At 29.8% G+C, this 144,179-nt stretch overlaps 1 protein-coding gene across 1 annotated transcript; it reads left to right on the top strand.

Moving 5' to 3' along the window:
* The first annotated feature begins 21,324 nt into the window (after nucleotides 1-21,324).
* LOC111297352 (calmodulin-binding protein 25-like) lies at nucleotides 21,325-22,347 on the top strand. Its single transcript, XM_022892080.2, has one exon. The coding sequence runs from the start codon at nucleotides 21,536-21,538 to the stop codon at nucleotides 22,202-22,204; it is 669 nt and encodes a 222-aa protein (XP_022747815.1). The 5' UTR covers nucleotides 21,325-21,535; the 3' UTR covers nucleotides 22,205-22,347.
* Nucleotides 22,348-144,179: the final 121,832 nt, after the last annotated feature.

Below are 144,179 nucleotides of genomic sequence, written 5' to 3'. Positions count from 1 at the left end.
TGAGCCATTATTTGCTATAGTATACAAATGATTGGTCCTTTTACTACAAGGATTGATCTTTCAATTTTATCTAAAAAATATAACCATTAAGAGCTAATGGATCAATCTTTTACAAAAAGGGATTGATCTTTCTTATGTAATACTTACTAAATTGACCATGTATTGAGTTATAAAACTTGAATTCATGATATGTTTGAAATTTTAAAAACTAGATTTGATTGGCTTTTCATTCATATAAAGTTCAACATGTGAATCAATGTATAAAAATGCAATAAAATTCCAAAACTACCCTTTATGCAATTGTCAGACATCTTGTTCTATCTTTACTAAAAATGCAATATTTCACTTAGAAAACACGGATTTCAATTCCATTTGGTCTGCTAGAAAGTAGACATAACAAGAATTCTAGAAACATATGACTCGAAGAGTGAAACTTTATAAATTAATACAAAATTAAAGTCACTATTGTAAAAACCTTGTTCATATAAAATAAGTTTCTCTAGTTAATCCATTTATCAAAACTAATAGTATCTAAACTATATTAAGTCCAAGATAAATAAATTTGTTTAAAATAACAATTAAACTTTCATTTAAACTCGAATAAATAATCTTTAAAGAGTATTTTTGGTTTAAGCAATATAAAATATCTAAAGCAAACTTCAGTTATAAAATACACTTAAAATTTTGGTCATTTCAAAACCATGATCAAAATAAGGTTTACAATTTGGGTCCATTCTAAGCCCAAACTTAAGCTAAATTTCTATCATTGTCCCGAATCAATCCAAAACCAACCATTGTTATATTGATGTGAGCCTATCGATCGACCAAAAATGCTACTAATCGATTAGTTAGCCATTTTTTGCCTTATGTCATTTTTAACAAATTAATAAATTGGTTAATTACTTTGAATGCGAATTTTGGTACTTGCACTTGTCTTTCCCATGTGTCAAATTCAAGATTTTGGCTTATAGAAGACAATCAATTATCAAAATTTTCTTGTATTGAATTAGGTAAGGAGGTTGATTGGGATGCACTACTAGAAAACATGCATTCAGCAATGAAAAATTACGATGAAAATTTTTCATCACTAAAAATGGTCATTATTGATAAATTTGTGATAGATTATTGACGGATTTTTAAGAGTCAGATTTCTATCTTTATTAATAAAATTGATGACATAATTCCATTAGTAAAAGAAGAAAATTTGTGAAAAAATTAAATTTCATCACTAATTTCATTAGTAATGGTTCACCTCAAAAGGACTAAAATGGCATCAATGTTAGTGATGGAATTCCATCACTAAATCCATTGGTAATTTTGATAACATTATGAAATAGAGTTATTTCTAATACTTAAATGAGTGGATTTTGTTTAGTATTTAGTGAAATAAGGCTTTTTTTACTTATTGTCATAACGTATAGATCCATAGACTTGTTGCTAGATATGGATTAAAGGAGTTGCTACCAATATTTGTTGTTTAAGTGTGATTGGCTACCTGAAAAAATCTGTCCCATTCAAAGAAGAGTCTCAATATTGACTTAAGTATCTTTAAATAATAGCTTATAGTCCATGAAATCAGATTTTAGGTTTAGGAGTGCAATTACGCATGAAAAAGATTATAACATCCTCACAACACCCATCTATAGGATGGTACTACTTTGATTTCAAATTATTCAAGCCTTAACCATATTTATGATTTACCAAAATATTTAATATTCAAAATTGATCTTAAAATTACTCCAATAGTTTGGTAGCAATTAAGATAATTTTCTCATCTCAAGAGTTTTCATAAAGACTAGTCTCCCACTACGAAAAGATTATATTGTCGAATTCATCAATATATTTTTATTCAATAAAATAATTAGTAAAATCTTTCAATAGTTTGATAAAATTTACTTTGATGCAGATCTCCAATAGTTTGGTGAGATTTCCTTATAAATTTATTTTTTAAAAAATTTATTAAATCTTCTAATAGTTTGATAAGACTTAATTTAAGATGCAAATATTCCAATAATTTTGTAAGATCAAAATAAAATATTTTATTAATAATAAATTTTTTTTATAAAAATCAATTTATGAAATTCTCTAAAATTTAGTAGAGTTCATAAAAATTTTAAATTCATAAAAAATCCTCTAATAGTTTGGTAGGATTCATGAATTTATTTTAGAAACATATGTTTTATGTTATTTTTTTAAAAAATGAAATTCACGAAGGTATTTTAAAAAAATAAAGTGTTCAATTTAAGATAAGTAAAATAATAATAATAATAATAATTATTATTATTATTATTATGATAATAAATGAAATAAAAGAAAATCCAAATAAATAAATAAATAAATATGTAAACAAAAAAATAAAATGAAAAAAAACCTACAATCGAATCAGATCTGTAATGCAGGTAGACGCATGAGTGAGGGTTAATCAAAACACTTTCATTTTGATGTCGTATAAAAACCAAAATTTTGCTTCTTTCCTTAGTCCCTTCCTCTTCTCTCTCTTTCTCTAACATCTATTTTCTCTTTTCTTTCCAAATTCAAACCCTTTTTTTTTTTAACTTTTTGAAACAATTAAAATTAAGCCAAAATAAATAAATAAATCGATAAATCAAATTAAAAATTTTCTTATTGGGCCGAAACCTACTTTCATCACAAAAAAAATCTCGAACAAAATGGGGTGTTTACACTCATAATGTGTTTAATTTACCATTGTATAGGATTCTTGAAAAAAAAGATTGAATCTTGAAAAATCTCGATTGTAGACACCCAATTTGATCCAGGCCTGAATCAATTGGGCCTGGTCCAAATGGGTAAGCCCATTTCATTTCATTTTATTTTATTTTTTATTTTGTATTTTGTATTTTTATTTTTTGTATCTTATTTATTTATTATTTATTTATTTATTATTACTATTTATTAATATATATATTATTATTATTTATCTGTTAATATATATATTTTATTATTTATCTATTATTATTGTTATTTATCTATTAATATTTTTTATTTATCTAATTATTTTCTTTTAGTTATCTATTAATATATTATCTTTATTTTATTTTATTTTTCTTTTTTTTTTTTCTGCTTACTCGATTGGGATTAGGATTAGAAACAACTGAAATTCTGACGTGGATTTGGGGATGGTAGAGTTGGGATTAGATTCAAAGATTGAATCCAAATCCCAGAGGGAATTGGGATTGATCAAAAACTCTTTTGATCAATCCCTATAAATAAGTGCTGGAATAGAATAGAAAGGACATTGATAGAGAGAGAGCGAAAAGAGAAAGAAAAAAAGTGTTCAAAAGGTCAGAAGCAATTTCAAGACTTTTTTTAAAATTTTGAAGAATTTAGGTGAATTTTTTCTGAAAATTTTTGGAAATTTTCCAAATTTCAGTTGAATTTTTCGGTGAAGTTTGAATTTTTCGGTGACTTTTTTGGTACTGATTGAATTTTTCGGCCAACTACCCAATTTCTGGCAACTATTTCCAAAAGCCAACCAACTTTTCGGTGAACTTCTGACAAAAAATCCAAATTTCGATAATATTTTCTAGAATTCGATGAGATTCAATCGGAGTTCTTCATTCGGATAGAGAGAAAGATGAGGAAAAAAAGGGAAGAGAGAGAAAGAAGAGTAGATTTGCTGAAAAATAGAGGTTAGAACCTTTTATACCTGTTAAAAACAACGTCGTTTTGACGTTATTATTCCTAGAGGATCGACGTGTTTTGAAATCAGACGACCTAACCCGAGTGCGAGCCATTTCCAAAGTCGAGTCGAGCTGAGCTGCGTACTCCCAAGCCGCGTCTTCGAGTCGTTTTCTTCCTCAAGCCGAACCGTTCCAAGGTTTTTTCTTTTTCATTTATTTATTTATTTATTATTATTATTTTATTAGATTAGAATTATTTAGTATTTCTTATTTTATTTTATTTTTTGATTTTTTTAAATAAAAATTCTAAAAAATATATTTTTGAGGAGAAGTTGAAAGTATCAATTTTTCTTGAAAATAAGTTTTCTAAAAAATATTTTCAAGAAGAAGTTGAAAGTATCAATTTTCTTTGAAAATAATTTTCTAAAAAAGGTTTTTTTGTAGGAAAAATTGAAAGTATCAATTTTCCTTGAAATTAAAGTTTTAGAAAAAAATATTTTTAGGGAAAAGTTGAAAGTATCAATTTTCCTTGTATAAAAGTAACAAGTTTTTGAAAAGAAAATGATTTATACCTAAAGCTGAATCATTGTTTCCTTCATTTTTGCTTCTTGAATTTTTTTTAATGTTAAATAATCCGACGATAGAGCCTCTACAAGTGAAACAGTAGCTTCCTTGCATACTCTTGAGGTGAGAGAATTTTCTCAATTTTTTGCTAAAAGTATTAAAGTTAATTAAGAATAATTTTCAATAGTTAATTACTTGGTAAATTTTTAAGGCTTATTGGATAACACAAAATTAAGTTGGTACCATCTTTCGATGGGCGTTGTGAGGGTGCTATAACCTTCCTCACATGTAACCGAACTCTCGAATCCTGTTCTGGTTAGTAGACCTGAACCTATTCTTTTAAGGACCCTTAGGCGTAAGTGTTCCTTAAAAGGATAGATTCCTTATGTGGCCAATCGCACCTAGATAAAAAAGATTGGTGGCAACTTCTTCAAGTCAATGTCTAATGATGGATCTTCAGATTTAAACATTATGACAGTTTGACAACTCCACTGGAGACGTTTGAGAGTCAGGCCAGCAAATAAATTTGTGTTATCCAAAAGCCTAATAAAATTGAACCTTTTTGTATATATATATATATTTTTATTCATTCATGTTTATTTACTTTATTAATTATGTCATTCATATGCATATGCATAACATGAGCTCTATACCTGAGCTCTATCCCTCTAAGAGGGAGTAAAGTACCTATTGCTTTCATTAGGTTTAATGCCTCCGTAGTGGCTAACGAAATACTCCCACTCCAATTGAACTTTTTCTGCTTGTAGCCTATGATGGGTGAGGATTAGGGTGCCTTACTAGTCTGTGATGGACAATGATGTAAGGAGCAATTTGAGAACTTATAGACTTCAACCTCAAACCACATATAGTGAACCTTAAGAGTGCTTAACCTATAGATACAACCATCATTCTTCCTTTTTAGAATTAACCAAAAATATAGGGTTCATTCCTCTTATTTTGTGTGATGTTTTAATTTACTTAGTTATTTATTTATTCTTTTTTTTTTGGGCATACTAACCTTTTCTCTCATTCTTTTGTATTGGTTCATACTCATATCATAAAGTTGCATAAAGAACATTTGCTTGAAAGATGGTCTTCAACAAAAAATTTCTATGGACTCCACAGAACGACTAGTTTGTTTTTCATCTATATTAACTCATGCGAGTCACCCAATGATGTAAGGGTCCAGTAAGAAAAGATTCAACTGAAGATGGGGAATTGCTTACCAATCGGATATGATTCTATCTTATCTCATGAAACATCTATCCTCCTCAAACAAAATAATATGAAGGATTTAGTTGATATAAGAAAGAAGATGAGTTTGTCAAGACAAGAGTAGTTTTGCCAGAGATATGGGCATATAGCACACCTTCTCGTAATAGTTGTTGACGATTAACTAATCAGAGCTACAGCCCAATTCTGAGATTTTACATACAAATGTTTCATCTTCAATGAAGCTGATATGACATCGACCATCGAAGAATACTCGACTTTGTTGGGTTTGCACCTCAAGGCTCCTGATAAGATATATGTCAAAAAACATAAGTCAGGATTTCGTAAGGGTTTGCTCAACTCATGGGGATAGACAAAAAAGTTGTGGATTCTTATACACAGAAGAAACAAGAACAGGTTTACCTACCTTAGAAGTTTTTTCATGAGTTTCTAGTGCAACATGTCAACGAAGAACACGGGTTAGATGTATTTGCCTTAGCTATATATGGAATGGTGATATTTTCAAAGGTTTTAGGTAATATTGAGATAATGGTGGTTGACTTCTTCGAGAGCGTGATCAATAGCTGTAACCCTTCAACGATAATATTAGCAGAGACTATTAGATCTTTAAGTTATTATCGTCGAAATGAAGGGCACTTTATAGGTTGCATGCAGTTATTATACTTATGGATGAAAAGCCATTTTGAATGGAAAAAAATATGCTTTCTCAAAGATTTATGTCCGGAATCGAGCTCCGATCAAGGAATTCTGTGAAAGTGGATAGTTAGAACAAAAGTCTAAAAAGGAATGGATAACTTTCCTACAAAAATAGTCCAGTGTCGAAGTAAGATGGTTGGCCCCGTGGATGAATTATGAACCTATATTGTATCAATGTAGGGATAATATAGTGGTCCCACTTTTGGGTTTGTTAGGAGTGACAAATTATGCACCACTCTTAGTGAGAAGGCAGTTTGAGGCAAAACAGTTCATTCCTATAATGTATGGGCTGTATCAACTAGATTTCTCTTACAGTGAACCAAAAGCATTTCAAAGGATGAATGAGATGATTAAAGCATGGAAAAATCCTCGAAGAATGAGTCCTGGACCATTTATTAATAAAGCCACCCTAAGGTATTTACCTTGGAGAGAAAAATGAAGACAAGAAATGGTATTCACTTATGAAAGCTTTCAACTGCCAACAAGAGGAAAGCTTGAAGAGATACTAGCAGAATTAGAGCTTGCGATAAAAGAGTTTAAGTCTGAAAAGGATAAGTTAAAGCAAAAAATCCAGAAGCTTTAAAAAGAAAAAGATCAGTGGAAAGATAGAGCTAAAAGTCATGAAGCCAGAGTTTGCAAGATTGCTAGAGAACGTGATACAGCTGTTGAAAACTTAGTAGAGCTACACCAAGAACATAAAAGGTTATGTGTGAGAGAAAGGGCCAAAAAGATAACCATTATTGAGCTAACTGAAGAGAATGCAAGATTGAAACAAGAATATGCTGAATTGAAAGAGGAAAGTACCCAAGTACAGATAGAAAATAACATGTTGAATAGCTATCTAAGCAAGCTGAGATAAAAGTTGAATGAACAAGAAGACCATATGGCTACATTGGTTAGAGAGCATAGAGAGTTATCATACTAAGTCTGGTGTGGTAAAAGAGAGAACTTAGGAAGAAAGAAATACTTAAGCACCTAACGATCCAAATTTGTAAAAGGGTATACAAGGTAAGAGAATGGTAGAAGAGGCAGAGGCATTAAAACAAGTGGTGGCCTCAGTAGGAGAGCATGGGCAGCATTTATTAAACTTCATCGAATAAGCCAAGGCCTAATATGAGCAGATCAAACGATTTTATGGTTATAACTCTAGGATGATAAACTCAATGTAAATAAATTTTTTTTGAAATAAATGAAATCTTTTAGTTAAATACTGTCTTAAAACAAATGTTCTTTACATACATGCATTTTCATTTATTGCATTCTCGCTCATTACACTTAACAAAGTAACCATGAGATAGTCGTATAAATTTGCTAATTCTAAGATATGGTATTCAAGGTTCAAAGATAGCTCCATCTAGCGAGAATTCTATCCATCGATATAACATAAGAGTCAGAGCTAGACAAATGGAGCAAAAAAATTCTCACAGATTTGAAAAGTTGGAGAAAGCACAGGAGAAGATTGAGAATAGTTAAGCAAGATTCTAGATTCTCTCAATAAGCTAAACAAGGGAAAAAGAATAGAAGAAAACATAAGTCAACAAAGCCTCCCATCACAAGAAGTGGCCAACCTTTTGTATCCTCCAGGTTTCGATCCACAACAAGCCCAACCCACACAGGATATTTTGCCACAACAATTCTCATATCCTGTATAACTCGAAATACCATTAGCTTTGAATCTAGGGTATTACCATAGCTATATAAATTCTATTTTTATTGAAAAGGTAGTAGAATTGATTCCTGATCTAGATGACTTGAAAAAGAAAGAGTAGGAAAAAGCAAATGTGGTAGAGTTTCAGGAAGATCCAAAGATTAGTATGCTTAAACAAAGGTTACGGGTTGTAGAAGGGATTGGATTTTATGGTTCTGTTGATGCTACTGGGCTATGCTTAGTTTCGAATGTAGTCATTCCACCAAAGTTCAAAGTATTAAAATTTGAGAAATATGATGGTACGAAGTACCTAAAAACTCATATAACCATGTATTACCGAAAAATGGTAGCTTATGCCCATAACAAAAAATTATTAATGCATGTTTTCCAAGATAACCTTACAGGCTCTGCTGTTAGGTGGTATGTCCAGCTGAACAGAACCCGCATTCATTCTTGGAGCGATATGGCTCATGATTTCATCAGTCAATATCGACATATTATCAATTTGACTCATGATCATTTATCTTTACAGAACTTGAAAAAAAAGGCAAATGAGTCTTTTAAAGAATACGCCCAGAGATGGAGAGATGTAGCTTCTTAGATACAACCTTCCCTGATTGAGAAAGAGACTACAGTGCTATTTGTTAGCACTTTGAAACCTTCTTATTATGAAAAGATGATAAGAAATGCAATAAAAAATTTTATTGACATGATAATTTCGAGAGAAATTATTAAGAGTGCCATCAAGCATAGTAAGCTAGAAAGAAGTGAAACATCCACTAAAAAGGCATCGAAGAAGAAAAAAACTGAAGCTCAAGCTGTGAGCTTTGACAGGCAACAATTCAGAGGTTATCAACCCTACCAATCATAAGGATACCCCCATACTATCCTGATGTGAATAACACTTCTTATTATCTATACCAACCCATCCATAACCATTTTACCCCCAAACATATCAACCTTCCTTTCGACCTCAGAATGCCACATATAGTCCTAACCCTTAACCTACCTCAAGGCCTCAGACCAGTTCAGCTAGCCCAATGGTTGGTTCACAGGAGCAACGAACTACTCGCGAGAAACCTGTCTTTGACCCAATCCCAATGACCTATATAGAATTATATTGTGAGCTTTACAATAATCATCTGATTACTCTTAGTAAATTAGAGCCCTTCAAGCCACCTTACCCTAAGTGGTATGATCTCACAGCTCATTATGACTATCACTATGGGATTGCCAGTCACTTCACTAAAAATTGCACCGCCTTGAAACATAAAGTGCAATGATTGATAAATGATGAAATGATTAGCTTTGATATAGAATGGGTGACTGCATCAAATGTTAGTGGTAATTCTTTGTCTAATCATAATGTGAATGCTTTGAGTGAAAAACATGAGTGTCATTTGAAGAAAGAAGTGATAGATATTAAGACACCTCTTAGTTAGCTATTTGATATTTTATGAAAAGCTGACATGATACAACCAGTGAGTCTGTATAGCTATCATGGAGTATATATAGCAGGCACTAGTTGTAAATATCATGGTGGGGCAATGGGTCACTCTATCGAAACTTATGAGCAGTTTCACCAAGAGGTGTAAAAATTCTTGGATTCATACCAGATGGAGGTTTATTAAAAGAGAGAAGACTTAAAAAGTGTTGAAGTATCCATGATTGATAAGCCTGCAAAGCTGTTTTCAAAATCGATGACGATTCATTGTGGGAATAAGCCAAAGTCAGTCCTAGATAAACTCATTCCCAGGCTGGTAACTTTTAAAGTTTCAGCTCTATTCCCATATATGGATGATAAAGCTTACCCTGGAAATATGACTACGATACAGTAGTTCAAGGGTAAGAAGGGGATGTCTCTAAACTGATGCCTCCAATATAACTGGTATAAGAGGTATTACCCGAAGTGAAAGATGCTACACTCCAAAAATATTAGATAAGGCTAGAAGAGAGAAAGTCAAGGTAAGAGAAGAATAAAATAACCTTGAAGTAAAACTTAAGGAAGATCGCCCAAAATCAGTGTAAAAAAAAGAAGCTTGTGAATTCTTAAAGTTGGTAAAACATAGTGAATATTTAGTTGTTGAACAGTTGAACAAGATGCCATCACGAATCTCATTATTATCACTGTTATTGAATTCAGAACCACATTGAAATACCCTGCTAAAAGTATTGAACCAAGCATATGTGACACATAATGTATCAGTTGAATATGTGAACCACCTGACTGAAAATCTAGTCATGCCAAATTACATTTCATTCAGCGATGATGAGATTTCCTCGGAGGAAAGGGGAAATGCCAAGGCTTTGCATATCACGGTTAAGTGCAAAAGCCATATCATAGCTAAAGTTTTTATTGATAATGGCTCTGTTATCAATGTCATACCTATGTCAACTTTGGTAAGGTTACCCATTGACTACTCTCATATGAAAGGTAATCAAATGATCGTGAGAGCTTTTGATGGGACCAAAAAAAAAATCCTGAGAGATATCGAGATACTCTTACAAATTAGACCATGCATTTTTAATGTAAAGTTTTAAGTTATAGATATCTCTCCATCGTACAACTATCTACTGGGAAGGTTATGGATTCACATGACAGGTGTTGTACCCTCTATCTTGCACCAGAAGATCAAGTTTAATGTAGAGGGTCAATTGGTAGTGGTAGTTGGGGAAAAAGATATACTAGTGACCCAACTGTTGAATGCTCTGTATGTAAAAATTACTGAAAAAGTAGTAGAATGCTTCTATCAATCTTTTGAATTAGTTAATTCTGTAGGTGAAAGATTTAAAAATTAGTCTTTTTCAAGAATAGTGATGAGTCAAGTCATCAATACGGGCTGGTATCCAAGATTAGGGCTGGGCAAGAACTTACAAAGAATAAGAGAACCCCCGACAGTGGTAGACAATAGTGAAAGGCTAGGCCTAGGCTATGGAGTAACATAATGGAAGATCAAGAAAAGGCTAGTAGAAAAAACAATAAGACTAATGGTTATTCCACATTTTTATGAGACTTTCAGACTTAGAGGATTCATGTACCCAGATATAAGAAAAAGCATGGAAAGAGCTTTTACCCAGTTAACCATTTATGCTATTGAAGATGAAGTAGGGCTTAATCAAAAAAGGTGGATTCATCTTTGTCCATCAGATTATGAACTGAACAATTGGAGTGCCATTGAAGTGCCTTTGACTTTTGAAACTAATTCAATGTTATTGTAACATCTTAATAGCTATTGCCCAAGGTATTGGGGTGATTTTTCTTGTTTGGGCCATTTATCTTTTATTATTCTAATAAAGATTTGGAATGATGCATTTTCATTCATTTTTTCTTATGTCTTCATTATTGCCATTTTTTCAAATACATCTTGCCAACATATCTCGTTTCATCCAACTTTAGGTCCTTAAATGAACATGAAGATAATTATGATAACAATCAAGAGGTTAGTTTTGAAAATTCAATTAACACTGATGAACTTGACAATGAAGAGAATTTTGAGGAATATGTTATGCCTCCGGACCTAATAAAATTGATTGAACAAGAAAATAAGCCAATTGAGCCTCATCAGGAGATAGTTGACTTAGTGAATCTGAGAGATAAAGAGAATAAGAAAGATGTCAGAATTGGCACTTCACTTTCATCATGAGATAGGCAACGTTTGGCAAATTTTAAAAATTTGTAAATGTATTTGCTTAGTCTTACCAAGATATACCAGGGTTGAGCACAGAGATAGTAGAGCATAGATTACCCCTAAAGTCAGAATGTAAGCCAGTCTAACAGAAACTGAGACAAATGAAGCCTGAAATGTTACTAAAGATCAAAGAAGAGGTGAAACAATAGTTTGATGTAAGTTTTCTACAAGTGGCTAAATATCCAAAGTGGGTAGCCAATATAGTACCAGTTCCTAAGAAAGATGAAAATGTATAAATGTGTGTAGACTATCGTAATTTGAATAAGGCTAGTCCAAAGGATAACTTTTCTTTACCTCATATTGACACACTAGTAGATAACATGGCTAGACATTCAATTTTCTCCTTTATGGATGGGTTCTTAGGGTATAATCAGATAAAAATGGCTACAGATGATATGAAAAAAACCACTTTCATGATCATATAATGAACTTTTTGTTATAAAGTCATACCTTTTGGGTTAAAGAATGCTAAGACAACATATCAAAGGGCCATGGTAACACTCTTCCATGACATGATGTACAAAGAGATTGAGGTGTATGTAGGTGATATGATTGTAAAATCTTGTGAGGATGAAGATCATGTCACCAGCTTCAAAAAGTTATTTGAGAGGTTAAAAAGATTTCAGCTCAAGTTAAACCCAGCCAAGTGTACTTTTAGGATAAAGTCAGGAAAGTTACTAGGCTTTATGATCAGTGAAAGAAGAATTGAAGTTGATCCAAACAAGATAAGGGTCATTCAAAATTTGTCACTTTCGAGTACACCAAAAGAAGTTTGAGATTTTTTGGGAAGATTGAATTACATTTCTTGATTTATCTCCAGCTTACCTATAAGTATGATCTCATATTTAAGCTTCTTCATAAGAATAATCCTAGAAAATGGAATGAGGAATGTCAAGTGGCTTTTGATAAAATTAAGCAATACTTGTCAAACCATCCAATGTTGATGCCATCTGTTCTAGAGAAACCTTTAATTCTATACTTGACAGTGTGTGAAAATTCAATGGAATGTGTATTGGGGCAATAAGATGAGTCTAGCCAAAAGGAGAGAGTTATTTACTATCTAAGTAAAAAGTTCACAGAATATGAATCCAAGTATTTCTCATTGGAGAAAATGTATTGTGCATTAACGTGGACTACCAAAAGACTCAGACAGTGTATGCTCTATCATACCACATAGCTCATAGTAAAATTGGATCCAATTAAATACATCTTTGAGAAGCTTTCTTTGTTTGAAAAAATTACTAGATGGCAAGTAAGCTCTCAAAATATGATATTATATATATAAGCTAAAAGGTAATGAAAGGGGGTACTATAGTGGAGTTCCTCGCAGATCGTGCTACTGAAGAATATGAACTAATGAGGTTGAAATTTTTTGATGAAGATCTAATGACTATTTCCTAACTGAAAAAAGGGGAGCATAAAGAAAAGTGTTAGAAAATGTATTTTGATAGAGCTACCAATGCCTTGGGACATGAAATTAAGGCAATTCTAATCTCTTCAAAAGAACAATACTGTTCTATAACATTGAGGTTAAATTTTAATTGCATAAATAGCATCGTTGAATATGAGGCATGTGTCATAAGCTTACAAGCTGCTATAGATAGAAGAGTGAAAGCATTAAAAGTGTTTGAGGAATCAACTCTAGTTATATATCAGTTGAAAAGAGAATGAGAGATGAGAGATGAGAGATTCAAAACTCGTTCCATATCATAAGTATATTTTAGAGTTGATAAAATAATTTGAAGATATCTTGTTTGACCATTTACCTCGAGAAGAGAATATGATTATCGATACATTGGCTACTCTGGTTGCAATGATTCGAATTAATGACAATACTGACATTTAGCCCATCAGGCTAGATGTTAAGGATATGCCAGCTTATTGCTCTAATGTAGAAGAAGAAGAAGATGGAAAGCCCTGGTATTATGATATTTTACAATATATTAAGGATCAATAATATCCAGTTCAGGTAACAGAAAATGATAAAAAGGTCATTTGAAGATTGGCTATGAGCTTTTTCTTGGATGAGGACGTTCTGTACAAAAGAAGCCGTGATCAAGTATTACTAAGATGCGTAAGTAAGGCTGAAGCAAAAAAAATAATTGAAGAGGTACATTATAAAATATGTGGGACATATGTCAGTGGACATATGATGGTGAGATAGATCATGAGAGTAGGATACTACTGGTTGACAACGAAGAGTGATTGCATTAACTATGCTCATAAATGCCAGATATATGCTCTGATAAGATCCATGCTCTATCATCTGCTTTACATGTTATGGCACCACCTTGGTTATTCTCAATGTGAGGCATGGATGTCATTGGTCCTATCACCCCAAAGGCTTCTAACGGGCATAGATTTATTTTTGTGATGATAAATTACTTCACAAAATGGGTGAAAGTAGCATCATATGCAAATGTAACACGATCTGTGATTTGTAAGTTCATAAAGAGAGAGATTATCTATAGATATAGACTTTCGAAGAGAATTATTTCAGATAATGCCAAGAATCTAAATAGTAAGATAATGTAAGAAATATATGCTTAATACAAGATCAAGCATCATAACTCAGCACCCTACCATCCGAAAATGAATGAGACAGTTGAGATAGTCAACAAGAACATAAAAACAATTCTTGAGAAGATGACCGAGACATATAAAGATTGACATAAGAAGTTACCATTTGCACTGCATGCATATCGAACGTCAATGCGCACCTCTACTAGGGTAACCTCATTTTCTTTTATTTTTGGGATGGAAGCTATACTACCAGTGGAAGTGGAGATCTCATCCTTGAGGGTTCTAAAAAAAGTTAGAATGGAAGAAGCTGAATGGATTAGAGAATGCTATGAACAGTTAAATTTCATAAAAGAAAAAAAAATTGACTACATTGTGCCATGGTCAGCTATATCAAAGAAGAATGATGAGGGCTTATGACAAAAAGATTCAACCCCGTTGCTTTCGAGAAAGAGAGTTGGTTTTAAAAAGAATCATTTTAACCCAGAACGATAATAGAGGGAAATGGACTTCGAATTGGGAAAGGCCGTATGTGGTGAAACGGGCTTTCTCAAGTGGAGCACTGATACTGACTGAGATGGATGGAAATGATTTACCCCATCTTATAAATTCTGATGCTATGAAGAAATACTATGCTTGAAAAAAAAGAGAAAAAATGAAATGAAAAAATGAAAAAGAAAAAAATGAAAAAAGAAAATGAAAAGAAAAAAAAGTGAATGAAAAAGGAGGACTCAAGGCAAAAGCCCTAAAAGGGTGGTTTGAGTTATAGGGGGTTTATCTAAGTTGAAAACCTAAAAAGGCAGCTTAGATAATGAGAATACAACATCAAATTTAAAAATCCATTAGCATGGAAACTAGCAAATTCGGAGGAGCTCTAAGTTGTTAAGTACATCAGATGATTGGGTTTTTAAAAAAACCTTGAGGTATGTTATCATGATTGTCCGATTGTTTATTTTTTAGCATTGTTTCCCCATTCTTATCCTTGTATTTCTTTCTTGGCCAAAGTTTGTCAACATTTTGCTAATAAAAGACATTCTATTTCACTTTTTGTATGCCTCTTTTGTTGACTGTTTCTCAACCATTCTTATTCTTTTCTTCTTAATACCCTACAATGGAAGAAATGTGCAAATGCATTCTTACTTTTTGAGTTTGGAATAATGATTGATAAATGAATAATGGCATGAAATATTTTTATATTACATTGAAGAAGTCAAGAGTGATAAAGGCAGAATCGAGATGTTCAGTTCCTGATAAGGACATTGAATTTGGAAAGAGATTTCTTGAGGAAGAATGTGGGAATTGAGTGGAAGAAATGATTGAGAGTTACACTGGCTCGATCTTAGAAGAGTAGCGTAATTTGGTCTTTGAAGAATCAAGGGTTTGGGGCCTAAGAAAAGAGCTTGAGAAACTTGAGTACCACAATTGAATAGGAATCAATTAGCCAACATTTGCATAGCATGCATTGAATTTCACATGCATTGCATAGCATATACTACATTCAAGAAAATATAGTGCATAAATTCAAGAAGCATGGGTATTCCAAAATCTCACATAAAGAAGACAAATGTGAAGACATTTTCAAATTTGAGAAAAAGCTTGTCAGGTAAGTTTCTAATCCTTGAATTAGGATAACTCTTGGTATCAGGGTTGATTTGCAAGACGTTTGGGCATAATCTCCTGAAATTCCTTCAAACACGATTTTTAACTCCTTTGGACTTGATCGTCAAGGAGCAATTTATTGTTCAAGGTTGTGATGCCTCTATTTAGAGGAGCAATTTATTTTTCAACAGTCGTGGTTGCCTCCGTTTAGAAGAGCAATTCATTGTTCCTAAAGTCGTTGAGCCTCTGTTTAGAGGAGCTTTGTTTATTTTTTCCAAGTTGTGGAGCCTCTGCTTAGAGGAGCTTTGTTTATTTTTCCAAAGTCGTGGAGCCTTTGCTTAGAGGAGCTTTGTTTATCTGCTTAGAGGAGCTTTGTTTATTTTTTCAAAGTCATGGAGCCTCTGTTTAGAGGAGCTTTGTTTATTTTTCAAAGTCATCGAGCCTCTGTTTAGAAGAGCTTTACTTATTTTTAAAGTCATTGAACCTCTACATAAAGGTGCCTTAATCAAAATTTTAACAAAAAAAAAAATGTCAAGTTGAGTCTTGAATGGGTGTCTACGTCTTTGCATAATTCCTGTTCCACAGAAAATGTGCAAAGAGGGTTAGTTGTAGACTCCCAATTTGGTCTAGGCCCCAGATCAATTGGGTCTGGTCCAAATGGGTAAGCCCATTTTCATTTTATTTTATTTTATTTTATTTTTTTATTTTTTATCTTATTTATTTATTTATTATTACTATTTATTAATATATATTTTTTATTATTGTTATTATTTATCTATTAATATATATACTTTATTATTATTTATCTATTAATATTTTTTATTTATCTAATTATTTTCTTTTAGTTATCTATTAATATATTATCTTTATTTTATTTTGTTTATTTTTTTCTTTTTTTTTTCTGCTTACCCGATTGGGATTAGGATTAGGATTAGGAACAACTGAAATTCTGACATGAATTTGGTGCTAGCAGAGTTGGGGTTGGATTCAAAGATTGAATCCAAATCTCAGAAGGAATTGAGATTAATCAGAAACTCTTCTGATCAATCAATATAAATAGGTGCTGGAATAGAACAGAAAGGACACTGACAGAGAGAGTGAAAAGAGAAAGAAAAAAGACGTTCAGAAGGGTCAGAAGTAATTTTAGGATTTTTTTTAATTTTAGAAAATTTTAGGTGAATTTTTTCTAGAAATTTCTGGAAAATTTTCAGATTTCGGTTGAATTTTTCAACCAGCTACCCAGTTTTCGATAACTATTTTCAGAAACTGACCAACTTTTCGATGAACCTTCAGTAAAAAACCCAGATTTCGATAACATTTTTCAAAATCCGACAAGATTCAATCAGAGTTCTTCGTTCGGGTAGAGAGAGAGAAGAGGAAAGAAAGGGAAGAAAGAGAGAGAGGGAAGGGGAGATCTGTTGAAAAATAAAGGTTAGAGCCTTTTATACCTGTTGAAAATGACGTCGTTTTGGCGTTACTATTCCCAGAAGATCCGCACATTTTGAAATCGGGCGACCCGATCCGAGTGCCAACTCGCGTTTGACCCGCATGTGACCCGAGTGCGAGTCGTTTTCTTCTTCAAGCTGAGTCGCTAAACCGAGCCATTCCAAGGTTTTTTTTTCATTTATTATTATTATTATTATTATTATTATTTATTGTTTAGATTAGAATTATTTAGTATTTCTTAATTTATTTTATTTTATTTTATTTTAGATTTTCTTTAAATAAAAATTCTAAAAAATATATTTTTGAGGAGAAGTTGAAAGTATCAATTTTCCTTGAAAATTTTCCTTGAAAATTTTCCTTGAAAATAAGTTTTCTAAAAAATATTTTTGAGGAAAAGTTGAAAGTATCAATTTTTCTTGAAAATAAGTTTTCTAAAAAATATTTTTGAGGAGAAGTTGAAAGTATCAATTTTTTTTTTAAATAATTTTCTAAAAAAGGTTTTTTTTGAGAAAAAGTTAAAAGTGTCAAATTTTCTTGTACAAAAGCAACGAGTTTTTGAAGATAAAAGGATTTATACCTAAAGCTGAATCATTTTTTTCCTTTATTTTTGCTTCTTAAATTTTTTTTAATGTTAAATAATCTGATGATAGAGTCTCTGCAAGTGAAACAATAGTTTTCTTGCATTCTCTTGAGGTGAGAGAATTTTTTCAATATTCTGCTAAAAGTATTAGAGTCAATTGAGAATAATTTTCAATAGTTAATTATTGATAAATTTTTAAGGCTTATTGGATAATACAAAATTAAGCTGGTATCATCTTTTGATGGGCGTTGTGAGGGTGTTATAACCTTCCTCACACGTAACCGAACTCTCGAACCCTATTTTGGTTAGTAGATTTGAACCTATTCTTTTAGGGACCTTTAGGCTTAGGTGTTCCTTAAAAGGATAGATTCCTTAGATGGCCAATCGCACCTAGATAAAAAAGATTGGTGGCGACTCCTTCAAGTCAATGTCAACGATGGATTTTCGGATCTAGACGTTATGACATCGGTGATTCTTAATCAATCTTAATAGGTTCTTTTGTACATTTGAAGGAATCTTGATAGCTTTTTCGCAAGTTACTGAACATTCTTGGAGTTATTAGTGAATTTTGTATAGAAGTGTTGAAATTGTTCAAGATTTGTGATGCCACACCTTAAGCTTAAGAATGTGTTGAATCTTGATAAAATCTATATAAAATTCATGCAAGAATCAAGCAAGGGAGGTTGGGTCATGTTAAGGGTAAATTTGAAATTTCAAAGTTTAAGTGTGAGTCCATGGTATTTTATGCACGCTCGCATGCATGAAATCATTATGGATGACATGGCAACTAGTCTAATCTCATTGACCAAAAAATTAGGCTTGTATATTTACATGGCATGATGACTTGGTCAGAGTTTAAATTATGTCCATATTGAAATAGTCCAAACCTTCAATTTTCCTAGTAAAAAAAGAAATTCCTACTTTAACTTGGATTTTTTTTATTCCTATTTATGTAGGAATTACATGAAACAAAATCGGATTCAATAAAGGTGACATATAGAAATTCAAAGTAAAAAGTTCTCTTTTGTTCTCCAAGAGTTTGCATAAACCAAAAAGTTTATAAGACAGATATAAGAACCACACCAAATATGAAAGCTTCATACTCTGAATTTCAAGAAACCCTTCATACACCTATCCATGCAATCTTAAGAGAGTTAAAACTTTCAAGAACTCCTTGTTATCATCTTTCTAAAAGGTTGCAAAGGGAGATTCCAATTGAACCAATTCTACTTAAGAAGTTATGTTATCTATTCTATAAGGTTGCTAAGATCATCTTATGTTATCTATTCTATTTAAGAAGTTAGAATTAGACCATCTCTTATCTCCTTTATAAGAAACCAAAGTTGCACTACTTTATTCCTTTTTTCTAAGAGATTTAAATGAGCAAGATACCTTCAAGAAAAGCCAAATTAACCACTCTCCAATATTAGCCAAAGCAAGATTCAGTTTAGATTCATCATTTGAAGAGAGGCAACCTTATCCCAACAAAGATTCACTTTAAAAAAGCTTGCTCACTCAAGGAATTTACTCTAGCTGGAACAAGAAATTTTCAAGAGAGGAAGTTCAAGCCAACGGTCCATAGCCTTAAGGTTTCTATATAATCTTTCTTTATAAATACCTAATTTTAGGCATTAGGAAAAGCATGGTTACGGTGACAAACTAACTTATTATATTTTAAGCTTTCTTTAAATTCTTTTTCTTTAGTTTTCAAGTTTTATCCAAATTGTTTTCAAATTATTCAAGTTTCTATTTAAGTTTTAATGCAATTCCAATTTCTATTGTGTTTCAATTCAATTCAAAGCTCCATATTGTTTTAATGGTTTAATAAATTAAGTAAAATTTTCTACAATAGTTAATAAATTAAATAAAAAATTGCATATCATTTTAAAATATAAGTAAAAATTTTATTATCATTTAAAAAATTAATTTATTAATCTATATATAATTTTCTTTCTATTGAAAAAAATATTTTGAATCTATATTTATTAAAATTTATATTTACAAATATTAAAAAGGTAATTAAACAGCCCTTATAGCCATTAATTCAGTAAGGAGAAAATTCGAGCTACTGAAAATACTAATTTATTTTGTATAAATATAAAATTTTTAATAGAAAATATATTCAAAATGGATTTTTTTGTAGAAAAAAGAATTTTGAATAGATTAATAAATTTATTATTTACAATAATATCTAATTTTTTATTTAATATTTTAAAAAATATGGAATTTTTTATATAAATTTTTAAAATGATATAAATAATTTTTAATTAATTTTTAAAATGATATAGAATTTTTTTAAAATAATTTTGAAAATTTTAAACTTAATTTTATTTTCTAAAATTTATTATCTATTAAAAATATTATTTATTTGATTAATCATATTATAATAAAAATAAAAATTATTTTAAATTATAATATCTTATAATAAATATTTTAAATATAAAATAATTTTTTATTTAATTATTTTTTCTTTTTAATAAAATATATTTGGAAAAAGAAAAAGAAAATATAGGAGAAGATGTAATCTTTTAATAGAAAATAGATTTTTTGATAGAAAATAATATTTTTTGTTATGATTTATCAATAAAAAAATATTTTTAATACAAAATAATTTTGTTTATTTTTAATTTTTGAAAATCTATTTTTTATCAAAAATAAAATTATAAAACTGATAAATTATTTATTACAATAAAATATAAAATTTATTATTTTAAAATTTATTTTTTAGAAAATATATTTGAAATACGAAAAATTGAAATATTTGTGTCTTTAAATTTTAAATTTTGAACAAATTTTATTTTTATCTTTTTGTCTTTCATGTAATATATTAATTGACGTTAATTTATTTACCATCAATTTAAATAATTCTATAGATAAAAAATTAAAATAAAATAACTTTATACAGTTAAAATTCTAATTAAGACTTTTAAAAATTAAACACAAGAATAAAATTTGACACAAATGGTGTATTAATCATGAAATTATAATAAGAAGAGAGTTTACGCGTAAAGGGGGACACCGAAAGACGCGGCCTTGACGGTCAAAGCCGAGAAAAAACTAGCTGCAAGCCACTACACCTGTCGCTACTGCTAGTGGCTGGCTACTTCATACAAATTCAGAGTCAAAGCTCATAAATGTAAACCATGGTTAGTGGTGGCATCTATGTTTTGTTGTGATTAAAATGAAAAATAAATTATTTTTATTATTACAATTAAATTCACTTTTACTAATTATAAATACATTCTCATAAAATATTTTATATTTTATTTATTTAACAATATGTAAGTGAATTTACTCAAAAAAATTTAATTATAAAATATTAGAATAATTTTTTTAATAAAATATTTTTAACTTTTACATTATCATAATTAATAAAAAGAAATAAATTTATAATTATTATAAATATGTACAAAATACATTAAAAAAATAAATTTATCAAACTTTTATTTTCTTCCCATCATTATTCTCTCTCATCTCAATATCTCATTTAGTAAATTCAAAATTATTATCACCTTATTGACTCATTATCCTAAGCTGATACTGTCAGAGGCATCTGCATCGCACTCCAGATTCCACCCTGGTTAGATTGGCTTACCTTTGATCAATTTCCGTACGCTGACGCGTATCCCTGTCATTACGACGCGGTTTCTGCCCCTCTACCCCGCACCGCCCTATTTAAGCTTACTCTGCTTTCTCTCTCTCTCTGCTCCTTTTTTTTTTTTAATTTCTTGTGCTAAATCACTCTCTTCTTTTGGTTCCAGCGAAATTAGAAGAAAATCACAGCCAACAGAACTACTGGACGATTCTTTTATTCTGAAGCTTTGTTTTTTTTTTTTTTTTTTTTTTCTTTTTTTGCATTTTTATTTCCGCAAGAGAAGATAATAGTTTTTGTGGAAAACAGAGAGAATAGCAGCACTAGATGGCGTCATCGGAAAACCTAGCGAGCATCGAACCGTGGACGTTTCGTTCCAGCTTTGGTGATTCCTGGATCTCTGAAGCGGTCGCTCGCGATACCGAAACTCTGACGAGAGCGCTGCAAAAGTCCATCTCTAATTCCTTCTCCAACACCGAGTCCCTGTCTCCCCTCCTCAGCCTCATCAACTCTAATACTTCACCTACGCCCAGTGCGTCAAACGTTTCGGGCTCCGACCTTGAAACCGCACCGAAACGCCAGCGAACTGCCAACCCTCCTCCCACTGGGAAAGTCTCTAAACGCAAGTCCCGCGCCTCAAAGCGCTCTCAAACTACCTTTATAACAGCGGATCCGGCCAATTTCAGGCAGATGGTGCAGCAGGTGACCGGAGTCAGATTTGGTAATGGACAGATGTCTCTGAGTCCGATTCTGAAGCCAGAACCTCAAAGACCGGGTAGCGGGTTGCCCAACGGTGTTGTGCCTGGATGTCTGCCTACGCTAGACACGTCGGCGTTCTTGTTGGATCACCAGCAGCCATCTTCTGGAGCAGTTGTTGGGTCCAGATTACTTCCGTTTCAGTCTTCTGTGATTGCTGAGGGTGTAGTTTCCACTGGGGGTACCTTAGATTGTGACACTTTTCCTAGCTTTCCCACTCTAGAGTCCTGGAAAGTTTAGGGTTTTATTTTTTCTTTTCAATTATCTGTTGGATCTTTTTTTGTCAGTACTTGTGTAGTTCATATGGGTGGAGCTGTTTGTAGTTTGGGATGTTGCCTACTTTCTTTTTTCTACTGTAATATGGTATAGTTTTTTTCCCCTAATTTTGACTCCATGATGCTCTGGATAACACATACGAAAATGGGGTTAATTTATTTTGCAAGTAATGATTTTCATACTAGAAAGTTCAAATATCTTTGGGGATGTAAAAAGATATCAAAGCGGGACAGAGTCATCAAGTTGGTATTTCTCTGTATTATTATATGGATTTTATCCTTTTCTTCCTTCCTTCCATAACCAAAGAAGAACTAAGTGAGTCGATATTAACTGATTCATTTCTCCTATCCACCAGGTTTCGAATTTTCACTTCTACTTTTTTATTAACAGCGATTCCTATAGTTGAGAGTAAAACGTTTGTTAAAAAAGAAAGAAAGAAAGAAAAAGAAAAAAAGAAATTTAATCAAATGAATGACATATATAATCAAATATAAATTCTAACATTGAGTTTTTCCAAAAGAAGCGTAGTTTAAAATCCTTTTTACAAAAATAAAAACAGTTTTAAACTTATGTCTCTTATTATTAATAAGAGTAAAGAGTAAAATTATCTATGTCTCTGGCTTTTTCTTGCTTGCTGCCGTTTCATATTATCCTTTTCTTTCAATTGGTTTTTGCTAAGCCTAGAAAGAGAAAAAGAGAGTTCTCATCAAAGAACTATTGTGATGATTCATATATATCCTATCCACTTTTTTTTTTTCATGATTTTATGATCATATTATATCCTGTTATATATATATATATATATATATATATATAAACGATATGGTAACAACTATATATGTTATTATGAATTTTTCTTAAATTCATGTTGTCCTTAATAATGAATATATTTCCGTCTTCATGAGAAATTATTTGAAGAATCATGTTATAAATTGGAATATTAACTCTTGAAATGCTTATGTGTAACTTTTAAATAAGAAGATTGCTAACATAAGGAACAAAAGAAAGAATAAAGACTATTATAGCCAATTGTTCATGAGATGAAGTTAGTTGTATTCAAAGGAAAGACTTTAAGTTAGAGCCATAAAGGTAAGGGAATAAAGTCATTAAAATGACTTACATCTTCTCAAAGGAACAATACACCAATAATAGGTTTTAACTTGTAACAAGCTTTTGCAAGGAACAGTTGATTACATATATAAATGAGTCAACTGCCAATGGCTTTTGAGTACATTGGCTTTCAGTTTAAAAAGAAGTCGATTGCTCTATATTGGGCAATTGACTACAATATTTCAAAAATGAAAGATCAGCTTTTAGAAAGAAAGCAAATTTTGCTTGACCAAAGCAATCAGTAGCCCATCAAGCTTTAAATTGATGTAAGTTTTGAAATAACAAAACATTAAGTTAAATTTGATAATTTTTCAATTTATACCATTTAGCAATTTATTCCTTAAAATTATTTTTGATTAAATTTTTTTGAAAATTAAAAAATTTATTGGACCTTAATTTTTCTAAAAAAAGATCCACCTTTTAAAGGAACATTTTTGATAAAAATGTGTTTGAGAAATATCAATTTTTTTCTCTGTCAAAATGCCAAAATAAGCAAAATTTGTATGAAGTGATGAATCCCCCCATGAAGAGGAACAATTCCTTCACTTTCAAAATGGTTATCCTCTTTTTTAAAGCATGAGGATCGATCCCTAAAGAAAAAGGATTGATCCCTAAAGCCTTGAATGCTTCTTTCCTATTTTCCAAGTATAAGGATCGATATCCCTATTTCTAGAAAGCTCATTGTTTGTTTTTCAAGCACCAGGGGATCAATCCTCTTATTTCTAATGACTATATTTTTTGATCTAGAAACATATGATCTATTCCCTATATTAAAAGGTCAATCCCTTTGGTAGGAAAGTTCGAATAAAGAAAATTGGTATTAAAGTTTTTTTCTCTTTTATAGATCTAACAACCTTGAGTAAAAGATCCTATGGCTCAATGTAGTTTCTAAGATGGTGAAAAAGTCCTCACAGCTTTCAAATTAGATAAATATAAGCTATTGGTACGAAAAATGAGAATGAGGGTATTCATAATGGTTCATGATATTTAGAGCATGGTTTATAGTAGAAAAAGGGCTTGAAACTTTGTCCAAATATGCAAAGTACCTAAAACAAATACTAGATTATGCTAAGGTAAAGTGCATTCTCTATGGAGCTCTAAACTTCTACAATTTCAACTTGGTCACAGATTACTCAACCTTTAAGAAGATATGGGAGAAATTAGATGAAATAAATAGAGACAAAAAGATGGAGAAGGAAATTGAAGAAAGATCTTATGAAAGTCAATGCTCAACTACTGACAAGACAAATGAACATGAGAGTTTGAGTGAAAAACAACACTTTAACCAAAATGCATCATACCTCATGGCTTTTGAAGTTCTTAAGGTAACAGTTAACTTTAGTGATTTAAACTCTTATATTGATGAATCACAAGATGGTTTTAATGATTTAACTATGGAATTCAAATCAATGAGCTTGAAATATAAGAAAATGATTTCAAAATTGAATTTTAAAAATGAATTTTTGATAAAAACAAAAGATGATTTAGAAAGTCAAAATGAGAAATTGAAAATGAATTTTTAAGTTTGCCACAAGAAAAATGAAATGATAGAAAAAGAGAATTTAGATTTAAGAATGAAATGTGAAATGTTGATAAATGAAAAGTATGAAGTTTTAGCCAACTCTCACATACTAATATAACCAAATGTAATTATTGTAATTTCCATGGCTTATTATATCCACTTGTCCTTTTAGAAGAAAGATTTCATTTTGAATTAGGCAAGTATGGATTCTTTATAGTGATTACACTAGAATTTTAGTATTTTTATGCTTATTTTGAGTGTAATTTTACTTATTTTTTGGCTTAATCCTTTGGATTTTTAGCAAAATTACTCATAAATGCACATTTATCTCATGTGTAAATGCAAATAAAGAAAATGAAAAATTTTGGATAATTCTTAATACATTTTGGAGGATTTTTGGAGCAATTTATACAAATGACCTAAATTAGTTTTAATAAGCTATATTGCTTTTTGAGGGAGTTTTCTTGATCCTTGCTTCTATGAATTTTTTTTAGTTTAATTTTTAGAAAATTTTTAGTGATTTTAATGTTAAAGTTGTTAATTAAATATCTTGACTTGTTGGTAGTCAAATAAAGGGAATGAAACATGCATGTGGCAGCAAAACTAAAAAAGAAAATGCTATTGTCGTGACTTCTTGAAGCTTTAAGTGGTGTATTGCTTTGGTGCTAACATTTTGGCATTTAAATAAGGTCTTAGGGGGATAATGAGCTAGCATTTTGGAAGGCTTACATTACTTATAATATGGACTTCTTGAAATCGCAAAATGCATGAGAAATAGGCTTGCAAATGAAAGGGAGTTTGAAGAGCCAAATAGCTAAGCACAAATGATGAAGCAAGGATAAAAGAAAGCTATAGAAAACCACTTATTTGTAGATATTTTAGAGAGATTTTTTAGGGCTCAATTCACCACTCACATGCCTATAAATAGGAGAAGAGCTAGCCATTTTAGCTTGGACTTTAGCTTAGGATTTTATTTTTCTGTTCTTTAGTTTTTGCACTTTTCTTTTATTGCATTTTACTTTCCTTGCAACGAAACAACTTTTGATCTTCATGTTTTTCTATTGATTTTGATTGTACTTTTACATTTTTTTTGAAGTATGTTTTATTGTTTTTTACGATTTTGGTAATGAAATTCACAAATTTTATTGATTTCCAACTTAAATCTTCAAGTTTTCTCATTAATCTCAATTCTGTTTTTGTATTTTTGCACTTGACCTAGTTGTAGTGTTTTCTTCAACACTCAATCATTTTGTACTTGTTTTTGCTCTAGTTTTTTCACAGTTTCATAACTCATTAGGTTTTAACATAGTAAAAAATTAGCATCAAATTTGTTCCTAATCAATTAGTTGATTGTTGCAAATTTCGACTGAAAACTTAAGGGGATGTGATCCTATTCATTCAATCCAAGCTTGAGTGAGATTCTTCTCTCTTCTTGGTGAATTGTTTGATTCTTTCAACCTTTGATCTCTTATATTTACTTGTTATCTTGCTTACTTTTATTTTGTTGTAATTTTATTTCATGATTTTGATGGCTGTTTGGATAAATTTTGTTAAGCATGCTCTGTTTTTTATTTATTTATGCACTATTTGGATCTTAGTTCATTGAACTAGTATTCTTCTTGTTTGCTATAATTTTTTTATTGAATCTTATGGTAAATTTGTTAGTAAATATGCCCTTAGCTTAGTTCTAATTCATTCTCATTAGAAGTCTTTAGATCTAGCTTTTTCTCTTCATGAACTAGAAAATTTTGATGCAACTTACATTCTGTTTTGATTTTTTTAGTTCCTTCTTGCAATTTCCTTTTAGTTTTTGATCTTTTCTTTGATTTCACATATTTTAATTTAGCTGATCTTCAAAATTGCAATCCTAAGTTTAATTCATTTTGCTCAATTTAGGTCTAAAACAATAGCTAAATGTTTAAGTTTTAGAAATTTCATCAGTTTCAATTTTGCTGTTTTGAACTAAAATTTTCAATTTCTTCTTAAGCTTTAGATCTTCAATTCATGTTTTCATGTAGTTCTTTTAATGATTTATCAGTGTGCAGTGCATATTCACTTAGTTTTATATGACTTAAAGTTGAATTTCCAGCATCACAATTGATTTCCAAATTTTTTTTTGTATTTTTAGTTTCTAATTTTCCTTTTGTAGTTTGCATCTTTGAATTCAAAATCTACGTTTTTGTCATGTTTATAGATTAGATATTTACTTGCTTTTACAATTCCCAACTAAAATCCATTCACTTGGTTGGAATTTAATTCAAATTTCAGTTGTTGAAGTTGTGGTCCTTTTTATCCTTGCACATTGTTTGCAGTCATTCTTTGCTTATTATAATTTTTTGCTTTCTTGCTTTTTCATGTTCATTCTAAATATGCTTTCACTTATATTAGTTCACTGTATTTTTACCATTTATATCTTGTTTGGTGCAACTTTTTTTTTGTTTTTCCTTAAGTTAATAATGTAGTATTAGTTATAAGTAGTTATAATTAGTTAATTCGATTACATTGTTTTAGTTACTATTTTTGTTTGCCATTTTTAATTCTTAGGTTAGCATGTTTACTTTTTTATTGGACCAACTTTAGAAAGGTAGGGTGATAATAGATACTTAGCCTAGTAATTTCTTTACCTAATCTTTGTAGGATGATATCTTGACCGAAAGGTCATTATTATTACTTGTACGGTCTATGCACTTGTAGATTGACCCAATCTTAAGGAATAAGAAATATTGTGACTAACTCTTAAAGACCCAAAGCAATTTGGATACTAAAATTCAAATGATTAATGTCTATTATAAATGTGCTAGAGCAAGAAGTTACAATATACCTTTAAAAATTGAATAACCTAATCTTTGTAGGATGATATCTTGATCGAAAGGTCATTATTATTACTTGTACGGTCTATGCACTTGTAGATTGACCCAATCATAAGGAACAAGAAATATTGTGACTAACTCTTAAAGACCCAAAGTAATTTGGATACTAAAATTCAAATGATTAATGTCTATTATAAATGTGCTAGAGCAAGGAGTTACAATGTACCTTTAAAGATTGAATATTCTAGACACAAAATGGAAGATTGGTAACTTTTAGGTCTAATATTTATTTGAAATGAATTTTAAATTTGGTTGCCTATTCTTTTTTAAATGTATGTGCTTTATACATTGCCTAAAATTTCTAAAGACTAGTTGATATATCTTAATTATGCCAATTTGATTTGATGATATATGTTGCATAATTTAGATAAAGTGTGAGCTAAAAATGAGTATGAATTTACTTATGCTTTTGAGTGCATGATTTTGTTATAAATTATCCTCATAATTATTGAAATTATTTTTGATGCATATTTGCTTGAGATATATTTAATTTCATTTTGAGGAGCATAAGTTTATAAATAGTTGTTGCTCTACATGGTTGATATTAATGTTGTATGTTTTATATGTTTGGAGTGATTGAGTTTTGTAATTGTTTGATTAAATTGTATTTATGTGCAAACTTAGAGCGAGCACATAAAACTTAATGATTTTGAGATTTTAGGTTTTGGTTTGAAAATCATTTTCGCAAAAGTCAAACCTTTAAATATAAAATTATTTTATCAAGTTTTTAAATGTAAAATGAAATTGGCTATTTTGAGTTCAATGATTTAAACTTGTTTTAAAAAAAAAAAAAACTTGATAACTTGCAATGGTTTTAATTTTTGAAATATTAAATGCAAGTTTTCAAAAACTTTTTAAAGCTTAAAAAATCAAATCTTGCTTTGGAGCATGTATGGGCATAACCAACCATTTGGACAATTTGAAATTGTGATGTTAAACTTTTCTAAATAGTTTAAAGAGCTTAAAATATAATTTTTTTTAACATATTTGCCCTTTGCAATAGTCAAGGAAATATGGAACTTTAAGAGTTGACTTTTTATTTCCTTGGTTATAAGGCCAAATGATCACTTAAACAACTTTATTTTATCATTTGAAACTTGTTTTAATAATTCAAGATTGTTAAAAATAAGCTTAACAAATTTTGACTGCTATATAAGTCATTTCAAGCAAAAAATTTTTTTTTAAGGTGTCAAAAATCAAAATCTTGGATATATTAAGCTTTGAATGGTTTATCTCATTTAGTTAAGCATAAATGAATGTGCTTAAATGAGTTTGGTGCTACAAATATCCTTTTGATGAACCTTATATACCTAGTATGTGAAATATTGATGTTTGATTAATATAAGACATAAAAAGCTCGCTTGAGAAATTTGCACACATGATCATGTTTTTATGATTTGGACAAGTTTGTTGAATGTTGAAATATGTTTATATACTTGTCTCATCGTCAATTAAGTGAAAATGAGCATATTTGATCTTTCTTGTTTCCTTTAAGCACTATTAATTGCATAAATGGGGTTTGGACCCTTGAAATCTTGAAATATATACATTTATTAAAATTTTTTTATTTTATCATGTTTATTTGATCATTTCAAACTTGCTTAAAATGGTTTTAATGCATAAATTTGGTCCAAATTAACACACTTGGTTTCCAAAAAAGAAATATAGCTTTTAAATATGTTGATACCTTGCATCAATTAGTAGATATTTTCACTAAACCACTTGATAGAGATAGATTTTGCATAATTAGAGGTGAGCTTGGCTTAATGACTGCACCTTGAATGTTTTGATTGTCTATATATTGCTTACTTTGGTGCTTTAATGATTTGAGCAAGTTTGATGACTATTGAATATGTTTATGAACTTGCGTCAATGTTATTTGAATGTTGATATGTTGACTGATACCTCAATTTGAGTTTTGGCACTATTCATTATACATAATGAGCTTAAACGAGTGAAAATTTGATGTGTATTTAAGAAATATACTTGCTGTAGTCATGTGTCTTTGGTGTTTATGTATTTTTTTTAAAAGTATAAGTATAACAATGTATAAATGATGTCCAAACTTTCCAAATGCATAATAATATAGCATATTCTTGAAAATTCTTGACAAAGTTGCATAAATATGATTTTGATCCAATATTTATGTTCTTGCTTGTTAAAATTATTCTTAACTTTACAAAAGTTTTAATTTTGATTAAAAACATCAAATTATATATTTTGAAATCAAAATCACAAGTTTTTTTAAAGTACTTTATATTGATACAGTATGGAGGTTTGACTTTATTGCCTATAAGATTGATCCCTTATCCAAAATCTACAAAATTAAATTTAACCCAACTGAGGATCGACCTCTATTAAATGAGGGATTGATCCTTATTAAGCAAGGATTGATCCTCTTTTTGTGGTAGCTAAAAATCTTGTGTTTTAAACTCCAAAATCATTTTCTTCTCTCTTTTTACTCTCAACAGCAACCTATGGCCAAAATGCCAAAAATTGAGTTTTTTAGTTGAGAAACGAGGATTTTTCTTTAATGCTTAAATCTCTTACTTTCTAGTCTTCAATTTTATTGGTAATTCTCAAATCATCACATGTTTATATGTAAAAAATTATTCTTGATAAATGTTTGACTAATAAAATGCTTGGTCTTGAACATAATCTTTAAATATGTATTATCTTAGTGCTTAAAAATTGATTTTAAGAATTAAATCCATGACTTATGGTTGTTAATGATAAACTTGATCTTAATGCAATATATTGTTTCTTGGTTTATTTATTGTTTTTGTGAAGTGATGCTTCAATGATAAATATGATTTAGCTTGATTTTATATTTGAAAAATTTATGCTTAGAGTTCATATGATTAGAAAATGACTTAAGTGAATGAATTAACTATGATGCTTATTTTTACCACAAGTCATAGTAAAAGTTAACCTATAATTTGTGTTAGCATATTCTTTTGCACTAAAATTTTCTTAAATTTATGAATATGTCTTCCTTGAGCTTTCAATTTATATATAACCAACGTGGATTAATGTTAGTACATTGATAACTTTAGCTTTAGGGCCACTATTGTGCTATTTGATGTTTAATTTGATAAATGGCATTTGGCTAAATTGATGAATTATTTTTGGTTATATCTCTTAGTTGGAATAGGCAATTTGTGTTTAATGAACAAAATTTTTTTTTGCTTATAATGACTTGAAATGTAAAAATCATTTTCTAATAATTGTTATAATTTTTATTAATTAGTATTTTTGGTGAATATTTCTTTGTCAAGAATTTTTATGTCTTTGCAATGAAAACTTGAAATGAGCATGAATGAGTTTATATTCATTTTGGGATTTCAAGTAATGCAAGTAAACCATCTTCATCAATCAAGCCAAAGTACATTATAGATTTACTCAAAATATTTGAAATGGAACATTCAAAACTACAATGAGGACATCAATAAAGCTTGATAAAGATGGAGGTAAGTATGTTGATTTTATTATGTGTAAACCTATAATATATGAGTTTAATGGTTATTGATGCTTTGATTTTTTTTTATTATGAGCAAAATATGATATTATGCTTGGATTGATTCAATGGACTTTGATTGATATCCATGCCTAAATCTTGATTATTTTGATGAGATTATTTTTGCATGAATATTTGGTTAAGGTATATCTTTAAACATGCCTATGAGTTAAAAACTGTGACCTAGAAATTTCTTGTACTTTAAATAGTTTTGGTTCATAAATGATGAAATTATGTTTTCAAAATTTATATACATGATCATTGATTAAGACAACTGAGATAATATACCAAATTGTGCCTAAATACTTGCATATTGTTTTGAATTGTGAATATTACTATATATTGTATGATTTAAAATGTTTTTATATATGCTTGTATGATATTGATTGAAATATATTTTTGAATCGTGTTTACATACTAAGATATGTTTGGACTTAAAATATATTTGAATGATGTATATAACTTGAAATATATTTGAATGATGTGTTTCATATATTGAATTTTTGGATAATCGTATTTTTATTATTTCTTTGATATAGCATATGTGATCATCATGTTTGAAAAATCATGTTTGTATAATCTTTGTTATAACATGAAGTTTTGAATCTTATTGCTTATTAGTACTCATGTTTTATTAAATATATGAGTTATGGTTCTTATTTAGATATATTTTAAAATCTTTCATATATGTTTAAGATGTGTTGCTTATTAAAAGCTAGATACCTACATTAATGAGTTATGCTTATCATGCAAAAATGTGTTTATGCTCAATACAAATTGTTACTAATCCTTGATATAGCTTGTTTCATTCATGCAAAATTATGTGCCATAAATTGATTACTTTTTGTTTTAAAGAAAGGGAGAATCTTATAAGACAATTTTGCTCGAATTAAAATGTTTATTTATGTGATAAAATTTCTTTAACATTTTGTGTGGGCTTCAATATATGTGCTAGAATATATGCTTATATGATATTGATGTTTTAAATTCTAAGCACAATTTCCAATGACATGATTTATGAGACATACATATTATACTTCTATATTTTTTCTCATAATTACCGTGTAGTGAATTTGAGATTTTTATGCTAGAATGTTAAAATTGGATACATTGACATCTTTATGCTTTTGTATTTAAATACATATATTTGAACTTCATTGTACATATTACACTTAAATACATGGATTTTTTATGCTTGAATACAAGCTTGAATTGTTTGCTTTTGATGGGATTGCATGTGCTTGGCCATATATATGCTATTAAAATTGTCTTATGCTTTGTCCATGTATATATATGTATATATATGTATATATATGAAATTGCTAATGTTCTTAAATGAAATTATCTTTGATATATGTACTTAAATGAAGATATATTGTGTTGGATATATGATGGATTGATTAAATGTGCTTGTGTTGTAAACATGGTGAATATTATGAAATTGGCTTTATTTAAATTGTTTCAAGATTGAAATTTGTGCTTGTACTTAAGGGGAGCTTAAATTGAAAAGTTGCCTTGAAAATAAGCGAAGCTTTTTCAAATTGATTTTCAAATCCTTAATTGATTAAGGGAGAACTTTTCAAAGCACATTTATCTTAAGTTTTGTCATATAAAAGAGCAAGAGATTGTTAGCTTTGAATTGATCTAAGTTTTGATATAATAAAACATTAAGTTAAATTTGATAATTTTTCAATTTATTCTTTAAAATTATTTTTGATTAAATTCTTGAAAAATTACAAAATATTATTGTACCTCAAATTTTCTCATAAATTCACACTTTTAAATGAATATTATTGATTAAAATATGTTTGAGAAAAATCAACCCTTTTTCCTTTGTTAAAGTGTCAAAATATGCAAATTTTGAAAAAAAGGTTCGATCTCCCCCTTACTTCCAGAATGTTTATCCTTTGTTTTTAAGCATGATGATTGAATCCCAAAGCCTAGGATTGATCCCTTACTTCCAAAATGCTTCTCCCTTGTCTTCCAAGCTCGAAGATCGATCCCAAGATCAATCCCCTAATTCCATAATGCTCCTATCCTATTTTCCAAGCATTAGGATCAATTTTAGGATCGATCCTTTCATTTCTAGTGGTATTTTTTAACCTGGAAGCATAGGATCGATCCCTTAGGTTAGTAGATTAATCTCCTCATATAGCAAAGTGCAAATAAAGACAAAAATTAAAGGGAATAATGTTTATTTTTCAAATCTAATGACTAATAATAGTTAGAAATCAAAATTCCATATAAAAGGAAGCCTTGAGCACATTCAAAAGCAATAGATTACACTCCAAAGCATTACAAGTCAAGATTTTTTTTAGAGCTTTCAAACTGTAAAAGCCTATTCTTGAATTGTTCAAGCTCAAATTCTTCTTGTATCATCTCTTTATATTTGTACCCAAACCTAGTAAACACAAACCTATTGGAGGTTTCATTTTGTTTGAAAATTTCAATCATTTAAAAGAGAATAGTGAGTAAGACGTGAAGTATCCTCTTGAGAGTTTTGTAGAGAGGACTGGATAGAATCCTAGAAAAGGATAGAGGTTGCTATCTTGACCTTTAAAGATATGGATTGAAATTTGTAAAAGAAAATTTTCTAGTGGATTATGCTTGACTATGATAGCTAAAGGTGGGGACGTATATGCTTTTAGAGAAGAATCAAACTTTTATAAATTCATATGTTTGATTTCTTTATCCCTTCTCTTTTAATCTTTCAAGTATTTAGTTTGCTTTAATTTCATAATTCTCACATATTTTCAATTTCCCATTTACATTTATATGAAATTTATTTTTAGAAAAGAATTTGGAGACAATTTAATTCATTCTTCTCTTTTATTGTTATCTACATTTAAGCTAATAGAAAGTATTCTAAAAAGGAAATTTACAATATCTAGATGATATGTAAGGCATGGTAGAGAAAGTTTTGGGCTGCAATATATGGTAGCTAGAAATATTCAAAGCATTTTAATTAAATGAAAAAAAGAAAATGTGACAAATATGGAATTCTTTCATATTAAACCAAAATTAAAGTAATATAAAATTATAATTTATAGTATACCGTATAAGGTTGGTTTCAAGATAATATTGATAACAAAAGCAAAATTGCTTTGTTTAAATATAAATATAATTTGAAAAAGAACTGCTTATATATGACTATGTATGAAAAGGATATTGCTAAAAATATTGTTTGCTAGGATATTTTGACAACTAATTTAGCATGATTATTATGATTCATGAATCTATAAAGTATATTTTATGATTCTATGATTAAGCATGACTAATTGATATTTAATAAATTACATGCTTGATAAGATATTTAAAATTTTATTTTCTAAAAGTAGAATCATGTTTTAATATGCCTTAATTGATTCATAAAAAGGATTTTTATAGCAATTGATATATACTATGATTTTAAGAATATATGACTTTGATTGTTTACTATGATAATTTATACATAAGTCTATTATGGAAATATATGTGCCATGATTATTAAATCATGGGTTGATTGCTCATTTTGCTTAAGATTAATAGAAACAAAAATGTTATAAAACTTCTATTGGTGTTAATCTTAAGAATTGCTATAACTATTTTATGTATGATGATTATTCAATTGTATTAACATTGATAAGAATGAGGTGGATCCTATAACGTGGAGTCTACAAAATAACATAATTTTGTTGTGATATAATGCTTTGTAAATTTTTAACTTAAAAAGGTTAATGATAAACACTTGATGAAAGATAAGGTCAGGTCGAGAGAAAAAGGCATTTATGACATTATGTCATGATTAAATAAAGTTCCAAATTATAAGGAATAAGGTTGTTCTCATGAACTAAGAAATGTAATTCAAGCCTAAGATTTCTAAAGGTTTAGAAACATGGAGTAATTGTAAAGGTTTTTCAAAACCTATGAACCAAGAAAATTAAAGAATAATAAGTGGATTGTATTATGCACACAATAAGTCATATAAATTCATAATTTATTGAATCTAAATGTCTCGATTACAATATTAATTGTGATTGAATCAAGGATGTCATACTGAAAGAATATATTAATAAATATATATCAAAGTTAATTCCTCAAACTTTGTAAATTGGTGAAGTAAGTTCATATGAACTCGAAAAGAATTTCTTAAAAGAAGAATATAAAAGACTCTGTAATATAGAGTTTCAAAAAGTAAAACATATGATTCAAAGTTTCTTAATAAAAGAATAAAGGAATCATATAACTTAGATTCCATAAATTCTTGTTTAAAGAACAAGGGAGATTGCATATAAACCTATACATTAATGTTAAATATGAAATACAATTTTAAGTATTACTAAGATAAATAAAGCCTTAATAAGTAGTATTTTTAAATGAATTATAAATTATTGTTTTACAATTATGGATAATAACATCCTCACGTTAGTAAGCTTAATCTATTTGTTGCAAACCAATAACAGTTGCAAATGATAAAATTGATTAGACTATGAACAAAGAATTTAGCCAAAATTTTAAGAGAATTTACATAAATGGAATAATTATACACCATAGTATAATGGCTAAAAAAATGCTTATTGCATTTATGACTTTTCGCCAAAGAATGTGAAATTCATATTTTTCTAACATGGTGAATTAATTTAAAAGGTGTATATGGAATAACTTAAAAGGTTATGAATTCTAAGAGTATGTAAATTAGTTAAAGTTTTTAAATTGAACTTAAACTTTTAAGAAATAATAATATCATTTGATAAATAATTTTTTGGTTTATGATATCATATAAATTTTTGATAAGGTTAAATGTGTTCATAGTAAGTTCTACAAGTTGTCATCATTTAAAAATATGAAGATAACATGATAATTTTCATATGGACCAAGAACCTATTATGACTTCATTTGTTTTGCAAAAAATGATTTTTGAAAAATAATTTCTGCATTTTAGGTGTTTGTTTATTTAAAAAACTAACTGGTTAATGAAAAATGACTTACTAGTCAATGAAAAATGAGGCAGTCTTTTGAGAAATTGTCTTCCACTTTTCAAAAGGAAAAAACAATTTTCAAAAAAGAATTGTTTATGAGTAGAATTACTTATTAATGTGTTTAAGTATAATTTTACTCAAGTCAAACCTTGTACATAATTTTTTAAGCTCAAACTTATTTTAACTTGATCCAAAATATTATTATATTAATAAATAATATTTTTATTTAATTTTACTTTAAACATTAAATTAATATTAAAAGTCTTTTAATATTTTAATTTAAAATATTTTATAGTTATACTCAAGTAAGACGTGAAACATAATATTTTAAGCTCTACTTGATATGATTCGACTTAAAATATTATTATATTAATAAAAATATTTTATTTAATTTTAATTAAAAAATTAAAATATTAGCATTAATATTTCAATTTTAAATATTTTTATTTTGTATGTTATTAAACATAATTTTTTTTAATATTTCAATAATAAATAGTATTATATTATTATTTTAATAACAAATAATAACATATATAATATTTTATTATTTTAATAATTAATGTTTAATAATTTAATAATATTATTTTCTTAATATGAATATTGTTAATAATTTTTTATTATTTTTTAGTTTAAAATAGAAAATTTTATGTTTTATTCATTATGGCATTTATGTTATTATTTTAATAATAAATATAAATAAAAAATATTTTTGTTATGATTTAATAATTGATACTTTCAATATAAAATTTAAATATTTTAATAGTATAAATATTTTCATAATAAATATTACTACTATAATATTAATAAAAATGATATTTTAAGAATAGTAATATTGTCTTAATATTTTAAAATATTAATATAAAAAATAATAAATAGTTTTATTTTAAGTTTTTTTTATGTTAATATAATATTTTAATGTTAAATATTTTTATTAAAATATAATTATTCTTAAATATTGATAATTTTAGTAACAAATAATTTCATTATACTTTAATAATAAATCATTTTTAATATTTTAATAGTAATATTAATAGTATTTAAAAAAAGAATCAAATTTTAAAAAAAATCAAATAATAGAAAATTTCTACTTTTTCAAAAAATATAAATATTTTTGAAAAAATATTTTTTAAAAGTAAATTTCTGCGAAACAAATAGAACCTAAGTACCAAAAAGGAATTTTATGAAATCTGAAGTGTTAGTGCGTATGTTTTGAGAATAAATGGTTATATATGATGTCATTTTGCATTGATATAATTGAACAAATGAATTTTCCCATGTAAACAAGATTCTAAAAGGAATTTATTATTGTGCAATGAGTACAACAATAGTAAAGAAAAGATTATTGCATGATAGATTATAAAAAGTAATAGAATTGTGTGCAAAGACATACATATAATTAGACGTTACTTTTGTAATTAGCAAAAAGATAGTAGATGGATGACCTAATAAGGTTTGCATTGGAAGTTTTTATGATAATGTAATATGATATTGTAAATTGATCCTTTTGTAAATAGAAGGATAAATCAATGCAAGTTAAAATGATTAATATGTATTAACAAAAATCTAGATTGGATTGGTATACATGTATGGTGGGGTAAATGTTTCTTGAAATTAAAAAATATTTTTCATTAAAATATTTACTAAAATTTGCAAGATTTGTAAGTATTGGAAAAGGCAAATAAAAAAATAAATTAAATCTAAAATTCTTTTAGGGCCTAAACCAATGTATTATAAGTTTATAGTGATAATTAAACTACACTTTTAAAAGCACAAAGGTCAAGGAAATTCAAACCTAGATATGTTAAGGCATAGTTCTGTGATAAGATGACAAGGGCACACCATATATTTTGTCAAAGCCAAGGAAACAAATCTTTTGATGAGGGAATTGTATTAGAATGATCTTTAACTTTCATAATGGATGGGTAACAAGCTCAATTATTTAGTCACACATGATGGAACCTCAACTCAATGCTTAATTGCACATTAAGTCTTGAGTTCTAATAAGTAAAGTACATCATTTGAATGTAACTATAAGTACTTTAAACTAAAAACATCCCAAGCTAAGATAAGTACTTGAACTATATGTTATAAAGAAAGGTTGAAAATTAACTCTTAATGAATCTATAACATGTCAATTTAATGTTGGAATGCTTATATGGTTGCATTCTTGATTGAGTTCACCTATATAAGTGGGAGTGATGTCGTTTCTAAGAGTAATGAGCTTGGCTCTGAAGGACTCATGAATATATATGACACATGGTCATTGAAATTGTGTCAAAGTGTGGCTAAAATGAAAGCTTATGTGTGCTTTAGTGCATGATTAATCTAACGAAATCATTAGTTCAAAGATCTAAGATCTACTATACAATTTTGATTAACTCAACAACACTTAATCACTAAAGTGGAGATTTTGAAATCATATAATATAATATCTTTACCTATACATAAGATTTCCAAAAAATTTGAATTTGCCTTATTTTAAAAATAGGTAGGGGAATGTTAGAAAATATTTTCAAAATATGAAAATAATATGATTAAATAAATTAAATTTATCAAAAGAGAAATTATGTTAAGTTAAGTTAAGTTATTTAATAGCTTAAGGTAATGTTCCATGAACAATAGAATTGATGATTGTAGACTTAAAAAATCAATGAAAAAGTTGGTATATTATAAGAGTAGTTGATTACCTTAGCAAAAGTAGTCGATTGCCAGGTCTCATGCCTTGAAAAATAGTCAGTTACCTATAATAAAAGAGTCAACTGCCATTTATTCTAGCAACATACCAAGATCTCAATACGAAACTTAACAAGGAGAAGTCAATTGCCTACATTAAAGAATCAACTGCTATGGATGAAATCGATTATTTTATCGATTTCTATCAATTTTGATATATTCTGGAATTTAAAGAAGTTGACTACCTTAAATAGTAGTCAATTGCCTAGCTTTGTGGAACGTTATGAGATAGAAAATACAAAGAGATAGTTGACTACCTTCTTGAAGTAGTCGGCTACTCTAGTTAAAAATTGTAATTTTATGGAAATGTGAAAATACATTTTATTAGAATGAAAAGAGTGATCACTCAAATGAACTAATATAACTTTAATGACTTATAAATGTATCTTTCAAATAAAAGGTAGTAGAAAGTGATCTTTGATTGAAATAAAGTAATCAAAGAATTATAACCTTAAGATTTAATCTTTATAAATAAAGATTAAAAGTTTTCATTTAAGTTGTGTTCAAGAGGTGGAATAATTAAGAAACTCTCTTTCTTTTCTCCAATTCCTTCACAAATAAAAGCTAGTTACTTTGACATTATTTTTGACGAAATTAATGTTCAAAGTTAGACGTTTTCATCTCTTATCAAGGTATGTTTAGTGGTTTGATATCACAAGTGCAAGGTGACATCAAACAAGGCTTCATTGTATCTTGGAGGCATTTTAGTTATATCTTTTTTGTTGTGCCTCGAGAAATGCCAAATTACCAAAACACCCCTATAAGGGTCTTTTCTTAATTTGATCTTCCCAAGCCCAAAATTTTGTGAAACTTTTCAGATATCAATTTTATAATATTTCATGATTTTTAGCACACTTGAAATCACAGTTGTACCCTGAAAAATGTGAAATTATCAAAATATCCTTACAAGGGTATTTTTGTAATTTAGATTTTTCGAGCTTAGAATTTTGTGAAACTTTTTAGCTCTCATTTTTGTAATATTTCATGATTTTTTGTGAGTTTGAAATCATATCAGTACCATAAAAAAATATAAAATTATCAAAATACCCTTTGAATAGAACTCGGGTTAATTCTAAAACTTCAAAAGCCCATTAAAATCAAGGTGCTATTAAATTGAAATTGGGATTTTTTTTCAAAACATTAAAATTTTTGTTGTGCCTCAAGAAAGGCCAAATTATCAAGATACCCCTATAAAGGTATTTTTCTAATTTGATATTCCTAAGCTCAAAATTTTGTGAAACTTTTCAGATCTCAATGTTATAATATTTCATGATTTTTAGTACGTTTGAAATCATAGTTGTACCCTGAAAAGTGTGAAATTACCAAAATACCCTTACAAGGGTATTTTTGTAATTTGGCCTTCATGAGCTCAGAATTTTGTGAAACTTTTCGGCTCTCATTTTTGTAATATTTTATGATTTTTGGTGAGTTTAAAATCATATCAGTACCGCAGAAAAGTGTGAAAATACCAAAATACCCTTTGGGGGTATTTTCGTAATTTGGCCTTTCTGAGCTCAAAATTTCATTAAACTTTCCAGATCCTATTTTTAATATTTCATGATTTTTGATGTATTTGAAATTATAACAACACCCCGAAAAGTGTGAAATTACCAAAATACCCTCATATGGGTATTTTCGTAATTTAGCATTTTCGAGTTCGAAATTTCACAAAATTTTCTAGGTCAAAATCCTATAATATTTCATGATTTTATGGTGTTTTAAAATCCCAAAAATGACCATTGGAACCTTGATTTCCAAGGAAAATGCCTAAATATAAAAAACTTTGCAATTAAGGGTAAAATAGTCTTTTCACATGTTTGGAAGGCATAAAAATATCATCTTTGCAGTAATTAATATGGACCATTGGATCTGTATTTGATCTTGATCCAATGGTCAAAGATGACCCCTTTGAAGGAATAAAAGAGCAAGCTTTGACCATGTTTATCAAGATTAAGATTTTTTTCTTGCCTGACCATTAAAGATGCATGAGGGGGGGTTTCAGTGAAAAGAAAAAACAGAGGGAGGAAGCTTTTGGTAAAAATAAAAGGGGAAACAAAAACACAGAGAAAAAGGGAAAGCAAAAGTAAGAATTATTGAAAAAAGGTAAGCAGCCCAAGCATAGGTGTACTGCTTGCTGTTTTTGTGCCGATTTTTGTTCTAGTTTTTGCACCTGCCATGGCCTTTATTGTATATCTTTCTTGTTCCTTCTTTGCATGCTTTTATATTTGGTGTTGTTAATAAAGTTCCAAGCTCTATTTTCTTTATCTTTGCTTTCATTTTATGGTTGCATTGTCAGCATCTTCTTGGGCTACCGAACAGCCCCTATTTCCTCTAATGGTAGCAGCTATTCGGCCCCCCCATAAAGCTCCCATTTTGGTTCCTTTGCTCCATGGTTCTTGCTCCCCCCATCATGCATTTCTTAAGTGCTTTATGTCTGGTGTTTGTTAGTCAAGTTCCAAGCTTTATTTTCTTTTTCTTTGCTTTCATTTTATGGTTGTATTTTTAGCATCTTCTTGGGCTGTCGAATAGCCCCTGTTTCCTCTCATGACAATAGCTGTTCGGCCTTCCATATAGCATCCCCTTTGCCTTTATGTCTTTGCTTCAAGGTGCATGCTTTTTTATCATCCATGAATGGTTTTAGTTAGTTTAAGCTAGGATGAATAAAACATGAAAACCAGTTAGGAGTGTCCAAATCGTGCTGTTTGTTTTTTTATAGGCAGTCATGATTTGTCTGTTTTTTTCCCCATATTTGCGAAGTTCTTTCTTTTGCTGGTTCCAACCAGCATTCCTGCTATTGTTCCTTGCATAAAGCTTGAGTTTTTTTTGGTGGGAATAGGGAAAGCTCATGGCCGAAAGTTTGGGGAAACCATGGTGCCAATCCTAGGTGATGAAAAGAGGGAGCTTTATGAGTTGAAGGCCTGAACCAGTGGCTTTTGGCAATGACACACTTTTGCTTTCTAAAAATGTCATCTTTTAAGTTATAAGCCCTTACCTTTTGACATGCAAAGGATTTGTTTCTATTCAAAAAGAAAAATATATAGAACATGTTATGAAAGACCATGACGTGAAAGCCTTGTTTTTTTGCCCACTTACATTATTTTCAATATCTTTTCATGGTGCTGGCAGTGGCTTCTTTTGGTATAAAAAAATATACAGTGTATAAACATTCATGGAAGACTAAAACGTTGGAACCATACATAATGCAATAGGAGATTGTGTTTTTCTTGATCTTGACATGAATAATAAAATAGGAAGAATACTAGTGTAGAAAATTTTAATTAGAACATTATGGTAAATAAAAATTTATAAAAGTATAAAACATTAAGTTTGCTTTTAATAAAATTTATTTTTATGTATAATTGATTTTAATTATACTCATACAATTTGTTTATGATTGTTTAAATTCAATTGTAAGATTCTCATGCTTATTTCAATTTAATATCTCATGTTAAAATTCATGTTTGATACATTTTCCATGCATATAATAATGATACAAATGATATCTTCCGAGAATGATATTTTATAGAAGTCTCAGTAGAGATTCTCTAGAATGTCTAGGTAAGGATATTTTTTTTAAAATATCACCAAAGTAATGGAGTATTTAAGAAAATATTCAATAAAAAAAGTTTCATTTGTATTTTTGTTTCTTAAATTTTGATAAATGTTATTAATAATATATTGATTTCTTTAGGTAATGAAATTGATGTGATCAAAGTTTAAAAATAAAAAATTAAAATTAAAAATTAAATAACCAAGTAAGAAAGAACAAAATGAATAAAATTTTTCGAGGGTGGGATTCTAAGGAAGTCCGAGCAAAGATTCCTAAGAAATCCCTAAGTAAGAAAATTTTTCTAAAATACTGCCAAAGTATTGGGGTATCTAAGAAAATTTTTAATAAATTTCATTTACTTTATTCCTTCCGAAAGTGTTAATTGGAAAATAATTAAGATAATTAAGGCATAATCAATATATCGTCTTGTATGCATGATTGTTCATATTATATAATTCTATTTTATTTCCTCTGTTCCTTTGAAATTTTTGATGATGATTAGAAAATGTTTCTAATGAATATATTTTTCGTGTTCATATTCTACTCTATTGTTTGTATTACATATTTTTTTTAAATAAAATTTTTTTCAGATGATGAGACTCCAAGAAGTTTAAATAGTGATTCTTGAGAATTTTTTGGGTAAGAAAAGTCTTCTAAAAATTGCTAAAGTATTGGAATATTTAGAAGTTTCATTTCGATATGAAAATTTTCCATTTTATAACCATTTCTTTTAACTTGGATGGTTTTTCTTAATAAATAGGAAATTTTTTTCTAAAAAAATAAATGTATTTGTGGATTATTATATTATTACATGATTTTTAAAATTTTTTAAAAAACAAACGAAAAATCTCCAAGGATAAGATCCAAAGAAGTTCGAGTAGTGATTCTTTAAGAATTTTTAGGTAAGAAAATCTATCTAAAATACCGCCAGCATATTGGAGCATTTAGATTAATTTTTGATAAAGATTTCTCGTTTTTCAGAAATAAGTCCAAGAAAAATATTATTTATTTTAAAATTATTTACTACTTTATGTTTTTAAATAACTATTCAAAATGAATATGAAAAACCGAAGATAAGATTTTCGAGAATTTCGTATAGTGATTCTTAAGTATTCCTTAGGTAAAATGGTTCTTTTTAATATTGCCAGCGTATTGGGATATTTTTAAGAAATTTTCAATATAAGATTCTTATTTATTTTCAAGTTTATTAAAAATAATAAAAATATGTTTTAAAAAATATATATATAGGAAAATTAATTTTTAAATACCAAGACCTAGACCATTTTTGTCAATATTAAAGATAACATATAATTAATTAGTACCATTTTAAACGGGCAACGTGGGGGTGCTAATCCTTCCTCACATATAATCGACTCTCAAACCCGATCTATATTTCGTGGACCAAAATTATCTTTTTAATAAAACTTTAAATATGTCTTTATTGTTTTATTAAAGGATAAATTTTTTAGGTGACCAATCACACCCTAAAAAAGATTGGTGGTGACTCCATTTATTTTGTTTTTCCAAATTCTAGCGGTCCCTATAATTGTTACTATAGCCTGGCGAGTTCGCTGGGGAAGTCTTTTTTTTTCTAAAGAGTCAGGCCAAAAGTTAATAATGTGTTATCTTTAGTTTTGCTAATGGTCATAATTGGTATTTAACATTAATTTTTTTTTATTTTGATTTTATTTTTAATTAACAATAGTAATAAAATTTTACATGCATTTCATTTTAATTATGTTATTTGTTCATTATTTATTTTATGCATATGTTATTCTTAATAAATTGTGGGGCATGTAGGATAGAGATTATGATTTTTTTTTTCTTTCACACATACAATGACTCATTTACATTATGTATGAGCTTTGTACCCGGGCTCTAACCTTTTAGGAGGGAGTAAAGTACCATGCTTTCGTGAGGTGATAACCTCTAAAATGGCAAGTGAAATACTCTCACTCAAATTGAACCTTTTTCATTTGTAACCTATGATGGGTAATGATTGGAATGCTTTACTAGTCTAGAGTGGATGCCAGTAAGAAACAGTTTGAGAACCTTTTAGATGTATAAATCCTCACTTGACATACCATGAACTTTAGGGGACTAGCCTTAGGTATAGCCATACCAATCCTTTTATAGGAAATTACCCAAATTAGGGCACAAAGAAACATTCCAATATAATTTGTACTTCGGTGTATAAATGATGAAAATAAAACTAAAATAGTGTGAAACAATAATGGCATAAGTAAAATTAAAATTTTGAAAAAGGAAAAATAAAAAAGCCATTTTTTAAGAAAAAGAAAATTCTCTTTTAACATCAAGTTCATTCATTTTGTGTTTATCCAAAATTTGCATTTTCAAAAATGTTTTAAAATAAAATGAAAATTTTTCAAAAATAAAGGTTTTTTAAATAAAATTTGTGTTCTTGAATTTTTTTTCCTTTTAAAAAAAAGATTTTTAAATTTGAATGCTGTTTTGTCTCTCACATTTTCATTTGATCTATTACATACATTTTTCATCATGTTAAGAAAAAAAAGAACAATAATTGGATACTATATACACCTTATCCTATGCATCCTAATGATAGTATATGCATCTTATTTGATCACATCATAATAAGATAATACATGTATTGCATCCCATCCACATCAATGGATAGTACATGCATCCCATTCACATCAATAGATAGTACATGCATCCCATTTTATGCACATGTTGATAAATGATACATGCCTTCTATGCACATCTTAATAGTTAATGCATGCACTATATCTTATTGCATATCTTAAAGTAGTATTGACCTCATTAGACCCGTATAACACATGCATTGCATTCCATATAAACATATCTCATGCATACGATAGGTCAATGTATTTCACACAAGTATGTTGCAAAAGTGCATCTTATCACCTATGCAAGTATTTCATTGCATTTCATGTATATGGATTCATGAATGGTAGAGTTTTGTAGAACATGCATTATATTTCATTACATTCCTTGCATACACATGCATGGATAGAAAACTTTACCATTTGGGGCCTTATATAAAAAATCCCTTGTCTTAGGCATATATGCATTTCATGACATTTTTTAGTCATCATATTCATGTATTCATAAACATGCTTTGTGTGTCATTGTTTTTGTGGCATTCATTTAATAAAGGTAATAATATAGAATTTTTGGGTCTAAATCTTAGAATAAAATGATTGTTTTAGTAGGAAGTAGAATGGTGAAAATAGGAGATCAATTGGAAGCAAGGATTAGTACATTGGAGTGGAATCAAGAGGAATTTTGGTTTGAGCTTCAGGAAATAAAATAGCAGATGGCCTAATTGATGGAAATAATTAAAGGTAGTGGTGAGATTGAGTTTGTTGCTCTTCAAGGATCGTTGTCACTTCCAATTCCACTAAATCAAAACCAGCTTGCTTCTGTTAGTTTTGGCACTTTTCTTAAAAAGCATTGGGTGATTCAAACAGTGACCAAAGTTTGGGTGACCTCGAGAAAAGAAGAACTGAATTGGCCACACAAATGATTGAACTCAAAAGTCTGATTTCCAAGATGGAGTCACTTGGCTTAAAACAACCATCACCAACTATCTTGAGTCCAAACCTGCACTTAAGTTATGCTTATGACTACTTTCAACTTCCTTTCTAAACACCTAGGACTAGGCCCTAAACTTTATACAACCTCAAAGAATTTCATGCTTGAATTCAAATCCACCACCTCACATTTCACAGCCATTTGCTTAGCATGTTATCCCTTCACCACCTTCTCAACCCAATTTCAGACCCAAAGTTGCTTAATTCACTTCAAGACCAACGAGACCATCATTTTTCTAGCAAAGTAGACCAATCATAGAATAAAAAAAAAAAAAACCCTTGCAATACCAAAGAAAAAATTCCTATTGACCTAATACCCATGTTCTACATAGATTTATACCTATTGCTCTAGAAAAACTACCTCATTGCCCCTACCCCTATCGAACCCTTTAAACCACTTTTTCTCAAATGGTACCATCCCAATGCCCGATGTGAATACCATATTGGCGTCATGGGCCAATGATGCTAAAATTGAACCATCAAATGAGAAATCTTTGTTTGTAAGTTTGAATGTCATCTCAAGAATATTATTAAGAATATGATTTTTTGGGGTCATGTTTGAGTGTTTGCATTGCATGAATAGATCTTATGCATCATGAGTGTTCTATAGATTTACATCATCATTTGATAGTTTCAATTTCTGTTAAATTTTGAACTTATAATTGGTAAAAAAAAAAAGAAAATGTTAGATTTGAATAAAGCCCTACATAGTTAGGTCCCAATGTTAAAAAAAGGTATTCTGGAAAAAGTGAAAGAAGGCAAAAAAAAAAAAAAAAACGAAAAAAGCCAAGACAAAAAGAAGAAAGAAAATTTTGAGTCTCGTATGAGTTGGCAATCACTATTAAGGTTTATTAAATACCTAAACTCTCTTTCTTAGGCCTTTCAATCGATTCTATTTAATAGCCATGACCCTTCAAAAGCCATAAAGTTAAATTTGTGAATCTTATTTTCACCTAATAACATTATGATATCAAAAGGTAATATTCTTTCCAAGGTAATGAACATTGAAACTAATTTAAAAAAGAAGAAAAAAATTTGGATTCCTAGAAGATCAGGCAAATATGACATTTTTCTTAAGAATTCAGATGTGAAAATTTGATGTGTTAATATTATTCTGTAGTTTCAAAAATTTTTGAAATCAAAGCTAACCTAAATCCTATAAAATGACCTCAGATTTACCAACCTTTCAATTCTTTACCTAAAATTTCGCCTGGCTTATGTGTTTCTAGAGCGTGTTGCTTATATTTACCAACTTTTCAGCCTCTTTACCTAAAAAGTTGGCTTGACCCATATGTCATCAAGGTCATGTTGATCATGAAACTTACCAACCATTCAATTATTTACCCTAAAATTGGCCTAACCATGTGTTTTGGGGTAGGTTGACTAGAAAAGAAAGATCTCATTGCCTTTTAGACAATTTGAGCTATGATCAACTCATTCATTATTTTTTTTTTTATTGTTAAAGTGACATGGATCATTTGGTACCTCAAATGGGTTCATTCTATATGACATTTTCTCGTTTATTCCACATAACCCTTTCTTGTAATAAATTTCATTAAGGATGGTTTGCTAAATGGGGCATCTTCCATGAAACACATTATTGGCAAAATGAATTTAGGGGGGCATGTCAAAAAATAATAACAAAAAAAAAAACCAAAAAAAAAGAAGAAAAAATGAAAAATGAAAAATGAAAAAAAAAAGAAAAAAGAAAAAAAGAGAAAAGAAAGAAGAAAAAATGGTTATGACATCATGCATTCAGGAAATTTAAATAAATTCCAATAAAGTCCTAACAAATCTAAAGTTTTGAAAAGGGGATAAAAAGAAAAAAAAAGCCTCAAAATAAAAAAAAAACAAAAACTGTTGAAATGAAAACCTTTCTTCAAGATCATTTTCCTATAAGGGAATTTCTCTTCAATTTAAGTGTTCATACTTGAAATGATAAGTGGCCGTCTTTCATTATCCTTTCACAAATGTAAAAATTTATCCCTTGTTACCCTTTTGAGCCTGATTGAATTCTTTCAAAATAAATCCTAACTAAAGATCATCTTCTACACTGGAGGACAAAAAGAAACACCTCTAAAGGTTAAGAATAGGGATGTCCAAATGGAATCCCGTATGTTGAGCCAAAGGCTCAATATAAAAGTTCACAAAAGTTTTGATTCTACTAAATGACAGAATCCAAAAGTAAAACAAAAAAAAAAGAGAAAGTAAAAAAAAAAGAGCAAAAAAAGCAAAAAAAAAAAAAGAAAGAAGGAAAGAAAAAATGAAAGAAAAGTAAGAATAAAAGAAAGAAAAAGAAAAAGAAATGACTGGGTGGAAAGTAAAAAGAAATAGACTTCAGAGTGTATCTTTTCAATGAAAAAGTGATCCTTAGTTTTAAATACCCTTATATACTTGTCTTGGGCCTTTCTATCCTTTTCTTTGACAACCCTAAACCTTAATCTACATTACAACCTTTAAAAAGTTCATATTGGATCTGGCATGAATGCTTAAAATTGGAGAGTTTTTTTTTTAAGAATGATTATGAATCTTTTGAGTCCATATTTATTATATAATTTCCTATTTAGATCGTTAACCACTTTCAGTTCCTCTTTCGGATTAATTTTGAATTTTTTAAGTGCATTGTGCATTAATAAAAAAAAAAGAAAAAATAGAAATAAAAGTGGCTCTATGGTGAAAACCCTAAAAAGTGAAGTTTAGAGCAAACCCTGAAGGCCACTCTTGATGCTAAATATGATAGATGCTAAGCCAAACCTTATTGAAAGATTTGAAATATCAATGTCACAACAGTCTGAGATGAGTTGACTTTGAAAATCTCAACCTTTGTCTTCCAAATAACCTTTAAAATCTCAAGCTTTTACAACTAACCTTGACATATATCAAAATATCGCATTTGGTGACTAAAGATAATGTTGAATATGTTTGCTCTTTAAGGAATTCATGTTTTTAGAAAAGCTTATATTTCATTTGTGAGCTTGCTTGGAAAAAGTATATACCTCTTCTATCCCTTACAGGTGCTAAAACCCTTTTAAATAAACATAAATCTCCATATATATAACCATTCAACCTATTTGGAATGAAAATTTTCACCTTTCATTTCTAATAGAGATCGTTAATTCTTAGGCATGCAAGCCCAGATTAGCTGGCACATGCATCCAGTTTATCTGGCCCCTGAAGATTTTAAGCCTAGATTAGCTAGCCCCAATGAAAATTTTAAACCCAGCATAACTGACACCTAAAGTTAAGCCTAATTTATCTAGCATTTAAAAAAATAATTATAAATCACAAAAAAAAGAAAAAAGACATTCACATTTGCATCATGAGAAAGACATTTGCACTAGCATCTACAAAAAAAAAAAAAAGACATTTGCATTTGCATCACTTACATCTGCATGAAAAAAAAAAGACATTTGCAACACTTGCATTTGCATCATGAAAAAAACATTCGTATTTGCATCACTTGCATTTGCATCCTAAAAAAGAAGGGTTATTTGTAGGGGCATTTACATGAAAGGAATATTGTCATTTACGTTGTGAAAAAGTTAAATGTATTTGCAAAGCATTCATATTCTTGCATTTGCATTGACATTTACATTCTTATTGACATTTCCATTAGCACCATTTGATGAGAATAAACATTTGTATCATCAACTTTGTAGGTATTAAAAAATTAGTTAATTAAAAAAAAAAGAGATTGACTTAAGGAACCCTGTTACTACAAATTGGATATGTCATATTGGTTTCTAATAATGCTTGCATTATATCCATTGCATTCATGAATATATTCCCTAGAAAAATTTGAACTTCACTTTTCAAGCAGGAGTCATTCGGATAAAGGATTGGTGTATGAAAAATGATTTTGAAAGAACCACAATTCTTGAGCCATTTTCAAGCAAGATTTTTGTTTGGGAAAAGCCAATTTCAAACAAGATTTTTGAGTTTTAAAACCTCTGATTTGGGGAAAAACATTTTTAATTTTTAGAGTTTTATGGCCTTTGATTGGAGGAGCATTTAAAGGTTTTGAGATTTGTAAAATATTTTTAATTTTTAAAGTTTCATGGCCTCTGATTAGAGGAGCATTTAAAGTTTAATGGCCTTTGATTAGAGGAATATTTAAAGTTTCATGGCCTCTGATTAGAGGAACACTTAAAGTTTCATGGCCTTTGATTAGAGGAGCATTTAAAGTTTCATGGCCTCTAATTAGAGAAGCATTCAAAGTTTCATGGCCTCTAATTAGAGGAGCACTCAAAGTTTCATGACCTCTGATTGGAGGAGCATTTAAAGAATTTGAGATTTATAAGACCTTTGAGCATAATCTTCAAACATTTTAAATTTAAAGTTTTATGGCCTCTGATTAAAGAAGCACTTAAAGTTTCATGGCCTCTGATTGGATGAGTATTTAAAGATTTTAAGATTTGTAAGACCATCGGGCATAATCTCCAACCATTTTAAATTCAAAGTTTTGTGGCCTCTAATTAAAAGAGCATTCAAAAGCTTTTGTGATTCGTAAAACATTTTAAATTCAAAGTTTCATGGCCTCTGATTAGAGGAGCATTCAAAATTTTTTTCAGATTTAATCTCTAAGACCCATACTTTAAAAAAATGGGGGAGAGAAAACAAGAAAAAGAAGTATAGGTTTGCTCACTCAGAAACATCATCCAGACAAAATTGCCGTCTATATCTTTGCATTACCTCTGACCTCAGAAATATGCAAAGAGGGGCAATTCTAGGCACTAAATTTTATTTGGGATATTTTTCAGCATAATCAATCTATAGCTCATTTGTAAGCAAAAAGATAAGACCATTTACAAGGGCCATTTAAGACCCGTAAAGACCTCATAATTTGCCAATTCAAAACCCAAGTCAACTTTAGTCAAAACAAGCAAAAAAAAGTCAAATTATGTAAAATTCGATCAAAATGAATAGAACCCTGGTTAATTCTGAGACTTCAAAACCTCATTGAAATCAAGGTGTTACTAAATTAAAATTGGGATTTTTTTCAAAACATTAAAATTTTTGTTGTGCTTCGGGAAAGGCTAAATTATCAAAATACCCTTATAAGGGTATTTTTGTAATTTGATCTTTTCGAGCTTGAAATTTTGTGAAACTTTTCATATCTCTATTTTATAATATTTTATGATTTTTAGTACACTTGAAATCATAGCCGTACCCTAAAAAGTATGAAATTACCAAAATACCCTTACAAGGGTATTTTTGTAATTTGGCCTTCCCGAGCTCAAAATTTTGTGAAAATTTTCAGGTCTCACTTTTGTAATATTTCTTTATTTTTATTTAGTTTGAAATCATATTAGTACCCCAAAAAATGTGAAATTACCAAAATACCCTTTAAGGGGTATTTTCGTAATTTGGCCTTTTCGAGCTCAAAATTTCATAAAACTTTTCATATCTTAGTTTTATAATATTTCATGATTTATGATGCATTTGAAATTATAACAGTACCCCGAAAAGTATGAAATTACTAAAATACCCTCATAAGGGTATTATTGTAATTTAGCCTTTTTGAGCTTAGAATTTCACGAAAATTTTTAGATCATAATCTTATAACATTTTCATGATTTTTTGGTGTTTTAAAATCTCAAAAATGACCATGGGAACCTTAATTTCCAAGGAAAAGGCCTAAATACCGAAAACTTTACAGTTAAGGGTAAATTAGTCTTTTCACATGTTTGGAGGGCATAAAAATATCATATTTGTAGTAATTAATATGGACCATTGGATCTTTATTTGATCCTGATCCAATGGTCAAAGATGGCCCTTTTGAAGGAATAAAAAAATAAATGTATTTGTGGATTATTATATTACATGATTTTCAAAAATTTTTTAAAAACAAATAAAAAATATTCGAGAATAAGATCCTAAAGAAATCCGAGTAGTGATTCTTTAGAATCTTTAGATAAAAAAATCTATTTAAAATGTTGCCAGTTTATTAGAGCATTAAGATTAATTTTTTATAAAGATTTCTCATTTTTCAGAAATAAGTCCCAGAAAAATATTATTTATTTTAAAATTACTTACTACTTTATGTTTTTAAATAACCATTGGAAATGAATATGAACCACCGAAGATAAGATTTTGAAGAATTCCATGTAGTGATTCTTAAAATTTCCTTAGGTGAGATGGTTCCTTTTAATATTTCCAGTGTATTGAGATATTTTTAAAAAATTTGCAATATAAGGTTCTTATTTATTTTCAAGTTTACTAAAAATAATAAAAATATTTTTTTATAAAAAAACAATAATAATAAAAAAATATATTTAGGAAAATTAATTTTTAAATACGAAGACCAAGACCATTTTTGTCAATATTAAAGATAACACATAATTAATTGGTACCATTTTAAATGGGCATCGTGGGGGTACTAATCTTTCCTTACGCATAACCAACTCTCGAACCCAATCTATTTTTCATAGACCAAAACTATCTTTTTAATAAAACTTTTAATATGTCTTTATTGTTTTATTAAAGGATAAATTTTTTGGGTGGCCAATCACACCTTAAAAAAGATTAGTGACGACTCCATTTCTTTTGTTTTTCCAAATTCGTCTAGCAGTCCCCAAAATTGTTATGACAAAATACATCAAGAAGGAGTGCCCAAGCTATTTAAAGGAAGAAATCGATATTGACTTGATGCTAGAATATCATGACCAAGTTGTCCTTTTAAGATTCATTGCAAAACCTTTACACATCAATGGTTCATCAACCCCATATACCAATATTTTTTTCTTAAGAAGTTTAAGATGATCAAAATGGTTAATAATACCATCATAAGTTTCGATAGCAAGCATTTTAAAGCCCTTTAGGGAAAGAGCTCAGTCTATATCTTCAGTAAAGGGTGAGCTTTCTTGGAATTTAAGATTATTGTCAAATGTAAAGGTTTTGTTTTTTAGTTTTTTTTCCATGGCTTCCACCCAAGTTTCTAGATCTTAGTTGGCCTGTAACTCTAAAGTGACTTTTTAGGCTTTTGGGTGGTTTGTGTTTTGTGTTACTTAGGTAACAACTTTTTGGGGTTTAATCCTCTTTTGGGACTATTAAGTTGGCCTCATTATCATAATGTTTGGCAATTTTTGGGTTTGTGATAACTTTATGAAATAGAGTTATTTTTAGTGCTTAAATGGGTTACTTTTGCTTTGTTTTTGGTGAAATAAGCTTCTTTTTACTCCTAAAATGCTTGATTAGGTATGTTGCAAGAAATCTAGAAGAAAAGATTTAATTTTGGTGATCTTGAAAAATATTGAAGATTCTTGCTCAATCTTGGATGATTCTTCATACATTTGGAGTAATCTTAGACTGTTCTTAATGTGTTCTTATTTATTTATAGGAAATCTTGAACTTGGATTGATGAATTTCTATAAGAGTTGTTTTGCCAAACCTATCGGAGTTAGAATTGAAAAATCTTGATGAAAATTTTAAAATATTTATGGATGAATTGCTTCAAGGATATTTGATTATTATACAAGGTTTTATATGGATGATAACTTTTCATGTGAATGTATAGAAAATAAGGAATAAATAAAATGGGTAAACCCTAAAGTCAACTTTGGTCAAAATTGCATGAAACATGGACAAAATGAATAGAACCAGAGTCAATCCTCAAAGTTCAAACTTTAAATGGAATCAATGTGGGTTAAAAATTAAATTTGGTAACTTTTAAAATACTAAAATTTTTTATTACACTGGAAAAAGTATGAAATTATCAAAATACACCTATAAGGATATTTTTGTAATTTGGCCTTTCTAAAATCGGATTTTCATGAAAATTTTCAGATTTTAATTTCATAATACTTCATGATTTTTAGTGCATTTGAAATATAACTGTACCTTTGAGAGTGTGAAATTACCAAAATACCCTTATAAAAGTATTTTTGTAATTTAATCTTTTTGAGCTTGAATCTTCACAAAACTTTTCAAATCTCAATTTTATATTATTTCATGATTTTTAATGCATTTGAAATCATAGTAGTACCCCAAGAAGTGTGAAATTACAAAAATACTCTTATATACCCAATAAGGGTATTTTCGTAATTTAACCTTCATGGGGTTGGATTTTCATGAAACTTTTCATATCTCAATTTTATAATATTTCATGATTTTTAGTGCTTTAAAATCCCAAAAATAAGCATAGGAACATTGGTTTATAAGAAAATCGCCTAAATACCAAAAACTTTACATTAAGGGGTAAAATGGTCTGTTCATGTGTTTGGAGGGCATCAAAATCTCACATTTATTGTAAATAATATGGACCATTGGATCTTTTAATGACCTTGATCGAATGGCTAAGGGTGGTCCTTTAAATGGAATAAAAGGACTAACTTTGACCCTTAGATGAAATCTCATCCAAGGGTCCATGTTTATCAAGAGCAAGATTTTTTGCTTTACTGACGATTAAAGGGGCTACGAGGTTCAATCAAGAAAAAAGGGGGAAAAAGATAAAGAAAGCTAGGAGGTTGGGAAAAGGAGAAAGGAAAGCCAAACACCTAAAACAAAGAGTGAGTGATAAATGACTAAAAAGAAAAAAAAAAGGGGAAGCTGCCAAATAGAGGGAAGGCTGAAGATGTCTATCAAGTAGTTAGGGAATGATTGCTGAAAAAGAAGAAGGAGAAAGCTAGTGGAAAGAAAAAAAGAAGGAAAAAAGAAGGTTTCCTTCCTACTGCATGCGGACTATGTGAGTTTCATCATTTTGTGTTTTTTGATCATTTCTTGCTAATGGGCTATGTATAGATGTCAAATGGTGCATTTTGTTCATGATTGTTATTCTTTTTCTATGGATGTTTTTATCACTTTTTTTTTGTTTGTTTTGTTTCATCTATGGCTAGCTGAAATATGGTTTCTAGTTTTCTATCTCCTATATACGGGCTATTAAGAAACATGGAATGTCATGCACATAGTTGATTCATGGGAACACAAAAACCATCTTGTATACATGCCATTTGTTTCTTTGGCATGTTGATAGCTTTTTGGGTTCATAGTATTTCCTTTCTTTCATGTTTTTGACAAGTTTTGTTTCATTTTCTTCTCATTTTCCATGAGGATATCCTTTCACGATTCATTGTCCTTACTTTTTGGTTTGGTTTCTGGGAAATGTTTTGGTCTTCTTTCATTTTTCTAATTTGAATAATAATAAAAAAGGCCCCATCATGAGGAGAGCTTAAAACTTCCATCCTACGTGGTAAAAGAAACTTCAAACAATTAGACATTATTTTAAGACCAATCACTCATGTCTCTTAACCTAGACTTTATAGGTTAATGAATGTTATAGTAATTTTGTCTTTTATATATTATATATTATGATATTTTTATGGTTTAAACCTTTAAGTGAAATTTATTTCCATGCAATTCATTTTTTTTTACATTGTAAATTATTTTTGATTCAATTTATTTTCCATGCACACTAGTTTCATAAAAAAAATATAATAATGACATGAATGAAATTTTTTTAGGATGATATTTTAGAGAAATTTGAGTAGTGATTCTCTAAAATGTCTAGGTGAGGATACTACCAAAGTAATGGAGTATTTAGGAAAATTTCATTTGTCATTTTTAAATTTTGGTGAATGTTAATAATAATGTAATGATTGTTTTAATAGTGAAATTGATATAATTAAAGATTAGAAATTAGAATAAAATATATAGCTAAATAAGAAAGAACAAAGTGAATAAAATTCTCTAAGGATGCGATTCTAAGGAAGTCCAAGTAAAGATTCCTAAGAAATCCCTAGATAAAAATTTTTTTCTAAAATACCGCTAAAGTATCGATGTATCTAGAGAAATTTTCAATAAATTTTTTTATTTACTTTGTTCCTTCCAAAAGGTTAGTGATAATTGGAAGATAAGTAAAGATGATTAAAGCATAATCAATATATTTGTTTTGTATGCATGATTGTTTGCATTATATAATTTTAAATGAACTAAAATTTTCTTAGGAAGTCGGAGTAGAGATTCCTAAAAAATCCCTAGGTGAGAAAATTTTTCTAAAATACTGCCAAAGTATCAAGGTATCTAGGAAAATTTTCAATAACATTTTTTATTTACTTTGTTCATTTCAAAAGTGTTAGTGATAATTGGAAAATAATTAAAGAAGATTAAAACATAATAAGTGTTATATTTTTCGTATGCATATTCTATTTTATTGTTTACATTACATAGTATTTTTATAAATGAAATTTTTGATGATGGGACTCTAAGAAGTCCAAGTAATGATTCTCGAAAATTCCCTAGGTGAGAAAAATCTTCTAAAAATTGCAAAAGTATTAGAATATTTATAAGTTTGTTTTCAATGTGAAAAATTTTCATTTCTATAATTATTTTTATAATTTGAATAGTTTTTTTAATAAACATAAATGTCTTCATAGATGAATGTATTATTACATGACTTTCAATAAGTTTCAAAATTAGACAAAAAGAGATCTTTGAGGATGAGATTCTAAAGAAATTTGAATAGTGATTCTTTAAGAATCTTTAGATAAGAAAATTTATCTAAAATGTTACCAATGTATTGGATCATATAGATTAATTTTCTATAAAGATTTCTCATTTTTTTTAGAAATAAGTCTCAAAAAATACTATTTTCTATGCTATTTATAAATATTATATTTTACGTTTTTCAAAAAAATAAATACTGAAAATAAATATGAACTACTGAGAATAGAATTTTTGAGAATTTCAAGTAGTGATTCTTAAAATTCCTTTGGTGAGATGGTTCCTTTTAATATTGCTAGAGTGTTGGAATATTTTGTAGGAATTTTTCAATATGAGGTTCTTTTTTATTTTTAAGCTTACTAAAAATTAAAATATGTTTTTAAAGAAAATTAAGATTATTAATTTTTAAATACCAAAATTAAGACCATTTTAGTCAATATTAAAGTATAACACATAATTAATTGGTATTGTTTTAACGAGCACTGTGGGGGTGCTAATTCTTCCCCATGTATAATGACTCCCAAACTCAGATTATTTTTCGTAGACCCAAAAATTATCTGTTTAATAAATTATAATTAATTTATTAAGAAAGTAAGTTTTAATAGGTGGTCAATCGCTCCTAGCCAAAAAAGATTGGTGGCGACTCTATCATTTGTTTTCAAATTCATCTAGCGGTCCCCAAAACCGTTACAATAGCTTGGCAACTCCACTGGGGATGTCATTTTTTAGAGAGTTAGGCAAAAAATTATTAATGTGTTATCTTTAATTTTGATTTAATGATCGTAATTGGTATTTAACTTTAATTTTATTAATTTTAATTCTTTCTAATAATAATAGTAATAATAAAATGGAAATGAAAAATTGCATTTTATCCATGTCATTTATTTACTATTTGCTCTTTTATTTTATGCTTTGTATTTATTAATGTTATTATGAAGTGCTTAGAATAAGTTTATAATACTTTGTTCCCTTGTTCATACGCAGACCTTCACATCACGCATGAGCTCTATACCTAGGCTCTAATCCCTTTTGGGAGGAAGTAAAGTACCTATGCTCTTATGAGGTGATAACCTCCACAATGGTAAGCAAAGTACTTCCACTTAAATCGAACCCTTTCCATTCATAGCTCGTAATGGGTGAGGATTGGATTGCCTTACTAGTCCAGAGTAGATGCCAGTGAGGAACAATTTGGGGACCTTTAGAAGTAAATCAATTTGCACCTAGCATATAGTAAACCATAGGAACTGACAGAAGTAAAGCTATATTCACCTTTTACATAGACTGGCTTCGTGAATTTGGGAACATTTGTATTGTGTTTTTTAAAGAAATCATAAATGTGGGCATTCATATTTGTTTTGATTTTTCAAAAAAAAAATGCAACAAGATCTTTGTTTTATTTCATTTTCTAAGAAAATTTTTCTTTCACTTCTTTTATTTTTTAATCTCATACTTTTTATTTTTCTTTTTCTTTCTCTTTCGTACTAACAACTTCTTTTTCTTTTGTATTTTTTCTACATAAATCACATTGGCATAACATAGTGAGGTATTTGTTCGAGACATTTTTTAGCAAAATTTTTTTCATGGATCCTATAGTATTAAGATCTGTTATTCTTCTATAACTGTCTTGTGTAAATCATACAATGAAGTGTATGAATGGTCTATAAGAACTCAGCAAAAGAAAGGGGATTGTTTACATGATGGTTTCATGTCAAGATTACCAGAAAAAGTGCATTTGAGTTTGATCTAGAATAACTTGGAAGATTTGGCTGTCATATGGAGTTAGGTCAGTGAAGCTTGAAAGGAAAAGTTTAGTGAAAAATATGGGTAGATTGCATCTCTTGTCTTAGTGGCGATTAAAGAACATTTGATTCAAGTAGCTATTTAGTTTAGGACCCATCATACAAATGCTTCACATTTAATCAAGTAGATTTGATGTCGATCATTAAGGAATATTCAATTTTGGTAGGATTAGAATTGCAATACCTTGATAAAATATATGTCAGGAAACAAAATCAAGATACCATAAAAAGATAGCTAAGTTGATGGGAATGAAGGTAGAGGTCGTAGATGCTTTGAATAAAAACAAAGGTAAATGTGTTGGCTTACCTTGGCATTTCTTTAATGATTTCATCTTGAGACAATTATAAGATGATCAAGGCATGATAGTGTTTGCCCTAGCAATTTACGGTATGGTGATCTTTTCAAAAACTCTGGGATATATTAAATTAGCTGTAGTTGATCTATTTGAACAAATTAAAAGTCAGGTGATCAATCCCATTCAGCCATCTTGGTTGAAACGATCAGATCATTGAACTTTTGTTGCTAGAATGGAGGATGTTTCATAGGGAGTGCACAATTACTATTTGTCTAGATAAAAAGCCATCTTAGATGCAAGAAAAGTGCTTTTTCGATGCTGTATCTTCAAAATAGAGCTCTGGTCAAAACATTTTGTAAAAGTCAATAGCCATTTTTGAAATCCAAAAAAGAGTGGGTAGTATTCTTTCGAAAGCTTACTAGTGATCAAATTAAATAGATGGCACCATGGATTCCTTATGTGCCAATGTTATATTGGTGTGGAGATGACCGATGGATACTACTTTTGAGATTGTAGAGAGTGGTAAGTTACACTCCACTAATGGTTTTAAGGCAATTTGGTGTGAAGCAGTTTGTTCCTACCACACTTAGACTTGCCCTAGTATAATTTGTTTATAGAGAAGTAGGCTTATCAAGGATAGTGGAACAATTAGTTTAGGTATGGAAAAAGACTCGAAGGTTAATATTAAGGCTTATTCTAGACAAAGTTACCATCGATCACTTGATTTGGAAAGCAAAATGTTTTAGAGATATTGTGCTTCTTCCTAATGATTTCTTGCTTCAACATGTGGATCCATGGGTAAAAGAACCATTGTTGGAGCTTGAGCTTATTAGGCAAGAATTTGAAGCAAAAAAAAAGAGATTAAGAAAAGAAAATTTGAGAGTCCGAGAAGAGATGGCATAGCTGAAATATGAAGCAGAAGCTCGGGAAAGTGGACTCAAAAAGGTAATGCAAGATCGAGATGTGGCCTAAAATGATTTAAAGGATTTTCATCAAGAAAACAAGAAAATGCGAATCCAATTAAAGGAGGGAAAATGTGTTAGAATTGGTGTGAAACAACAAATAGAAATGATTGAGCTTCAAGAAAAGATACAACATTGAAAAAACAAAGCCAAGGAAAATGAGAAAAAAACCATCAGGATTTTTTAAGAGCAGCAAGAGTGAGAACATTTATATTCAATAGCTTCGACAAAATTGATGCAATGCCAAAAAGAGAATGCTAAATTGAAGATGCAGATCAAAAATGAAAAAAGAAAACACCATGAAATGTAAAAAGAAAAAAATCGCTCTACCAAGTAATTCAAGGAATGGAACAACAATTGTAAAACCACAAAGATCATATTTTCACATTCATTAAAGAATGGCAAAATAGAGAAGTAGATTGAAGATACACTTGTGATCTTGAAGTTGATGCTCATATGAAGTGAAAAGCGAAAAGCTTGGGAAGGCAGCAATACATAGAGCATTGGGCTAATCAAATTTGTAAAGTAATAAGGAATGCAAGAGAGATGGTCGAAAGAGTGAAAACTTTATATGAGAAGTCAACCCAACTAGGAGTTATGAGCAACGTTTGTTGAACTTTTTAGTTGAAGCCAAGGATCACTATGAGCAAATTAAATGTTTCTATGGCTACAATGCCAGAATGATAGACTTTCTGTAATAAAAAACTTGTTGGAATCAATGAAAAGTTCTAATGTTCGAGATATATCTTGGAGTAAATACCTCTCATTGCATTCTTGCATACATTTTACATATTTTTCTCAATAAAATGATGTTTTCAAAATTAATATAAAAATTATTTTGCTTTCACAAAAATAATATGGCATCTTAATTTTTCAAATTGTGGTAATGAAAGGTTTAAGGATAACTCAACCATTCAAAATTTGAAACTAGTTTGCTCGCCATCCATTCAATATCCGGTTACAAACAAGAATTATGGAAAACGAGCAGGTAGCCAGGATAGAAAGAATGGAAAAAGCTTAGGAAAATATGCTGGAAAGAATGGTTGAAATGTAAGATGAGATGCAAAGACATGATAGAGTTGAGAGAGTTAATAGGGGGCATCACCAAAGGGAAATGGATTGCTGAAGCCTCTGCTACTAGAGAGGAAAATCGACCCCATGGGAATAACAATGCTAGAGAAAAACCATATTATACATTCGGCTATATACCACCCCATACTCAAGCTCCTTAACTAATATGTCTATCACCTATGGGTGGGTAACCTTATCCATTCTCGAATGTGAACTTATCGATTAACCAACAATGGAATCAAAGGCAATTTGAGCATAATCTAGGAAAGAAAAGATATTTTTGGCGTCATTAATGCTAATGACCTTAGTTTGGTTTTGGATTTAGTAATTCCACTGAAGTTTAAAGCTCTTGATTTTGAGAAGTATGATGGAACTAAATGTCCATTGGCACATCTTAATGTTAAAAACCAAGTAAGGTACAAGAGCAATCCTCGATGAATGCAATAGGAAGAGGATCTTTAGAAAGCATGTTCCCCGAGTTTATGCCTAAACTAATAACTATCTTCTGCAACTTAAAACCAAGCTCGATGAAAAAATAGCCTATTTCTTTTCCTATGAAACCTATAACAATCTGAGTCCCTACCCCTTTCCTTTTATCAGAATAATAAAGTAGTACCATGAAAATATGATTATAATGTCATAGCACAAGAATCTAATGGTTGTTAGATTGCAGATGACTCAAATGCCAATAATGCTATGAATATAACCAAGGTAGGTGAAATGACAAGAAGTGGGAGATGTTACACTCCTAAAATGATAGAGAAGGCTTGAAAGGGATAAAAAGAGATGTTGGGAGAAGGAGACAAGACTCATTTTGTAGTAGCTAAAGATGCATAATATAAAAAACTTGTCACTGAAAGAAAATCTTGTGAGTTCTTAAAGTTGATAAAACAAAATGAATAAAGCATAATAGAGTAGTTGAACAAGATGCCTGCTCGAATCTCTTTGTTGTCACTATTGTTGAATTCTGAACAACATTAAAATGCCCTATTGAGAGTGCTGAATCAAGCACATGTGGACTATAATATCTTTGTTGAAAATGTTGACCATATTATGGGGAGTATTATGGCTCCAAATTTCATATCCTTTAATGATGATGAAATTCCATCAAAGGGACGAGGTAATACCATGGCCTTTCATATCACTACTATGTGTAAAAGCCATATTATAGCCAAGGTTCTTATTGATAATGACTCTTTAATCAATGTTATACCTATGATCACCCTAACAAAATTACCCATTGATGTATCATATATGAAGACTAGTCATATGATATTGAGGGCTTTTAATGGTTTCGAAGGGAATTATTAAGGGACATTGAAATACCAATGCAAATAGGGCCATGCACTTTCTTTATAGAATTCCAAGTCATGGACATCTTGCCATCTTATAGTTGTCTGTTAGGATGAGCATGGATTCATATAGTCAGAGTTGTCCCTTTATCTTTGCATCAAAAAGTAAAGTTTATAGTTGAGGATCAACTGATTAGTGTTTCTGGAGAGAAGGATTTATTGGTGACCAAGCCCTTGACTACTCAATATGTAAAAGCTATAGAGGAACCATTAGAGTGCTTTTTTAGAGCCTTTGAATTTATTAATGCAACTTATGTTAGGGAAGGGTCAAAATTACACACTTTGCGTTTATCAAATACAACTAGGATGGTTGTCAAGCAAACAATAGAAAAAAGGTGTTGGGTATGAATTGGGTAGGAATTTGTAAGGAATCAAAGAGCCATCAGGAGTATTTGAAAATAAGGAAAGGTTTGGATTAGGATTTAGAGTCATTTCGATAGAAAGAAAGAGAGCCATAACTGAAAAGAAGGAGAAGAGACTAGTGCAACTCAAGGGATATAAGCTAAAATATGAAAGAATGATCATCTCTTATTTGTATGACACATTTTGTTTAGCCAGACATATCCATCCTAATCTATTGGAGGATACACGAAGGGATTGAATGCTGAAAATAGAAGAAATTTTTTTTTTAACTCTATATTTATATGGTGGGAGATGCAACAACAGTCATTTAGGAATATTAGCTTTTTGTTTATCCATGTTCTTTAGGTGAATAGTTAAACAATTGGAAATCAATGAAGTTACCAGTTATCCTTAAATCTTTCGCAAAGTAATTAGTGAGTTAATTTTCCCTAATGCTTATGCCCAAGAGCATTTAGAAGAATTTTTTACGAGCTTATTTTTCTTTTATCATTTCAATAAAATGAGTAGTTTTTTGCATTTGTGTTTTCTCTATTATTTCATTTCTTTAAAATTACAATTTCCTTTTCTTCTTTTTTTCCTACACATAAACCTACATCATTTTAATTTCACCCTTTCAAAAAGTTGTCAAATAAGGAATATAAATATAATCATGACAATAATCCAAGATTTGACTTTAAAAAACTTATTCACATTGATCAACTTGATAATGAAGAGGATGAAGACAATATGGCCCCTGATTTTTTAAGATTCATAAAGCAAGAAAGAAAAATAATTGAGCCTCATGTGGAAGCTACATGCATAATCAATTTAGGAAATGAAGAGAATAAGAAAGAAGTTAAGATGGGTACATTCCTTTTACAAGTAGAAAGAGGAAGGTTGGAAGAATTACTTCATAAGTTTGTTGATGTGTTTGTATGGTCATACCAAGATATGCCAAGACTTAGTTTAGACATCATAGAACACTGATTGCCATTAAAGCTAGAATATAAGTCATTACAACAAAAATTGAGGCATATGAAGCCGGATATGTTGTTAAAGATCAAAGAAGAAGTAAAAATACAATTTGATGCAAGCTTTTTGGAAGTAGCCAAATATCCAAAATGGGTAGCTAATGTGGTCCCAGTGCCCAAAAAGGATGAAAAAGTTCAAATGTGCGTAGACTACAAAGATTTAAATAGAGCCAATCTGAAAGATAATTTTTCTTTGCACCATATTGGCACTCTTATGGATAATACTGCTAAGCATTCCACATTCTCTTTCATGGATGGTTTTTTTAGGTATAACCAAATTAAAATGGCCAATGCTGATATGGAAAAAATTATGTTTGTTATCATGTGAGGCACATTCTGTTATAAAATTATGTCTTTTAGATTAAAAAATGCAAGAGCTATTTATCAAAGAGCTCTGGTAACCCTCTTCCATGACATGATGCATAAAAAAATAGAGGTATATGTGGTTAACATGATTGCAAAATCTCATGAGGGAGAGGACCATGTTACCAACCTCAAGAAGTTATTCGAAATACTATAGAAATATCAACTCAAGCTAAACCTAGTAAAGTGCACATTTGGTGTTAAGTTAGGAACATTGCTAGGGTTTACGGTAAGTGAAAGAGGTATTAAAGTTGATCTTTATAAAATACTCGCCATTCAGAATTTATCACCCCTATGCACACAAAAAGAAGTAAGAGGTTTTCTCAAGAGGCTAAATTACATTTCTTACTTTATTTCTCAACTTATCTCTAAATGTGACCCAATTTTCAAGTTGCTTCAGAAATATGATCCTGAAAAATGGGATGAGGAATTTCAATATGCCTTTGAAAAGATAAAAGAGTACCTAGCAAATCCATCGGTGTTGGTATTGTCTATTGTAGGAAAACCATTAATTTTGTATCTTACAGTGTACGACCATTCTATGGGTTGTGTGTTAGGGCAACAAGATGAAATAGGCAAGAAAGAGCAGGCCGTCTATTACTTAAGTAGTAAGTTCACTGACTATGAGGCTAAATATTCCTAATTGGAAAAAATATGCTATGCATTAGCTTGGACAGCCCACAGGCTCAAGCAATATATACTATACTATACTACTTAGTTAATAGCAAGGTTGGATCCTCTCAAGTATATTTTTGAAAAACCATCATTGTTAGGGAGGTTAGTAAAATGGTATGCCATGCTTTCTGAATATGATATTGTATATATATCATAAAAGGCAATCAAAAGAAGTGTGATAGCTGAATTTCTTACAAAACGTGCAACTAATGATTATGAGCCTATGAAAATGGACTTTCCTAATGAAGATTTAATGGTTATATCCCCAGTAAAAGAAAAGGAACCGGTCAAAAACTAATGGAAAATGTTCTTTGATGGACTTCAAATGCTTTATGGCATGGGATTAGGGCAATTCTGAGATCCCCTAATGGAAATTGTTATGCAAGCACTGCAAGGTTAGATTTTAATTGCACCGATAATGTGGCAAAATATGAAGCATGCATAATGGGCCTACAAATGGCAATTGAAAGGAAAATTGAAGTGTTAGAAGTCTATGGAGACTCAACATTGGTAATTTATCAATTATGTGGTGAATGGGAAACAAGAGATTCAAGGTTGTTACGCCACCAAAAATATCTGGTAGATTTTATCAAACAGTTTGAAGAGGTCCAATTCTATCACATACCTAAAAAAGATAATCAAATGGTTGATGCTCTGGCTATATTGGCTATAATGTTTAAAATAGATGATAAGATGGACATCTAACCTATTTGGTTTAGTGTACAAGGATTACTGGCATATTATTTATCTGTTGAAGAGGAAGTTAAGGGCTTGCTTTGGTAATATGATATCATGCAATATGTTAAGTACCAACAATACCCAAAGCATGCATCAAAAAATGACAAATGAATTATCAAAAGATTGGCTGAGATTTTTCCTTAATAGAGAAATTTGGTACCTGAAAAGTTAGGACTTATGTTATTAAGATGTGTGAATGCTGTTGAGGCTAAGAAAATATTACAAGAAGTGCATGAAGGAACTTGTGGAGCACATGCAAATGGCCACATGATGGCTAGACAAATCATGAGGGTTGTTTATTATTGGTTGACAATGGAAAGTAACTATATTAACTATGCCAAAAAATGCCATAAATGCTAGATTTATGCATATAAAATTCATGCTCTTTTAATCTTTTTACATGTTTTTACGCCTCCATGGCCATTTTCCATATGGGGAATGGATGTAATTGGACCCATCACTCCAAAGGCTTCAAATGGACATTGATTCATCTTTGTAGTGATTGACTATTTCACAAAATATGTCGAAGCAGCTTCTTATGCTAATGTGACAAAAGTAGTGGTATGCAAGTTTATAAAAAGAGAGATAATATGTAGATATGGCCTTTCAGAAAAGATTATTTCTGATAATGCTCATAATTTGAATAACAAGATGTTAGCAAATGTTTATGCTCAATTTAAAGTAAAGCACCATAATTCAACTCCATATCACTCAAAGATGAAGGGAGCAGTGGAAGTTGCTAATAAAAAGAATCAAGAAGATAATAAAAAAAATGACTAATACTTATAAAGACCGGCATGAAAATTTACCTTTTCAGCTGCATGCTTATAGGATATCAGTGCACACATTTACTGGGGCCACTACTTTTTCACTTATATGTGGGATGGAAGTAGTGCTACCAATCGAGGTGAAGATTCATTCTTTAAGGATCTTGATGGAAGTGGATTTAAAAGAAGTAGAATGGGTTTGAAATCATTACGAACAGCTGAACCTAATTGAAGAGAAAAGGCTCATAGCTCTTTGTCATGGTCAATTATACCAAAAAAGAATGATGCAAGCACATAACAAAAAAAGTTAGATTCAGGCATTTCTACAAGAAAGAATTGATTTTAAAAAAAATTCTTTTAAATTAGATTGATAACTGAGGAAAATGGATGCCAAACTAGGAGGGCCCCTATGTGCTTAAAAAGGCTTTTTCGAGTGGAGCACTAATTTTAACTAAAATGGATGGGTATGATTTGCCAAACTCGATAAATTTGGATGCTATGAAAAAATACTTTGCCTAAGAAAAAATAAAAAAAAAGAAAAAAATATAAAAAATAAATAAAAAATAAAAATGAAGGAGGATTCATAATCGAAAACCCAAAAAAGGCAATTTGAGTCAAAATGAAGGATTTAAATTGAAAACCTAAAGAGACAGCTTAGATACAAAGGAAATATTCGAATACAAGGAGGCAATGTCTAATACAACAAACTCAGAATGATCAGGTGTATTAATAGAATGGGTTTTAAGAGAAAAATTTTGGAATATTGTTCATGATTGTTTAAATATTCACTATTTGAAGACAATTCTCTTGTTCAAACCAGTGTTCAAGCTTTTTTCTGGACATGTTTTTGTATTTTCCTTTAATAAATATTCACTTTTCTCTAATTTGCCTTGGTTTCTGATAACCTTCATATTCTCAAATAGAGGAAAGCTAATTAATTACATTATTCAAGAAATTTGGAATATGATAAATGATTGATAATGTTCATAAAAGATCTCATATTACTTTGTGATATTTAAGGATAATGAGATTAAAGAAAAAAGAAGAAAAAATAAAAAATAAATAGAAAACATAACAAAAAAATAACGAAACAAAAACAAAAAGAAAAAGAGATTTGTAAAAGCATATATTTTCAAATGCATTAAATCATAGTGAAAACTTGTCAGAAGTAGTATTGGACAAGGATTAGCAAATGACCATTGTAGTTCACAAGAAAATAGTTCCTAACATATGAAGACTAGGATCGAGAATATTGTTTAAAAAAAAAAGAAAAAAAAGAGATTGATGTAAAAAACCTTGTCACCAAAATTTAGACACATCGTATTAGTTTCTAACAATACTTGCATTACATTCATGCATTATATTTAATAAATTTTTCAAAAAAATTTTAACCTTGATTTTCAAGAAAGAATCATTCAAATAAAAGACTTTAGTATGAAAAATGATTTTGAAACAATCACAATTTGTGAAATTCTCGAGCCATGACATCATGAGTCATTTTCAAACCAATTTCAAAATAAAAAGAGAGAGAGAGAGAGAGAAAAAAAAATCAAGAATTTAAAGTTTCAAAGCTTCTATTTAAGAGAAACCATTTTCAAACAAGATTTTTGTTTGGGAGGAGCCAATTTCAAACAAGATTTTTAAGTTTCAAAACCTTTGATTTGGGGAAAAACATTTTTTAATTTTTAAAGTTTCATGGCATTTGATTGGAGGAGCATTCAAAGATTTTAAAGTTTCATGGCCTCTGATTAGAAGAGCATTAAAAGGTTTTGAGATTTGCGAACCATTCAAAGATTTTAAAGTTTCATAGCCTCTGATTGGAGGGGCATTCAAAGATTTTGAGATTTGCAAAACATTTTAAAATTTTAAAGTTTCATGACCTCTGATTAGAGGAGCATTCAATGAATTTGAGATTTCTAAGACCTTTGAGCATTACAATCTTTAAGACCTCCAGGCAAAACATTTTAAATTTTTAAAGTTTCATCGCCTTTGATTGGAGGAGCATTCAAAGATTTTGAGATTTATAAAATCTCTAACAACAATTTTTAAGACCACCAAGCAAAACACTTTTAAATTTTTAAAGTTTCATTGCCTCTTATTAGAGGAGCATTCAAATATTTTGAGATTTGTAAAACCTTCGGGCATAATCTCTAAGAGCTTTAAGTGCAATTTTCAAGACTTTCAAGCAAAACACTTTTAAATTTTTAAAGTTTCATGGCCTTTTATTGAAGGAGCATTTAAAGATTTTGAGATTTATAAGACTTGTAGGCATAATCTCTAAAACCTTCAGTAAAGAAAAAACTCTCTCGAAAGCATTATTTGGACAAAATTATTGTCTATGTCTTTGCATTATTTCTAATTCTCAAAAACATGGAAAGAGGGGTAACTGTAGATATTGAATTTTGTTCGAAATATTTTAGCATGATTGAACAAAGCTCATTTGAAGTTGATAAAAAGCCCATTTAAAAGTCTTTAAAATGCATCGATATTTAGACCTAATAAATAAATAAAAAAAAGAGACCCATATGAATACTGTCAAACTCTTTTACATGGGATTTATATGGATGATACATTCTCATGTGAATGTATGAAAAATAAGGAATAAATAAAATAATTAAAACTTAAAGTCAACTCTGGTCAAAATTGCATGAAACTTTGACAAAATGAATAGAACTGTAATCAATCTTCAAATTTAAAACCTTAAATGGAATAAATGTGGATTAAAAATTAAATTTGGTGTCTTTTAAAACACTAAAATTTTTTATTACACCGAGAAAAATATGAAATTACAAAAATACCTATATAAAGATATTTTCATAATTTGGCCTTCCTTAGATCAGATTTTCATGAAATTTTTTAGATTTTAATTTCATAATATTTCATGATTTTTAGTGTATTTGAAATCATAGTCGTACCTAAAAAAATGTGAAATTACCAAAATACTCCTATAAAGGTATTTTCGTAATTTGATCTTTCTAAGATCGAATTTTCACAAAACTTTACGGATCTTAATTTCATATTATTTCATGATTTTTGATGCATTTGAAATCATAGCAGTACCCTAAGAAGTGTGAAATTACTAAAATACCTTTATATACCCTTATAAAGGTATTTTCGTAATTTAACCTTCCTGAATTTGGATTTTCATGAAACTTTTCAGATCTCAATTTTATAATTTTTTTTTTACTTTTTTTGTTTTAAAATCCCAAAAATTAGCATGGAAACATTGATTTCTAAGAACATGGCCTAAAAATTGAAAACTTTGCATTAAGGGTAAAATGGTCTTTTCATGTGTTTGAAGGGTATAAAAATCTCAACTTTGGTGTAAATAATATGGACCATTAGATCTTTTAATGATCTTGATCCAATGGCCAAAAGTGGTCCCTTGGAAGGAATAAAAGGATAAATTTTGACCTTTGGATAAAATCTCATTCGAAGGTCCATGTTTATCAAGATCAAGATTTTTTTCTTTGCTGACCATTAAAGGGGTCTGTGAGGTTCAGTCAAGAACAAAGAGGGAAGAAGCTAAAGAAAGCTAGGAAGCTGGAAAAAGGAGAAAGGAAAGCCAAACACATAAAAAAAATGAAGGAGAAACGGTTGAAAAGAAAAAAAAAAAAGCTGCTGAATAGAGGAAAGGCTGAATAAGTCTGTCAGGTAGTTGGAGAAGGATTGCCAAAAAAGAAGAAGAAGGAAGCTGGTGGAAAGGAGAAAAGAAGAAAAAAATATTTGCCTCCTATTGTGAGTGGATTGTGTGAGTTTCATCTTTTTATGTTTGTTGATCATTTCTTGCTAATGGGCTATGTATGGATGTCAAATGGTGCATTTTGTTCATGATTGTTATTCCTTTTTTATGGATGTTTTTATCACTTTTGTGTTGTTTGTTTTGTTCCGCATATGGCTGGCTGAAATATAGTTTCCAGTTTTCTATCTCTTGCATATGGGCTATTAAGAAATATGGAATGTCTTGCATGTAGTTGATTCATGGGAACCCAAAAACCATCTTGTATACATGTCATTTGTTTTTTTGCATGTCAATAGCTTCTTGGGTTCATAGCATTTCCTTTCCTTCATGTTTTTGGCAAGCTCCATGTCATTTTCTTCTTGTTTTCCATGAAGATATCCTTTCATGATTCATTGTCCCTACTTTTCAGTTTGGTTTCTGGGAAATGTCTTGGTCTCCTTTTATGTTTTCTAATTTGAATAATTATAAAAAAGGTCTCATCATGAGGAGAGCTTAAAATTTTGATCCTGCATGGTAAAGGAAACTTAAAAAATTAGACACTATTTCAAGACCCATCACTCATGTCTCTTAGCCTAGACTTTATAGGTTAATGAATGTTATAGTAAATTTGTCTTTTATATATATTATATATTATGATATTTTTGTGGTTTAAACCTTTATGTTAAATTTAATTCCATGTAATTCATTTTCTTTTATATTGTAAATTATTTTTTATTCAATTTATTTTCCATGCACACTAGTTTCATAAAAAAATATAATAATGACATGAATAAAATTTTTCGAGGATGATATTTTAGAGAAATTTGAGTAGTGATTCTCTAAAATGTCTAGGTGATTATATTTTTCTAAGAAAACTACCAAAGTAATGGAGTATTTAGGAAAATATTCAATAAAAAAATGTCATTTGCCATTTTTAAATTTCAATGAATGCTAATAATAATGTAATGAATCTTTAGTAGTGAAATTGATATAAATAAATATTAGAAATTAGAATAAAATATATAACTAAGTAAGAAAGAACAAAGTGAATAAAATTCTTCAAGGATAGGATTCTAAGAAAGTCCAAGTAGAGATTTCTAAGAAATCCTTAAGTGAGAATTTTTCTAAAATACCGCCAAAGTAAGGGGGTATCTAGAGAAATTTTCAATAAATTCTTTTTTATTTACTTTGTTCCTTTCAAAAGTGTTAGTGATAATTGAAAGATAAGTAAATATGATTAAAGCATAAACAATATATTGTTTTGTATGCATGATTGTCCGCATTATATAATGTTAAATGAACTAAAATGTTTTGAAGATGGGATACTATGGAAGTCTGATTAAAGATTCCTAAGAAATTTCTAGGTGAGAAAATTTTTCTAAAATGCTGCCAAAGCATCGGGTGTCTAGGAAAAATTTCAATGACATTTTTTATTTATTTTGTTCATTTCAAAAGTGTTAGTGATAATTGGAAAATAATTAAAGAAAATTAAACATAATAAGTGTTATACTTTTTGCATGCATTTTCTATTTTATTGTTTGCATTACATAGCATTTTTACAAATGAAATTTCTAATGATGGGACTCTAAGAAATCCAAGTAGTGATTCCCAAGAATTTCCTAGGTGAGAAATGTCTTCTAAAAATTGCCAAAGTATTGGAATATTTAGAAGTTTCTTTTTAATATTAAAAAAAATTTTCTACAAATTTTTTTATAATTTGAACAGTTTTCTTAATAAACATAGATGTATTTGTAGATGAATATATTATTACATGACTTTCAATAATTTTCAAAATTAGACAAAAAGAAATCTCTGAGGATGAGATTCTAAAGAAATCTAAGTAGTGATTCTTTAGAAATCTTTAGGTAAGAAAATTTGTTTAAAATGTTGTCAACATATTGGAGCATATAGATTAATTTTCAATAAAGATTTCTCATTTTTTTATAAATAAGTCTTAGAAAATACTATTTTCTATGCTATTTATAGATATTATATTTTACATTTTTCAAAAGAATAAATATTGAAAATAAATATGAACTATCGAAGATAGGATTTTTGAGAATTTCAACTAGTGATTCTTAAAATTCCTTAGGTGAGATGGTTCCTTTTAATATTGCTAGAGTATGGGAATATTTTTAGGAATTTTTCAATATAAGGTTCTTGTTTGTTTCCAAGCTTACAAAAAATAAAATATGCTTTTAAAGAAAATTATGAAAATTAATTTTTAAATACCAAAATTAACACCATTTGAGTCAATATTAAATGATAACACATAATTAATTGGTACCGTTTTAATGGGAGCTATAAAGGTGCTAATCCTTTCCTGTGCATAACCAACTCTCGAACTCAGACTATTTTTCGTGGACCAAAAAATTATCTTTTTAATAAATTTTAATTAATTTATTAAGAAGGTAAGTTTTAATAGGTAGCCAATCACACCTAGCAAAAAAAGATTGGTGGTGACTCGATCATTTGTTTTCAAATTCGTCTAGCGGTCCCAAAAAACTTGTTACAATAGTTTCAATTTATGTTAAGTTGTTTAAGTTTTGTTTGAGTTTCATTTTAGTCCTTGCATGATTATTTGATTTATTAATAAGTTTGATTTAGTTCTTGCATATTAATTTTTGATCTTCTAGATAGAATTAAGGGTGAACAATTTCAATACTTAGTTCTCTTCCATATATTTCAATCTCCATAGGAATGATACTCTCTACTTATTTTATATTACCTATTCCAATTCTGTGTAACTATAGTTCTCGATCAGTTTAGGGATTTATTTAGGTAATAGCTATTGGCTCTTTGGAAGTTTAAAGGTGTTATGTTTTAAATAAGCTCGTTAAGAGACTGAAACTGTTTAGTTAGGGCTTCAAATTGTTTCATTGCAAGTACAATTGTATATGTTAATTTTGATTTGGTTGATTAGTTAAGTGCTAATACAACTATAAAAGGATTATCTCCTTATTCAATAATTCTCTTTCATGGAGCTATTTTGAGTTCGGTGAAGTGATCCATTACCTAATGACTGAAATGACAATGGTCTAATGGTAAGTCACTCTTTTATTGGAAAAGACTATTACACCTTTTTTAATCATAAAATGCCTTTAACAATAGCCATAATAAAAAAGAGATATTTTTCCAAAAAGAAATTAAAGCCCTAAATAAAATATTTACAAAAACCTTATATTAATGAGGCGATTTGTATTAGGGAAGTAGTCCACATTGTTGGTAATATAATTGGAAGCAAGGCATTAGTGTGTCTGGTATTAGAGCCACAATAATGTGACATTACATTAACAATCACTGACCTATTGGTAGCTACAATCTGGTTGCATCCAAAATTTGATACGAAATTTGATAAATACCAAAATATATTTATCAGAAATGAAATCAAATTTATAAAATTTTTCAGAAGGAAATGAAAGTATAATTTTTCCCTTGATTTTAAAAATTCAACTTAAAATTAGAGGTAAAATGGTATTTCAGTTTCCTTCATTTATAAAACTTTTTTTATAATAAAAACATTTTAATTTGATAGCAAAAAGTAATAGTTCTGGATCCATTATCTTGATTTTATTTCATTTCTTGATTTTATTTTATTAAATTTTATTTCCCAATATACAAATTTTAACAAAAATATAAAACTAAATCTTATTAAAAATAAAGTTAGAAATTATTTTTGACTAAAATAAAAGAAATAAAACAAACCAAAATAATTTAAATATATTTAATATTAAAAATAAAATTTATAAAAAATTTTAGATGAAGAAAAGGCCAAGAAAGATAGTCGTTCCATACACTAGCAAGTTATCATAGCTTGATAAAGCAATGTTTTCAAGTATCTAGGTGGCTCACCATTCTCGACTATCTAAGGGTTAATGGAAGGTATCATTTTTTCATTTAATTTAAAAAATTCAATATAAAATTAAAAGCAAAATGGTACCTTATTTTCCTTTGTAATAATTATAAAAATTTTATTTTTTTAATAAATACATTTTGTGAATTAGCAAAAAGTAATAATTTTGAATCCATTATCCTGATTCTATTTCTTTTTTATTTTATTTTACAAAATTTTATTTTCCTAATATTTCAAGTTTTGCTAAAAATAAAAAACTAAATAGTATTAAAAATAAAGTTAGGAATTATTTTTAAGAAAAAATGAAACATATCCAAATAATTTCGACTCTTGGATGGTTGACATTATTTTTCAAAAAATAAAAAATAAAAAACTTATATTTACTAAACGACTTAATTAATAAAGTTTTCATTCTAACTATAATTTCAAGCTTAAATTGTAATAGAATTAATAAAGTTTTCATTCTAACTATAATTTCAAGCTTAAATTGTAATAGAATCATACTCATTTGCTAAGTGATCTTGAATGAATTATTTTAATAAAATATTTTTTTAAGAGATTATAATAATAAGTATGTTGTGTTGGGTTGGAATAATTTTATAGAGCTTTAAATTATGTTAGAAATAATTTACAAAAATACTTTCTAAAATTACTAATTATCATTCACTTCTGCTTAATTAATTGTTAAAACATTATTGGGATATGTTTCATTTTTTTAAAATTAGCTTTATCGTAATAGGATTAATTTTATATTCTTTAATCAAGATTTATAAATATAGAAGAAATAAACTTTGATAGAAAAAGTAGAGAAAGGAAATAAAATCATGGTCACCCAAAATTATTATTTTTTGCTATCATAATAAAATGTATTTATTTGAAAGAAAATAAAAATTTAAAATTATTAAGAAGGAAACTAAAATACTATTTTCCTTTAATTTTAAGTTGAATTTTGAAAATCAAGAGAAAAAATTATTGTTCTATTTTATTTTTAAAAATTTAAAAATTTAAATTTATTTTCTAATAAATATATTTTAGTGTGATTAGCAAAGAGTAATAGTTTTAGATTTATTACTTTAAGTTGTAATTCCATTTTTATGCAAACATGATTAAAATGATTATATTGACACAATTTTAAAATCTAAGTGGCAACTACAATTTGCCAAATCCTAAACCAAAATCCAAAAATTCAACCTTTCATCCTTAATATTGAAAGGAATTACGTATCATTATCAGAGTTAAAGCAGTGGCATTTTTAAAATTTTAATTCCTCAAAGCCAATATCATTCAATAAGATTATACAAACAACTTATATATACGAACATGCATAGTTTCGGCTAAAGGTATTACTTTGAATGCTAAAAATCCCTTGGTTTAATTTGGTGATTTTTCAAATAGATTCCAAGCTAAGCAGCTGTCCAAGGTGATGAACTTATCTTGATTACTTTATGCATCTTCATATGCCTCATGTTTGACCCAACAATCTTGATTGAAGCATTCTTGGTTAAAACAATAAGTAAAGTAAAGTCAAAGTATAACATTTATCATATAAGATCATAAGTAATCTCAAGTCAAAGGATCATTTATACAACCATCACATAAGAATATAGCTATAGACACTATGTGAACTACTATATAGCATTCTAATATCGGATCATGTTCAGTGAACTTGTTCTTGTAACAAGCATTCACATGTTAGCTCAAGTTTATCCAAACTTTAACATATGAGATTAGTTGCTTGCTTTATAAGCAAGATCATAACCATGTGCTATTCTTAATAACTTTTGTCAATGTCTTCCTATTAGTAAAACATCTACTAGGAACAATTTTGGAACTTATAGCTTTTATGCAATGATGATCTCATAATTACAATCTCATTATAATTCTCTTACAAAGCTTTATTTATATTCCAAGGATTTTATCATATAAGCATCTACATTGAAATATATGTACACAAGCTCAATGATAAAGAAATCAGACTTTTATAAAATATCAAATATCAAAATACTATAAATATGATAATATTTTAGCCAAAATATGATTTGGCTTAAAAGACAAATACCAACAAGTGCATCATCATTTACGCATTCACCATTGCCAAACACCTAAACCCAACTTTACTAAAGTTTTTACGCCACAAAAAAATACAATCTTTCAAGATAAAAAAAATCATAAAAGCAACAATAAAATTTAAATGAAAAAACTACCACCCAAAATTAAATAAACAAATGGAATGGAAGTAATAATCTATAAAGAACTCGAGGAAATTTGGAGAGTCCCAAACATGTTAATGAAGTTGTAAAATTTGGCAGCCTGGTGCATTTTGTAGCAGGTCTCTCGGTTTCATTTTTTGGATTAATAAAATTTAAATATTTATCCAAAACAAGAAAATAGCTAGGGATGGTTTTTATATAGGAAGAAAAATTAAAAAAAGGGAGGACAATAATGTGGTATCAGGTAAGAAGGGGTTTTTTAAAAGAAGAAAAATAGAGGGGCACTATCTTTTATGATAAATCTAAGGAAAAAGGGAGAAAAGATGTGATTTAAAAGGAAAATAGAACAAGTTTACTATTGAAATAGAAAAAAAAAAGAAAAAGAATGAGTTACAACTAATAAGTCCAAATCCAGTAACAAAAAGGAAAAGAAAAGAAAGTTTAAAGAGAGGGAGAGAGTAGTTTTTAAAAAGTTTGAAAGCAAAATGGAGACTTGGTTAGTCATGAGAGAAAAAGAGAAGAAGAAAGTCTCACTATCTCATGCAGTCAAACAATAAGAATAAAGCAAATAAAAATGCCATGTAACAAAAAAAGACATAATTATTTGAAAATTTCAGAAAATGCCACATCATATTGATAAATGCCATGATAGCACTATTAAAGAAAAAATGACTTTTTATTAGTTAAACTTAATTTAACAATTTATAAAAATAAAATGATTCGATTTGATCAAATAGTTTGAAATAAACTAAATCCACCATTTTGCCTAAGTACAAGGATTAATAGTACAAGTTAACCTAAATTTTACAATCTTTTATACTATTTATTGTGTTTTGTTTTTATAAATTGTGGGTTTTCTAATTGATTGTAAACATCAGAGATTGTGTGACTAGTTACATATAAGTAAGTGTTTAATTGCACCCATAAACGGTCAGAGGGACCTGGTGATTTTGGTAGATAACAAGTCAAAATCTGTTAGTGTAAATGAATTTTCTTCATTTTATGCTTCATTTATTAATAAAAATATTTTCATTATTCCTAATTTTATTTTTACTAAAACCAATATGAATGATGCACTTGTAGAAAAATTACACTTCTTCATTGAATCATAAATATGCGAAAGACTTATATGGGTAATCTCAAGTTTAATTCATAGTCTAAGGGTTAAGTAATTCAAGGGTTGGAAGCCACTCGCACCCATGTGAATGGCTTTGGAACTAAGCCATACACAAAAAATGTATTTCTGCTATCCTTCTATGATGCTAGTTCATTCTACTTAGCTTGTATTCCTACAGATTTTAATCTCAGCAAAAATTCATCTATTAAAGTTAAAGATCTAAAAAGAAAGACGTTAGATGTATAAAACCTAATCAAGAGTGTAATGCAATCACAAGAGGAAATGAAACAATAACAAGTGGAAATGAATGCGATTTTGTTTGGTTCAATCATATGTTCAGTGCTAGTTCTTGCACCACATTCAGAAGTGGTGTTGGTGTATGCCTTAAGACCATCGGATTGGCTATAAGATGTATGTCATATTATGCATTACTATTATTAACTATGGCATTATTTATCTATGGGATTATGTGATCTTACTAACTTTTTATAAATAAAGTCCTTGGGATAAATATGCTTTACAAGGGAATTATAATGAGATTGTAATTATGAGATCATCATTGCATCGAAGTATTATTTTAAAAATTTTCCTTATCAATGCTTTGTCAAGATAGAACATTGATAAAGTGGTTGAGATGCCACATGGTTATGCACTAATTATGAATCAAGTAATCGATCTTATTGGTTAAAGTTTGGGTAAACTTAAGCTAGAATGCGGGTGCTAGTTATAAGAACAAGTCTAATAAACATGACATGAGACAAGAATGCTATTTGGTAGTTCACATGGTATCTATAGTAACATTTTCATGTGATGGTTATATAAGTGATCCTTTACTTGAGATTACTAATGATCTTTTTTTATGAATGTTATACTTTGACTTTACTTACTTGAAGTTCTAATCATAGATGCTTTAGTAGGGTATTGTTGGGTATAACATGAAACATATGAAGATACATGAACAATCAATATAGGATTCATCACATTATGTGATGAAGTGAATATCTCACTTAGTCTTGAATGAATTAACTTAAGAAATCTTTGGCCATAGTGGAATAAGGTTTTACAATAGTAATAAAGCTTATTTGGGAGTTAATGCCAAAGTTAGGACTTAATACAATTGAACAAGATTGAATAGACACTAATCCTTGCTCAATGTTAAATTGAGATATTAAGTGATGAAAGGATATTAATTATATTGAAAGACTAAGCATGGATAGGTATGTCAAACTACGGTGGCATTCCTTAGCAATTAAGGTTTAAGGCAACGTGGCTAGTATTGCTCATGATCTATAAATATAAGATTGATTAATTAGAGAATTAATGATGATGTCAAAAGAGTTTTGATTCATTTAATATAAAATATAGTAAAGGATTACAATGCTTATATTTATTACCAATATGTTAAGAAACCTAATGGGTAACACACAATGGGACAAGATGTGAATGATTAAAACTAGGATAAGTTAAGTTGGACTTAATTTGTTGGGTTAAAGTCCAAAATAGAGGAACAAGTAAAGTCCTAATGTCTATACATTAAAGAGGTCAACCACAAGGCAACAGTAGTTGGAATAAAATTTATCTGATGCAAATTGTAAAGTTTAGGGACAAGGCCAAATACGACCTCTATTTAAAGAACCTCAAGCTGCCCTATCTTATTTAGCATCCTAATTAGAGAATAAGATTCTCATATGTTAAGAACAAATTGAAAGAAAACAAATGAAAGTAGTCAATAATCTCACTAGCTAGAGATTCGGTTTGAGTTCTTCCTATCCCTTAGAAAAAGATCTTTCCTCTTGTTCATTTAGATTATTGCTAGAGGTTAGGCACTTGGACAACTGAGCTTTGTGGTTCATGAAGTGTTCTATATAGCATCACAAACAAAGAAAGTAAAATTTGTCCTTATTGATTGCATATGTATGTTTGTTTGTACATGATTTTGTCAATGTCATCCAAGGCTGAGGAGATTGAAAAATTTTTAAATTTTGTTGAATTATGCTATGATATTTGATGTTCAATTCCTAAAAGTGGTATTAGAGCCTCGTTGATTTAGATTACCTAAACTAAAACTTGTTTGGTTGTTCTTGATATAAAAATTGTTTTGATTTCAATTTGTTTATTGTAAAGAGAAGGCTGAAAAATAGCTATTTTGATTTTGTTTTAATTTAGTTCTTTTAAATTATTAAAATATAATGTCTTAAGATGGTTGGAGTTCAATTTCATTATTTATGGATGTGGTAACCTTACTTCATGATCAAGTTATTGCTTTAGGTTTTGGTAGCTTGTTGTGTGCATCAAGAAATTTTTTGGATGTCTCTCTAGAAATCTTTGATTGATCTAAAATTTGAACTGTTGATTATATACTAATTTAAAATGTTTGGATTAAAATTTGAGAAAATTTGGACAAGTTTTACCTATCCAAATTAAAGTAGGTTCGAAATTTGTCCATTGTTTCTTGCAAAACCAGCGACATTAGAAAAGAAAAATTAATTCTCTCTTTGGAGTTATTGTTTTACAACAAAATTTTAACACATGACAATAAACATCATTAGGATCAATGTATTAAATTTGTAAAAATTTTAGAGTTGGTCAATCAAATGATGATGACAAAATCTTTCCAAAAAATAGTTTCAGGTAGCAATATGTGTCTAAATTTTTTTAGATGCATGCAAAGACCCTAATTTGATTATGTGTTTAGATTTTATTGTCACATATGGTATTCTTAATTGTTACAAGCCTTGTGAGCTCATTCATTGAATTTTTAATGAAAAATAACTTGGTAATCAAGATTAGGAATCTTAGAGAACTTGTTTTTTAAGATTTACTTTCTTGATCATCAAGAAAAGTTAATTGTTTTTCTTAAAACATTTGTAATTGTTACTTGCAGTTAAAGATCATGACTAAAGGAAAATTAGAGCTTTCCAAAGAGTTTAGAACTCTAAATTGGATTGTTAAGCATGCAACATTGTATGCTTAACTTGTAAACCAGAAATTCCTTAAGAAGAACCCCTAACTACAAGCATACTTTCCTATTTGAAATTGGATTCGATCAAACCCTATTTTGGTTCTACTTCTTGTTGAATTTGCACTCAAAAAAGGTTTAGGACATAAGAAATCATATTTCTTCAAGATTGAAAATTGAATTAGGTTTCCTAAATGGTTTAGGAATGTAATTGGATCTAAGACTTCTCAAGGTTTTGTAAATGAATTAAATTTCATAGTTAGACTAAGACTTCTGAAGATTTGTGTTAGCTTTATAGGTTAGATGGTGATCCAAGATGGTGGTGAATTGGATCTCTCCAAATTCTTCCCAAATAATGATTTCAATATAGTTGAATGAAAATTAAGACAATAAGCTCTTTTGATGAAAATATAATGAAGGCAATAACAATCAATGAACTTAAAATCAAATATGGACAACAATAAATTATAAGGAGATAGGGATAGAGAAATCAAATACAATGATTTATAGAGGTTCGGTCCTTCTCCACAAGGCACCTATATCCTTTCTCTTGGTTGTCCACACCAAGGCTCAAATCTACTATGTGATAAAGATTACAAACAAGCTTCTCCAAGCTTTACAAACAACACACAATACACTCTTAAGGGTTATCCTCCCCCTTAAGCTTACAATCACATAATACAAAATTTCAAGTGTTTGGCAAACTCTAAGAACCTCTCAAAGGTTGGGTGTTTGCTAATTTGAAGTACACAAAGGCATAGACAAGACAAAGATGAATGAATAACAAAAAGATAATTTGGATAAAATGAATGCAAGGATATAGACTTTGAAGCTCTAAAAACTCTTGATTATTTTAAAAAAAGAAAATATTGCTTGTTAGCTCTTGCTCTCTTGATTCATCTTGATTCCTCTTGTTTCCTCTTGCTTCTTGGTGTGTTGGAGTGCCCAATTTATAGAGAAATTGAGAAACTATCCATTGGGGAAGCTTGGAGTGAAGAAATGCCCTTTGGAATGATGAAAAAGTAGCCGTTGGAGGTCTTCATGCCCAGAACTGATCGATCCCTTCTTAAGGGATCGATTGGTTCATGTTGGTTCAAGCACGATTTTGTGCTTGAAAAGCCTTACCCGATCGATCCCTTCATTGAGGGGATCGATCCCTTACCTGGGTGATTGATCTTCTATGTGGGGGGATTGATCCCTTTTCTAGATTTTCAGCTTGGGAGGCATTCTGTTTGAGGAAGCAATCGATCCCTTCAAGAGGGGATTGATCCTGTCCAAGCTGGTGGTTGTTTCCCGTTCTGTACTCTACTCACTAATTTGATTATAATTTGAGTTATACAAATCCAAATCACAAACCATTTGAAGATTTAGAAACTAGACTTAAAGAGCTTTTAATCCATATATTAATAACCTAATTCACTGTGTATGAATTATAGTGAATTTTTAAATCTACCCTTTGTGCAGTTTTCTGGACAACTATAGTATGTCTAGTAAAAATTCAAAATCTTTTCTTAGAAAATTTGGATTTTTATTTTTTTGATCCATTAGAAAGTAGACTCGAAGAGCTTTCCAACCATATAAAATTCAAGTATTAAAACCTTGTGAATTTATACAGAAAAATAAAATAAGTTCAATGTTGGAAAACTTTGTTCTTGTAAAAACAACTTTCCTAACTTAATCTATTTCCCAAAACCAATATTATCAAAGTTGTATTAAGTCCAAAATGAATAAGTTCACTTTAAAAACAAAATTGGACTTTCATTTAAGCTCAAATAAATAATCTTTAAAGTTAGATTTAGTTTGAGAAATATGACACCAAGAAAGGTTTGTTTAAACTTTGAAAATCATATTATTTATTTAGTACCAAAATATAAAACTTAAGAACATGTATTAAATAAGTCTTTTTCAAAATCTTGATCAAGTTTATTTAGCTTTAATGTTTTGTCATTTCAAAATAAGGACCATTTCAAAATAAGGACCAATTCAAGGCTAGCAATTTGTATTTTGACTTGGCTCTTAATTATTTTGGTAATACTAATTGAATTAGAACTTGTATGACTAGAATAAATTAAGAATCCTAGATGAATTAAAAGTTTTAAATAGTTTAGGATTACCAAATAAGGAACTACAAATTCTAGCTTGAGTAGAACTAAACTAGTAATCCTAGTATGACTAGTATTTGCCAATATAAGTAATTTGATTTGAATTTTAATTAATTGATAGTACTAAATAGTTTAGGATATGAATTATTAGATTAACTTAAATATCCAAATTGAATTATAAATCCTAAATGGTTTAGGATGAATAATTACAAATTGAAAATCTTAAAACATGTAATGGACATATTCGGCCAAGCTATCCTAATATGTTTAAGCTCTAAATAATGAGTTATTTGAACCAATTAAAGCCTTGCATCACAATAGTTGAGTTGATATTTGAATATATTATATTGATATTAATCCAAAGATAGATTTGTAAGATGTTGAACTAGAATCAAACGTGCTCCTTATCATTATACTATGAATATGATTGTATGATTGGATGGTTATAGACCTAAGACCCTTATGCATATATTTGTATGGATGGTGAAATTATGCTTTATAGTATTTCTTTTGAAATCAAGCTTGCTTGCCTTGCCTTATCTCTTGAATTTTAGAGTTGTAACATTTTATTCTCATCTTACTCCTCTTAAATGTAACTTAAGGATTCCCAAAATAGTGTAAGTATTACATAAGTTAAAATTAAGATAGAAATTAAATTGTAAGTCCAAGAATGGAGATTCATGGCACCATGGAAGTGTTGGTATTTGCCCTACAAGCTAAATAATTTTTGGCTAAAATATTGTCATATTTATGATATTTTGATTTTTGATATCTTATAAAGATCTAGTTTATTTATCATTGAGCTTATTTACATATATTCTATTGTTGATGCTTACATGATAAAGTCTTCAGAATATAAATAAAGCTTTGCAAGGGAATTACAATGAGATTGTAATTATGGGATCATCATTCCATAAAAGCTATACATTTCAAAATTGTTCCTAGTATCAATAAGAAGACACTGATAAAAGCTGGTGAGACTAGTACATGGTTATGCTTTTGCTTTTGAAGCAAGTAACCAATCTCATATGTTGAAGTTTAGGTAAACTTGAGCTAACATGTGGTATAAGAACAAGTTCATTGAACATGACTTGAGATGAGAATGCTATATGGTAGTTCATACAATGTTTATAGCTACATTCTTATGTGATGGTTGTATAAGTGATCCTTTGACTTGAGATTACTTATGATATTATATGATAAATGTTATACATTAACTTAACTTATGGTTCTAACCAAGAATACTTTAGTCGAGTATTGTTGGGTATGGATAAGGCATATGAAGATGCATGAAGTAATCAAGATGGGATTTATCACCTTATGTGATCAAGAAAGTATCTCAACTAGTCTTGATTGAACTAAGTTGAGAAATCTTTGGCCAAAGTGAAATAAGAGTTTAGGATTGTTCTAAAGCTTATTTGTGAGTTAATGTTAAAAACAATACTTAACACGGTTGAATAAGATTAAGTAGACATTAAACCATATTCAATGTTCAAATTAAGATACTATGTAATGAAAGGATATTAATTATATATTAAGACCATTCATAAATAGGTTGTCAAGCTATATTGACTTTCTTTAGCAATTGTAGGACATGACAATGTAGTTAGCATTGATCATGATTTACAACTATAAGATTGGCTAATTAGACAATTAGTGATGAAATCAAAAACTTTGTTTCATCCATAGCCAAATAGTAAAGCTCACAACGTTTATGTGTATTACCAACATGCTAAAGAGCCTAATGGGTCACATACAATAAGATAATTGTGAAATATTAAAATTGAGATAAATTAAGTTGGATTTAATTTGGTACTAGTGAGACTAAAAGATAGAGAAAATAAAACAAGATGGATAGAGACTTTCCATGTTTAAAGAATTTGGCTAAGCATGGGATATTTTTGTAAATATACATGTCTTACATTAACCTAATGTGGCCAAATGTGATTGCACTAAAATTTTAGTGCTTTATAATATCTTTTTAGTGTGTTTTCTAATGAATATTTGCTTGTTTCTTGAGAAATTTGGCAAAAAAATACTCCTACTTGCATAAATATACAATGTGTAGTTAAAAATATGAAAAGTGGAACTTATGGACTCATTTTGGATGTATTTTGGTGTAAAAAGCTATGAATGGCCGAAGCTAGTATACATATGTTCAAACGCCTTACATGGGAGATTTTCTTACTTTTTCCCTTATAATATTCTTAGCTTACTTAAGCTTAATTGAGCTTTAATTCAAGCTTTAATTTCATATTTTTTGTGAGAAAATATCATTTTTAGTTCATTAGTGCCTTGTCACCTTTCTAGTATTTTTGTTGGTGCTAGTTTGGTAACTATTGCATTGATGTAGTTTTGAAGTCACTTTTGGAGCTAGAGCTTTCCAGAAATTTTCATGAACAAATTGGCAACTAAACAGTCTTCATTTGGCCAGAATTTGAAAAAGGAAGTTAGTTACATTTGGCATCTAAAATGGGAGCAAAGGAATCAATCCCAACCTGTGTGATGCATTGGTGATTATCATTGATGATTAGCACCAATTCTAGGATTCAAAGAGGAAGCTTAGTTGACAATTTGAAGGCTTCTAATTGGATATAATTCTAACATTTTGGAGCTTAAAAGATTAATGGAAAGATGCTTAAAGTGAAGTGAAGTAAAGTGAAGATAAGCAAACAAGGAAGCTAAGGGAGTTAGAAGGATGACTTAAAAGACTCTAGAAGATATGGCATATAGGTTGACATTTTCTTGCAATGATAATGGCTGAGCTACCTCACCCTTGGCCTATAAATAGGAGTGTTGGCTAGCCATTTGGGGAGATTTTCAATTTTTTTTTTCAAATTTTTTTGCTTTCTTGCATTTTACTTTATTTTCCTTCCCACAATTTACTCTTTGTTCTTTTAGAGGGTTGTTTGGAAGAAAATTACTTTAATTTTCTAGCAAAATTTACTTTTCTTGCCTTTATTTTCCATGGTATTTAAGATTCTTTCAATAAGAGTTCCTGTTCTTTAAGATTTTGTGTTTAGTTTCATGCAAATTTCATTGAATTTTAAATCTATTTGGTTGATTTTGTGATTGAACAACTTGCAGGTTTTTCCATTAGATCTCATTCAAATCTTATAAGTTTTAATCCAAAATTTTTTTTATGGATTCTCAATTTATACCCTTAAAAATTTTGAAAAGATCACATGCAAATTTGTTCTACAAATTTCCATAAAATTCTAGAAAATTTTGGTTAAATCTAGCAATAGAGTTGAAGCTTGAGCGTGACAACACTTGAAAATTCTTCTCTCCTAGATAGGTGATAGATCCACTATTTTCCTACTTTGCACATTTTAATTCATGTGTTTTCTTGCTTAGGTTCATTTGTTTGCTTTTAATTCATGTTTTTCAATGCTGTTTGGATGATTTTTTAGTGCATGTTCTGCTTATGCTCTTCATTGCATGTGGTTTTAGATCAATTTCATTGACTTGCTTTTTTAGTGTTTCTTATGATTTTTTTATTGATTTAGATAGTAACCTCGTAGATCTAGTTTACATTAGCTCAATTCCAATTAATTTAATTATAGAAGTTTATATCTAATTTTTCTCTCAAGTTTCATTTTTCCAAATTTTTTTCTCAAGTCTAGATCTATAGAAGCTATAATTTGTGACTAGAAGGTATGGTGTATCTAGAGATGAAGATGATGTAAATACAGTCAAGGTAAAAAAAAAAAAACATTTGTTAGTTTGGCCTAATAGATAAACCTCATAACAATGTATTTCAAAACCATTTGACAAACCCTAGCCCCAGCCATGTTAATCTTCTGAAGAACTCATGCTCTGTTTATGTTATCCTAGTTAGAAGAGCTAGAACACCTCTTAAGACCAATTCTGTTTATGTCATTCCACAAAGAAGGAGGTAACAAGGTAAACTCCATTATAAAGGGACAAGACAATTCCATCGATTTAAAGATGGTCGAGTTTGACCAAAATTGGTACTGCTTGATAGGTAACCCAAGTTTTACTTTAATGGTTATGCTTTTTACTGTCTTTTTTTTTTATGACAAGTATGTTTTTAATGTTTTTGTTTGAGTTTTTTTTTTTTTTTTTAAAGATTAAGTGAAGTAAGGATGATGCCTTAAACAAATGGAATTTGGCTTTAAAGTAAATTTAGAGAGTATTTCTTTTTCCCTTATTTTTGGTTCTTGGTGCGTTATTCAATTTAAGTGTCGAGGGAAAAGAAAGCATTATGAACTTAAATATTTTTTGAAAACTGTGATCCCATTTTTGCTTTTCACACCAAATTGATGTACTAGATCTCATAATTATATACACTTAATGGAAATTGCATATATTTTCCAAGATTGACTATTGTTTTCATGATTTTAGGGTTTCAAGCTCATCGACTTTATTTTCATGTAAGCCATGCACGTAAGAAGCATTTTTGACCCAATATTGAAAGTTCATAGCCAAACGACATTGGCCAAATTCATCCATCCATACAGCCAAGAAAGAGTTATACTTGCACAAGGACTCTCCCATAATGCAATACATTTAGCCACCTCTATCCTAAAGAGGATTGCATGTAAGTTCAAGCTTATTTAGACTCTAATATATACAGCCAAAAGTGATTTAATCCAAGAGTGACTCTTTTTTTTAGAAACAAAGGAATTGTGCTTGCAAAAGAACTCTACGTTGCATTCAGCTAGCTCATTCTCAAGGAAGAATTTCAAGTATACAAAGGCACTTCCATCTCTATTTATTCGGCCATTTCCAAGGCAAGAAGAAGATAATCATCATTTAAAGAATTTCAAGTACCTATGGACTCTACACCATTCAGCCAAGAAGTGTTTAAAGTCTACCATCAGTCTTTTGCTTAGCCTTGAAGATTTTTGCTTGGAAGAGGACTTTATCCTTTTGAATTTCAATAATTTGGATAAAAAGTAATTTATCTCCTTTTAAATTTCATCTTAGTCAAACCTAAGGAAAAGATTTGATCAAGATTGCTTCAAGACAAGATGAATGACCAAGATCACTTTTTTAAAACCCCATTCGGCCAAGCATACTCACACAAAAGGAGTCACGTTTGGTCATGCATCTTTAGAAGATGAAGATGAAGCCTTATCACCTAGTATTTGAATTTGAAAATCCCTACCCCATTATCCAAATGCCTCACTATAAATAGGAAAGCCATTCATCCCATTTCATCATCCCATCCCTCACTTCTCTATCTCTTTTAGTTCTTAGTTTTTGGTTCTTTTGTTTCTTTAGTTTAGTTATTAGCTTAGGCGACAAATTTGGCAGTAAGAAAGCATTGTTCTTTAAAATTCTTTTTCAATTCAAAAAAGTATTTTTCCAAGATTTTTTCTTTCATTGTTATAGTTTCAAATCTTGTTTTCACAATCTCTTTCAGCAAACCAATCTTCTTCTTTTACATGTTTGATTCAAGCATTCTTTTACTCATTACAAGTTTTAGCCATAGTCTTTTGATGATCTACAAGTTTACTTTTATGCAATTATATTTCAAGTTTACTACAAGCATTCAACAATCTCCATTTTTCTTGTTTTCAAATCTTTAATTCTTGTTCTTTTAGATCTAGTTTGTGACTATATTCTTTCACTTCCCGAGTGATAGTTGGTGAAGATAAGATTCAAGCCTACACTGCTTCTCAATCTTTTCTTTACTTTATTTTGCAATCAACCCCTAATCTTTCATTTGTTTATATATAGGAATCTAAGATCTCACTTTGGGTAATTGTGAACTACATAACATTTACAATCTATAATCCCTTGGGAGACAATACTAGAATACTTCCACTATTATTACTTGTTCTATGCAATTCAGGCCATACGAAAAGCAGCAATCACATTCCAAAGAAAACAAAAAAAAAAAAAAACAAAAGATCAAAGCATACCTGTCCTAAAAGAATTAAACAAATAAGTAAGGGAAATATAAAACTTAATAAATACATGTATAACTTGGGTTGCCTTCCAAGTCAAGGGAATTATATATTATTATTAGAGTTAAAGCAGTGAAATTTTTAAAATTTTTATTCCCTAAATCCAAGATTAATCACTAAGATTAAATGAACAACACATATATATAAGCATGCATAGTTTTGGCTAAAAGTGTTACCTTAAATGCTAAAAATTCTTTGGTTCAATTTGGTGATCTTCTGAATAGATTCCAAGCTAAGAAGTTGTCAAAGTATTTAGCCTTTAATGGTAATCTTGCCATAACATATCAGTTTGGAGACTTGATCGTTAGATGTAAAAAATTAAAAATCATGCAAACATAAAGAGTTGTCAACAATTTTTTTTTATGGTGTGATTAGATTCCTAAAAAATTTTACCTTCTTAATAAAACAATAAAACATGTTTAAAGTTTATTAAAAAGATAATTTTGGTTTATAAAAATATAATTTAGTTTGGGACTCGGTTAAGCATAAGGAAGGATTATCACCCTAATAGCTCCTATAAAAATTGGTACCAATTAACCATGTGCTATCTATAGTTTTGGATAAAAATGGTTTTTATTTAAGATTTAATAATAATTCTTTTTTTTAAAAAACAAAATTATTTAAAAATTTTTATTTAGAAATGTTGTGAAAATTTCTAAATTAAAGGAATACCTTAAAACTCTTTGACATAAAGGTAAAATTCAAAAACAATCCTTTATGTTTAAATTTACCAAAACATTTCCTTGAAAATAAAAATTAATATTCTTTCAAAATGATAATTATTGGTGACTTTTCAACAACTAGGCAAAGTACCAAAAATTATATTTTATGAAATATTATTTTAAATTTATTTTAAATTCATTGATACATAATATTTCCCATAAAAAAGATATGTATGCAAAAAGAGGATGATGCCGCAATTAAATAAGGAACAATAATAACAATTAAAAGATATGAGCATGTGAATTTAAGATCTTAAAATCTCGTTTGTTTCTTTTATTTTTAATATTTAATTTATTACTTTAAATTATGGAATTATACGAAAATTTTTAATGAAATAAAATTTCCTAAATACTCCATCATCTAGATGGCATTCAGAAACAGATTACTTCATGGGAAGTTTTCATGCAAGTTCCTAAATTTTATGTCGGTTTTGGGGTTTCAAGATTTCATTTAGGGTTTCCAGTTCTACTTAAGGTTTAGGGTTTATGCATAGGTTTTTAGGGTTTCAGTTAGGGTTTCATTTTTCATAACTTTCGTAAAAATTAATTATTATTATTATTATTATTATTATACTTTCTCTTTTCCATTAAAATTTTTTTATTATTGTTATTTATCTACTTTTATTATTATTTATTTATATTATTTAATAATTTCCCAATATTTTGGTGAAATTAAAATCCTTAAAGTACGATTTAGATTCCTTCTAATATTTAGGCAAGATTTCCAAAATTTTCTTTCATTATTTTTTAAAAATTTCTTTTATATTTTATTTATTCACTCAATAATAATAATAATAATAATAATAATAATAATAATAATAATAATATTATTATTATTATTATTATTTCAATCACTTTAATCGTGCTCACACCAAAATTAAAAACCAAGTAGAACAACAAAGATAACAATCAAGAAAAGCAAAACAAGACTTTAAGTCCTTCCCTTTTCATGCCAACTAACTTCCTCTCTTATTTAACGAACTTTTGGATGTCTAGAAGAAAAAGTCTACCTTTTTATTTTTGTGTCAAGAACAATGGGACTTTAAATTCATAGACAACTAAAAAGAGAATTCAAGCAAGACCAAAATACGTCAGTGAGCTTTGAAAACTCCTTTTCTTATCATTTTGTAAGTCTAGGACACCCAAAGCAAAGCCTTACGTGCAAACACATAGAAAACAAGGTTTCAAAATTTTCTTTTTATAAAAATAAAAGAAAATGAAATAACTAATAAATGGTTGGTTCAATTGGTGAAGGCTCGTTCTCTTCGACAAAAAGGTCTTAGGTTCGAGTCCTGCCAGTGGCCACTTATTGGTATCATTTCAAATACACAACCTGCAGCTACTTGTCTTAGGCTGTTAGGTACGACACATCTTGCCTTGACCTGAGGGACTGAGCTTTATTTATTTATTTTTTTAGAATGTATCCAAGACGTGCATGACTTTCAACATTACATAGAAGGACATTAAGGTAATTTTCTTTTTTTAAAGCAAAGCATGGTGGTTCAAAACCAAGCTAGGATCGTGAACATGAAACCCTTACTAACAATACCGTACAAAAAAAAAAAAAAAGGGATGGCACTTCAAAAAGGTGGATCCTAACTAGAAGTATTCTTATCTAATACAAGCCATGACCAGAAGGTCACCATACAACATATTTCAAACAAGAAGAGAAAACAAAGCACCCTTTTAACATTTTTCTTTCCTAAAAGAAACCCATTTGTTAACAAGTTATTCACATACTATCTCCTTTAAAGAACATATTTCATGTGTGCTGCACTTATATTGACAAGTCTGGACCGATCGTTTTGCATCCTAAGTCCTATATGGGAATTAATGCATTTACACCATACATATGAGCTAGCCAAGAAAGGTAAAACAATACCTCTTTTTCCTACTTTTTATTTTTCATTACTGGTCTTCTTTTTTCTTGCTTTTCCTTTGTTTTTTTTACTCCTCGCGCACGCTTGCTACCTAGTCTTTTTTGCTTTCGGTTTTTCTCTGCTTCACCTTCCAATATGCTTTTTTTTTTTTTTTTGTTCCTTTCTGCTTCTCCTACACGGCTGGTTCCTTGCTTTGCTACTTTGTATTATTATTTTATTAAATTCTGCTACCAGTTTTCCTGCGCTTGTTTCACGTCATTGCTTCTTTCTGCTGGATGCCCACTGCCTTTTTCTCTTTTTTTTTGCCTCACCGTCGTGCTTTCCCTCGTTCTGGCATTCCCTTCTGCCAGTTTTCATCTCCCTTTTTCGCTGCTAGATTTTCTTTACTGGCATTATTTTCTGCTTCTTTTTCGCGTTTTCTACTTATTTTGGTTTGGGCTGCTTGCTTCAGCTTTTCTGTTTTTTTTTTTTTTTTTTACAAAAATGTTTCTGCTCACGTCGTTTGCTTCCTGCTCTTTTCTTTTTTTTTTTAACCTTGTTGCTACTAGTTTACATGCCCAATTTTTTTCAGAACTGTAGCTCTTCTGCTCACGTCCGCCTTCCTTTTCTGTTTGCTTCACTCATCTTTTTTCCCTGCCTTTGTTTTCTTTTCGCTGGTCTTCTCCTCTTCTGCTCACGTCTCTTCGTTTTTTTGGCCAAAAGTTCTCCCTTGGTTTTCCTATTGCCCGAATGCTACAATTCAGCGCATCAAAGCCTTCCTCTCCTCTTTTCTTTTCAGTTTACTTAGCAGCCCGTTCCCAGGTTTTATCCCAGGTTTTTTTTTTTTTTTTTTTTTTTTTTTTTTTTTTTTTTTTCACGTGTAGCTTTCATGCATCCACATTTCAACAATAAACATGCAGTTTCCATGTTTCCTTTTGCCGCTTCCCACGTCCCACGTCCCGCGTAGCTCTCCACCATGAAGCCATGCCGTTTCCTTCCTATTTTCACGTGTAGCTTTCATGTAGTTTTCTTAATTTTTTTTCCACGTGATTTCATTCATGGCGTGCCCACTTTTCTGCTTGGTACTTCCTTGCTTTCACGTTCCACCATGCAGTTTTTTCCCCTATAGTTTTTGCTCAGCAGCTTCCACGTTGGCTGGCCTTTCTTTTTTCACGTGTGTAGCCAATGTAAGGGGCTTTGAACCTCATAAAACTCATGCATGGTTTGGCTAAACTCTCTTCTTTTTTACGTGAAAAATGGTCCCATTTGTGGCCCACTTGAGCCTTTATTATTATTATTCTTATTATTATTATTATTATTTTAGCTATTTTTTTGGACTTCTTGTATTTGTTTAATTTTAGCTTCACTTGGCCTTCACAATTTATTTTGGCCTAAGCCCATTTTTAATAATTAATTTTTATATTTTCTATTATTATTATATTTGGTTTTTGGTTTTTATTTAATGATTTTTATATTTTTATTTTTTATGGCCAATAATGGTCCATTAATGGGCTTTAAAAAGAAATATTTTATTGGGTCTGTTATTGGGCCATTTCAGACTTCCATTTGGGCCTCACCATGGGGTCCACATTGGGCCTCATCTCAGAGTATTTAAAAATGGATCATGTAAAGGGCTCGAAAGATGAAGGTCAGACCGAATTGCAAAAAATGAGCCTAGATAAAAATGATAAAATATCTCGGATAAAATTAGGTATCTACAAATCCACATGAACTCTTGTGAAAGAGCCCTATCTAAGGTTTCGTGAACTTAAAGCCACACTATAGCTAGTAAGTGTTTCCAATACCTCTTGTATTTTCTTGAGTGGAGCTTTTTCTTTTAGGTTTGTTCTTGTTTCTTCACTAAATACTTCCTTACAAGAGGGGGTCACTTGATGTTCTTTATATAGGAGAACCATTTGGTCACATTAGGTTTAATGTTTGGAATGCAAATTGTCACAATTAACCCTATGCTAGCTAAATGTACCAAATAAGAGAAACTCTTTCTCTTGTTTTTATATCCTTTATTTTTGGTCATACCAAAATCAAATTAAGTCGAACTTAATTTGCCCAAATTTTAATCTTTCACAATGTCTTATTGTGAGTGACCGATTAGGTTTTTTAGCATGTTGGTAATAAAAACAAGCATTGTAAGCCTTGGCATTTGGTTATGGATGAAACAAACTTTAGCTTCATTGACATGACCCCTAATTGCTAAAGAAAAGTCAATATGGCTTAACAACCTATACGTAAATGGTCTTAGTGTATAATTAATATCCTTTCATCACATAATATCTCGGTTTGAACATTAAGTATGGTTTAATGTCTATTCAATCTCATTGAACAATGTTTAGTCCTGTCATTGACATTAATTCACATATAAGTTTTAGAATAATCCTAAACTTTTATTTCACTTTGACCAAAGATTTCTCAAGTTAATTCAATCAAGACTAGTTGAGATACTTTCTTGATCACACAAGGTGATGAATCCCATCTAAACTACTTCATATATCTTCATATGCCTTATGTTATACCCAACAATACTTGACTTGAGCATTCTTGGTTAAAACCATAAGTAAAGTCAAAGTATAACATTCATCATATAAGATTATAAGTAATCTCAAGTTAAAGAATCACTTATACAACCATCACATGAGAATGTAACTATAGATACCATGCAAACTACCATATAACATTCTCATATCAAGTCTTATTCAGTGAACTTGTTCTTGTAACAAGTAACCACATATTAGCTTATGTATACCCAAACATCAACCTATGAGATCGGTTACTTACTTTATAAGCAAGAGCATAACTATCTGCTATTCTCAATAGCTTTTGTCAACGTCTTCCTATTGATAAAGCATTGACTAGGAACAATTTTGAAACATATGGCTTTTATGCAATGATGATCTCATAATTACAATCTCATTGTAATTCCCTTGCAAAGCTTTATTTATATTCTGAAGACTTTATTTTATAAGCATCAACATTGAAATATATGTATACAAGCTTAATGATAAAGAAACAAGACGTTTTGTAAGATATCAAATATAAAAATACTACAAATTATGATATTATCTTAGCCAAAATATGATTCCGCTTAAAAGGCAAATACCAATAATCTTCAATTTACACTAAAATCAATCATTCATGTATCTAATATCATATTTGACTATAGGCTTATCATTTTTTTGCTTGCATATAGCTTTAGTAAAAGGATTAGTAATGTTCTCCTGAGTGGATACTTGTTCAATTTTAACATCACCTTTAGAAACAAAGTCTTTAATGAGATGATATCGCTTCGGTACATGTTTGGATCTTTGATGAGACCTTAGTTCCTCAGCTTAAGCAATAGCTCCATTGTTGTCACAATAGACTATTATCGAATCAATAATACTAGAACAACATTTAGTTTAGTTACGAATTTTTTGATCCAACTAGCCCCTTTTGCAACCTTAGATGTAGAGATGTATTTGGCTTCGGTTACAAAGTCTACAATTGTACTCTACTTGAAACTTTTCCAACTAACTGCTCCAACATTCAAAATAAAAACATAACCATTTTGAGACTTGCTATTATCCTTGTTGAAATGAAAGCTTGCATCACAATAACACTTACCAAGGAGTTTGACTCCATTATAGGCAAGAAACATATCCTTAGTTCTTTTCAAGTACTTAAGGATTGTTTTCATGGCCTTCTAGTGACATTCAGCTGGATTTGCTTGATATCTACTTACTATACTTAAAGCATACGAGATATTGACCTTGTACATAGCATTGTATACATAATGGATTCAATTGCTAAAGTATATGGAACCTTAATCATGCTATCTTTTTCAATTTTTATCTTAAGACACATGTTCTTGGAAAGATTTATGCTATGTGACACTGGTAAAAATCTCCTTTTGGATTATTCCATGCTAAACCTTTTTAGCACTTTGTTTATGTATTTGGATTGTAAGAGACCAACCAACCTCTATGATCTATCTCTATAGATCCTTATGCCCAAAACAATGTTGCTTCTCCCAAATCCTTCATGGAGAACTTATTCGATAATCAAATCTTGGTAGATTGTAGCATGGGTATATTATTTCCTATAAGGAATATGCCATCCACAGACAACATTGTGAAAATGATTGCCTTTCCACTTGTCTTCTTGTATATGCAAGGTTCATCTATGATTTTAATGAATCCAATTTTTATAATTGCTTTATAAAAATGTATATTTCAACTCCTTAATGCTTACTTAAGTCTATAGATAGACCTTTGAAGCTTACACACCATGTCAGTATATCTTTAGATTCAAAACCTTTAAATTGTGTTATGTACACATCCTCTTGCAAATTTTCGTTAAGGAATGTTGTTTTGACATTCATTTGCTATATCTCATAGTCATGGTATACAATAATAGTAAGCAAAATCCTAATGGATTTCAACATGGCTATTGCTAAAAGGGCTTCATCAAAATCAACTCTTTATTTTTTATTGTAACTTTTGCAACTTGCCCAACTTTGTAAGTTTGTACATTACCATCCATGTTAGTTTTCTTCTTAAAAACTCACTTGCTTCCTATGAGTTTTATCCCTTTGGGTTGTTCCACTAAAGTTCATACCTAGTTTACATACATGGATTCCATATCCCATTTCATGGCCTTATGCCATTTCTCAGAATCAATTTTCAACATTGCTTCTTGATAGGTAATAGGATAATCATCTATGATTAACTCATCCTTGTCCATGAGAAATCTATATCATTCTAGAGCTTGGTGATTCCTACTTCATCTATGGAGTTCTTTGTACTTTGAGTTTTTGATTGTGCATCTAATGCCTTAGCCATTGACTCAAGTTCCATCCTTGTGTCAATTTTTCTTTCTTGAGCTTCTTCAAGTTCTACTTTACTCCCTCTAATCTTTTCAAACATAAACTTTTTTTCCAATAAGACAACATTTCTAGAAATAAACACCTTTTGTTCCTCAGAGTTGTAGAAATAACATCCAATATTTTCCTTTGGATATCCTACAATTTACACTTAATTGATCTAGCTCCAAGCTTGTCGGCTTGTGCATCTTCACATAAGCATCACATCCTTAAATCCTTATGTGTGACAAGTTAGGTCTTTTACCTTTTAACATCTCATATTGTGTCTTGTCAATGGATTTAGATGGAACTATATTTAGAAGATAAACGATTGTTTCAAGTGTATAACCCCATAAGAACATAAGAAGATTTGAATTGCTCATCATGGATCAAACCATGTTTAACAAGACTCTATTTCTCCTCTTGAAAACTTCATTGTGTTGTGATGTTTTAGGTGGAGTCCATTGTGAGAGAATCCCGTTCTCTTTTAGATTGCCTAAAAAATCATGGCTTAAGTATTCACCACCTTGATCAGATCTAAGTGTCATGATACTTTTACCAATTTTTTTTTCAACCTACATTCTAAATTCTTTGAATTTTTCAAAGGATTCAAACTTGTATTTCATTAAATACACATAACTGTATCTTGTATGATCACCAGTGAATGTAATGAAATAAGAGTATCTTTCTCTAGCATTTATGTTCATTGGACCTTATACATCTGAATGTATTAGTTAAAGAACCACACTGGCTTTTTCTCCTTTTTCAGTAAAATGTGATTTGATTATCTTTCTAAGCAAACATGATTCACAAGTTTCGTATGATTCATAATCAAAAAGACCAAAATATCCTTGTTTATGTAACTTTGTGATTCTTGTTTCATTGATGTGATCGAGCCTACAATGCCACAAGTAAGATTGATTTGGTTTATCTAGTTCAACCTTTTTAACATTTATGTTAAGAACATCATTGTTTAATCTGAGAACATATAAGCCATTATCATACATCCCATAAAACACATCATTTAAATAAAAGGAACAACAATTGCCTTTAATATTAAATGAGTATCCATTATTCATACTTAAATTAAAAACTGAAAATGACGTTTTGAGTTATGTCAGGAACATAACAACAATCCTTTAGTTCTAAAACTAAACCAAAAGGTAAAGGTAAATAATAAGTCCCCATGACATAAGCAACAATAGTTACTTCATTTCCAACATGCAAGAACACCTCTTCCTTCTTTAGGCATTTACTCTTCTTTACTCCCTATATGTCATTACATAAGTGAGAACCGTATTCGATATCCAACACCCAAGAAGATGTGTCAAGAAAAGATAGATTTATCTCAATCATAAACATACTTGAAGTAGAAGTCTCTTTAGACTTTTTTCCTTCAAACTTGCCAAGTAGATCTTGCAATTACGCTTCCAATGACCTTCCTTACCAAAATGGTGACATGCACCATTGTCCTTCTTGATGTTGCTAGTAGGCTTGATAGCCTTGCTTACATCCCTTTTCTTATCAACCTTCTTACTTGACTTTTTCTTGGCTTTAGATGAAGAAAATAAAAGAGCCTCAGGCTTTAGATTATTTATGGATTTTTTTGGTAGTTTCAAGCATATTCATCATTTACAGTAATGTTACTTCAATCTAATGCATATTGAAGTTCATTACAAATTGTAAAAAGCTATTAGGAAAAGATGACAAGATCAAGTCAAAACTTAGCTTATGATCCATCACAAATCCCAGTTATTCAAAATTCTCAATCTAGTTGATCATTTTAAGACAATGTACTTTGACCAAAGTGCTTTTAAATATCACTATTCGAAATAATTCCTTAGAGGTCTCAAACCTTTCAGTTATCTTTGTTTGCTAAACAACTCTTTAAGGTGTAGAATGATTGTTGAACCATCTATATTCTCATGTTGCCATTGCAACTCACGGTTCATGCTAGCCACCATGAGACATGCTACTTGATCAGCATGGTTTTTATGGATTTCATAAACCTATCACATTGCATCATCAGCATTAGCATCTGGTTCTGATGGAGCGAATTCATCAAGAACATAAAGCATTTTCTCTTACCTTAGGACAAGCTTCAAATTGCGATACCAATCATTGAAGTTAGGCTTTGTGAGCTTGTTTGCATCAAGTATGCTACGAAGCGACAAGTTATTAGTCATTTTTGCAACCTCTAAAATATTAACAAATATCAGTCATATTGTTCAATACCAATATAGATAAGGTCTAAATCTATATATTGGTTGCTACCACTATTTTAATCAAATCAATAGCCCTTACTATCAATTCTAAAAAATCATATTTTACTAATGGGTTAGGATCCCATTTAGTTCACTATAACCTAGAGGTTTGTCTCGACAAGCCATGGTAAGTAAATTATAGGTAGATAATTTGCTTATTAACACATCCCCGTGTGACTCCTAGATTAATTGGGTGACAAATTTCTTGTCTAGTCACATCTTATGTGATTTGCCCAATCATTTCCTCTATCATTATACGATCAAGTTTTTAGTATCCAGACAATACAATGATAGTTAAGTAAGACCCATTAACTATAACACAATCTTATTTTGAATAACGAGTGCCTTGAGTTTTGTCTTAACAAGCATCACAGTAGAAAGCTAAGTTGTTTATGTTAATGGAAGGCATCGTGACTTAATATTTTTTATGAGGGACTTTTTATTCATCATAGGTCTCATCAAACATGCATAAAAATTCAACATAAATCCAATACATGTAATCTTATCATGCATCTCACAATTATACATGGCATTTATCACATATAAATTCTAGCATGTATAACAATAAATCAATATAGCATACATGGCATTTATCTCATAATTAACATGCATACTACAATAATCATTATGTTTGGTTCAAATTCATGATCATGCACATTTATTCTTTAAATCAATATCAGTATCATATATCAATTATCAATCTAACTCAAAGTGATGCAAGGCATAGACATGTTTGGCTAGCATAGCCTCATATGTCTAACCATTATCTTAGGAATGTGTAATTTGCAATAATAATTTCCTAAACAATTAAGGAATTATAATTTTACTTGAATTTTAATGTAACATGGTTAACATCATTCTAAACCATTTAGGAATGCCAATCAATTAAAATCAAGTCAAATTCATGCATTGGGTTTTTCCTAGTCTAACTAGGAGTTGTAGTGAAATAGTTTCTTATTAATTGGAATATCTAAACAATTTAGAAAGTCTAATTCAATTTGAATTTATATGAAATCTTATTTCTCAAACTCAAATTATTTAGAAATTCAAATTCAACAAGAATAACACCAATCTAGGCCTTGGCCAAAACCCATCCAAAAAGGAAAGCAAGTTGCCGCAAGGGTAGTTTTTATGGAAACTAGGTAGTTTTAGCCATATTTTGCTCTGCTGCCCCTACTAGCCACTATCCGAGAGTTCTAAAATCTTTCCCATGATTTCTTATGACTTTGGTCTTGATTCTTGAATCACAAGTAACAATTACTTTAACTTTTATAAAAATAGTCAACTAAACTTGGTGAACAAGTTTCTTAAGGTTCCCAATATTGATTACCAAGTAGATTTTCATTAAAATCTTAGTGAGCAAGTTTTTAAAGTCTCTTAACTTTTAAGAATACCAGCTACATGAAGAAAACCAATTATCATAATCATATTAAGGCAACCATGCATCATGTGTATTTTTACATGCCCAACTGCCAATGGCAGATTTGTGGACTGAACTTGTCATCAACATTTGAATGGCCAAATCAACTCCAAAAATTCTGAAATATTTACATAATGATCACCAATTTGTCTATTTTCATGTGTTAAAAGCCAAATAAGATCCCTAGAGTGAGAAACAATATTCGTAATATCACTATAACAAAATTTTCTTGATATGGATAAATTGCAAACAAAAAATTAATTGAGCATGTAAATGATATCCGTAAATCATAAAATTTAATCCCAATCATCCTAAGGCATCATTATTTGATATTCTAAAAGAGTCCAATCAAAACAATACAGAAAGATTTAATTTTCCAGCCTCTTCATCACAATAACAGATTGCAACCAAAACAGTTTTGATATCATGAACAACCAAACAATCTTCTAATTTGTATAATCTATATTGACAAGGTTTTGATACCACTTGAAGGGAATTACGTATCATTATCAGAGTTAAAGTAGCAGAACTTTTAAAATTTTAATTCCTTAAAGCCAAATCAATCATAAGGTTATACAAACAATATATATACAAGCATACATAGTTTTGGCTAAATGTGTTACCTTGAATACCGAAAATCCCTTGGTTTGATTTGGTGATCTTCCAAATAGATTCCAAGCCAAGAAGCTATCCAAGTGTTCAGCCTCTAATGATGATCCACATGAACTTTTGTGAAAGAACCTTCTCTAAAATTTGGTGAACTCAAAGCTACACTATAGCTAGAAAGTGTTTTCAAGAGCTTTTGTATTTTCTTGAGTGAAATTTTTTTGTTAGGTTTATTATTGTTTCTTCACTAGATACTTCCTTACACGAGGGCTAGCTTGATGTTCCTTATATAGGGGAATCATTTAGCTACATTAGATTTAATGCTTGCAATGCAAATTTCAACAATTAACTTTATAATAGTCAAATGTACCAAACAAAGGAAACTCTTTCTCTTGTTTTTATTTCCTTTATTTTTGGTCATGCCAAAATCAAATTAAGTCCAACTTAATTTGTCCTAATTTTAATCTATCACAATTGTCCTATTATGTGTGATCTATTAGGTTCTTTAGCATGTTGGCAATAAATATAAGCATTGTAAGCTTTAGTATTCAGCTATGGATGAAACAAACTTTTTGTTTTCATCACCAATTCTCCAATTAGCCAATCTTATGTTTATAGATCATGATCAATGCTAACTTCATAACTATGAATCCTAATTACTAAAGAAAAGTCAATTGGCATGACAACCTATCCGTAAATGGTCTTAGTATATAATTAATATCCTTTCATCACATAGTATCTTAGTTTGAATGTTGTGTATGGTTTAGTTCTACTAAATCTTGTTCAACCATGTTTAGTATTGTCATTGACATTAACTCATAAATAAGCTTTAGAACAATTCTAAACTCTTATTTCACTTTGGCTAAAGATTTCTCAAGTTAATTCAATCAAGACTAGTTGAGATACTCTCTTGATCATACAAGGTGATGAAGCCCATCTTGATTACTTCATGCATCTTCATATGCCTCATGTTATACTGAACAATATGCAACTAAAGCAGTCTTGGTTAGAACCATAAGTAAAGTAAAGTCAAAGTATAACATTCATCTTATAAGATCATAAGTAATCTCAAGTAAAAGAATCACTTATACAACTATCACATGATAATGTAGCTATAGGCACTATGTGAACTACCATATAGCATTCCCATATCTGGTCATATTCAGTGAACTTGTTCTTGTAACAAGCATCCACATGTTAACTCAAGGTTACTCAAACTTCAACCTATGAGATCGATTGCTTGTTTCATAATCATGAGCATAACCATGTGCTAGTCTAATAGCTTTTATCAATGTCCTATTACTAATAACGCATCTATTAGGAACAATTTTGGAACATATAGCTTTTATGTAATGATGTTCTCATAATTACAATTTCATTGTAATTCCCTTACAAAGCTTTATATATTTTTTGAGGACTTTATCATATAAGCATCAACATTGAAATATATGTAAACAAGCTCAATGATAAAGAAATAAGACCTTTTGTAAGATATTAAATATCAAAATACTACAAATTTGACAATATCTTAGCCAAAATATGATTGGGCTTTAAAGGCAAATACCAATTCCAAGCAATGCTAGTTTTGGTCAAGATTAACAACACCTAAATGTATAAGACTACCATTTTTCTTTTGGAGGGATTTTCCTTTGTTATTTGTGTTTTGATGGAATCACATAAACTAACTTAGCTTTAGGAGGTGGACTTGCTCTTTTAGCAAGGATAAGATAAAGTGGTGTAGGGTTTAACATTGGCTTTTTAGACTTTGAGCTAATGAAATGGTTATTGGGATTGCATGGAATTGGGTTTTGGGTGGGCCAAGTGGGTTCTTGAAATTAGGCTCAAGAGCTGGTCTTTATGGATTTAGTAAGGCTCCTTATGTATTTTTTTTTAATCTTTTAAGCTAAACATTCTTTGAACAACTTTTTCATTCCTAAGGATACCTTGTCCTTCAGTTTCAAAGGTTATCGTTTTATTTTTAAATCTCAATGTTACCTTAAAATTGTAAACATCAATTACAGCTTTAGAGGTCACTAGCAAAGGTCTACCTAAAAGGATAGACTCTTTACTATCGTTTATGTTTAAAATAGTAAAGTCAACTAGAAAAGCATATTAACCCACTTTTATAGGAACATTTTCCAATACCCCTTAAAGCTTTTTAGCAGATCTATTAGTAAATTTGATACTAAAATTTAGAGGTTTCAATGTACCAACTTCAAATTGCATAAAAACATTCATAGGTATTAGGTTGATACTAAAACCCAAATCACATAAAGCTTCATCAAAATACACATGACTAATAGAACATGGAATGCTAAAACTCCCTAGGTCATCTTGTTTAGTTGGAAGGATTTGTTGAAGTGTTAGGCTGCAATCATCAACAAGTGTAACCTTCTTTAACTCTTTAGTAGCTTTCTCTATTTAGATGTTACTGTTGATTAGGCTGCACTCAAATGTCTTCTTTTAGGTTGACATTTTTGGAGTCATTCTTATTCTTTTCATTTCATGATCTTTCTCTTGCATATCTACATCTAATTCTATATTCTTCAAGAATGATTTTCCAACTTGTAGGAGATCTTCATCTTCTCTAGTAGTATCTATGTATTCCTCTTCAACTTTTTGTGGATCCTTTTCTTGAACTTTTTCCTCCTCAAGGTCCTCCTATATTTCAAAATTCCTCTCCATCTCCTAGGTCTCATTTTCCTTCGATGTGTCTTGGACTTCATCTTGAATTTCTACCATTAGGTTCAAGCTTTTTAGAATTTCCCATTCAAACTATAGCAACTCTTCATCTTCCATGGTCTGTTCATCCTCAAAGTACTCTTTTTCAGGCCCTTTACCCAAACTTGACAAGTTAACTATTGCTACCTATTAGGAGTACGGGTCTCAAAAGTAATAAGATCAAAAGTATTCTAAATTATCATCTCTTCAGGGATTGGGAGCTTTAGACTTAGGGGTAAGTACCAATTATGATACTTCAGATATATCTTATTCAAAAAAAAAATTTAATGAATTAATTAACCTAAATTAATCTAAATAAAATTACCAAATATATTAAACATAGATTACTACAAATTATAAAGAGAGTAAAAAACCTAAAGATTAAACTTGCCAAAAATAAAACATGCTAAAACTGCAAAGTTTCTAAAAATAGAAAATTTAAAAAATTTTATAAAAATTAATAAAGCATGAAAAATAATTTAAACATACTTAACTAAGACATTAAACTTGAAAGCATAATAATTAAAATGCAGAAAATTAAACTTCCAAGTGAACTAACCGGAACTCCTACATGACCTATGTGACTAATTACCACCTAAACTTGCATTAAATGTAAATAAAAATAAAAACTGTTATACATGGTTAATCTATACCTAAAATGGAACCAAAAACCTATGGGAACCTTATACAAATATCAAACACAAATGGAAATAAAAATTTACGGAAACCAAAATACTAGAATGCATGGAAACTAAGACCTATGAAATAAGATGCTAAGAAAATGCAACCTTACCTAAGGAATTTGTAAAAACTGTTTTGCTAACTTAAAATAGACATGAAAATAAGACAAAAAGATAGAGGAAATTTTTGTGAGGAAATTTTGGACTTGATTATCTCATGTGATAATTGAACTAGATGGAAATGAAGATAGCTAACTCTTTACTTTGTCTCTGAGAGAAAATGAAAACAATCTTAGTCTTATAGCATCATCAAAAACTCCATTATATTTAAATGTATCAAAAAGCTTAAAAAAATTAGAAAGATGTAAATTAGGACATTGTTTGGTAGACCTCTAAATTGAATAAAAGTTTGGACCATTTGGATAATGGAAGGCTTGATCTTGAAGTTGTTGGATTGTATAGCGAGCCTTCTAATAGATGGTTGGAAGCCTTTAGGGTTTGGGATGGCATAGTCTCTAAGAGTTCTATGACATTCATTTGTTGCATATGCCATTATGATTGGATTGGTTGCTTTCTCACATCTTAGTCGCCTAAGTGTTCTTTCAATCTTTTTATCAAGTGGAGCTAAATCAATACTTCAACCTATACATGCAAACAAAGAAAAGATTAAAACATATTTAAACAAGTAAAAGTAGAAAGGAGTCCAAATTACAAAGTAGTAAGAATCATTATTGATATTGGTCTTTTTGCACCAATATAATCCTTGGCAACGGTGCCCAAAACTTGATTGGTACTTTTTATATAGTTTGCAAATACATAGAACACATCAATTAATAATGTGAGTAAAGTAGACTATCGTTCCCACAAAGATTATGCATGGGGTGCGAAACCAAATACAAAAGGTGATTTTGATTATCTTTATAATTAAACAAATAAAAAAAAAGGATTGACTAAAAGCAAAGTAAAACAATGCAAATTAAAAATTGAAAATTTTATAAGCCTAAAACCAACTAACCAACTATCACTTGGTAGTTTTAGGGAATAGCTTAATATACTTGAAAACAAAAGAAAACAATGAACTTGTAAAGATTTGAATGTTGGCCAATAATTAAACAAAGCATATAAAAATAAAATCTTGAAAACTTGTAAAGAAAAGAGAAATTATGCGTGAATAGTAAATAAAGAAAGCTTTGAGTAAAAGAACATAAAGAGAATTTGTACTAAAGAAATCTTTGAAAATAAGAATATTGTGAATTGTTGTTAGTCTGCCACTCTAGCCAAAATACAAAGAAAACTAGAAAACTTAAAAAACCAAAAAAAAAAAAAAAGAAAAGAAAGAAAACGAGTGGGAATTGAATGCTTTACAAGTGAAGCAGACTAACCTATTTATAGGTATAAGTTCAGCCAACGGGTATAAAGAATACAAAGTTCTATTCTAATTCAAACTCCTAAAAGATTACATGTTATCTTAATCTTGGAAAAGGCTGGTCGAATATGGAGTCTTTAATGGTGAGGTAGAGATTATGTTGGTCAAATGGTGTGCTTTGATCGGCCTTTTGATTAATCTTTTTTATGAGGCTACAAGTGTACAATTTGCTATCAAGTAATAAAGTAGAAGTAAGGTTGTCAAACCAAAAAAGACTATATAATGGTGCTAGATCAAGTATTGAAAGTATGCCTTTTGACTCTATATCTAGATAGCCGAAAGCTTAGAGTGTGGAAAAGAACAAAACAATACCTAATAATGTCAAGGCCAAGAGAAACATGCTAAACAAAAAAAAAGATCCTTCTAGCTATAGTATGGCCAAATGCAACCAAAGTAAAAGAGAAAATATTTGCAATAAATTCAATATTGAAGTTAATAAAACTGAAAACTTTGGATAGGAAATTTGGAATAGTTGAATGTTCTTAATAGAAAGTGAAATGACTACAAAATTTAAAATTAAAACCAAAAAAGAAAAAGCCAAACTAACTTACAAAAGAAAAAATGTGAAAAAGAAAAAAATAATATAAAGTAGTGAAAAAAGCAAAGAAAGGAAGAAAAGAGCAAAAACTAAGTTTAAGGGTGATTCTTTAGGACCAGCTTTACCTTTCTTTATCTTACAAGCTCAGCAATGAATGATCCTAGACAAAGTAATGCATTGTTAGGGTACTTGAACCTAAATTGACTTTTATCATACCTTGACCCTAGCCTTACATTTCAAGCTCATAAAGTCCTAAATGTTCTTTGGTCATGTGTTTACCTACATTAGTAGAGAGATGTGATAAGCAAACATATGAAACTTAAGCACACTTTATTGATATTTGTTCTTGAATTTTCATGTTTTGCATAAATTTACTAGATTACATGCAAGGATTTGTAAGATGAATTGTTTGTTTTTGGGAACCATAGTTAGGAATGAGCTTAGCTTAGGTTGACTCTCGTATATTAGCATAAATTCATGATTTTGCTTTAATTATATCCATAGTCAATCCATGAGGCATTCATGTTGAATGAAGCCTTAAAAGTAATTGATGATTATAGCTCAATCTTGCTTTATTTCAAGAAAAGCAAAAGCTTTAGTTTGGGGGTTTGGTTGTACTAAAATTTTTGTATTTTTTAACCAATTTTTAGTGTAATTTTTCTTGAATTTTGTCTTAATCCTTGAGAAATTTGGTAAAAATACTCCTATATGCAAAAATGTTCAATGTGTAGGTGAAAATATGAAAAATGAGGAATTTTGGAGATTTTGGACTTATTTTAGAGTATTTTTGGTGCTAAAAGCTAGAAAAGACGAAGACTAGTGTGCTTGTGTTACCTTGCCTCCTATGGGAGTTTTTTGTAATCTTTTCTTCTATGATTTCTTTAGCCCAATTGCACTTAATGGAACTTCATTTCAAGTCTTAATTCTCATTTTTGTCATTTAGAAATGTTCTTCTTAGTTCATTAGTGCATTATTACCTTTGTAGAATTTTTACAAGTGCTTGAAAGGTAATAGGTGCTTTAGTGTAGTTAGAAGCTAATTTTTAGTTTGCAATTTTGTAAAATTTTTTCTAGTGATTATAATGTAAAATTTGTTCACTTAATGGCTTGAATTTTGGTAACAAAATGAAAGAACAGATTGTTGCATTTGGTGCAAAAAAAAAAAAAAAAAAAGAGAATGCAAAATGTAAGTTTGTGTTGTTGATATTTAGCCATGTGATCAAGGAATTATGGTGCCAATTGTCGAGATTCAAAGAGAAGTAATTGGAGTTGCTGAGCTAGCCATTTGAAGGGATCAAATTGGTCATAATATTAACTTCTTAGAGCTGATTGGATCATAGGAATAAGACTTGAAATAAAAGGGAAACTGAAGGAAGAAATCAAGCAAGCAAAAAGTCAAAAAGGGAAGAAAGAAGGATCTAGAAGGATGATAGTTTCTTAGACTTTTTCTCTACATTTTTAGAGGCTGAAGCATGTGCCATTTTTATATAAATAGGGGAGACTCACTAGCCATAAGGAACTTTTAGATAGATTTTTAGATTTTTAGTTTTAAATTCCTACACGTCATTTTCTTTGCATTTTTATTTTCTTGCATTCCAAATAAGCTATTTGGCAGCCAATTTGCTTTACTTTCCATGAAAATTTAACTTTCCTACATCAATTTTAAATGTACTTTCATATTTTCTCATTGTATTTTTATTATTTGTTTTTTATTGCATGCATTCCCTACGAAACCCCAAATTCCAAACCCTAAGCCACCTTTCAAACCCTAAACCACCTTTAAAACCCTAAACCTTAAAACCAAACCCCAAACTCTAGCCCAAACCACAAACCAAACCCAAAACCTAAACCAAACCTAAACCCCAAACCAACCCTAAAAGCCCTAAACCATAAACTAAACCTGAAAACAAACCTTAAACCCAAACCAAACCCCAAATCCTAAATCTAAACTTCGAACCCTAACCTAAACCCTAAACTTACCCCAAACCAAGCTCGAACCAACCCTTTATCCCATTATTGCATTTGCATTTCAATTAACATGGTTACATGCATTCTTAAATTATCATACATTCATACTTTGTCATTCATATTTAATTCCATTCAACCATATTATTACTATGTTCATGCATGCATGCATTGATTTTATAAATAAAGTTTCTTTAAAGAAAAGCCTTTTAAAATAGGATGATATCTCAAATAAATATATCCTTTGAGATATGGCCTAACAATAGGAGAACTCTCAACAACTATTATTTATGTGGGGTATTATCTCGATTTTGTTGGACAAGTTAAAAATCTTTAAGTTAGATATATTTTTAAAGCTTTACCTAAATATAAGATAGTGGAAAAGATATATTGATATTTAGGAAATTTTCATTTTGATATAAGAAAATAAATTGTTTTGCTTTTCAAAGAAAAAAATTAAAATGTTTTGCCATTTAAAAAAAAAAGATTAGTTTTTTATTTAATAAAAAAGAAAGAAAGAGGAATTAGTCTTAAACATTAGAATAAGACCATTTTTACCAAAGTTTAAGGATAACATGCAGTTAATTGGTATTATTTTCAACAGGCGATTGTGGGTGCTAATCTTTCCTTAAGTATAACTGACTCCCAAACCCCAAATCTGATTTCACAAACCTTAAATTGTTCTTTTTATAAAACTTTTAAATCTTTTACTACAAATGAAAAAATATTTTTAGGTGGCCAATCACAACTTAAAAATGCTGGTGACTCATTGTTTTATTTTTACTAAACTATGCTTTTTAGCCCCCTACTTTCCAAATTCCCCATCATCTGGTGCTCAAATTCTTTCCAATCCCAAAGTGTCACGATAGCTTGGCAACTCTACTAGAGACACATTTTTCAAAAGTCAAGCCAAAGATTGATTGCATGTTATTCTAAATTTTGTTTTAATGGTCTTAATTAGTGTTTAATCTTAATTCCTTAATTTTAATTTTCCTTTTTCTTAAAAAGTGAAAAAATTTTTAAAAATTAAAAGTATTGAAAATTTTAGAAAAGTGAAAAAAATGTTTTGATTTCAATTTTCTTGTTTCCAAAGAGCATAAAATTTAAAAAAATTCAAAAATAGTGTGTGTGTGTGTGCTTTTCATTTCATGCATATTTTAATTATATCTTTATTATAAATTGTTGTTATTTATTTTGTTTTTAATAATTGTGGGGCATTTAAGATAGCGGTATTTTAGAAAAATGTGAAAGGTTTGCATGTTCCTTCTCACACACTCACATTTACATTGCATGAATGGGCTCTATACTTGGGCTCTAACCTTTTTTAAGAGGAAATAAAGTAGTTACACTCTCGTTAGTTGCAAAACCCGTAATGGCTAGTCAATCATTCCTACTTAGATTGAACCATTTTTGCTCATAACTTGTAATGGGTAAGAATTGGGGTGCCTCATTAGTCTGTGACAAACGATAATGTAAGGAACAATTTTGTGAACCTTTAGATGCTTAATTCCCATGCCAATATATAGTGTACTTTAGAGAGCCAACCCTAGGTTTAGCCGTGCCAAACCTTCTTTGTAGAAATTACATAAAATAAGTCACATGAGGAACGCTATAATACAATTTGTAGTTAGGGGTAATAATGGTGCGAATAAGACTAAAATTTTGAAAAAAAAAATAAGAATAATAAAAAAAGGTATTTTTTCAAAAAAAATCTTTTGACATGTAGTTCAACTCACTTGATCTTTGTTTAAAATGTGCATTTTCAAGAAATGTGTTAAAATAAAATTTCTTTTTATTAAACGACAAAACCAAAAAGGGAAGAAAATAATCCAAAAACAACGAAAACAAAATTTTTCAAAAAAAAGAAAAGTTTTTCTTAAATTCTTTGTTCATGGCAAAAAAAAAAAGACAAAAATGAAAAAAAAAAACTTTTTAATCTTGGTTGTTTTGTTTGGAATAAAAAAATGTGTATTTATGAATTTTTCTCCTTCTAGAAAAAAAAAGGAGAGAGTGAATGTTGTTTCATTATTTACATTTCATTTTATCCTATTTACATACATGCTCATGTCTTTGGAGTTGGAAATAACAAAGATAGTACATGCACTTTTATTTCATACACATCTGTATAGATAATACATACATTTCATGCACATATGAAGAGATAGCACATGTAGTCCATTTTATACACATTTTAATGGTTGTATCAATTTCACAAGGTTTGCATAATACATGCATTGCATTTCAAGTAGACATATCTCATGCATATAATTTAGTGCAACTCATAGAAGTATGTTGTAGCGGTCATAGGTATACATCTCATTACTCATGAAGTATATCATTGCATTTCATACATAAGGATCCATGAATGGTAGGATATTATAAAACATGCATGGTATAAATTGTATTTCATGAGAACATATTCCACCCCCATTGCAACAAGACATTACATTTCTTGCATGCATATTTCTGGGTGACGTGATTTTTATCATTTAGGCCTCGTACATATGAAAATCCATTGTCTTAGGCATCATTGCATTTCATGACATTCTTTATCATCATTATCATATTCATACATTCATAAACATGTTTTGTGTGCTAGAATTTATTTTGTGGCATTCATTCAATAAGAATAATTCCATAGATTTGTGGTCAAAACCCCTAATATAAAATATCTTGGAAGCAGGGATAAAAAGGATGAAAATGGGAGATCAATTGAAGATAATGATCGGCTCATTATAATTCAATCAAGAGGAATTTGGGCATGAGCTTCTAGAGATAAAGCAACAGATCACTTAAAAGAATACCTTTAAATAACCTGACCTAAATATAGGAAGGAATTTAAAGGATTTACTTTTAAACAAAAATAATAAAATTTGACTTGCATGTCATGCATCATTTGTTTGAACATTGTTTTATGCCAACTAAAGATAAGGAATGGTGGTTGTAAATATGCTCTCATCAAACCTTCGAAGCAAAAAGATATCTTTAAATCTTGCCTAAATATTAGAGGATTTTTAAAGAATTATCTTTTGAGGAAAATAATAAAATTCACATCCTGCACTTCTAACTTTGGTTAATTAATAAAAGGTTCAAGGATAGTGCATCCTAAGATCATGGAGAATAAGAATGCCATTTGAATTGATAGGATGGAAAGGGCCTATAAAGAAATTAGAGAAATGGTTGTGAGGATGCGACATAAAATAGACAGGTAGTTTATAGAATTGAAACAAATATTGGTAGGGTTGTCTAAAGGAAAAGGGATTGTTGAGACATAAGATGCAAAGGAAAAAATGGTAGTAGAAGAACCAGGGTATGCAACGTTTGTATATCCTCATCCTCATGTTATTTAGGCATTGCCAACCATTCATCAATAATATTATAGTACTTTTATTAGGCCATCATTAGTCTAAATAAATGTTAAGCTCAAGTATACTCCTTTTGACCTCATTACTGTGCCTAACTCGAATGATCCTAAAAAACGGGAAAAATTGAAAAGGGTGTCAAAGCCAATAGAAGATGTAAAGATGAATAGTCAATATGACCTATTAGAAAAGAGATTAAAGGCAATAGAAGAACATGATGTATATGGGAGTGTCGATGGTAGTGAATTGAGTTTAGTGCCTGATCTTGTCATTCCATCAAACTTTAAAATCCTAGATTTTGATAAGTATGAAGGAATGAAATACCCTTCAGCACATATCACCATGTATTGTTGAAAGATGACGAGCCATAATCATGATGACAAGTTACTAGTCTATTGCTTCCAAAATAGTCTCACGAGTTCTATAGCAAAGTGTGTGTTCAGCTAGACTGAAGTAGGACTCATTCTTGCAAAAACCTTGGTAGGGCCTTTATAGCACAATATAAACATGTGTCAAACATGGCATCAGATAGGTTGGCATTGTATAATATTGAGAAAAGGCTACTGAGACTTTCAAATAGTAGGCCCATAGATGGAAGAATCTTACAGCTTAAGGACAACCACCCTTGATAGAGAAAGAAATAATTGTTTGTTCGTCAACTCCTTAAACACTCCTTAGTACGAAAGAATGATTGTGAATGTCTCCAAAAACTTTGCTAATATGGTCATTTCTAGGAAAGTGATAAGAATGCAATCAAAAGTGGTAGGATTAAGTTAAAAGATATGATTGATATTGAAAAGGATAGTATTTAGAAAATAATAAAAGAAAGGTGCAAACTACCATAGTTAAGGGTATCTACCCAAGAACTTCATCTCATGCAATCCATATCCTCTTCGTCAACCCCATTTCCTAGTCATAGGTAATATCTGTCAAAGTCCATATCTTTGCCAACTCAGCCAGCATTTGGGCTTTTAGGCAAATCCCTATCCTCAAATGATTAGTCACAATCTTGTCCCTGTACTTGAGCCTACCACTTAACCAATAAGGAGCCAAAAAAGACCAAGCAATGACTAAGAGAAACTTTTAATCCCTATTGCTCACATTTTACCTTTGCTAATAAAAGGCTAGTACCTCATTCTTGTGCCTTAAAAAACAACACCAAATCCATTGACAAGGAGTTATGACCCTAATGAGAGGTGTGATTATCATATGGGAGCAACTGACCACTCGACTGAAAAATGCAAACAACTAAAGGAAAAGGTTGAGGATCTCATCAAAAGTAGTATTTTGACTCCATAACTTATGGAACAATGGAAGTTGATTTTGTCCAATGTAAAGAGTTGAAATATGGATGCTATTCTCAAGTTTCGAAAACTTAAGATAAATGATTTTCTTTTGAACTTTTGACCTTTTATTTTATGCATGACAAGTATAAGATGTCCCTAACAGTTATTTGGTTGATCTTGCTAGAATTTATTTTGGAAGAAATGAATACTTTGGAGTTTTTTTGTGAAATTTTGTTTGTACGCAATTGTTTGAATAAAACCACACATAATTGATTTTCAAAATCATAAAATAAAAAGTGCCTTGAAAAAACAAAAAAAAAATGAAAAAGAAAAAATTGAAGAGAGAAAAAAAAAGTTTTTTTTTTGTAATAAAAGATAAAAGGAGTCTCGAAAGAGTTAGCGATCTTTATTTGAAATAAACTCACCAAATGTCTTGACATCATTTTTAAATCACTCAAATGATTTTACTCATCAACCATAACCCCTCAAGAGGCATGGACCTGAATTTGCAAACCTTGCCTCCACTTGAAAAAATTGTGATATGAAAGGGTGATAATCTTTTCCTATACAATGAATAATGAGACATTTGATTTCAAAAGGAAAAAAAAAAGAAAAATGGAAATTCCAAGAAGATCAAGCAAATATGACATTTTTTTTTAAGAATTTAGATGTGATAATTTGATATGTCAAGGTTGAGCTGAAAGTATAAAAGAAATCCCAAAAATAAAGCCACCCAAATATCTTAAAATGACCTTAAACATGTAAAACTTTCAATTATCTACCCCAAAAGTGTCCCTATCTAGTGTTTTGGGGGCACATTGACAAAAAAAAAAACCTTATTACCCTCAAAACAACTTGAATTGTGATGAACTTGTTCTTTTTCTTAGAGTGACACTAACCATTTAACACCTTAAGCAAGTTCATTTCACAAAACAATTCTTTTCACATTAACCTTTAATAGGGGTGGTTTGCCAAAGCAAGGTATCTTTATTGAATGGTAGTGGGGGGCATACAAAGAATATAAGAAAAAAATGAAATGAAATAAAATAAAATAAAGAGAAAGAAAATTTTTATTTGTGGCATCATGCACTTAAGACATTCAAATGAATCCAAAAATGAAAAAATCTCAATAAATTTATGAAGAAACCAATAAGAAAAAACCAAAGAGTTCAAAGAGAGTTAAAGTCTAAAAAATTTTTTTAAAAAAAAGCATTTCTTCAAACATTTTTTTTAAAAGAATTGCTCTTCAAATTTGAGTAGCTTTGCTTGAAATGATAAATGGTTGCCTTTCATCACCCCTTTACAAATATAGAAATTTATCCCTTCGTGCCTTTTGGAGCTTGATAAAATTCTTTCAAAATGAAACCTTAACTAAGGATCACCCTTAATGTTGGAGGCAAAAGAAAAGTATTCAGGGGTTAAGTATGGTGAAGTCTAATAAGGAACCCCATAGGTTGGGGGCAAATGTCTAATAAAAGGTTCCCAAAATTTTGAATCCATTGAAAGAAAAGAAATAGAAAATGAAAAAAATTGATGAAAAAAAAAAAGAAAAAGGAAAAAAAAAGAATAAAAGAAAAGAGAAAAAGGAAAAAAAGGGAAGAAAAAAAAATGAATGATTGCATGAAAAGCATGGGAAAATGAAAAGACAAATGCCCCAAAGTAAATCCTTCAAATGAAAAAATGATCTTCGGTTTAATCACCTCAAACACTTATTTTGGACCTATCTATCAATTTCTTTAAAAACACCAAAACTTGGCCTACGTTACATTCTAAAATAAGTCTATATTGGATCAAGCATGAATGCTTAAAATTGAAGAGCTTTTTTTTTCAAGACTGGTTAAAAAACCTATGAACCTTTTTTATCTTTCTTTGGACCATTATCTTATTTTGGATAAGTTTGAATTCTTGAGTGATGGTGAAACAATAAAAAAAAAAGAGAAAAAAGAAAGACGAATACGGCTTTAGGGTGAAAACCTTGTGAAAAGGCAATCTACAGTAAATCTCAAAGCCCTCGAAGCTAATTTTGATGCTAACCAAAAGGCAACCCATACCCTTTGAAAGATCTAGAGACATCAAGATCTTAAAAGTTTGAAATACATAAAAAGGGATTGATTTTTGAAAATTTGAGCCTTTTCTCCTCATCTTTAAATAACCTTCCAAAATTTTGAGCCCATCGTAGTTAACCTTTTACATATACCAAAATGCTACATATAATATTAAAAAAAATGTTGAACATCTTTGGTTTTCAAAGGATTCATGTTTTAATTAAAATTCTTTTTTCATTTATAAGCCTACATTTAAAAGTATACATCTCTTGTATTCCCTTCAAATGGTAAAGCCCTTTTTAAATGAATTGAAAATTTCACATGCTGAACCATTTAATTCATTGAAAAGAAAATTTGTCACCCCTTTCATTTCTTATAGGGAATGCCAATTCCCAAAAGACTTCCAAAGTCACATTTGTTAAGATATTTCACTCTTTATGACTAAGGAATTTAATTATGTAAAGCAAATTTTGTTGATAATTTTGAAAAAATAATTTGAATAACTGGTCACATATTTTTGTAAAATAAGGAGGCTGCCATGTTTGGCAAAAAAAAAATGAATGAATCTTTAGATCGGTTTAGATTCAAGAAAGAAAAATGTATGGTTTGACTTCTTATTTTACAATCGAGTCCCAAATGCATGTTGCATGTTGAATATTGCAAGTTGTACAAAACTAGAAATAAAAAAGAAAGCATGTTGGAAATGAAATGAAAATCAAGAAAGTTTGTTGAAAAAATAAAGAAAGCAAAAATTGGTAAAAAGACCACAAGGAACATAGGTGAAGGAATAAAGGAAAATACATAAGAACATGGAAGAAGAGACTCTTTTGAGATGAGGTTAAAGAGCCAATTTGATAAGTAAAGGGAAATTTGTAGAATTGAAATAAAAGTAAGGAAAAAAAATGAATTCCAACACTTCCATCTTCATATAGACATTTGCATGATGTAAAAGGAATGTACTCTTTCATTATGGTAAGGATCTTTGCATCTATATCAATATTTTGGCATTTGCATCATGGAAAAAGCATTTATACTTGCAACATTTATGAAACATCAACATCACTCGAATAGAAATTTGCATTTTGCATAATCCTTAGAACATTTGCATTAGGAAAAAAATCAAAAAAAAAATAAAACAAACATTTGCATTTGCATTTGCATCGGGAAAAAGACATTTGCACATATGCATAGAGCATTTATTTGCATCTTTGCAAAAAGTAAAAATTTACATTCGCATGATTATTTCAGTGATGGTTATGTTTGTCAAATTTCAGTGATAAAACAAAAAAAAAATTTGTTCTTTGAAATTTACAGCACTTAAGAAATGGTATGGGGCACATCTAGAAGTCGAAAGGGGTTGTAAAAGAAATGAAATATTAAGCATTTCCAAATCTAAAGGATAAGATGTTTTGAAACAAAGAGTGAAAAACTTTCGAGATGAAAAGTGAAAATTTTGAAATGAAAGATTTCAAACTCTGAAGGAGATTATGATTAGGAGAACGAGTGCAAGATTTTCAAGACCTCCAGGCAAAATTTTTAAAGTTTTAAAAAATTTTCAAAGCCTCTAAATAGAATTTTAAATTTTAAAATGATTTTCAAGACCTTTAGGTAGAACCTTAGATTTTAGAATGATTTCCAAGGCCTTTGGGCAAAACTTTTACAATTTTGAATAATTTTTAAGGCCTTCAAGAAAAACCTTAAATTTGTTAATGATTTCCAAGGGCAAAACCTTAGATGTTTTTAATGATTTCCAATGCATCAGAGCAAAATTTTAAATTTTAGGATGATTTCCAAGGCCTTTGGGCAAAAATTTTACAATTTGAATAATTTTTAAGGCTTTCAGGCAAAACCTTAAATTTGTTAATGATTTCCAAGGGCAAAACCTTAGATGTTTTTAATGATTTCCAATGCATCAGAGCAAAATTTTAAATTTTAGAATGATTTCCAAGACCTCTAAGCAAAACTTTAAACTTTTGAAAGAATTGCAAGACCTTCAAGCAAAATTTTTAATTTTTGAAAGAATTCGAAGACTTCTAGCCAAAGCTTTAAAATTTTGAATGATTTTTAAGACGTCTGGGCAAAATGTTAAATTTTTGAAAGATTCTCAAGACTTTTGGGCAAAATTTTAAAATTTTTGAAAGATTTCCAAGACCTCTAAGCAAAATCTTAAATGATTAATAAGGTCTATGGGCAAAACCTTAAAGTTTTGAAAGATTTTCAAAACCTTTGGGGAAAATTTTAAATTTTTAAATGATTTCCAATATCCCCATGCAAAACCTTTAATTTTTGAAAAATTTCCAAGATATTTGGGTGAAATTGTAAATTTTTTGAAAAATTTACAAGACTTCTAGGTAAAATTTTAAAATTTTCAAGGCTGTTAAGTAAAACGTTTGACTTTTGAAAATTTTTTAAGGCCTTTGAACAAAACCTTAGAATTTTCAATTTTGTTTCAAGACTTTTAAGCAAAACCTTAAGTCTTTGAATGATTTTCAAAACCTTTGAACAAAATCTTAAGTTTTTGAATGATTTTCAAGACCTTTGAACAAAATTTAAAATTTTTTTGAGCAATTTCCAAGACCTCAAGGTAGAACTTTAAAATTTTCAAAGACTTCTGAGCATTGTCTGTAAGTCTTCAGATAAAAATTCATAAGTCTTTTGAGTTGAATCTATTTTAGGTGTACAGATTTGTAAGACTTTCAGGCATAGTCTTTAAGTCCTCTAAGCAAGATTTATAAGTCCTCTAAGCAAGTTGAATCTATTTTAGGTTGAGATTTGTAAGATCTTAGGACATAATCCCTAAGTCCTCTAAGCAAGATTGGTAAGTTTTCCAAGTTGCATCTATTTTAAATGTAAAGATTTGTAAGACCTTTAAATGTAATCTCTAAGTTCTCTAATTAAAATGTTTTAAATTTCAAAAGTTGTGGAACTTATAATGAAAGGAGTTTTTTTTAAATAAAAAAAAAAAAACAAAACAACAAACAAAGCAAGCAAACAACTTTTCACCATTGGTCCCAGACAACATAGATGTCTTTGGTCTTTAAATTATTTTTTGTTCTAAAAAATATGCAAAAAAAAGCAACTGTAGACACTTAATTTTATCCGAGCAGATTTTGACTGATTGTGAAGCTCTTAAAATTTGACCAAGTTCAAATCTAACATTTGTTGAATTTTGACAAGTTTTTAAAACAAATTTTGGGACTAATTAAACCAAAATGCCCTACAATCAAAATTGGTCAACTCTAGCAAACAAAGTCAAAATTGGTTAAAATCGATTAAGATTAGTTAAATTGGATTGAACTTGAGTCAATTTCTCAAAATTAAAAATCAAATAGAACTAATAGGGCTTGAAAATGATATTTGTGATTTTAAAGCATGAAAACTTTGATTGCACTTCAAAAAAGGTGAAATTACTAAAATGCCCTTTTGGGATATTTTTGTAATTTAACCTTCTTGAAATTGGATTTTCATGAGAACTTTTAAATCACATTAAAATGTTATTTTATGACTTTTGGTGCATCAAAAACCATGATCGCACCCTAAAGGTATGAAATTACAAAAATACCCTTAAGAGTATTTTTGTAATTTCACACCTATCTAAAGTTAGTATTTTGAGAAATGCTCCAAATAATTATTATATATTATTTCATGAATTTTAGTGTATTTAAAACCTTCGTTGCACCTTAGGAGGTGTGAAATTACAAAAATACCTTTAAAGGTATTTTTGTAATTTGACCTTTTTAAGGTTTATTTTTTACAAAACATTCCAGATCAAGTTTTCATATTATTTGATGATTTTTTATACATTAAAAGCTTTGATTGCACCTTGAGAGGTAAAAAATTATTAAAATACCCTTTAAGGGTAATTTTGTAATATGAACTTTTTGAGGTCGGATTTTCACGAAAATTTCCAAATCTTAATTTCATTTTTTTTTTTTTAGATAAGGAGGGAGCATTGTTTTCTAGGAAAATGGCTTAGAAACTGAAAAACTTTCAAATGGGGAGTAAATTGGTCTTTTCATATGGTTCTAACAACATTAAAAATCCAATATTTGGCAATAAGCATTCTAAACCATAGGATGATCTTAAGGGGCTGGATAAATGGTGAAAGGTGGTTTATTGTAAAGAAAATAAGGGAGAAATATTAACCATTAGATGAAGTTTTAATCTATGAGCTATTACTCATTTACATGGGATTTTTCTTGCAACATTTAGAGAGCTAGGAGGAGAGGATAGAGAAAGAGGAAGTAGCTAGAAAAACGTGAAAAAATAGTGAAAAAAATTTGAAGAAAGCTTGGAGAAGGTAAATTTTCTAGTTTTCTTTCTTGCATTTCATCACATTTGAAAATGTTTTCATATTGGTTTGCCATTTATTTTTCTATTTTCTTAAGAAAATTTATAGTTTTTCATCTTTTTTAATCTAATCTTGGTTCAAGAATTCATCTAACTAAAAAAATAGTTTGGATTGAAATCAAAATGATTAATCAACACAGAATACGAAATCCACCATTTAGCCTTTAGAGGTTTAGCCAATATTGCTTCTACCATGGCTAAACCTCTTTTGGTCCATTTCTAGTAATTTTCTTACTTCCAAATAATGTATATGATTATTAACTTGTTAGTTTATTTGTTGTTTACATGAGTTTTAGTTAGTTTGTGATGCATATTTGGTGTTTGGTTAATGTTCCTTGTTTTTATGGCTTTCTCGCTATTTTAATTGGTTACATGTTGATGAAATCCCTCTTGGGATTAAAATGACTTTACATGATGAATGCCTTGAAGTTTAGTGCTTGTTTAGGTTGAATGGAATGAAAATATGATTGTAGGAGGCCATGGGAGCATTCGACCAAGCCCTCCATGCTTGAGCCGAATCTTTCTTTTGCTTAACGGTAAAATGTTGGTTCATTCATCCTTGCTTACTTGTGTTCTTGCATGATACTTCAAGTTTTTAATGTGTTTGAATAATTTTCCCACAAATACAATTATTAATTTAGTAGGTTGTCTTGATTTTTCTGTTTATTTGCTTGAATTTCAAAAGAAAAATGGTGGAACATGCCTTGAAAGTTAAAAAACAAATTATGTGTTTAATCCATTTACATCATGTTTTCACATGCACATTTAGTTTGTAATATAGTTTTCTAAATGCCTAGATTTATAATTAGTTTGTTGCTAAGTCATCCAATTTTCATGCATCAATATTTACATTTTTACCAATGCATTTTCATTATTTGTCACATGCATCAATAATTACATTTTTACCAATGACATTTTCGTTATTTGTTTTTATCACATTTTTCCCACAAAACCCTAAATTCCAAACCATAAAGTTTAAACCCTAAATCACCCCAAACCATAAAACCTAACCTTAAACTTATACCAAACCCCAAACCTTAATCCCTAAACCTAAACTTTGAACCCTAACTAGAACCTAAACTTACCCCAAACCAAGCCCAAACCAACCTTTCATCCCATTCATACATTTGCATTTGCATTTTACTTGGTTACATGCATTCTTAAATTATCATGCATTCATACTTTTTCATTCATGTTTAATTCTCATGCATCCATATTATTACTATGCTCATGCATACATGCATTGGTTTTGTAAATAAAATTTCTTCAAAGAAACACATTTTAAAATAGGATGATATCTCAAATAAATATAGCCTTTGAGATCTAGCCTAACTATATGAGAACTCTTAAAGACTATTATTTATATGGGGTATTATCTTAGTTTTGTAGGACAAATTGAAAACCCCTAATTTAAAAATATTTTTGAAACTCTACCTAAATATAGGAGAGTGGAAAAGATATGTCCATATTTAGGAAATTTTCATTTTGATCCAAAAAAAATATATATTTTGCTTTTCAAAGGAAACTAATTAAAAATGTTTTGCTTTTTAAAAAAAAGATTTACTTTTTTAATAAAAAAAATTGAGGAATTAATCTTAAATATTAGAATAGCACCATTTTTACCAAAGTTTAAGGGTAACATGCAGTTAATTGGTACTATTTTTGATGGGCACTGTAGGGGTACTAATCCTTCCCTACGCTTAATTGACTCACAAACCCTAAATCTTATTTCATAGACCTTAAATTATTCTTTTTATAAATCCATTAAATGTTTTAAATGTTTTATTAAAAATGACAAAATATATTTGGATGACCAATCACACTTTAAAAAAAATTGGTGGCAACTCCTTGTTTTAATTTTATCAAAAAATGCTTTTTTGCCCCCCACTTTCTAAATTCCCCATCGTCTGACATTTGACTTCTTTCTGGTCCCAAAATGTCACCACACAAGAAAACAAAGACTACATCACCCTTCCACATAAAGAATGGCAAGAAAGGGAAGTAGAATGGAAACATATGTGTGACCAAGAGATGGGAGAAAAAAAACAATGAAAAGTTGAGAGTCAAGGGAGACAGATGTTTATTGACCACCTAAGTACTCAAATCTGCATGGCGGTCAAACAAACTAAGGTAATGATAGGAAAGGCAGAGTCTTTAAGTCAAAAGGTTGTCCCACTAGCAATCATAATCAACTTTTATTAGACTTCCTTGATGAAGCAAATGAGCAGTACAAGCAAGTCCAACATTTCTATGGTCCTAGTTCTAAGATGGTTGATGATGTATAGAATTGGAATTCTTGGAATTAATAATAATTTCTATTGATTTAAGTTATCTAGAAATGAATATGTTTGTTTATATTTTAATAATAAGCTTAAAGGAGCTTGTGAGAAAGAAATGATGGTTGTAAATATACTTTCATCATACTTTTGAGGTGAAAAAAATACCTTTAAAGAACCCAACCTAAACATAGGAGGGGATTTAATGGGTTTCCTTTCTAATAAAAAAATAATAAAATTTGACCTGCATGAAATGCATCATTAGTTTAAACATTTTTTTCTATACCAACTTAAGCAATGAATGGTAGTGGTAAATCCACTTTCATCAAACCTTTGAAAGAAAAAGATATGTTTAAAAATCTTGCCAAAATATTGGAGGATTTTTTAAAGAATTATCTTTTAGGGAAAATAATAAATTTCACATAATGTGCTTATAACTTATGGTAAATAATAAAAGGTTCAAGGATAGTACATCTAAAAAAACAAGACCACTCTGTTTCTTGCACACATAATACATGAGCTCACACCAAAATCATGGAAAGTGAGAATGCTAACCAAATTGAAATGATGGAAAGAGCACTAGAAGAGATAAATGGAGTAGTTGTGGAAATGCATCAAAATATCAATAAATACTTGGCAAAGTTAAAATAAATATTGGTAGGATTATAGAAAAGAAAAGGAATTGTTGAAACTCTAGGAGTAAGGGAAGAAACAACTGCTGAAGAACCAGTGTATTTGCCTAGGTTCACATATCCCTATGTTCAAAATCCCATATCGTACAGGCACCCTTAGCAAGTCATCAACCATATATTGGTACTTTTGCTAGACCATCTTCAATCCAAGTAAACATCACACTTGGATCTACTCCTTTTAACCCTATTATGTGCCTAATTTGGATGATCTCAAAGAACATGAGAAACTAAAAAATGTATATGAATTGGTAGAAATTATAAAAATGAGAAATAAGTACAACCTACTAGACAAAAGATTAAAGACAATAAAAGGGAATGATGTATATGGAACTGTTGATGCTAGTGAACTTTGATCTTATCATATTGTCCAAGTTTAAGGTCTCAAATTTCAAAAAGTATGATGGAACATAATGCCCTTCTACACACATCACCATGTATTATCGAAAGATGATGGGCCATACTCATAATAAAAAGTTATTATTTCATTGTTTCCAAGATATTCTTACTAGGTTTATAGTGAAATGGTATATCCAACTAGACTGAAGTAAGATTCACTCTTAGAAAAATCTAGCTAGGGCTTTTATAACATAATATAAACATGTTGAAGACATGGTGCTAGATAGGTTGTCTTTATAGAATATGGAGAATGGAGCCAATAAATCTTTCAAAGGGTATGCACATCGATCGAGAGACATGGCAGCTTAAGTACAACCATCATTGATAGGGAAAGAAACTACAATACTCTTCACAAGCACTTTGAAGGCCCCTTAAAACAACAAAGTGGTAGGTAACACCACTAAGAAATTTGCCAACATGGTAATATCAGGGAAGATGAATGAAAATGTGATAATAAACAATAAGATTAATAGGGTAAGAGGCTTCTAGTGCTAAGAAGACCTTAGATGCCAAAAACAAAGAATAAAAAACCCATGCAGTTATGATACAAAAAATCTTCAAGTATACAGGTTGGACAAGTAGTAAAAGTGACATTTCAGTTGAAATATCAATCCCATAAAGATTAGGTAGAACTTTTTAAGCTATGTATCTATTATCACCATACTCTTACTAAAGTTGGTTCAATCAAATAATAAGCATGGAACCAAATTAACTAAAAAATAAAATAAAATCAAACAATGTGTAAAATGCATGAAAATTTTCACAAAATAGTAAGTGCATGAAAATTGCAACATTATTAAAATAGAAATGCAACTAATAAAACTATATCAAATGCAAATCAATTTTAATAAAACTAAACCTAAAATGTAAGAACAAATCATAAATACACTAGAATGCATTGTTGAAAGGTAACTTGAAATGCACATAAAAATCCATATGAAGATGATGCCTTTATTCTAGAAAAGGACGCCTATCATGCCAAGGAATGGAAGCCAAAAAATGCAAAGTTTATTGAACATGAACTAATTTCTAAGCAAACACTAAATAACCTACATGAAAACATGGTCTAAAGAAAATGAATATATAGAATGTAATGTAAAAGGAAAGTCAACCAATAGAAATGAAGCAAACCAAAAATGGCAAAACAAATGCAAGCTGTAAATGAATTTTTTGATGTCACGGTTTGGACTTCTAATGGCACAAATAAAACTACACCTAATATGGAATTTGAATGAGAAAGTAAAGATCTACATAAGGACTAAAATTGTAATAGAAAATATAAAGGAAAAAATAGCAAACAGTGAATAGAACATGAAATTGCACCTAATGTGAATCGTAGTGCATGAAGTTGTAGAAAAAAATCAACCTAAATTTATATAATGGAAATGAACTTCATCTGAGTTAAAGACATATTCATCAACAAGTTTTCTATAAGATTCAACCTAAAAGTCATATAAATTAACAAGAAAATCAGCTCACTAATCTAGGAAACCAAATAGTACACAACCAAGCATAAACAAAAAGCATTCAACAATTTTGATCCGAAAAGCTATTAAAAACATGAAATAAATTTGCATAAAATGAAACTCAGCAAGCTAATAAGTAGAATTGAAGATCTAAAATGAAAAGAAGCTAAGCAAAAGGCCATATATGAGAGAAAATCCATGCCAAAGTTGATAGATCACGCCTAGCCTACACCTGTCATTTGCATTCATGCATGACTTCTAACCTTGATTCAGATTGATGTGCTACAATTTGAAGATGGAATTCAACTATATTGTAGCTCTATGAATTAGGAAACTATGAAAAAAAACTTGAGGAAAAAAATGAAGATTTCGTAGTGATATGATCCAAAAACAATAGATATGTCAAAGCAGATTGAGAAATTAGTATATTTGAGTTGGAAAACGAATATAAATGGAAATTTTATTGAAAATTGTTAAAGAGCACTTAAAAACACTTAAGAAATTGTAAAATTGCAATGAAATTCAAAGGGAAAATACTAGAAAATAATGTTTGGAAACTAAGAAAATGTAGGAAAGTAAATAAAAAAAAATTTCAATCCTAAACTAACTCTCCTCTAATGGCTGGCCCTCACCCTTTATTTATAGGCAGAGGGTAGGAGCCTAAGGTCCTAAAAGGATCCTAAAAGATCTCCCATTTGCTTGGCTTTTAGAGCCTTATTCAACCTGCCGCTTGGTACAAGGTTGGTGTGTCGATGCTTCTTAGTCACTTTCTTTAACAACTTGAAACTTCATTCTTTACATGTAAGTGCTGATTTAAGAAGTCAAAATAAGGACCAACCAAAGCTCTTGAAAGTGCCGCATCAACCCTCTAATTGGCACTCTTGAACTACCTTGAAATGCCTTGAAATTTTAGTGTTCAGCCATGCACTTCCATGCATCCATGTTCCTTGTACGTTTCATTTTTTTTCCCCAAAAAAATTCTAAACATTCTATGAATATTTTTATCCTGCATTTTACTAAAAAATAACTACGAAAATAATACTGAAAAAATTATTCAAAAAAAATCAAGAAAACTCCTTAAGTGTCAATGTAGCTAATTGACACTAGTTTAGGCCATTTGCACAAATTGCACCAAAAATTCCTCCAAATTGTATAAAAATGTCAAAATTTCCTCAATTCCATTATTTGTACCTATACATGAGATTAATGTGTATTTAGGAGTAATTTTGCCAAAAATCCTAAGGAATAAGCCAAGATATGAATCAAATTGCACTAAAATTGATGAAAAAGCTAAAATTTAAGTGCAATCAAGTTACTGTTCAAAGTTTTTCACCCAGACCTTTCATCCCCTACCACCCATATCCGGTTTATTCACCTTACTACCCATCCACAAACCAAGTACCCCAAACACCATACTTATATCCACCACCTTCGCAATGAATGTACCAATCAAGTTTTTGATCCAAAATTCTTAATACACCATAACACCAACCACATAGCCTTTTTTCCTAATAAAGTAACCCAACACTTGAATAGAAAAATCATTGTAACAACAGTAACTATGAACGAACCCCAATTAACCCTATACCCATGTTTTATACAGACCTTTACCCATAACTTTTGAAAAGTCACCTTATTACTCCACATCCCATATGGTACAACTCTAATGCTTGTTGTGATTATCACTTCAACAATATGGGCCATTCCTTGGAAGACTACACAATCTTAAAATACAAAGTGCAAAGGTTGGTAAAAATAGGGTTAGTAAGCTTTGATACAAGAAAAAAACTTAATGTTGGTGGGAACCGGTTACCTAATCTTGCTGAAAGTGCAACCAATGCAATAGAAAATGATAGAGAGGTTAAGCTCAAGAAATGGGTAAAGAAGATGGAGACTTCTATGGAAAAGGAGTATGATTGCTTGATAAGAATCGATATAATTTAGCCAGCAATTTCTAGGATTGATATTAGCCATCAAGACTTAGGCTTGATTTGTAAATATCACATACTGGTAATAGGACATCGAGTTCAAAATTATGAAGATTTCAAGCAAATGTTACAAGAGTTGATGAATTCTAAAATAATGGAATTTTATGACGAAGATAAAAGCAGCATTGTGAACATGATAATAGGTTAGTCCTCAAGAACACTTTTTATTCCTAGATTGGTGATGATCTTTTATGATGAAAAGCCGCAACCAATAACTAATGAGATAATTCTTCTACCAAAGCTGCCATGACAATATATGTGCCTAGTTCATTTTCATACAAGAGTGACAAGGCAATCCCTTGAAAATATGATTGTGCATAGTGGCCCAGTGATTAAATGTTTGTGTTATGCTAAAAAAGCTCAAACATTAGAAATGCAACAAACATATCTAGGGTTAGGAAAATGACCCAGAATGGTAGGTGCTACACTTCTAGTGTACGAGAACAAGCAAGAAAAAAGAAACCAAAGGAAGTAGAAGAGAGCAAAAATGAAGAAAGAGTTCCTGTTGCAATGGATCCAGTTGTGCAATATAAGAAACCAATGACGAAAAAAAAGCATGTGATTTCTAAAAATTATCAGGCATAGCAAATATAGCGTGGTGGATCAACTTAACAACATGCCAACATGAATCTCATTGATGTCTTTACTACTAAACTCCAAGTCTCAAAAGAATGCACTATTGAAAAGTATTGAACCAAGCGTACATGGATCATGTTATATTAGTCGAAAAGGTAGACCACATTGTGGGAAATATAGTGGCTCCAAATTTTATCACTTTCAATGATGACAAAATTTTACCAAAATGGTGAGGTAGTGTGAAAACCCTACTCATCACTATAAAATGCAAAAGCCATACTATGACAAAAGTACTAATTGACAACGAATCATCCTTTAACATCATATCAATGACCACACTACCTGATTACTACCTTTTATATTGCCCACAAGTGCACAAATCGTAATCAAGTAATAGAGTGAGTTAATAGAGTATTATTTCCTTTGAGGATTATAGAATTGGAACTATTGGGTGGAAATCAAGTACTAAAGGTGATAAGCTACCATCTTATATCTAAACTAATGGAAAGATTTATTTGATTTAATTGTAAATGAAGAAAGAATGAAAAAAAGATTGTGTACACCTTATTCTGCTTATCCAATTGTCACTTGGATTCTTAGATGTAGCCAAATACTACATCAAAGTAAAAAGAGTAAAAGCTTTGAGAAAGAATTTAAAGAATTGAGATAAAAAAGATGTAGTGTTGGCCAAAAGTATGAAAGCTCGCATAAAAGAAATAATATAACAAAGATTGTATTTAACCACAACTTATAAAAAAAGATTGCTTTATTGCAAGCCATAAAGAATAGGAAAGAGAGATTCTCGAAACTTAAGAACAATAAAAACTAGTAAAAAAAGAGTGCTTGTAAAAAACTAGATTTTGAATAAAAGAATGCTTGTATTAAGAAAAGAATTTAAGAAAACAATTTAGTTGTGGCTAATCATCACCTTAGCCAAACTATAAAAGAAAACTAAAAGAATTGAGAAACTAAAGAAAAAAAAAAAGAGAAGTCATGAAGAATGAGATATGGAATACATGAGAGAACTTCCCTATTTGTAGATAGAGGGTTCAGCTATGGGGGATTAGGATTACAAGAAGTTTTTTCCTATCAAAGGTCTAAGAGATAAAAGTTATCTTGTCCTTCAAGTGGTTGGCCAAACATGGAGTCTTGAATCTTGGAGATTCTAGTTTGTATGGGTCTTTCTTGGAGTGATCTTGTTCATCCAATTGTTTTGTATGATTGATCTTATATTCTTTAAGAGAGGTTCAACTAAACATGGTTTATCAAGACCATGTAGTTGCATTTAATTGAAACTCTTTTGAATAAAGATCAAAGAATCTTTCTTTTATAATAACTCTTTCAATAGTGATCAAAGAGTCATTATCTTGTAAAATCTCTTCTTGGTCGAATCTAACAAGGAGTCCTCTTGTAAATAGGATAACCAAACACATGTAGGAGTTTGAATGCCATTAGGATTCCTTAAATTAAATGAATTTAGTAAACCAACATCAATGACATTCAGCTATTCACCATTTAACATGGCCCAACAACATAATGATTAGGCTTATCTTAATCTTGTATGGATCTTACATGAATTTGCATGAAAATCACATCCAAGTACATAAGACCTAAAGATCAAGAAAATGCATATTAAAGGCACCAAATTCACTCAAATTTCAAAATTTTTCAATAAAAAAAAAACTTGTAAATCACTATATATTTTAGTGCTATCACTCGAAAAGTTGTCAGTTGATCTCTCCTACATGAAAAATAACTATATAGTGGTCAAAGCCTTTGATGGATCGAGAAGGGAAGTGATTAGGGATACAGAGATTCCACTACAAATTAGCCTTTGCACTTTTAATGTTGAGCTTCAAGTCATGGATATTTTGCCACTATACAATTGTCTACTTAAGAAGCTGTGGATCCATAAAATGTTAGCTGTGCCATCAACATTACGCTAGAAAGTAAAGTTTATGGTTGGTAGGAAGCAAGTATGTTTAGATGGAGAAACGAATTTGTTAGTGTCCAAGACCTTGACCTCTCCATATATGGAAGTTGTCGAGGAACCCTTGGAATGCTCATTTTGAGCTTTTAAAGTTGCTAATTCCACATATGTTGGAGAGGGCTTAGTTATACTTGTTCCTCACTTATTATAAACTATTGGGATGTTGGTTAAACAGATGCTTGGTGATTGCTATATTTCGTAATGCATGCAAATGCATAGATCATGTTAGCTCAAGACACAAATTACCGAAAGGGGGGTCAATTGGTTGATAATAAATTTTTTAAAAATCAATATCCAACAAGCACAAAATTCACAAATAAGTTTTTCTAATCAAATAAACACAACAAATATGAGTATTAATAATCTTAAAAGTAAGAGATTGAGATAAAAAATCAAACATAAAAATTTATAGACGTTTAACCCTTTCTTTAGGCACCTATGTCCTTTCCCTTTGCCTTACCCACTATATGTTAAAAGTTACAACCTAGCTCTTCAAAGCTCTAAACAATCAATAACATAATCTCTTAAGGGTTATCCTCCCCCTTAAGCTCATAATCTCACAATACAAAATTTTGAAGTATTTTGCAAATTAATGAACCTTTCTAAGGTTGGGGTTTGCTAAAAGTACAAATCAAGATTGAGAAGAATACAAAGAGAAAATCAAATACAACAATAATTTCTACACTTTTCTCACACTAAGATGCTCTTTAATGCTTAGAGAAGATGGTAGATAGATGCAATAAGATTTTTTGGCTCTAAGTTGCTTCAAATATGGTGGTAGACCTTTATTTATATGTTGAGAGTGGAAGACAACCATTGGCTGCATTTATTGTTTGGAGCCTCTACAAAATTTCAGACACGAATAGCCGTTGCATGCATTCTAGGCAAAAGGGAATCGATCCCCTCTTAGGAGGGATCAATTGGGTTAGTTAAAAATCAAACAATTTTATGCATGAAAATGCACAACAAATCGATCCATATCAAGTACCAATAGAACCATTTTTCATGTATCGATCTTTTTGTGAAAGGATCGATCTTGAACCAATCAATACATACAAGAAGGGGATCAATTGGTTTTTAAGAAATTTGCACGAGAAAGCTTTCTGGCAAAAAATCAATTGATTCCCTTAAAAGGGGATTGATACCTTCTATGTTACTTTGTACAATTTTTATTTTTAAACAATGCCAAATAAATTTGAACATGTTCTTGACTAGATTAAAAGCTAAAAAAGTATTCAAATTAAGTTCAAATCATTTTATTTTAATTTTAGCAAATTTTTGTTTTTTCATGTCAAAATATTTTATCAATTCAAGGCATACAATGTCTCATTTTTTGATATGACAAAACCCATAATTAAAAATTTGCTTTGAAAACATTTTGCTCTTAAAAAAAAAAATCCCCCTAAATTTAGGCAAGATCAATAAAATTAGACGGCCAATTTTTCATTATGAACATATCAAAAATATAAGGTAGAAGTCTCCCAAGCAATTAAAAATTTATCAACTAGCAACATAACAACTTAGCGACAAGCAAATTTTCATAATACTAACTTCTCCCCTTTTTATCATGGCCAAAAAAAAAAAATCAAAGAGCAAGGCACCAATACTATAACCCATATGAGATCAATTTGCTCAATCAATTCAAGGTAACAATACAATAATCAACACAAGGCCAATATCATTGAAACTCAATACTATAGCTAAACATAGCATCATAATCTCAAGAATGAGAATGACCATAATGGCATTACCAAAGCAATACAATTAAGTACAATAAACTTAAAGTTCATGCCATGATATGTAAAGTACCAAAATTGATGCTACAATTAAAATTTCTTGAAGTAAGTTAAAAAATTACAAACATAAAAGAAAGGCATGTAGGAAAAAACATTTAGGCTTAGCTCCAAAGATAGGTCAAGGTGGAGGAGGATAAGGAGGAAAACAATTAAAACGCTACTTCATTTGCTCTTGTGCAATTTGGATGAGTCCAATATCATACCTAACTTATTGAACTTGTGAAATCATCTCATTTTGGGTTAGTTTCATGTTTTCCAATCTAGAGTTCATATCCCCAACTAGTAAGTTTAGACTATTCATCTAAGTCATAAGAATTTGCAAAGCTCCTTGGGTATCAAATGGTGGACTAGAAAGACTTTCTTAGGAAAAACTCTTATGGAACTTCTTGTGAAATATCTTGAACCTCATGCTATTCTTCATGCTCAACTTCAAGTTCACTTTTATTAATCCATACCCTAGCAATATTTTGAGTGTATCCCATATTATGAAGTGTATGAACTCTAATAATACTAATAGGATCAGACACAATCTCTCTATCACTTCTAGTATTAATACCCACCCTTCTAAGTATATTGCTAATGGCTATCCTATATGCCAAGGTGTAGTCCCTGTTTTGAACAACCCTCATCATATCATTAAAAATAAAGTGCATAAGATTGGGTTTCACCTCATGTTTGATCTTATATATTCACCAATAATATTGTTTCTTAATGGTGGAGTATTAGGTTCCAAATGGTGCTAACACATGTGTGACGATAGGATGAAGCAATCTATCATGCATGTTCAACCTAAAAGCCTGAGTTGGAGCAACCCTCAAATCATCATTTCTCAAAAATATCTTGGGCCAATCCAAGCATATCACATCTAGTGTTTGTGTCTCCATTATCTTTTAACATGAAAGTTTTAGCCAACAAGTTCTTGTCCATAACTATTTCTTTCCCCATCACAAATGTCCTAAATTTATCAATACAATACCTATTCCCATGTCCAACAACTTCAATATAGTTTGCATTACTATAAAATACCGTTACTAGATTCTCAAAGACAATGGCATCCTAACTAAAATAGTTCATCCAACCAAAATTCTCAAAAGCATGTAAGGAAATCTAATAAATTGAAGGAAATTAAGATTGATTACCCTTCCTTACCTAACTTCTCTATGAGCTAAAAGAGTCTCATATCTGTAAACACTCCATTTTGTCTGAGAATATTTTTTTAGAATTAGGCTTCAACTGTAATTGAGAGATTTTTAAGATTTAATTCCAAAATCAATTGGCATTAAAAATAATGTGAATAGATTGTTGGGATTTAATTCCATAATCAATTCACATTAAAATGATAGAGAGAGACTTTTGGGATTTGATTTCAAAATCAATTCTCATTAAAATGGAAATCAAATAAAATCATAGATTTAAGGGGAATTGATTGAGCATGAATTCCTATATAAATCTATGATCAAAGCAAATGGGGGAGATTAAAAAAAATGATTATGCAGAAACTCTTGAGAGAAAAAGAAAGAAATTTGTTTAGCAACCAAGAGGTTTTATGTTCTGGGTTTGATTTGTTTAGATTTTCTAGAATTAGGATTTGGTGTTTTTGGGTTTGAATTTCTGTAGGGTTTTGCATTCTAGGGATTCCTAGGTCTAGCTTTCTAGACAATTTGTTCGGTTTTTGGAAATTCTTTGTTAGCTTTTGGGATTTATTCGTCAATTTTTGGAAATCAATTAGAGAAAAGATAGAAGAATAACCATTTTAGAAAGAAAGACATACTCAAACATTTATAAAGAAAAGCTTAAATTTGAGGCATCTAAATTTGTGTGTTTTACCGTGCATAACCAAACTCGATCGCAGGTGTTCTATTTTCCCTTTTCCATTCGATTTTCTGTTTTGATTCTATTTTTCTTATTTTGTTTATTTTATTTACTTTTCTTATTTCTTATTTTAAATTGAAAAAAATACATTACTTATTATTATGATTTTTTGTACTTATTTATGAAATAAATAAAAAAACCTTTTCCAAATAAGTTTAAAAATATAAATAAAAAATCTTTTTTTTCAAATAAAAATCCTTACAAAATAAATTCATGAATTCTACCAAACTATTGGAGAATTTTTATGGATTTAATTTTTAAAATGGAATCCACCAAACTATTGAGAAATTCCATAAATCAGTTTTCAAAAAAAATAAAAAATAAAAAATAATAATTTTTATTCTCTAAACTATTGAAAGATTGCTTCATAAATTAATTCCTACCAAACTATTGGGAGACTTAATGAAATTCTTAAAACTTTTTACAAATCTTTTGGTAACAAAAAATAATAAATAAAAAATAATTTTTATCCTCTAAACTATTGAAGAATTGCTTCAAATTAAGTCCTACCAAACTACTAGGAGACTTAATGAAATTCTAAAAAAAATTTTTTACAAATATTTTTACAATAAAATCTCACCAAAATATTAGGAGATCAACTTCAAAGTATGTCCTACCAAATTATTGAGAGACTTTACTAATTTTTTTAAAATATAATAAATTAATAAATATGATGTCAGAGCCTCTTTAAAGTGGGACACTAGTCTTTATGAATATTCATGAGATGAAAGATTTATCTTAAATTGTTACCAAACTATTAGGGCAATTTTAAGATTAATTCTCAATATTAGACATTTGGCTAAAGCATAAATATTTTTTAAGGCTTGGATAATGTGAAATCAAACTGGCATCATCTTTGAATGGACATTGTAAGGGTGTTATAACCTTCCTAATACATAACCATACTCCTAAACCTAAATCTAGTTTCGTGGATCAGATTTAATTAAGTGACCAATCTCACCTTAATAAAAAAATATTGGTGGCAACTCCTCTAATACATGTCTAGTGGTAAGTCCATGGATCTATACATTATGATAATTTGGTGACTTCATTGGAGATACCGAGAGTAAAGCCAATGAATGATTTCTTATTATCTAAGCCTTGCCTATTAAATTTGAGATTTTTTTTCTCTTTCAAATTTACTTTTTTATTGCTTATATTTGTTAGTTATTCATTTATTTACTGTATATATCTGTCATTCATTTGCATATACATAACATAAAGCTTTCCACCCGAGCTCTATCTTTAGGAGGGAGTGAAGTACCTATATACTCTCATGAAATTTCATGTCTTCGCATAGGCCTACGAAACATTCCCACTCAAATTGAACCATTTTTGCTTAAAGCTATGATGGGCGAGGATCATTGTGCCTTACTAGTCTATGATGGAGAATGACATAAGGAACAATTTGGGAACCTTTAGAAGTAATCTAAACTGCATATGGTTAACTTTAAGAACCTAACCATAGATAGAGCCACGTCTTTCCACCCTTTATAGTTAACCCAAAATTTAGGGTCATGTTATTATTTTACTTGCTTTATAGAGTTTATTCTTTATTTTTTTTATTGAGATGACTAACCAATTTTTTTTATCTTCTTTTTACTTTTTTTCTTCTTGTACATGTTCATAAACATACATGCAGATTGTATATTATGCTTATTAACCTTTTTTTTTTATTATGTATGCATTTATTCATACATCACTGCATTCATTCTCATGCATAATTTGAAGGTTCCATAAACATCATTTTAATTTGCATTATAATTGTGGGAAATCAAGGTTCGAGGATAGCTCAACACCAGTTATACTCTTAAGCTAGAGCCAAAAAAATGGAGTAAGATAATGCAAGTCATCTTGAAATGATAGAAAAGGCCTAGGAGATACTTGAAGGAAAATTAAGCAAAATTTTAGATGTTTTTGAGTAGATAAACAAAAGAAAAGAGGTGAAAAAAGATGGTTCACATGAAGTTACTGAACCACCATATCCACTAGGTTTTGGTCCACATCAGACCCAAACCATTTCAAGTCTTTAGCCACAGTAGACCACATTCTTGAATTACATAATGCCTCACACACCCAATCAAGGGAATGTTCAGAGCTATACCAATCTTGTTTTCACTGAAAAAATATATGAACCCATCAAAATGGATGAGACTAAAGAAGAAATGAAATTGCATATGACTACACCTTTGAAAGATTCAAAGACTGATCAAGCTATAAGCATGATTGAGGAAAGATTACAGGCTGTAAAAGGCATTGATTTCTATGGATCCATGGATGCTGCTAACTTTTGTCTGGTTCCAGATATAGTAATTCCTCCAAAATCTAAAGTACCAAATTTTAAGAAGTATGATGGTAATAAGTGCCCTATTACACACATCACAATGGACTATTGTAAAATGGCAGCATATGCCAACTATGAGAAAATGCTAATGCATGTGTTAGGACTGCTTAACTAGGTTTGCTGCAATATAGCACGTCTAGTTGGATAGGACTTGCATTAAGTCGTGAAAGGATTTGACTCGATCTTTCATCAACCAATATCATCACATCATAGATATGACCCTTGATCGCCTTTCTTTACAAGGTATAAAGAAAAAAGCATCTGGGTCTTTTAAAGAATATGCCCAAAAGTGGCAAGATATAGCTATTCAGGTTCAACCACCCTTAATTGAAAAAAAAATGATGATTTTGTTTATAAGTACTTTGAAATCACCTTATTATGAAAAAATGATAGGGAACACAACAAAGAACTTTGTTGATATGGTGATTTCAAGAAAGATTATTAAAAATACCATCAAGAGTGGCAAGCTTAAGAAAAGAAAGACTGATAGTGCCAAAGAAGGTGGAATGCCTATGAGAAAAGAGGATGAAACCCAAGTGATGAGTTTTGAGAGGCAGCAATCCAGAAGTTATGCTCCATGTCCATCATATGTTCATCCTACTTACTATCCAATAGCTAATAATGTTGTGCAAGTTCCTTACCAGCTTTATCTCCTAATCGTGAACAATATTGCTCTAAGTCCTCCTCGATTAGCTTTTCAAGCACCTGCATATAGGCCTTATCTTGTTACTACACCAATTCTATGGTCTAACAATCAAGCGAGTGGTTTAAGAAGATCCAAGAACAATCAAGAGAGAGCTTATATTGATCCTATCCCTATAACCTGTACTGAGCTATTTTTAGAATTGGTCAAGAATAACCTAATATCTCTAATCTTTCTGGAGCCATTGAAGCTACCCTATCCCAAATGGTATAATGTTAATGCCATGTGTGATTACCATAATGGGAATGTGGGTCACTCCATAGAAACCTGCCCTGCTTTTAAACATAAGGTGCAAAGTTTAATTCGAGCAGGCTTGATAAGCTTCAATGAATCAAGAAAGTTGAATATCCACAAAAATTTTTTGCCTAATCATCTAAGGGCATGATTTTGGAAAGGCTGATTGAAACTATTTATCATCTTAGGATTTCTTGAGAATATGAGTTTTTTTTATGTGCTTGGATTTCATTTTGTTTTTCATTATTTTAATAAAAGTAACAGATTTGATACATTTTCATGACATTTTTCTCTTTTGTGTAAATCATCATTATTAATTTTTACCTCCCCATACCTTTTTTCCATATCCATTCTTTGATTCCAAATAATGAATGTTCATATAGTTGTGATGATAATTCAGGACTTGATTCTGAAAACATCATTCGATGATCTGATTAATACATGAAAATTGTTGATCCATAAGGACTGCTGAATAAAGGGACAAGTCTAGGAAAGAATTTGAAAAGTGATGCAATACATAGTCTTTGCTCATTCACAAGTCTACTCTTAGTCAATAAAGATTCTCCACTGAGAGTATTCATGTTCGAAATGAGAAATCGCCATATTTCTTCTATACTTCAAAAAAATTATCCCTTGCTACTCCATTTGAGCTTGTTGAAAATCTTATTCAAGAAACCTTAACCAAGGATTACCTTCATACTGGGGGTAAAATCGAAAAGTTTGTAATTTTAAGGGCAAAGCCTTTTTGTGTTCAAATTTTTGTAAAAAATAAAAACTAAACAAAAAAAACACAAAAACAAAACAAAACAATTGATGGGGCAAAATACCAATGTGCTCCACCAAAAAACAAAAAGCAAAAGAAAGAGAAAAAAAAATTGATGGGGCAAAACATCAAAGTGTTCCTCATGAAAAAATGATCATTGGTTTGATTACCCTTAAAATACAATTTAAGCTTATTTTACCCTTTCTTTGGTACCCTTTACCCTAGCCTATGATACATCCCTTAAAATCCCATTTTGATTGAACGTGAACACTCAATTTAGAGAATCATGAATTAAATTAAGGTAGGTTTGCCATTGGATTGTTTAAAGCTTTGAGCAAAGTGTCATTGGAGAATAAAAGGGGAAAGAAAAATGAAAAAATGAGCAAAAGGTGTGCCAAAAAAAAAAAAAAACAAAAAAAGAGAAAAAAAGGGAAAAGAGACAAAGAAAGAAAAAGAAAGACTTAGACCAAAGACCCGTAAAAGTGATTTCTGTATAAGCATCCTAAGAATAAGGATGATACTAATGGAATCATGTTGTTGAAAGAGAATTTTGAGTTTGAGTTCAAAATTCTCTGAACAATCATTATTTTGGATGTTAATATCCTATTCAAATAAATCACAACATTTTGCTTTTATTTATCCTTGAGTCACTATGGCCATACCTTTTTGTTCTTTCAATAATAAAGACCCATTTTTTCTTATCCTTCATTAAATGAACATTTCTTGAATGAACAAAAAAAATGTATCATATCTGTCATTGATTTGAATGATGACAAATAAATGAATGACATGTTTCATCAAGAGTTTTTCATTCTTTTGAAAAAAGTCTAAGATGAGATAAATGAAAAAACATGAGAAATGATTTACTAGGGGGCAAACAAGGTGACCCAAATGATAAATCAATGATAGATTGGTTAACATGACCTGTGAGTTATGATCAGATAAGAAGAATGACATGGATAAGCTGACAAAATATGCTCTAAGATTATTAATACCAAGAAGCTAAGAAAAACTGGTGGAGTTTTGAGAACCTTGTCACCACAATTGAAATTTCATAACATCAACATTATATACATTGTTTTTACATTTGCATCCTAGATAAGATATGCATTTGTATCATCGTAATATCACTTATCACTCATTTTTTATCTCAATTTCATTCAAATCATTTCCTGACTCGAGGTTCTATCCCGGTTAATCACATTTGTGTGATTTGAAGGATTTTTAAAGAAGATTTTGCAAGAAATCAAATAGATATAAAACAATTTACAAAAGATTTTGGTTGAAAGTGACCAATTTTGAGAGAAAATAGAGCATGAATACTTAGGGTTGGGAAGAAGAAGAAAAGAAGAAGAGACTATGGTTGGCCAATGAAAAAGAAGAGTCTAGATTTTAAGTGATCAAAACAGTGTGCATAAGAGAGTTGTTCATGACCCAATAGATTGGGTAGTAAAGGGGATCAATCGAGTAAGAACCTGATGAACCTAGGCAAGCCATGGACTGATCTATCAAGTCCAAGAGGGATCAATCAGGTCCCAAGGTTTCCAATCTGAATTTGCTATTGGATAGAAAACTAATCAATCCAATCCAAGAGGGATCAATTGGTTCACTTGTAGCAAAAAAAATTTTAATTATTTTAAAATTTAAAACCATGCAACATAACTATTCAAATATGCATCATATAATTACAAATGAAATCATAGACAAGATTTCAAAAATGTGTCAAGATAAACACACATTTGGTCAAACAAGGTATCAACATTAATCATACCATCAAGAATTTCACTTCAAAAAGCATTTATCATAACAAGTTCACCTCTAATTGTATAAAATCTATCTTATCAAGATGCTTTGTAAAAATATCAACTAATTGATGCAAGGTTTCAATGTATTCAAGCACAGTATCACCCTTTTGAACATGATCTCTAATGAAATGATGCCTAATTTTAGTATGCTTAATTCTTGAATGTTGAATTGGATTTTTGGTGAGATTGATGGCACTAGTATTATCACATTTAATGGGAATGTGATCCATGATAATTCCAAAATCTTCTAATTGTTGTTTAATCCATAAAACTTAACAACTACTAACTGCTACATATTTGGCTTGGTTGAGGATTAAGCAACACTATTTTGTTTTTTGAAAAACCATGATATGAGCATATTCCTAAACAATTGACAAGTACTAGAAGTGCTCTTTCTATCAATTTTACAACAACTAAAATCCACATCAAAATAGGCATGCAAAGCAAAAGATGAACTTTTTAGATACCATAATCTTAAGTTAAGAGTGTCTTTAAGGTATTTAAAAATTCTTTTAACAGTAAATAAATGTGATTCTCTAGATGACAATTGAAATCTAGTACATAAGCACATACTAAACATTATATCTAGTCTACTTGCAGTAAGATATAATAATTAACCAATCATAGACCTATATAATTTAGAATCAATACATTTACCTCCTTCATCCTTGTCAAATTTATTGAAGTGCTCATAGGTGTTGAGTAACGCTTTGATTTTTCCAATCCAAATCTTATGAGCAAGTCATTGATGTATTTGGCTTGATTAATGAAGGTATTATCTTTTGTTTGCTTTACTTGTAATCCCAAGAAAAATGTAAGCTCTCTCATCATGCTCATTTCAAATTTTCACCTTGCATAGTCTTAGCAAATTCTTGACAAAGAACTTTATTATTAGCACTAAATATAATATCATCAACAAAAACTTGCACAATGAGAATGCCCTTTCCTTTTGTTTTAATAAAAGGTGTTTGACAATCTTTCATACCAAGCTTTAGGAGCTTGTTTGAAGCTATATAAAGCTTTTGCCAATTTATAAACATGGTTTTGAAATTGAGGATTTTCAAAACTGGGAAGTTGTTTTACATACACCTCTTCATTTATAAAACTATTTAGAAATGCACTCTTGACATCCATTTGAAAGAGCTTGAAATCTTTGAAACATGCAAATGCAGGCAATATCCTGATAGCTTCTAACCTTGCAACCAAGGTAGAGGTTTCATCATAATCAATTTTTTCTTCTTGACTATACCCTTGAACCACTAACCTAGCTTTGTTTCTAATAACATTGCCATGCTTATCCATTTTATTCCTAAAAACCCATTTGGTGCCTATAGTAGGATGATCACTAGGCCTAGGTACAAGATTCCACACTCGGCTTCTTTCAAATTGGTTGAATTCTTCTAGCATAACCAATATCCAATAATCATCTCCTAAGGCTTCATCTATGTTCTGAGGTTCACTATGAGATAGAAAAGCAACATAATTATACACATTGTAAGAAGATCTAATTTTTACCCTTTAAGTTGGATCATTAATAATCTCACTATCTGTAACATATCTCCTTTCCATATGGTGATTTGGTTCTTGCTCTATATGTTGTGGTTCCTCTAGAAACTTATCATCCTCATTTTGAATGTTTTCCTCAATGTCATGTGATGCATCATTGATATATTCTTGAAGTATACCTACATCATCATCATCATCAAGAGACACCTTTCTCGGTGGTGGATTAGATTCATTAAAGACAACATGTATGGACTTTTCAATAACTAATGTTCTTTTATTAAAGACTCTATAGGTTTTAAAATTCAAAGAATATCTGAGGAAAATGCCTTCATCACTTTTTGCATCAAATTTTCCCAGATGTCTTCTCCATTGCTCAAAACAAAACATTTACAACCAAAAAGATGAAAATAGCTTATGTTAAGCCTTTTTCATTTAAAAAGTTCATAGAGAGTTTTCTTCAAGATTGGCCTAATCATAGCTCTATTTATAATACAACAAGAGGTGTTTATGACTTTTTCCAAAAATATCTAAGTAAATTATTTTCACAATGCATGGTTCTAGCCATTTCTTCTAAAATTGTATTCCTCCTTTCTACTACGGCATTTTGTTGAGGAGTTCTAGGAGCAAAAAAATTATGGCTAATATCATTTTTACTATAAAACACATTAAAGCTAAGGTTTTCAAATTCTTTTCCATAATCACTTATAATACTAAAATTGAATAACCCTTCTCATTTCGTATTTGTTTACTAAAAGTGATGAATTTTTCCAAAGCTTTATTCTTTGAATGTAAGAAGAAAACCCATGTATATCTAGTAAAATCTTCAACACTAATAAACCCATATTATTTTCCACCAAGGCTCATTGTCCTAGTAAGACCAAAAAGATCAATATGAAGTAGTTGAAAAAATATAATAGTTGAAATGCAATTCTTAGGTTTGAAAGAGATTTTCTATTTTTTCCTTGAATACATGCATCACAAACCTTGTCATTTTCATATTTCAATTTTGGTAAACCAACAACCAAATCATTTTGAGAAAGTTTTGAAATTGCATGCATACTTACATGTCCAAGTCTTTTATGCCAAATCCCAATTGCATTTTCCTTTTGAGCCATAAAACAAACATTTTTAGAAGATAGATAATCCAAATGCACCACATAAACATTTCCTTGATGATGTCTAATAAAAATAAGTTTGTTAGTCTTGATATCAATTACTTGATAGCACATGGATTCAAATACAACTTTAAGTCCTTTGTCACACAATTGACTAATACTAAGTAACTTATGCTTGAGTCCATTCATAAGTAAGCATTTTTAATAGTAGTCAAAAAATTGTTACCAATGGAGCCAAACCCTTTAATTTGGCCTTTGGAGTTTTCTCCAATGTAACATCTCCTCCACTTTTAGCCTTTAAGTCCTTAAATTGAGCCTTGTCTCTAGTCATGTGTTTTGAGCATCCACTATTAAGGTACCATGGATTGTTCTTGCTTGAATTTTCCTTATAGCAATGCTCATCCACCTTAGGCCCATCAAGAGCCATGAGACATAGGTTTGCTACTTCCACCTCATTTGATTCATCATCAGAGAAATCATGATCACTTTATGTTGTAACCATTGCTTTCTTTTTTGGCTTCATTATGTTTTGCTTTTTCCATAAAAGGCAATCAAATTTGATATAACCTAGTTTGTCGCATTTATAGCCAACAATTTGATCATTTTTTCTTCTACTTAATTCTTCTTGGATCATTTCCCTTTGTGGTCTTCTTCTATTTAAGAACTTGTTCATCTTCATAAACTTCTTGAACCATTTTACAAACATAACCATTTCTTTATCTTTATCAATCTTGTCCTATTCAAAATTTTCTTTATCTTCTTGAAAGGTTGATTTAAGAGCAATGCCACATTTTTTAATTAGTTCTTGTCCCTTTTGAGCTTCATCTCATGAGCAATGAGAGAGCCCATGAGTTCTTCCAAAAAGAGTGTATGAGGATCTTTAGACTCTTTAATGGCTGTCACTTTAGCTTCCCAACTCGTTCATAAATTATTGAGAATTTTCTTCACCATCTCCACATTTGAGTAAGTCTTCCCAAGAGCCTTTAAACAATTAATGATATCGGTGATGTGGTTTGACATTTCATTAATGCATTATTCTGATTTCATCTTGAATAGCTCATGATCATTAGTGAGCATGCCAATTGTGGTCTCTTTCACTTAATTAGTACCTTGAAGAGTGATGGCCAACTTGTCCTAAATTTCCTTTGCATTTTCACACAAAAAAACTTTATTGTACTCACTAGGCCCGAAAGCACAAAAGAGTGTATCTATTGCTTTGGCATTGAGTTAAGCTATCTTCATATCATTGACATCCCATTCACTTTTTTGCTTGGTCACCACTCTACCATCCATCATCTTTATTAAAATTTGAAGACCATTTACAATAACCCTTCAAACTTTATAGTCATTGGCTTGAATAAATAATTTCATCCTAGTCTTTCAATATGAGTAATTATCACTAATAAAAAAAAGAGGTCTTACAATTAAATGACCATCAACTCTAAAAGATGTAGCAACCATTTTATTTGCCATGACACACATTTCTTGTTGACCACTATATTTGTTGTAGCTTGAGGATGATTGTTCCACATTGATCACCATACTTCTTTGAGCCATTTTTAGGATCACTCTTAGGTTTTTAGACCTACAAAATAGAGTATTAGCTTTGATACAAATTGTTAGCTCAAATACATGAATTAAACTAAGAGGGGTGAATTGGTTGATAATAAATTTTTCAAAAATTAATAGCCAACAAACACAAAATTCACAAATTAGTTTTTCTAATAAAATAAACACAACAAATATAAGTACTAATAATCTTAAAAGCATGAGATTGAGATAGAAAATCAAACACCAAAATTTATAGAGGTTCGGGCCTTCTTTTAGACACCAACATCCTCTCTCTTAGCCTTACTTACCAAAGAGTTCAATCCACTATGTTTTGAAAGTTACAACCTAGCTCTTCAAAGCTCTAAACAATTAAAACACAATTTCTTAAGGGTTATCCTCCCTCTTAAGCTCACAACCTCACAATACAAATTTTTGAAATGTTTTGCAAACTCAAAAAACCTCTTTAAGGTTGGGTGTTTTCTAATTTGAAGTACAAATCAAGATTGAGAAGAATATCAAGAGAAAATCAAACACAACAAGAATATCTATACTTTTCTCACACTAAGATACTCTTTAATGCTTGGAGAAGATGGTACATAGATGCAGTAAGTTTTCATGGCTCTAAATTACTTCAAATATGGTAAGAGACCTTCATTTATATGTTAAGAATGAAAGATAGCTATTGGTTGCATTTATTATTTGAAACCTCTACAAAATTTCAGACAAAAATAGTCATTGCAAGCATTTTGGGCAAGAGGGGATTGATCCCCTCTTAGGGGGGATCGATTGGGTCAATTAAAAATCAAACAATTTATGCATGAAAATGTATAACCAATTAATCCATATCAAGCACTAATAAATCCCTTTTTCAAGTAATCGATCCTTTAGTTTGGGTGATCGATCCCTTCCTAGAGTTTGGAGCAAAGTTTTCATTCTATGTAAAAAAATCAATTGATCCCTCCATGAAAGGATCAATCTTGTCGTTAAAACCCTTGAACCAATCATTGTATACAAAGAGGGGATCGATTGGTTTTCATGAAATTTCCATGAGAAAGTTTTCTAGCCAAAAAATCAATTAATCCCCTTGAAAAGGGATCGATCCCTACTATACTACTTTACCCAATTTTATTTTTAAACTATGCCAGATGAATTTGAACATGTTCTCAACTAGATTAAAAGCTAAAGTTCAAATCATTTTAATGCAATTTTAGCAAATTTTTGTTTTGTCATTTCAAAATATTTTATCAATTTAAGGCTAATAGATCATAATCAAGTAATAGCAGTGATGAAAGTAAAGTATTGTTTCAACAAGCATTCTAGAATTAAAATTGTTGGATGGATTCAAGCACCAAAGTTGATAAACTAAACTCTTATATCTAAAATAATGAAACTTGGTTTGAATTGCAATAAAAGTAAAGAAAGATTGTGTAGGCCTATAACTACTTATCCAATTGTCATTTGGCAAGCAATAGATTTGGCCAAATAGAACTAGATCTAAAGTGAAAGAAAGCTTTTGGAAAGATCCTAAGGTTGGCCTAAAGTAAGTATTATATAAAAAAAAGGTTTGAGACAAGGATTGCATAAACCAAAAGCTTGTATAGATAAAATCAACAATATCAAACTTGTAAAAGCATGAAAGAAAGAAAATAAACAAAGGTGGATCAAGAACCAAAATTTGTATTAAAGAAAGAGTATGGCTGAATACTATAAACAATAAAGCAAAGTTGAAAAAACAATTGCAACAATGAAAGCTTCTAAAAAAAATAGAACTTGAAACTAAGATGCTTGTATTGAAAATCTAGATTTAAGAAAACAAAGGCTTTTTGTAATGGCTAATCTGTCACTTTAGCCTAATACAAAAAGAAGAACTAAAAATCTAAAAAAACTAGAGAAAATAAAAAAGAAAAGAGAATGGAACGTACGATGTTTTGGAAACAAGAGCTAGCCTTCCAATTTATAGATGGGAGTTTGGCTATGGGATAGAGATTAAGCATACAAGTTCAATTCTATCCAAACACCAAAAGATAAGATTTATCTTAATCAACAAGTGTTGGCTAAACATGGGAGTCTTCAATCTTGGAGAGCCTTGACTAATCATGTCTCTTGGAATGGATTCTTAGACATTGATCTTGCATGGCACATATCTTGATCTTGCAATCTTTATAAGTTTTAACCATTCTTGAATTCTAAAACCATGTTGTTGTTTTTCATCCAAACTCTTAGGATTTATCTTGCACTAATCCTTCTTAAAATATAATTCTTCAAATGATTGATTAAAAGAGTCATGGTTAAATTAAATCTCCTTTGGCCAAAAGCTAAAGAGTTATTCTTTAATTAAAACTCTTCAAATATCACATGTGCATGGAGAAGTCCTCTTGAATATGAGAAAATTGAATCCATGTCGGAGTCTACAAGTCATATTTAGTTCCATCCTTACATGCTTGGGTGAATCTTACAAGAATGAAGCTTGTCTTAATCTTGCATGAAAATGATTAGAAATTCTACTGTATGTAGAAAAACCTATAGATCAAAAAATAAACATTAAAAGCACCAAATTCAACTAAAATTTAAAAATTTTCAACCAAAATGAACTTGTAAATCTCTATATATTTAAGTGCTATCACTTGGGAAGGGATCGTAGATTGGTTTAAGTCTTGGAACAATGTTGCAAGGAATGAAGAAAGCACCAAAGATTGTAAAAAATAAAGAAAAATTTAGCTTGGGTTATAGATTGATTGCTGCTAACAAAAGGAAAGTTATGATAAAAAAAAATAGAATGGTCCACTTTAAGTGATAGGAATCATATGAGAGTAGAATGATGTATCCATACCTTTATTATACTTTCCATTCAAGAAGATATGTTTATCCAAAACTGTCAAAAGCATAGATGCCAATAGAAGGGTTAGAGATGGCCTTTTCAAGGTTGAAGTTAGAATCAATGAGGGATAAAAAAGCAATAAAGATGGAAGGAAAGATATTTATGTCTCCTTTTGACCATAAGATGTAGTTTATATATTTTTGTTATCTTTAAACCTTAAGAGTATTAATAAAAGTCCAACTACTTCCACCCAAAGGCATACGAAGAGTATGCATGGGCTTATTTTTCATTATCATCAATAAAATGTCAAATACAATGCATTTTTCATCATATACTTCATTTTTTTTAATTCTTCTTAAC

This window comes from Durio zibethinus, chromosome 12 (genome assembly GCF_047325235.1).
Source record: "Durio zibethinus cultivar Kanyao isolate XHJ-2024 chromosome 12, ASM4732523v1, whole genome shotgun sequence".
Lineage (NCBI taxonomy): Eukaryota > Viridiplantae > Streptophyta > Magnoliopsida > Malvales > Malvaceae > Durio > Durio zibethinus.
This window is presented reverse-complemented; position numbering and strand designations above follow the sequence as displayed.

What these genes read in the sequence shown, in the direction of transcription:
- LOC111297352 (XM_022892080.2), top strand. Translation starts at nt 21,536, where the DNA reads ATGGCGTCATCGGAAAACCTAGCGAGCATCGAACCGTGGACGTTTCGT.